Source organism: Mytilus edulis, chromosome 5 (genome assembly GCF_963676685.1).
Source record: "Mytilus edulis chromosome 5, xbMytEdul2.2, whole genome shotgun sequence".
Taxonomy (NCBI): Eukaryota; Metazoa; Mollusca; class Bivalvia; order Mytilida; family Mytilidae; genus Mytilus; species Mytilus edulis.
In genome coordinates this window covers 25,972,540-26,101,621 of record NC_092348.1, presented here as the reverse complement: position 1 = coordinate 26,101,621, position 129,082 = coordinate 25,972,540, and the positions used below count along the sequence as shown (strand labels likewise).

Genomic DNA, 129,082 nt, shown 5'->3' with positions numbered 1-129,082 from the left:
GTACAATAAGCTATCATTTGACGCTGGATATGATATTCCAAACTGAATTTTCAGAGTTCTATATCACAATTGATCTTTATAGGTGGAAAGACCTTCAATTGTTCTCTGAACAATTGGTTTTAAATTTTTATATGATGTTATTCTAATTAACAACATCCTATTTAAAGTTCCTGTGTAATCATGATAATTCCAGTTGTATATTGAACAAAAAACATCTATCCTTTGATCCGTAATACGGTTACAGCACTGCAAGTCCAATCGGACATAGAAGACGGTACCGAATGGTTTTCATATCAGTGGTAATTAAAGGGCGTTGGGATTCTCGCAAATACTTTTAAATATCACAAATCGGAAAACTTAACGCTTGTAATCGGCTAGACACTAAGTTTTCAACCAACAAAAAAAACTAATAGGGAGTAATTTACGTCTATTTCAATTTGCAAAAATATAAAAACATTTGATTTTTACATCCTTTTAATTTTGCTGTTATGTTTTTGTTCTTTTTTATCATACAGCTAATCAATTTTGCCGATCTTTTACATCCTTTGCTTCAAAATATTGAATCCTATTTTGAATTAAAAAAAAAACAACAGAAATACGCGTACAAGAAGTAGCATTAAGAAGCATTAAGTAGCATTAAGTAATTTCTTCGAAAACTCTAATTCGTGTGTCATCTGTGCGATCTGGACATACCTTTCGACAAAATATCATTAATAAGGGAAGTCAGCACATCCAAATTATATGTTTTAATGTGTAGTGATATTTTAGGAATATTTACTTTTAAAGATAATTTCTATCAACCATAATTAGATACTCAATGTCTTAAACAATCATACTAACCGCTATAAAGTGTAACTAAACAACATTTACAAGCTACAGCAAATAGTAAAATCCCAAACATGCTGATCTCCGAGGAAAATTCAAAAAGGAAAGTCCCTAATCAAATGGCAAAATCAAAATGGATGACAACTGTCATATTCCTCACTTGATAAAGGCATTTTATTATTTAGAAAATGGTTGATTAAACCTGGTTCGATAGCTAGCTAACCCTCTCAGTACTATGCTGTCTGAGAAAAGATGCAGAATGCATACCTTTTAACCTCGTGAATTTATCTTTTAAATATTTATACATCAAAATAAAGTTTTGCAAAAAATAAAAATGATACTAATAGCATTACTGTAAAAAGGATGTTCGCTACACTGTTTCAAAATAACAAGATCGTAAAATACTGTTATAAATAGATATTGTATAAATAAAAGAACTATGAAAGCCCAAAAGTGAAGGGTCTGGTCCGTCTGATTGTTTTCCAGATATAAGCCATTGACAATTTGGCTGGAAACGATTCTCTCTAGATCTGCCATACATTTAACATAGGAACATTTTTTTCTGTCAATTTTTTTTTAAATAACAAGGATATATTTTTCTCATAATGGCGCTTTTAACTATATGTAATTAAATTATGAACTTTTGAAAAGTAGGGATTAATGGCCAATTTTGAATGGCACTACATGGATAAAACCAGAGGATTATGAATATCTTGCTATTAATCAAAAATGAAGGGCAGACGTCCTTATAGCATCCTTTATCGTGGCCTTATATAACTAGATCTATATAGGCGAAGGTTAAATTTTGAAACAAAAGTTATTGGTATATGTTTGTAAACCATTGTAATAAATATACAAAATGATTTCCCAAATTGTGTCCCGTTATATAATCATTTGTTCAGATCACAATTTTAAAAGTAAAGTTCCTGAAATTCTAATAGGGTGATATCGGTTGCATTGAGGGAGTAAGCGTCTTCTATCATACACGCATTAATTTTAAATTTAAGTCACATGTATGTTGTTTAAAACTTTGATGACAATGTAATTTACATCCATAAGGGCTGTTTCCCGTATCCTACAACTCTCGTGATAATGTTGTACTCACAGCTCTAATATGTTTGTAGTTTGTAATACCAAAATTGAGAAATAAAACTCCTGTTCGAGACATTATCACTGTACGTTCCTACTCACTATCGTGTCTATGAGATTTAAAACAAACATATGTTAACAAAGCGGGGCGACAGAAACTAGAGGGACTGTCTGACAACGCCATGGCTAAAAAATAAAAAGACTAACAAGAAAATAATAGAACACAATACAGAACATAGAAAACTAAAGACTACGCAACACGAACCCCACCAAAAACTGCGAGTGATCGCAGATATATCAAATGTTTTGTTTTCCTCCTGTGAGAAATTAGAGGTTATTGAGGAAAGGTCTTAGGTAATTTAAACTCAATCACAATTGTTCATAGGCATTGAACGGTGTGGATCTTGACTAATAATTAAGGTACTTAATAAATGCATATGGTGTATGAACGTCAATGAGACAACTCTCAACTAGAGACCGAATTGCATAAAAGATTGCAAGCGAAAATCACTGAGCGGCTTTCAACAAGCCTCAAAAAGTCAAATTTAACCCTAATTTATCATGAAAAAAAAAACAATCTGATATTCATAAGTGTTATATATATATTATGTGACGAAACATGAGATACTGTGACATAAACTTGAAGAAATCTTTTTCTGTAGAAGTCTTAATAAAAAAAAAAGGATTTTTTCGTTTAATGAAATATTTCAGTATGGAAATTTCAATTTTCAACCAGCATATCTTAATACTGTTTTGACATGAACATTCCTTTCTAACTAAATTGGGTTAAAACACAAATTTGTAAATAGAAAAGTACAAGCATTTTTATCTTTGAAATTAAAGAAGTACACTTATAAATATCGTTTTGATATATTTACAGTGTAAAAATGAATGTTATTATTATTTAAGATATTTTACATGTTGACATGAATTCTTTTTAAACGTTTTGGACAAATTTAAGAAAAGTTTCAATGATATTTGTTAGTAAAAGTATTAACAGGTATAACCCACAATAATACAAATTTGTCTGATTTGTTGAGGTTCAAAATGTTAAAAGTAATTCATTATAGAATGAAATTCAAAACAGTGTGGCTGTGGCCATTGATTGACACATTAAATTCATCCATTGACTGGGACAATTTACGTGAACGTTTGTCTGTAACGACCACTGTTCACGACGTACCTACGATAGACATTTAAACTGTGGGGTCACCAAAGGTTTCTTAACGCCTTTAATTATAAAATAATTCGAAAAATTAATCAGGAATAACCTTTGTTTTGATTTATATAATTGTTATAAATCAAAACATCGTGTTATTTCTGATTAATTTTTCGAATTACTTTATTAAGGTGTTGAGAACCTTTGGTGACCCCATAGTTTAAGTGTCTTTAAAAAGTACATAGTGAGCAGTGATCGTTACATACAAACGTTCACCTAAATTGTCCCAGTCAATGGATGAATTTAATGTGTCAATCAATGGCCACAGCCACACTGTTTTGAATTTCATTCTATATCAAATTTGTTATCATCATGGCAATTTTTATTGAGAAAAAGATAACAACTAGTACATATCAGTATTCTACCTTGGCCTAGTCGATGTTCGCGACAAATCGGTTCCCTTTAACAAATGACTTAGACTTAGACTAAAGGTGGCACGGTAGTATTTCCTGGCCCATAAGGGATAATGATAGCCTTTTTAGAATTTTCACCACTTTCTAACACTGCAAAAAATTCTACATTCACAGTTAATTGAAGTACTTTCATTTTACTATTCAGAAATGAATTTGAATATGTGTCCTGACCGTTTACTTTTTTTGCTATTTTTAAAAACCTAAGGCCACTAGTACTTTTAGGTCTTTTATGGTGCAGTGAATACAAAATCTAAAAAATTCTCAAAAATTCATTTTCATCTGTATGTAAAATTATTTCATATTTTTCTACACCTGATTCATCCCTCAGTTTGAGAAAGTATGTTCAGTTGATAATGTATTTTTTGTCCAATCACACTGTTTAGATACATTAACCTAAGTAGGGTACACAAAAGAGCAACCTAAATTCTGGAATGCAAATACTACCGTGCCACCTAAAGGTATACGCTTTTAACATGTGAATACCTTTTATGTTACAAATATGTGAGCAACATTATTCAGTTCAATAATCAAAACTAAAGTGTAAAGATGAAAAACAGTGTAGAAAAGAAAGTTTATGATGAAATAATTAACTTGTGGCATGAAAATAAATCATCTAATAATTTAGTACTTACATTCAAAAAACGTGAGACTAATAGTTATGTAAGGGAAAGGGAGACTAATAGTTATGTTAAAAGAAGTCGGTTTCTGTTTCAAATTAAAACAAAACGTGAGACTAATAGTACACACAGATGGAGAATATAAGTAGATCATGCACTACCAGGATCACTTTACCAAATACGTGTACTGTACTCTAAAGATAAAAAGAGCTGCTGAACTGATTTACCAACTCACTTAATTTTTTTTTTTCACTTTTGGGAACTCCACATATACTTCAAAGTGATAATGGAAGGTAATTTACAGCTTATGTAATTACGGAGGTTACAATACTATTGTCAGGTCATTAAGAATGGCATATTGTGGTATTAAAATTGATTCACATGCATCAGAAATAAACAAATTCATTCTTAAACCAGTTGTTAGCATGACACGGGTCACGTCTTCTCGTGTATTTTAGGATAGCATCATACTAAACCCCTAACGGGAGGGATTGTGCTTGATTTTCATATGAAGAAGACATTATTTTTTAATCAGTTTAATTGAGGTCTGTAGCTGGCATGTCAGTAAATGTTAGTATTCCATTATTAATAAATATGTATCATTGTCATTAAAAAAAAATATTTTTTTTATGAAAAGATATATCTCAAAGATAGTGAGTTGTATAAGTAATTATCTTTTTCTTTACAAACATTGTACAAGTTATTACTTGTACAATTTATTTGTACAAGTAAAAAATTGTATGATGGCACCATGCAATTAATAACTTGAACAACATGTTTGTACAAGTAATAACCCGAACAAAATAATAACATGTACACGACATATAAATATCAAAATATCAATTCAAGCAGAACAGTATGTATTCTTTTTATAATTTTCGAAATAAGTATTTCTATTTGTAAACTTATTTTTTTCTGTCAATTTTGTATGCAACATATGTGCATTGAAACCCTACAGATGAATACAAAATAATGATGTTTTATAAAAATATTGGTAAATCTATATGCATCTTATTCCCTTATTACATTAATATAAAAACATATCACATGTAGATTCTTTTGACTTTGTTTAATGATAATTGCATACCGTATAGCGGGTTATTTTCGCGGAGTGTAAATTGTCGCTGATTTTTTTCGGATAGAACAAAATCGCCAAATTAAAGTGTACATGCAAAGGTATCGATTAAAGTTTTTAATCCGCCAAAATAATAACCCCCAAAATGTTTCATATACCTTATTCAATGAATATCGCGAAATTTTAGACCGGCGAAAATAACCCGCTATACGGTATAAACTACAATTATTAATGATGTCTTTTATAACAATACATTTGGTATAAGCAATATCTTTTGAATAAGAGTAAATGGTAAGTATTTAAAACAAGCAATAACGCTCGTAATCATTAAACTTAAATACACTAATAACGCGATGCCCCCGGATTATACTGTTCTGGATAGTACGGTGCTTTGGTCATTTGCTCGTTTGATGGAAGTACCGATGATGGTCTCGGGTTTGGACTGATTGCATCGGTATAAACTAGAGGCTGCTGCAAATATCCAGGGTTTTCTATACCAGTAATACCATTTTCAACAGGCCCTTGAATCTAAAAAAATATATATGTATAACTCACACTGGAAAATATAAATTATGTTTTTGTCGCTTTTGAAATGAAAACGGGTTGAATTTATTCGTATGGTATTATTGTTATTGTTAACTGACAAACATATTATAAGCAATATCAAGATATATCAACAATTTAAGTGTTTACTTTAAATCAATTGCGTTGGAAAATTAGTTCAAATGATTACATATGATACCAAGTGAAGGATATAAAAACAAATATACTCACACCACGTCTTTCTATATCTATTAATATTCGATAGATTATTTTAAAAAGACAACGAACCATTGTATTGTTATTTAACAACAAATTCCGGTAATAGATATGTACTTACACATATATTTCTTAAACATTTGTTTCTGAATATTAGATGACATTTCTGAATCGTTTAAATTTGTTATAAATTTCGTAGTGTTATCAAAATTGTTTTAATAATTATTTTGTGTTTAATGCCAATTTCACTAAGTGTCAGCCGCTCTTGAACAATTTTAAGGAATTTCCGGTCCTCAATGCTCTTCAATTTTACTTGTTTTGGCTTTCTTACTATTTTGATCTGATCGTCATGTATGAGTCTAATGTAGACGAAACGCGCGTCTGACGTATCAAATTTTAAGCCTGGTACCTTTATTAACTATCAGCACCATTTTGTTGCAAGAAAAAGCCTTAAATAAGTTAGGAGCCGATCGCACGTGCAACGTGATATGAGTGAAAAACAATAGTCTATTCTATCTAAAGGCAACTTAACCTTATATAGTTTTAACCTATTGGATGAAAAATATATTCAAACAAATTCCACACACTCAAATGTTCAAGGATGAATTTGCAAAAGTAAAAATTTCCAATGAGGGTTTTCTATTGTGCATAAAACTTGAGTATTATGCACATTTAGTTATGAGCTACACATGTTATTTTTGAATGTTATTTTAGAAGTTTCACCAATATATTTACTTACAACAGTGCGATGAATAATTGTGGTTTGTTCATTTCCTGATCTGTTTGACCATCTAATTCTATAACAAATAGCTCCCCAGCAACAAATTTTAACGATGAGCACTAAAGGAATTACCCTGAAAAAGAGTTACGCCAAATAGAGTATTTTATCTATTTGCGCACGAAACATACTTACATTCATATGTAAGTCACAGCACTTGTTCATGAAATTTGTGGTAATTAAATGGTTTACAAAAATCAAATTTGTAGTTAGATAATTTACCACGAATTTCATGAACAAGTGCTGTGACTTACATTTGAATGTAAGTATGTTTCGTGCGCATTTAAACTTCAAACACACTGGTAGAAAGGTAAAATACTTAACTACGAATCAAACGTCTTTTTTTTTTTAGCCAGGGCGTTGTTAATTTATTCAAATACATTAATACATACACGGGTGAATCGCACACGTTCAGATATATAATCACCATAAGATTGTGACAAGGAAACGTCACCATCTAAAAATGGATAACTAACAATAGTAAGTGAAAAATCATCTCCTTTTATCATAAATTATGTTATTAAGCCTCCCCATAAAGATAAAGATATCAAGATGCAGGAAATGTCAGTGTTCGTTGTTTGCATTAGCTTTATTTAAAGTCAGTGCGGCAAGATAAACTTCTTTAATGTGCACACAGAGGTCGTTATTGTTGAGAGCCAATATATCATCTAAAAGTGTTATTAAATTTTGAATTAGATGTTGCGTCGATGGGTCCTTGCTGATTTTAGTCAATGTTTCGTCAGTTTCTTCAGTTTCTACAGTGTCAACAATTTCTTTTGAAAGAGCTGACGATGACAAGGCAACTTTAGGGTCACTTCCCAATAATGCTTTATACGGCGAATGATCAATCGTTCATGGTTTGACCTGGGAAAGAAAATTAAAACATAAAATAGTTGCATACTATTACTATTTATGTCAGCGTTCGCCCTTTCTGAAAACTCATGACTTTGAGGGTGACATGGTTTACCATGTACCAAGTTAAGTTCTGGCCAAAGAAGTATAGGTTTTGTAATTACATAATTTTTAAATTCTCTTCGATTATGACTTTGCACAATATGTGGAGCTCCCAAATGTAAAAACAAATGTCAGTATATTGGTAAGCCACTTCAACTGCTCTTTTTGTCTTTATAGAGCATAGTACACTGAATTTGTGAAAGCGATCCTGGTAGTGCATGATCCACTTATATTCTCCAACTGGATAGGATTGATAATCAACAAGGTCTATTTTACACTAAGAACTAAATAAAGTCTCTAGAAGTTTTGGAAGAACGACTAATTTGATTGTTTCGAAGAGAAATTACTAGGTTCACTAAGTTCCAAAAATGGCCCTGTCCCAAAGAAATATTTCATCAGTAATTAATTGACTATCTGCATGTTTTCTGTATGAAAACAAGTTTCAAAATTCAATATTTCACTAATTCTACATTTTTGGGGTAAAAATGCAGAAAATCCTCAAAAATCACAGATTTCAGGATTTTACATGTATTTTTGTTCTGATTCATCATTTAGGTTGCATTTCTGTAAATATTGACAATGCAATTTCCTATAGGAACTCCTTTTACGGCTAAAACTGTACCACTTTTACTATGAAGTTTTGAAAAAAATCTTATCCTAGAATTGAATGTTCATATGCACCACAATTTTTTAGAGTTTAAACTAACACTTATTTTCATAACTACCCATACCTCGAATGAAAGGTTACCACAGATTTCAATGTAAACAACATGCACATTTTTATTTACTGGTAACATTGCCAAGTTATGTCTCTGTGAGATGGAACACAGAGAGCATAACTAGGAACCAGTATGTAAACAAAATTTATTTTCTATGGATATTCAAGTTCTCCCCAAAAGAGGAGTATTTTGAGAAACAGCTGTATTTACAAAGTGCAACCTATACAAATATTTACTCAAATAGAAAACTCCCTAAAATCAGTTTTTCTCACATTAATACTCATTTATCAGAATTATAGCCTTAAAGAAATCACAGTGCATACTCTAAGTTTTTCTTTACTGTATATTTTATACCCCATCCCCTGTTTCAATTTTTTAAAGAATTTGAAAACAAGATTTTAATTAACCAGCTAACCCTATTTGCATATTGTCTGATATAAGAAATGCCTAGAACCTGTTTAAAACTATTTTGATAACATATTTAAAGCATATCAGATTACTATAAATGTAATGTTTAGCAGTCAATCTTTAATACAAAGGTTCCTGGTTCGATTCCCGTCTCGCCAGGGACTGAATTTTCGGCGCTCCCTTGACACCTTTTGCGAGTATGGTCTTGTGGAAACGACGATAGTCCGTCAGAAGGGGACGATAAATGGCTGACCCGTGTTAAGAGAGTGTCATATCTCTTGCACGTTAAAGACACCCTTGTAGATTTCGAAAAAGAGCAGGCTTATGCCGCTACAAGGCAGCACTCGCAACCGCAAAGTGGAAAGGGATTAATATAAGTTGCAAAACTTGTTTCCCAATCCACTATAATTAAATATGTTTCAAGATTATATAAATAAACTCATCATAGATTCCAGGACCAAATTTAGTATACGCCAGATGCGCGTTTCGTCTACAAAAGACTCATCAGTGACGCTCGAATCAAAAAAAGTTAAAAAGGCCAAATAAAGTACGCTAAGGTAATTTATGCCTGAGGTAGAAAAGCCTTAGTATTTCAAAAAATTAAAACATTTGTAAACAAATAAATTTATAAATATAACAATATCAATGACAATTCATGTCAGCACAAAAAGTGCTGACTACTGGGCTTCTGATACCCTCCGGTAACGAAATCTCCACCAGCAGTGGCATCGACCCAGTGGTTGTAAATAAATGATGCAGATACCAAACTGAGATATAAATTCACTTAAAATGTTAAAGAGATGACTGCTAACATCTGAATTTTGCATTACTTCCTAGCATAGTTATTGTTTTTCTATATCAAGAACTTTAAAATCATAAAATCATAGCATTTACAAGTTAAATTATTTGTTTTATGACCCAGGGGATAGGCAATTTTCTATGTTTTTTGCCCCTGGGGCCTCAAATTTCCTAAATCATTCTGCTGTTTCTAGCAATTTTGAATATCTAGTACATATTCAGGATTGAACACACTGTTGTAAGTTTTGTTAAGATATTCTGTTTTTCTAGCTTGTATTTATTATGCCGTGGTGACAAAAACAACCAGATTTAGGTGTTGCGGCTTACTTTATGGGTTATCGAAAGGACACTAACACCCCATACATAATATTCAGGAAGGATCTATGAGTTTCAATGACTGCAAAGACTAAATATAAGCACTTCTTAACAATTTAACTTACAAATATGCAAAGTATTATGAATTAATTGTGTATCCAGGAATTTCTGTAAACTATGCATACTGTAAACTGTGAATTTATGCTGAGTCATCATATTTAAGGCCAAGGATTCTATCAATCTTCATTTAATATTCATAAAACTTCATATTTGAGTTAATTTCTTTAAAATCTGTGAAATAAAGCAAAATTGGTTAAATTCTGAATTATCCCCTTTTTCATCCTATATAGGTTGCATTTCTGTAAATATTGACAATGCAATTTCCCATAGGAACTCCTTTTAAGGCTAAAACTGTACCACTTTTACTATGTAGTTTTGAAAAAAATCTTATCCTAGAATTAAATCTTCATATGCACCACAATTTTTTTCAAAGGTCAAAATATAGGGCTGTTCGGGATATTTTCAACGTTTATATGCCCTGAACTTCTCAGAGTTTAAACTAACACTTATTTTCTTAACTACCCCTACCTCTAATGAAAGGTTACCACAGATTCCAATGTAAACAATATGCACATTTTTATTTACTGGTAACATTGCCAAGTTATGTCTCTGTGAGATGAAACACAGAGAGCATAACTGGTAACCAGTATGTAAACAAAATTAATTTTCTATGAATATTCAAGTTCTCCCCAAAAGAGGCGTGTTTTGCGAGCAGCTGTATTTACAAAGTGCAACCTTAAGGTAATTGATTTTCAAAATCAACATTGTCTGATTATTTCGCTGCTGTCAAAGTATTTACTTCTTACAATGTATAATGTTGTGGATGCCTCAATGACCAACTCCGGATTGTGTTGTTTTAATCAAATGGTAAATTTCATCAACTGTACAATGATAGATAATTTAGTCTCCTTTGCGAATGATTTTTTTAATTCCGGTACATTTAAAACATCATACTGCCTTAAGAAATGTCCTTGATTTGCTGACTTTTATGGAACTAAAAGAGGGACGAAAGATACCAAAGGGACAGTCAAATAGGCTTCCCTTAAATTACTAATAGTCGCACGTCTTTCGCGCGTGTTACAAGTAATTACCTGAACAGAATGATAACATGTACACAACATATGCATATGTAAACTATATGGATACAATCCACTATCGTTATAATATTCCTATGAATTATGGTCAAATTTTAAACAAACCTTCACACGTAATAGTATGAATTTGAGAATTGTAAAAGAAAAACGGATTGGAATACGTTATCAAAATCACGCCTGACGTGATTCGTTTGTTATTCTTTCTGAATCCTCTACTTCTTATTAATTTTGTACAATTTGTATGCCCCATCTACGATAGTAGAGGGGCATTAAGTTTTCTGGTCTGTGCGTCCGTTCGTCCGTTGTTTCGTTCATTCGTCCGTTTGTTCGTTCGTCCGACTGTTCGTTCGTCCATCGGTTCATTCGTTCGTTCGTCTGTCCCGCTTCTGGTTTAAAGTTTTTGGTCATGGTAGTTTTTGATGAAGTTGAAATTCAAACAACGTGATACTTAGTACACATGTTCCCTATGAAATGATTTTTTAATTGTAATGCCAAATTAGAGTTTTTACCCCTAATTTCTTGGTCCACTGAACATAAAAATGATAGTGCGAGTGGGGCACACGTGTACTATGGACACATTCTTGTTTCGTTCAGCACAAGTATTAATATTTTTGAAACACTATTCAAATAATCTTAAGGAAGTAATCTTTCGGCATCTGCTTTTAACGTCGGTATACATTTTCGATCTTTTTGATATTACGAAAAATCTTTAAAATTTCAAATAACTGTAATTCCTTTACATTTTAGACAGACTAATTCTTTTATAAGAATATTTACATAACAATGTCCATACTTACATAAATAATGAATTACTGTCTCCCATTCTGAAATAACAAACAATGTGTATGTACTACAGAGACACTGATGTAACATATAAGACGTCATACATAATGTGTGAAACAGTATAGATTTAGTTCGTTTAAATTGGAATTATCATAATTTATCTATTACAGATCATGCTCATAGAAGTGTGCATAATTGTATAAGGTCGCAAAGTGAACGCCTAAAACAACGGATCATGCATATAATGTAGCATTTACAGTTATTGATTCGCTGCAAAATGTAAATCATTATATTGTCGTTTCGGTTTGCAAGTGACGGACAAATTCCAAAGTGTTATGCATTTTCTGGCTGATTCAGCAATGTCTTTGCGAAACACAGTTGTGAAAATGACTGAGTATAAAATGGACATCCCTGAGTCAAGATTTACCTGTAAGATTCATATCTTTCCAGTTGCCATGCATTTACTTCTATATCTGTATCATTAAATTGTTTTACATAAACGATAACTTTCTAAACCAAAGATACAATTTTTATAGGAAATATTGTGAAAAATTCAAATTTTCAATATTATTTACCTTTGTTCTTTAAAATCGATGTTAACTTGTGTCTAATGAGACAAATATTAACAGCTGACTCCCTGACGTATCTCTGCCGTCATAAAAATTTCGAGCACGAATATCGTATTCAAACCCAGAATTCAACCAATCAAAAAACAGGATTTGGTGTTCGAGAAAACATTTTGTACTTCGAATTCTGAATAAGGTTGATGTGGTATCCGTCGTGTTGCTTATGTTATTACAAATCCGGTAAATAGTCCAATTCGGCAGGTTGTAACCTATATTTTAGTGATATTAGTATGAATACAACAACAAGCATGCATAGCAAGAATCTCTCAAAATGTTAAACATTACCACGGAGAACATTATCTACCAACGTTTGGCCCTTGATAAAGATAAGTACATACAATACAAATGGAAAAACTGGGCACTGCTACTAGACCGACTCATAAAACCTGGTTTTTTACTATTTAGATTTACTCTGACAAATATTCTGATCTCAGTTACTCGAGATGGTAGAACTGGTTGATAATTGATTGTATAAATATGTGTTATGAAAATCATAGGTACAAGTCCTGTTCAAGAACAATCAACTAAAACAAAAAAGAAACTATTTACCTCATTCGTTCAGCATACTTTTCTCGATTAACCTTCAATTGTGAACGATTAATCCCATTATGTGAAGGCCAATGATGAATAAACACACACAGAAATCAATAAAAAAATGTATTAAAGGAGATCTTAAAAGTGTTCAAATTCATTTTAGGATAACTTAGCCTAAGGATCTTTAATTTCATTAGAGGTCGGTCGTTTACAAACGTATCAACCGTATCGTATACGTTGACGTATCCGCATCTGCAGATAGATCAAAAAATATTATGTGATCCCGAGCTTATTAATAAGACCATGCTTCATTTAAAACAAACTAATTGGAATCTCTTCGAAACAATCAAACATACACTTTCAATATTTGTAATAGTGGTGTTTTGTAAAAAAAAATAAGAAGCTCTATTAACTACTTTTAAAAAGGAGCCCATGTAGGGCAGGTACACGAATATCGTACACAACCCTTTAATAATCTAGTTAAAAATATATTTCAACATCCTATATGAATACGCACACAAAAAAAATTTACTACTTGTATACATGTATTAAAGAAACTTTGAATATTGTTCATTTGCGATTTTATCATCAAAGGTAATAGAAAATTACTGAGTATCACTCTATTTGTCAATTAACAATTTGGTTCTACGTGAGAACAAGTTCATACACAAACACACAATTTTACCGTATTCACTCCTATAATGCCTGTAAACTGTTCCAACTATCCGGAATATCTTTAAAAGTCGGGTTACATATTTCACAAAAAAATCGATTTTTCCTAATTGTTTTGTAAGTTTCTCCTTTAGAGATTAATCAATCGCCCATTTGCATTATTGAAAGTACACAAAATTAACGCTCGGGATTATATGCTGGTTTTTTTTTGTTGGTATATCTGCAGATGCGGATACGTCAACGTATATGATACGGTTGATACGTCTTTAAATGACCGACCTCTAATAGTGTATTAATATGTTAACATACAATTGATGACATTTTGTTATAAATCATGTTAGTATCGAAACATCTGACATCTGATAAACTTAATTGAAGTTTAATAAAAAGTAAAATCTCAAAAATACTTAACTTACAGGAAAATCAATTCGGAAAGTCCATAATCACATGGCAAAAACAAATAACAAAACGCATAAAAAACGAATGGACAAGAACTGTCACATTCCTGACTTGGTATAGGCATTTTCAAATGTAGAAAATGGTGGATTGAACCTGATTCTCGAGCTTCCATTAACTTTCTCCGGAAACGCTCAATCAACAATATTTGAAAGCCGAGGATGAATAGATATCGAAAACATATTGAGCCAAATGCATAAAGTGGGTCTATTTTCTGAGTAAGTAATCAACTATTCAACTAACCCATGACAGGGAAGATATTCATTGTAACAAAAAGGAATTAAACAAACAGATATGAAGATGTGGATTTCCAATCACTTTTTATAACTTTTGATTTTCATATTTTAACGCAGATGACTTACCTTTATATCAATGTCTGTCGTATAAAACTGGTCTTGAAGCTATTCAATTGTCCCGGTTCTTTTACATTCTTGACTTTCAAATATTGAATCCTATTTTGAATAAAAAGTAAACAAAAACAGAAAGAAGAGTACAAAAAGTAGCATTTTTAAAGTAGCATAATGTAGTTTCTTCAAAAACACTAATTCGTGTGTCATTTCAACGATCTAAAAAGAAATTTCGACAAAGCTGTTATTACTCTCACCAGTTGATACATATAAAGTTCCTGGTTCAACATATTTGACAATGCAGACATATTTTAAAGCATTAAAGTTTAGTTTATGAACCAAATGAACGGGTAGTAGTTTTTCTTAATAGAACTCTCAGTTATCAATGATGTGTTGTTAATTATGTTTAAACACTAGAATAGTAATTTGACCCACACATGCAGAATGCAAACATTTTAACTTCGCGATTTAATCGTCTACAAAATTAAAGAACAAAATAAAGAATAACAAAAACTAATAAAAATAACATTATTGAATTAAAGATGTTTGCTACTCTTTTTCAAAATAACAAAGCTGCTATACGTTGATATCATATAAATAATAGAACTGTATTTTAAACTATATGTAATCAAGTTATGAAATTGTGAAAAGTAGGAGTTTATAAACACAATTTTTAATGTCAATTCATGGATAAAGTTAGAGAATTCCGAATATCTCGCACACATTCAAAAACAGAAGGCGACATACTTATACCATCCTCTCTCGAGGCATCATATTACTAGATATATAGAGGCTGTTGTAAACGTAGAATTCCGAGCGTTCATAAATTTGTAACTTAACACCATCTTTGTAGAAAATAACAGTCACGATTTATTCACACTATATGTATATACAGACGTTAACATAAAATACAGAATACACGGCATACACTCCGACAGTACAAACTTTCAGCCTTCTTGTCCATCCGGCAACACATCTCTCTCGCTCACGTCACTATCACACAACTTCAAAAATACGGGAAACAACGTTAACATTGGTTTGCGGCATTACGGACACGAAGACAAAGTCACATTCACAACAGAGGCAAAGGTCCTAAATTAAAATTATTGGTATATGTTTGTAAACTCAAGTATCGAAAATAAACTGACAACGCCATGGCTAACAAAGACAAGAAGACAAATAATAGTACACAAGCACAACATAGAATCACTATCATAGGCCGTGTTCACATTGACCTAAATTCGGTGTTGTGTTAGTGTAACTCACACGTAAACTAAACACAATTGCGTTCCCATTGATAAAACTCAATGTTTACATGTAGTTTAAATCATGTTTTATCTACACACAGTCGATAGTCAATGTAGGCCTTGTGTAGGTTAAGTGTACACAAAACTAGGCATTTAGGACATTAGTTTTACCGTGTATATATATTTAAGGAGGAAACTATTTTTGAGTAAAATTGATATTTTTGATAATTATTAGTACATAGTTCTTTACAGAAATTATTGTCTAAATTTTACAGATTTTTTTTTGTTAAAAAAAATTAACGTTCTTTATCAAGACTCAAAGCAGCATCATTGCCGAACCCATAAGGCAGCAACCAATTGATTTTTCGGGGGGGGGGCTATTATAGTTGAGTATAAAACATAAAGGCAAGGGGGTGGGGGTGGTGAGCTATGGATTTTGTTTTGGAAACCAAAAATGTTTCCAGTTTTTGGCCCTGAATTTTGTTTTTTTTTTTGTTTCACCCTCAGCTGCCACTATATATAATGCTAAAATTGATTTCGACTTGTCACCAAAATTTGTCCTGAAAAAAATCAATAGCCCACGCCCCCTACCCCCCTCCCCCCGCTCCCCTTTCCCCTCCCCAAAAAATGAAGTAAATAGTTGCTGCCTAATTCATTTGAAAAGGTCTTCCCGAATCGACTTGGCGTACACAGAAATATTCGCCACTGGTCTTTACTCAAACAACGATTCACGCATAAATCTGGACTAAAAAAAGTGTGAGGTAAATGATACGTTTGTCTAGTATCTCAGATCCGTTAAATAACACTTAAAATAAATAAAAAAAAAACGTTACCCTATTCCTTGACCAAATACTACTTGGAGAAGAAATACCATTTGAAACAAACAGAAAAGATAAAAATGTAGTGATCCCTAATATCTCAATCCTTTTTTTTTCGGCTGTAAGCACGCTGCTGCAGCTAACGTTTTCTAATGCGTAATCGAGACATCTCTAGTATATTCAAACTACTACAAATAATAAAAATGGCTTTCATAAAGTAGCAACCACTTAACTTAAAAAAAGGGGGAGGGTTATTTTTTTTTTTATCTGAGTCAGATTTTTTTTCGCGCGTACGTTTTTATTCCTTTTTTTCGATGCTGGTGATCAAATACTTTTTTTTTCAATATTTAACACTATAATGTATGGGGAAACTCTTGATTCAGAATAAATTTTTTTTATCATGTGTATGACCACTTTTTTTATCAAATTGGGGAACGGAATATTTCCATTTCCACCCCACCCCCTTTTGAAGACAAATGGTTGTTCCCTTACCGCTAGAAAAATTGTCCAAAAATTTTGAATTCAGTTCTACGTAATGAACATTTAAATGACATATAGTTTACAAGTGGGAACAAATCTTATGTACAGGTAGCTAAACAAGGTGTATAGATGTAAACAAATGTAATGTGAAACCAGTGTACACTACACTAAACTAATTGTAAACATGTTTACTCTACACGGCGTTTGGTGTGAACACGGCCATAGATAACAACAACGCATGTATTATGCAACATTGTTAGGATATGGTTAATAATCATTGACATATATGTTTCATGTTTAAATGATTAAGCTGGACTGCGATTGGTGTGGAGTAAAACAGTCTTAATACTAACGGCTTATTTGTTCATTCTGAAATCATCAATTTAATTTCTTTTATAACACAATGCATGTAAAATGGGTACATTGAGAATTGTAAGCAAAGCATTTTAATTTTCTACAGAGTCAATCATCAATTTACATGTTAATCAATACACTAAAATGTAACATACATATCTATTTATAGATACTTTCCACTGTATACCGTGATATCAAAATGAATTAATAGAATACAACAGTCCTGGATAGTGCATTTGTTTTGTTTAATATAACAACAACTTGCTTAGTAATGAAATACAATTGAATTCAGATGAGTAGTACGCAGCACAAACGAGTCGTTTTCTTGCAAATACAATAATAATCCCTCGTATTCCGATTACATTAATATTGTTCTGCGTAGCCTGGAGCTTTGACGACAGGTGGCGCCGATGATTGTGTTGAGTTTGACCTTGTCATTTCGGTGCTAGATGAAGGCTGTGGTATCCATCCAGGATTTTCAATACCAGCAACACCATTGTCACCTGGCCCATCATCTGATCAAAAAGTACATCTTTATAACTCACAATGAAACAATAGAATATGAATGTTATTATAAGCTTTAATCTTGTATTATTTTTTTAATAATTAGATCAATTGATATATGTATATGAAACACTGAATTTGTTTAATCAGTGATTATGAAGAATCCCTGATTTCTGAAAACATAAACGATTGTATAAAATGTATCTACGATTACAATTTTTGTAGATAAATCAATGTCAAAGAATGTAACCGAGTTTTGTAATATGGCATTGGGAATAATAGCAAAAAAAAGCTGTAAATATTTTGATTGAAGTTATAAGAGGAGATCTTTTCGATTCCTAGGAATCTACACCTGATCGATAACTTTGGTTGAATGTTCTTACTTGATATTTGTATTGTTGGAATTAGATAGAGAATAGACATGGAATGTTTAAAAGTGACAACAACCCGACAAAGTACAGAAAACAGCCAAAGGCTACCATTTGGTATTCAGCACAACGGAAAAAATCATGAACATGGAGAAGGGCTTCAGCTAACCCCTATAAAGGTGTGTACCCTTGTTCAGTGAAAAACTCCAAAACATATGGTTGAAGAATGTTAGAAAGCAAATTCGTGACTAATCTATAAGTACATATTGGATTCCGATTTTCGTCGTGAATTTCACGTCCTGGAGCTGATAAATAATAATTATAATTTTGGAATAAGAATACAATAGTAGTTGAAGCTTTGTGTCCTAGAAACGGGTATAAGTTGGAAAGACACGTTAAGCATTCACAACTCCGGACTTTTTGTAGGTGTTCTACATCCTCCTACACCCTTCTACGTCCACATGCTCATTGAAGATCTGTTATTTCAAATCGCATTTATAAAACAGTGGTGACTGCTGTATTTTTACCAATTAGATTTGTTTTTTTCATGCATCGTTGTCAATATAATGGAATCTGATGCAACTGTCATACAAGTTAGAGGTTACGCTCCCTTTAAAACCAGGTTTTAAAGAAACATTTTCTACAGAAGAAAAATGCTGTACCAAGTCTGGAATATGAAATTTGTTATCTATTCTTTTGATGTGTTTGAGCTTTTTTTTTGAGATTTTGCCATTTGATTAGGGACTTTCCATACGGTTTAATTTTCCGTGGAGTTCAGTATTTTTGTGATTTTACTTTTTAAATGCACGACCAGCGTATAACCAACGTTTAGAAAATTGCAATCTGAGGCAAAACATTACCACAACCAAGATGCACTAAGAGGATAAATGTGAGTTAAAAGGTTTATTATTGCAAAGGAGATTGACAATAATTGCTTCTTATTTAGAATGATATAAACATCCAGTTACATAAAACCTACATTTTTTACATCTTTTGTACTAATATTGTAATTATTGTGCGTTATTGTGTATGTACTCTTGTTTTTGTATATATTTTGTTTGTACAAGTTAAGCAATTTCAATTGATATTTTTATTGTGTCTTTTATATGCTAAAATGTTATACTACTGTTTCAGGTAAGGGTGAAGGTTAGCGCCTGTTAAAACGTTTAAACCCGGTGCATGTGTATGCATCTGTCCTAAGTCAAAAACCTGTAGTTCAATGGTTGTCGTTTGTTGATGTGGTTAAAAAATGTTTTTCGTTTATTATAAAGATGATATCTTTGGTTTCCTTTATGAATTGTTTACAATAGTCCTTTAAGGACCCTTTATAGCTTGCCTTACGTTGTGAGCCAAGATTCCGTGTCGAATGTCGTACTTTGATTTATAATTGTTTACTTTTTACACATTGTGATGTGGATGGAGAGTGGTCTCATTGGCAATCATACCACATCTCCTTATTTCTTTCTATAAATATGAAGAAATAGAAATGGGTTACTCTGTTAGATATACTTCATGTTAACATATGTTATACTAAAACTTTTTAGTTATGTACATTTCAATAGAAATAGAAAACTTTGAAAATTACATATTTATTATGTAAAAGTGCATCCTGTTAATTCAGGTCATCTTCAATCACAATTTCACAGACGGACGCCTATTATACACTATTAACTTGAATAACTTGTATTCCTTTTGTAAAGTGCGTTTAAACAAATAAATGATACAACTTTTAGAAATTATGTAATAGCCTTAAACACTCAAGAACCACAACCAAACAAGCTATCCGTAAATGTTATCGAGGCCATCACAATTTTACGTGTATTTTATCTATCGTAAATGTAATCCCGTCCTCTTTGACTAGAATGTAACATAACAAAATGAGACGTTTTACCGAATCTTAAGGTACATGCGCAACAAAATGACACTACATTTCAGCATTCACTCGTAACTTTAAAGTCCACACGCCAGAAGCTCATTTTTTAGAAAAATTTTATTGGATTCTGTTGGCCTTTATAGAAGAATTTTACATGCCCATTAGCAATTTTACAAACCTATGCCCTAAGACTTGTGGTTAAGCGTAAAGACTGAAATTAAGAATACGATATGCTTAATCTTCAGGAACTATAAGATTTGTGATTTGTGTTGTTTTGTCTTTATTTGTGAATGTTTTGTTTCATACAGAATTTGTTTGTGTTTCGGTGCTATTCGTGTTTTTTTTTTACATCAATGAGTTGGTTTGTCTTCGACTTATGAGTTTAAATATCCTTCATTGATATCATCTGAGTCTCTTTTTAATACACTGTGGAATCATATTTGTTGGTCATTTATATTGTGGATAAAATCATTGAAGAAAACTTTTTTGTGGATATTTTATATCGTGGTTTTGCCAATCCCTTCATTGGCATCCTATAGAAAATGTGTTATTCGTTGAACATTTGAATTCGTTGTCACCTGTATACACGAAACCCACGACAATGGGTATCCAATAAATAATAATTAACCAACAGTAGATACATATTAATATAAACTACAAGTTGGCAATCAAGAATCAACGACGTATTACTGTCACAAGTAATGTATAAGATTAGATTCATTTTCTTTGATATGAATTGTTTGTTTTTTGTCATACTAATAATTATATGCTGGATATCATAAATAGTTCTGATCTTTATCTTATGCAGTTGATTCAATATCCGAGATTATATCAAACAAAACAATTGAAGATGTGTATGACTGCAATGAGACAACCCTTCATAAGAGACCAAAGTACACAAAAATCAACAACTATAAGGCATTGTAATGCTTCACCAATGAGAAAATCTCTTACCGCATAGTCCCCGATAAAAGGCCCCGAAATGACCTAGGTAAAACAATTCAAACCATAAAACTAATGCACAAAATAATGAACGAAAAACAAATATGAAACACAACACTCATAGTTACTGACAGTTAGTTCAATGGCAATAACAACTTACAAAAAAAATCATGCATCTAATATGTTTGTTGTGATTTAAAACATAAAGAGTTATAAAAAAAAAAAAAAAAAAAAAAAAAGGATATACGTATGCAGCCATTCTTGTACATACTGCATATTAAAAGTAAAACGGACAAAATGACATATATGTTATAGTTATCTTATTGGCAATCATACCACACCTTCTTATTATCATATAGAAAACAATAAGGTTGATAACTAGCAGAAGAAGATCTAAAGAGACTACGCCGATCACATGAATCTACACGGTTGTTGCATGTATTTTTATTTCTTTAAGAGATGAAAATGAGGAACATAATTCAAAAGACCCCTTTCATATCGGTTGGAGAATTAAAACAAAATAATATCCTAAGAAACATGTGGTAAGTTGTGAATTTCTAATAGCATTGTGATTTTCTATTTGAAAGGTCAAAAAATAAATTTAAAGATGCCTTCTTCTTACTGAATTCATAATATCTCACATCTATGCCGAATTTACATTGAAGAGCATACATATATTCAGGTAACTAACCCAAATTAAAAACTGGGATTTTTCAACGAAAAAGTTATTTGTACAGAAGTATTATTGAAATATTCAAGTTATGAACACTCGATTTATTGAAATTATTTCTTTTAATGCATATTGTATTTAAATTTTCATATCCTAGTTAAAAATTTACCTACATGCATTGTTCATCATTACCATGATTACAACACAAAAAAACTTTATATGTAAAGTATAATAATTTCAGAACGTAAAACTGAAGAACTTTGCAATCTTTTAACATTGAGAAACACTTGTATACAGAATGTATTCCGCTGTTTTACTGCACATTTTGCCAGTCTTAGCTTTGTATTGCTCTGTTGATAAATTTAAGTAGTGTAGTGATTTCTTCAAATTTAAAATTTTACCATGAACAAGTTTATTCTAATGTTTTAGTTTTTATTTTAATTGATATCGATAAACTGTACACTTACCACTGTGTGTTGATCAAGTGTGGTCGGATTCAATCCTTGATTACCACATAAATTCATGTATCTGTCTGAAAATCTACAACAAATAGATACCCAGAAAATTATCTTTAAAAATACAACTACAGGAAGTGTCCTGAAAACAAATGTTTCAATACATAGAGTATAATGATGTGTGCTTGGTTTTCATATGATGAAGACATTATCTATCACTTAGTTCAATTGAGGTCTGGCATTGGCATGTCAGTTACTGATACTAGTCCCTTGTTAATTTATATCTTTCGCCCTTCTTTTATGTATTATTGTCATTTTGCCTAGTTTCTAGTGTTACATATTCTGACAATAGGTATCGGGCTTCTTTTAAACTAAGTTTCACTGTGCGTATTGCTGTGTGTTTGTTCATTTTACATTAGCTAAATGTAAAGAGGAGGGTTTCGATCTCATAAATATGTTTAACCCCGCCGCATTTTTGCGCTTGTCCTAAGTCAGGAGCCTTTGTTAATTTGATGTCTTGAAATTTGGTTATTAATTTTAAGCTTGTCATTCCGTCGGGCATAGTTTACCTGCAAAGGTATTTTGTTTTTGTCTTGTATGGTTGTGATGGTGCAACACGTTTTGTATTTGAATTGACTTATAGAAACTGTAAGTCTGGAGTACACCTGACTGCTATTATTTTGATATTTCATCTTTGGGTTACATTTGCCCGTAGTCAATATTGTTTTATCGCTTTTTTAAATGTAAAATTAAAAGAATGCTCACATTGAACATGTATCATAGGTATGGGTATATTATACAGTGATGTTCTTCATTATTACTGTATATAATATTAAGGTTCTCGTTTAATTGGCCTCAGAGAAGAGAATTAGCCAAATATAACTATCTTCATCATTTGCCTTATTTTGTATATAATATAAGATTCATTTGTGGAGTGATTTAAAGGAAAAACAGTTAATACAATGATTCAAATGGACTTAACAGAAAACAACTTCCTGATTTAATTAGTTTTAATTTGGTTGAGGCTACATATTGGGTATTTTCACCATATCATTCTTTTCATATTTGTATATTGTAGCTTAATACTCGAATGAAGAATTCTTATCTCATTTCGAATGTGTACAAATGTTTGATGTAAAATATAGTTTTAATTCATCGTGTTTATACTTACATAGATAATGAAATTAAATCTACCATTCTGAAATAACAAACAATACTGTGCTCAATACAAGATTATAATTTATTCACATATCCAGTATCTCGTAGTTTGTCATATATGTGATATGGAAAACCCACTAATTACACTGCATGTAAAAAAGAATTGTATATCAGATAGATTAATGTTCGTATCGACAGATAGAAATATGACATATGAATAAATATAGATAAACTTGGGGATACGCTCCAATCTATTTATATGATCTTATTTAAACTTATACGAGAAATTTACACATCTGAACATTTCTAAACTTTTTTCATATGATCGAAAGAAAAAAACGAGTTAATTATTAAATGTATTTAAAGAGAAATTAAATTCTGGTTAAGAATTAAGAGGATTTTAAGATTAATTAATTATCTATAGGAATACGAACAATTTACTTTTACGGTCGCTAATAAACCTTTTTAACGAATGTTTTTACCTAATGTGCAAGAGATTGTCTCAAAAATGGTAATGAATAGTAATGAACAGAAGTATATATACCAATAAACTAGGTAACAAAACGTTTGCATGCATATCTGTTATGCTTACCATAAAGATATAATTTCATGTTTTGGTTACTAATATATTAAAATCACGTTTGTACTAAAATGAACTTTTATTTTCAAATTGAGTAAAACAATTAGTAAAAGACAAGCATTTGAATATCGCTTCAGAGGATGAGCTTTTAGCTACCTTGATAAAATTGGGAAATTGAAAATAACCTGTATTTAAGATTATAATAATTAAACAAACAATGTTTACGTCTATTGAAAAAAGTAAAATCACAAATACTGAACTTAGAGGAAAATCTAATCAGAAAGTTCATAATCACATGGCAAAATCAAATAACAAAACACATCAAAAACGAATGGACAAGAACTGTCATATTCCTGACTTGGTACAGCATTTTCAAATGTAGAAAATGGTGGATTAAACCTGGTTTTATAGCGCCAACCCTCTCACTTTGATGACAGTCTAGTCAAATTCCGTTATATTTGCAATTATGCGTGCACTAAACAGACATAATAAATAAAATAGTCAAAATATAGGTACAGCATTCATCATCGTGTAACAATTTTAAAAGGAAAAATTTAACAGAACACAAAAACATCTATCTACAAACACATTCATTGATTCACGTGTCTGACGTCAGAAAATGTTTATACATCACATTAATTTGTCGTTCAATGTATATACAAACAATTTTAAAATTTCACATAGGCAATGTTAGCATACAGGGTTAAAAAATCAAAAGTATGTTAGAATCAATTTCAGAAATAAACCAAGATTTAAAAATAGTCCAAACGTTATATAGAATTTATAAGAATCCACAAATAGTTAATTCCACTACGCGATTGAATAATTTTGACGTTTGTGGTTCAACGTATTTTGTAATTCATAACAGAAATATATTATAATGAAGAGGTGTGTATTTGTGTCCACAATGTCTCTTAATTTTGACAGCTGGTGTCTCCATTGTGTACCAATCTCTGTATACTTATAAATTCATCAAATTAATTCTGTATTCAATGGTAATACTATTAAATTCGTCACTTTCCTTCAAATTTTAAGATTATTTATTGTAAGTATCGTTAAAGGTGTTGCCTAATGACGGCGACTGAGGATTTATTTTATCTCCCAGGACTTCACAGTCTTCTGCAGAGCAGTATAGCGGGGCGTATAACCCGATAACCCAGGTTGTATATTATCAGTTCCTGATGGTATCTTCATGTCAGAAGTCACTTATGTTGTACTGGCATGATTTACTGTATTCCCTATCATGATTTCCTTGATAGAGTGCTGCTGCTCACAAGGAAGCTTTTAAATCAAGAGTTCCAATTGATGAAGTTGTAATCATCCCTTCGTAAATTTTATGGACGCCATCACAAGTTCGTTATGTGATTTTGTCGCTGTCATGGAATAACCGTTTTACAGATGATATCGGATATGTACCTTATTTCTTAACTACAATCCCCTTCCCTTTTCATGAATGTGACCTACCAAATTATACAATTGAATTGATTGGGAGTAAATCGAAACGGAAAGTAATTTTTTTAAACATATAGGGCATTGGCATTACACGAATTTAACATTTTGAAGTTAGTTTGCGTTTTTTTCTTTTGCTACTTTAGTTCCATTACACTTATGCAATCAATAAATGGTTCGTTTCTGCTTTTTAATTTGTTTATACAGGCGATAGACAACGAATGGACAGTGCTGCCAATAATTGAGATTTATGAAACAGACCAAACTTAAAATATGCTATATGTAACTAAAAAATGGATAAACATCGGTAAAAAACACTGTTTTCTGTCATTTACCGCCATAAGATTGTATCACAGAAACTTTGTTTTTCGTATTTTTAAAAGCATAATAGAGAATAGAATTAGCATTGTCTAATAAAATTAAACAAAAACCTCTTAGCTTTCGAACAGTTTTTTAAATCATACTTCTTCTTTGCGTTCTATGGTTGGTGTTTTTCTTTTTTCGGTTACAATTGATCAAGTGTAATTGTGAACTAAAAAGCAGTATTGCTGTATCATAATATCATGGCGGACAACAACCAACCACAGCCATAATAATACACCATCATTACATAACACTGACATAGCATGTTGATGATCCTTTAAACCTTTATCAAGAATAGTTATGTGATACCACAACGTACGAAAAAGACCTCTAAAAGCAGATGAACATGACAAATGCTTGACTCATCTGATAAGCACATTGCAATGCTTGGTTAAATATCATTATGAACTTCATTCTTTTTCCTCAAAATGAGTAGATTTTTTTAATTAAAACACCGTGATAACTATAACAGCAACAAAAACAACAATGTCTTAAAAATAAAGACTGACAACAAAGTGTGGGAAAACATTTCTAAAAAAGTTATAACATATTCAAACAAAGACATAGCACAAGTACATGTATCTTGAACATAGAATGAAACAGGAGTTTCAGTCGGAACGTAACTACATCATAATGTTTAAGGCAATGAATAATTGTAATTTTAGTAATACCAAAAATGTGTTATTATGAATTTATCAGATCAGTGTATGACTTACAAAACTGATATGAAAATAACTCAATTATGACATGAATATGCTCTTTATAATATTAAGACAGATCTTAATTGGACAAAATCAGGTAGATAACATGTTCGAGTAAAACATTTCTGAATATATTTATACATCGTCAAAAGTTTACTGATTCGAAATTAATGATTGATATGAAAGCGTTACTCAATTATTACATCTTGTATCATTTCTTTGTTTCTGAAATGTGCATTCATATGTTTACTTAAAGAATATTTTTTCTTGCAATTGTGCATGTAACATATGTACAGGGAAGGGAAAATGAGAAGCAGCAAAAAGAGTTAAAGATTTATACAAAGTTATTCAACATTTCAAATGCCCTCGATTCCCAATAGATTTAATAAATACTAGGTATATTCATGTTCTTTCGACTTTGTTTCATGATTCTCACATGGAAATTACGAGAATTAAACAAATATTACTGTTGACTTATCATAGCAATATAGTCATTCAAGACAAAAACACTATGAATTAATGTGAGTAGATAGCAATACGAAAAGTATTAACAGTCGTATACACAAAACTTAATACACAAATACTGCGGTGTTCTAACGATAATTTTGTCTAAGGCATGGTGATATTGTGTTATGGTCGTAGGGTGGTTGTGCCAAAACAGCTTGTGTTGCATTATGATCGGGTGTTTCGGTGATAAATGGACGCATATATCCAGGGTTTTCTATACCAGTAATGCCATTATCATCTTCCACTTTCATCTAAAAACAAAACACATTAGTATAAATCACTTTGAAAAGGGAACTTTAATGTGTGTTATTGTTTACCTTCTTATCCCTTTTGAAATTATTGTTGTTTTTACTAATTGTTAAGGTATTGCTAACTGGCGACCATATAACGAAACAAAAGATTCATCAACATTTCAAATGTTTACTACACTGTATAAAGCATTTACATTTGAAAATTATTTTCAAGTATTAATATTGATAAAAAATGCTGTAGATGTCGAGGATTTATACTTATACAAATCGATAGACCATAAATGGATTAAAGATGCATTACTGTTTTTCAAAAAATAAACTTTCATGGTAAGATGTCTCTATGTAGAAACATATCTTGTAAGCTTTTGTTACATTATTATACACTTACCACTGTTTGTTGAATAATTGTGGTTCGTGAATTTCGGTATCTATTTGAACATGTATAACAAATAGTAATCCAGAATACAAATTTTACGACGAGCACCATAGGAATTAGCCTGAAAAAGAGTTACGGATGATATTGTCTTACAATTGCACATTTTATCTTCGAGCAACTCTTCTTACCACAAATTCAGAAAAAAATATTTGGCTGACATGTTTAACCCCGCCACATTCTGTATGTATGTGCCTGTCACAAGTCAGGAGCCTGTAATTCCGAGGTTTTCATTTGTTTATGTGTTACGTATTTGGTTTTATTTCATTTTGTTTTCATAAATAAGGCCGTTAGTTTTCTTGTTTGAATTGTTTTAAATTGTCATTCCAATGTCTTTTATAGCTGTCTAAGCGGGAAGGGCTTTGCTCATTGTTGAAGGCTGTACGGTGACCTATAGTTGTTAATTTCTGTGTGATGTTGGCAATCACACAGTAGTCAGCACTTTGGTGTTGACACGAGTATCAATTATATGGTCATTTTTATAAATTTCCTTTTACAAAACTTAGATTTTTTGGAAAAACTAAGGATTTTCTTCTTCCAGGAATAGATTACCTTAGCCGTTTTTGGCACGACATCTTTGAATTTTGAAAGTCTTAACGTTTTAAAATCGTATGATATTTCACATCTGTATTACTTTTTTGTACAAGCACTGTGCATACCTTTTTTGAATCAATATTCCCGTACTATCTATTCTTTTTTTCTGCGTTTGCATAAAAATGTCGGCTACATTGTTCATCTTAAATATTTAAAATTTTTAAATCTCTACATGTCCATTTAAACGGCATTTAATTTTTACATAACATTCCAAAAAAGAACTATTTGTTAAACACATCAATTTTCATACTTACACAAATAATGGAGGAGCATCTCCCATTCTGAAATAACAAGCGAAATGTAGTTATAACGGAACTGCAAATAATAACTTATCCTGCTGCAAGTTCGTTGTCCGTATGCACAATGTGTGAAGCACTATAGATTTCAGAGGCGGATTTAGGGAGGGGGGGCGCCCCCCCCCCCTTTTTGGGAAAAAATTTGGTTGCTTATATAGGAAATCACTGAAGCGGGACTGGAGCGGGCCCACTCTTAGGTAGCACTCCACAGTTAGATGTGTAGTTTCGCATTTTGGCCCCTGTGGATTTTTCAAATATGAGAGCTAGTGTGCAATAAAAATCATTTTTGGATAGCTGAGTATTAAAATAGCCTTTGTATTGGGTTTATATGAACATCAAGGTTATGTAATGTATGTAATATAGGCTGTTTTCTGCATGACAGTCCGTATTTGCATGTCCCTACCATACATTGGTCCGGCAATTATTGTAATGTTTTTTTCCAACTTTTTATCGCACGAACTTTGTGATTGGATTTTACGAAAAAATGAGGCGAAAGACACCCATTTTTTATTTGATCATTAGGAAGATTTATGAAAACAGTTTCTAAAAAGGTATCACTCAAAGGCATTGAAATTCTAGTTTGATCTAAATTTTGGGGGGATATGTGACATGTCAACCCCCTTTTTGCAATATTTTATGGTAAATAAATGCAGAATGTTGCCATGGATACACATATAAGGAATTAATTTTCACTCTTTTAACTTTTGAAAATCAAATCTATGGAATATACTGATTACATACATATGCACATGTACAACACAAACAGTTGGGTTAATGTATTAGAAATCCAGGAATAGGAGATGATAAAACATTTTGTGGCTCATTTTTAATTTTATTTTCTAACTGTGGAGTGCTACCTTAGGTCAGTCAGTGGGCCCCCACTTATGAAAATTTCTGGATCCGCCACTGGATGTCGTCGGTTTAAAATTAACATCAAGAGATGGCGTCTCAAAACAGGACTGGTAGTGGCTACTTTCAACGATAAATCATGCTTCGAATGGTGCTGAACGTCAACTGACCAACAATTAACTCGATCAAGTGTACGGAGTAAAAATAAAATATAAACGAATAATAGGATTCACCAAAATTTTTGAACAGTAAAATAGAGCACGTAAATCCCCAACACATACCCCCTTAAAATACAAGGGTCTAAAACTAAAGACAAACTGAAACAACAACGAAGAACCCTGCTTTGTTAAAAAATCATTCGCAAATGTAAATATTTAAGTAGGAAGAGTAACCCGACACGCTGATCAAACCAAACGTTTCCTCATGAGCAAAACACACAATCCGCCAAAATGAGAGGGGCAATAGAATCGCCAAAACAGTATGGTGTCCATTCCTCGAAGAATAAGAAATGTTAAAAGTACAGAATGTCTATGAAGTCATAAATTTTTGAATCAACCCCTACTTAACTTTATTAAAACTAACATTTGTTAATTCATGCGTCAGTAGTGCTTTCGATGATTAACCTTCATTAGAAACGCTTAAATTCAAGCATTTGAATGCCTCCGATATATGAATACCTACGAGCGTAAGGAGTTTGATGACTAAAAGGGATTTAGAAAGTTAGTATAGCCAACTTTATCTGAGAGATTTGCAGCATGAGTTTCTTAAATTTCTAAACAGAAAATTGAAGAAAAGCTTGTTATAATTCAACTCAGTACAGAAGCACTGACTACTGTGCTGATGATAAAAAAAGGGAACCAAGTGCTTTTAAACAATATTTAAACTTATAAGTTGTGTGCGTCCGAAGCAAATTCTGTGTTTAGCACCCTAACATGTTTAACCCCGCAATACTCTGTATGTATGTGCCTCTCCCAAGTCAGAAGCATGTAATTCAGTGGCCGTCGTTTGTTTATACGTTACATATTTGTTAATCGTTCATTTTTTTGTAAATAAATTAGGCAGTTAATTTTCTTGTTTGAATTGTTTTACATTATCATTTCGGGGTCTTTTATAGCTGAATGCGCTATGGGCTTGCTCATTGTTGAAGGTCGTACGATGACCTATAGTTGTTAATTTCTGTGTCATTTTTTCTCTTGTGGAGAGTTGTCTCATTGTCAATCATACCATATCTTCTTTTTTTATACTAGTATTAGATATCTCACACCCAAATACTGGAAGGCCAATAAAATTAAAAATAATATCAATACCCCAAGGTTCCAAACGCAAGGAGCAAAATGTTCATTGAATTAAAAAAGATTAGCCAAATTGATCTTAGGTCGTCTTTGCTTTGGGAAGTGATCCCATATCCAAATCTAACGAAATCGTGTTAACAGAGAATATATTTTATGCGACTGTCATACAGGTTTAAACCACCATTTTCTACTTAATAAAAAAAATGCTCGTACCAAGTCAGGAATGTGATTGTTGTTGTTCATTCGTATGATGTGTTTGAGTTTTTGAAATTGCCATTTGATTGGGGACTTTCCGTTTTGAATTTTTCTCAGAGTTAAGTATTTTTGTGATTTTACTTTTTGTTATATGGGACTAAACATTGCAAGTTTTTAGCCATAAAAATATGAGGATGTGTATTTCCAAACTGGTTTTAGTAACTTCTGATTAATGTCAGTTTTATCATTAATTGCAGATGTCTTACCTTTCTTTATAAATATTTGGTGTACAAAAGATTGTACTTCTAAAACATATCAACACAAATCTAACTACTTCCTGAATTCTGATATGTACTATGTTACGTAAGCAATACAATAAAGCTGACGACCCGAAACGAAACGAAATACAGATGTTTATTCGTTTAACTTTTCTATCTTTTAAAATATTGTTTGCTCGTCACAACTTCAGAATTCGAATTGCAGAAGAGATAAATTCAGTTCACAGTTTTCTGAAATTTGTCGTTTTTCGCTAACAACATCTTATAATAATGGACTTCCCTTTTTTATTTCATTGCCATTTTTATAACTTTCAATTGTTACTTTTAAAAATTCACTGTACCTTACATAGCTCCGACTGTGTGATCTGATGACCTAATCGCAGTACTTATATGTGCTATTTCTAAAGAGATGAATGAATCAATATAGAACTTGCATGAAGATAACTTAAACAAAATTGAAATATTACATTGTTTTAAATGCATGATCAGGATATGTTAAAGCAAAAACAAAATTGAAATTAAATCGTTTTTAAATGAGTTTACCTCGTTGTGGTTAAAATACATACTCAAGTATGGCATATGACAGTCATATTTTGAAATAGGATTTCAACACAATAAAATAGTTAAGATCTTTCAAAGCAGTAATTCTTAACATGTAAACTATTCATTAGAAGAGAAATGTAAGATAAAGTCTCAATTCAATCACAAAATCATTTTATTTTTAATTAGTTATCAAAGGTACGAGGATTATAATTTACTACGCCAGACGCGCGTTTCGTCTACATAAGACTCATCAGTGACGCTCATATCAAAATATTTATAAAGCCAAACAAGTACAAAGTTGAAGAGCATTGAGGATACAAAATTTCAAAAAGTTATGCCAAATACGGCTAAGGTAATCTATGCCTGGGATAAGAAAATCCTTTTTTTTTTGAAAAATTCAAATTTTTGTAAACAGGTTCTTTTGTTCTCAAACACTTTGATTCTTCTGAAACAAATTGATTCTTCTTACTGCTAGTACATGATACACTTTGTTTCACGCAGCTTAAAAGAATGGATTCTTACATTTGGAATACCGTGCATGTTTTTTGTTGTTGAAGAGAATGTAAAAGCTCTACGGATCGTATTGGCACGGAAGCGTATTAGCGCCACACATTTTTTTTTAATTATTTTTCTTCCTACCTTTGCCAAATAACGCAAACCTTTGCGATATATATATATAATGCAAACCTTTGCGTTATAACGCAAACCTTTAGCGTTATAACGCAAAACATTTGCGTTATAACCCAAACCTTTTAATGTTAATATCATTATAAATGCAAACGTAGTATATAGACAATAATAGGGCATTGACTTGACATATCAACGATATAAGGATGAGGCTTAGAAACGGGGAAATGTGAGGCTGTGCCGAGCTATTTCCCCGTTTCGTGCCGAATCCTTATATCGTTGATATGTCAAGTCAGTGCACTATTATTGTCTTTATACTGCAATGATCTAGAAAAAAAATATTTTCAATTGTTGTTTAATGCGTTAAGGTTATTTATTTGATTTAAATATCGGAGGAAATCCCCTTCAGAAAGGCCTCATATCATGCTCGCGGAGAAATATACAACACAATGAAATGTACATTTACCTGTTGAAACCCACACTTGATGGTGAACGAAATCGTTTGAGTATGGACTAAAATATCAACCATAAGCATAAAACATAATGATTTATAGGTTGCAAACAAAACATATTAACAAATGAAATATGTGTTTCCAATAATTGCAAAAGAAACAAGGTTGAGTCGTTCCATGCATCGTTGTATGCATTGGAAACAAGAACAGGTTCAAGAGGTCGTAGGAATAATTAAATATTATTTCGGCAACTTCTATTTAAATTTTCATGAGGAAAAGTGATATCGGGTCAGTGACTGTATATGACATAGAAATATACAATCAACGCATGTTGACTGCTCAAATAGAACGAGTGCAGTATAATTATAGATTATCGTTGATCATCTCAATGAGATTGATTTTCTCGCTTGAGCTGGTACAGCGAAAGTGAGAAAAGCAATCGAGTTGAGATGACCAATGATAATCTGTTTATCGCTATTTTACCTATGACGACGTTGTCAATTTCATGTCAATTTCGTAAGAAACGCCACGTGGCCTCCTTAGTTTCTAGCGATAATTTTTCCATCTCAAGCGAGGAGCATGATATGAAAATTATCACAAAAAAAGATCAAAGGAAAAATGCACAAAATAGCGATAAAGTCTAATATTATTATAAATGCAACAGTAGCATAGTTTAATATCATTAGCTAATGCAACAGTAGTATTATATATATAGTTAAAAGGGGCACTAGCTACGAGATATATAAAAAATCTAACGTTTGAATTTTCAAACAATAATGAAAGCTCAAGTGAAATAGTGAAATAACAATTCGCTTTTTGCAGCCAAAAAGGTTCAATTTTGTCAAATTACGCTAAGAACATTGATAATTAGTTATTCACTTGCAAGTGAATGAGTCGACCTCTTTAAATCCGTATTCATGTGAATTTCAATTTTAACCCCTAGCTAGAGATTGACAACGCATGCATTGTACGTGTACTGGTTATTTAAAGAAAAAAATGTCAACAATGAAAGTGAAACTACGGTAAATCATTTGATTACTAATTCGATGCACATAAAATCATTCTTATACGGTTAAAAACAATGAGAAACATCTACTTTTAATCTATAAAATAAAATCATACAGACCTATAAAAATCCGATTGCACGTGTTGGTTTAATCTATTTATATCTTTATTTATGTTTACATCGCTTATATGGTCATCTGAGGTCAAATCGATAGTTAATTACTGTTAAATTTAGACTTTTGATAGTTTAGATAAATGTTTTACATTGTTATAAATCAAATATGAGAATTTGAGTCAAATCGGTGACATGAATTTGACAGCTAGTGCCCCTTTAATATCATTACTAAATACAACAGTAGTATAGTCTAACATCATTGGTAAATGCAATAATAGTAGTCTATTATCATTAGTTAATACTACAACAGTATAGTCACAATCTTCAGAACTGTTGCTATTATACTTGTCTGTAAAACATGTAATAAACAACAAACAATTCAGACGGCACGGGGTTTTCTTTTTAATAAACTCTTAAAGGTAATTAAGAGCACGATGCAATCACAATCATATCAATAGATTATCATTCAGTATATTCTTGGTTACCGGATTTTAATAATAAGGTGTTCAATCCGGTGTTAGCTAGGATATATCTTGTAGTTGTAGTGATATTTAAACGTGTCGGATTGGTAACAAAGGTTGTTCACAATGTTTTGGCGAAGGCAAGTGTACGTACTATTATTGCATCATGAATGTAATCATGAATACGATATTCTTTCTATTCAATTGTTCATTCATGATTTTTTGTCTTTATTATGTCTTGAAGCTGTTTGGTTTTGTCTTTTTCCTTTGGTATGGCTTTCAGTGTTTTGGAGCTGAGTAGTAAACTAAAGCTTCTTCAACCGAAATAAATTTATTGTTACATCTTTTAAAATTACCAACATAGATAACATTTGGAAACAACCTAATATGAGTTTTCTCATGTTCACTATGTTTCATTAAATCTTCAAAGAAATATCTCTTCACTTTAAAGTTTATGTCGATCTGCAACTTGATTCAAATATTGCCATATTTCTTTATCCAAACCCCTTTCTAATACATGTATTTTTGTTTTTTGCTTTAGAATTTGTTGTCGTTGCTCTTTTATTTCTGTTTTAATATTATTTATGTCCTGGTTTTGTAAATCAATTGTCTGTTTCAAAATAGTAATTCCTCCTTTTTGTATTTCCATCATCTCTTTAAAATCGTTGACTTTGTGATCCATTTTTTTCAAACTTATCTTTCAAAATTGCTTCCCCCAGAAAGCACATGTAAATGGCACTGCCAAAAATACATGACAATGGCTCGATCGACACATATAATTAGATAAACACAACAATAAACAAAATTATCGAATTCCGTTTTTCTGTTTACATTTGTATTAATGGTTGAAGATTTGCAAGACTGAAACCATTTGACATGAAGCATGTTCAACTTTGTACTTTATTTGGCCTTTTAACGTTTTTTATTTGTGCGTCAAATGATGAGTTTGCTGTACACGAAACGCGTGTTTGGTGTATAAAATTTAACTCCTGGTATCTATGGTTAGATATAAGAATATGTAGTATGAGTGACAATGAGTTAACTCTTTATCTAAGTCACAATTTGTAAAAAGTAAACGATTAAAGATCAGAGAATGGCATTAACACGGAGTCTTGGCTCATACCAATCAGCAAGCTTAAAAGGCCCCCCAAAATGACTAGTTTAAAACCATTCAAACAGGGAAACCAACCGTCTAACATATTAAAAAAATGAGAAACACTAATGAATCACATCAACAAATGACACACCCTCACTTATGACCTTTGCATTTTCATGATTTTGACCAGGGACTTTCTATACTGATACTTGATATATATATCAATACAGATTTTTCGCAAATCACAACTATGATCTGTCTCTTTTATCCATTCTCAACCAGATGCTCCACAGGGCGCAGTTTTATACAACCGCAGAGGTCAACCATGAACAGTTGGGGCAAGTATGGACACAACATTCAAGCTAGATACAGCTCTGAATTTGGCTTGTGATTAAATAGTTGACACAGCATAGGTTTTTGACACAGAATGAATGTGGTCTAATGAACTTATATTTTGCCTTTGAGCAATACACTATACTGTTAAATATTAAACCCTAAAAAAAAATAATATTTGAAGAAATTTTAATTTTAATTTCTGAAATCTGAAATGAGAAAATTGTACCCCCCCCCCAACCCCACACACAAAAATTCTCAATTACCCCCCCCCCCCCCCCTAAAAATTGTTCCCCTCCCCCTTTTCCTTATTCCAAAAATAATCTGAATTCAAATTTCTAATGCAGTTTTTAACAATAACTACTCATTTAAAAACATCATAAAATATTAAAATATAAAATGACATAGTCATGGTTAAAATAAATATTAGTGTATATATATAGTAACTTCATTTTTTTTTTACAGCTAATCATCTCAATACAATCATCATTTCTTAATACATAATTTTCAAACAATGTAAAGGAAGTAATTTATACATAAATATAACAGTATTCTTTAAATTTGAATTGGATTACCTCCCTTACACTGCTTTTAAATTGTCTAAATTGTCCTTTAACCAGAAAAACCCTTGTTTATCCCCCTTTTTTGCCCTTAATTGCGAAATGATTTAAGCCATAACCCCCCATAACCATCCCTTTGTAGTAAGGAAGCTTGTGGTATAACTTCAGAGAGATTTAAATACTTAAACACAAGTTATTGACTGTAAACTACAACTAGTTATTGTTTGGAAACTAGAAAAATGCTTGTTTTTGGTCCTTTTATGGCCCCTAATTCCTGCATGAATGTGATAATAACGCCAAAACTCAATCCTAGCCTTCCTTTTGTGATATGGAACTTTGTGGAACAATATCAGAGAGATCCATACACTTACACACAAGTTATTGCCTAGAAACTACAAAAATGCTTGTTTTTGATCCCTTTTGAGCCTTTAATTCTTAACTGTTGACACCATAGACCCCAAAATGAATCCAAACCTTTTACTTGTGGTATTGAACCTTTTTATAAAATTTAAAAGAGATCCATTCACGTAAACTAACGCTATTGTCGGGAAACCAAATGTGTCTTCGGACGACGCAGATGACGAAGACGACGACGACGCAGACAACGACATCATACCATTATACGATCCCAATTTGTTTGCAGTCGTATAAAAATTACTAAAATAAATGAAGGCAATAATTTCTTAATTTGCAGTATCATAGATTGGGCATACAAATTGCATACAACTTTTTTAAAGGTTTTATTTGAATCAATTTCAACTTCAATGGACATAATATTGCTTACAATCTATTACAATATATAATGTTAATATCATTAAATGATGTATCTATTCTAACCATACATTCCTTCAAGTTCTTCTGATGGAAATTTTGTCATACAAGAAAATCTGTTGAATAACGATAAAGGTTAGATTATTAATTTGATATGATATAGAAGTAAATGGACTTGGTTTGAAAATAAATGTATAAGCTCAAATGCAATAAAATTAGGAGATATTGAAGGACACAAATTCCATGTTATGTCATAGTATCTAAGTTACAACAATTACACAGTTCACATCCACTCTACAAATATGCTGCATAATCTTAAAGGTTTTCTCAAAGACTAAATCCACAAAAAAGTAAACTTTTTTTTTTATTTAGCACTTTACGCATGTCACAGAAATCCATTTCTTACAAAAAACACAGTTAACATGGACTATTGTCAAATTGTTCTACAAATGCGGATAAATAAAACAAAATAACACTTATTCAATTTTTACTGATGTAAATTTGAGAAAGCATGCAGTTAAAGAACTCCTGAAGTATATGAAAATCTGACAAAAAAAATGTCACTTTTCAGATGGTTTTTGTCAGAATAATGAAAGTGGCTACATCCGTGTTCACACTCAACCTTTATATATGTTATGTATCATCATCAAATACAACTTACATTTAAATATTAAGAATTTACATAAATGCGGCCACTGTCATTTAAGATGGAACTGTCTAAAATTTAACACAAATGCTAAACTTGTGAAGATTAAGTAATTTAGCATGACTCAATGATGCTAGAACCCGATATATTTGCATTGTATTGTCAAAAAACAGGACATATATATATATATATAACAAAAGTATTATACTTTCCAATAAATAGCTAAAAGTTTACATTTTAAAAGTTTTGTAAAACTACTGTATTTTGAGACCAAAAAGGGGTCTTACAGGACCTACTTACTCCTTTGTAATTGAAAAATACATTATCAAAATTATCTTCCAAATACAGACATAATTCATGCCTATCTCTTACATATTTGCAAATTTTTAGTAGTACATTTATTGATTCTCAGTTGAAAATCATACAAATATTTAACTGGTATACCTCAGTATACCCCAATATACAATTTTAATTTGTGTACAAAAATTAAGTATCATAAATTAATTATTGTCTTTACAAAACTCATTAAAAACAAAAAGAAAAGCAAATTTGTGATTGGCCATATTGTTTTTTAATCTTATTATTGCCAAAAAAGTTTTAAAATATTCCACAATATAAGTTGATAGGTTCAAATGTAAGTAAAAAGAAATTTTAACACAAAATCTTTTAAAAAATTAAAATACACCTTATTAAAGGAGAGTAACTCTGTTTTCACTATGTAACAATAAATCTCAGTCACTTACTATTTCCTGTGAGAAAATCAAAATAAATCATTACCTTATTTTTACAAATTATATCTTTACATTGCTTAGAAATTAAGTACATTGTGTACATGTAGTTTTCATCAAAGAATGTTGAATCGTAAACACACCCTTATTTTTTACATCTGTTTCACAAAACTTTTCTTATCCATGCAGTGTCTTGTAAACCATTTGCATGCTTTTTTAAGAATTCTATATAAATTTTTTGTATAATACATCCCCCAAATAAATATATGAAAAAAAATTATTGAAATTAAATAAGGAAGATGTATGCCAACATTTATCCATATTATATAGTGTACCAGTAAGTACAGCTTAAAGCTATAAAATACATATTTTACAACAACATAAATTAAATATTGAAAATTTAATAAAAAAATTAAAACAAGATGGTTATTTTTACAATTTCCAAATCTATACTTTTAGATACTTGTGAATATATGAATTGCATAGTTTAAATGTTAACATTAATGTATGTCTTTGTTATCTATACTGAATGAAATTATTGTAATATTAAAGGGGCACTAGCTACAAGATCTTTAAAAATCTGAAGTATGATTTTTTTGTTCAATCATAAAAAAAAGTGAAATAGTGCAATAATAATTCATTTTTAGCCGTCAATATATATATATGGTTCAATTTTGTCAAAATATGCTCAGAAACATTGATGATGAATTATTCACTTGCAAGTGAATAATTTGACCTCCTTGAATCTGTAGTCATGTGAACTTCAATTTAACCCCTAAGCTAGAGACAGATAATGCATGCATTGTGCGTGTTAAGTTATTAAAGGTAAAAGAATGTCAACATTGAAAGTGAAACAAAGGTATATCATTTGATTTACTGATTTGATCCACACAAAATCATTCTTATACGGGTAAAAACGATGACTAACATACATTTTTAATCTATATGAAATTAATCAAACCTAGAAAAATCCACTTACACAAGGTCACTTTCTATTTATATTTTTGTTTATATCGCTTATATGACGATTGGAGGTATTCAGAGGTCAACTTGATACTTAATTAGAAGGCATCGAAACTAAAATATGCATGAAACGAGGCTGCATATTATTGAGCCCACGCCCTGTAAATAATTTATTTTAGACTTTTTATAATTTGGATAAATGGTTTACATGGTTATTAATTAAATACGAGAATTTGAGTCAAATCAATGAACATGAATTTGACAGCTAGTGCTCCTTTATAAAATAAATGAAAATGATGGATAAATCAAAAAATATTTGAAAATTGCATGCAATAAGGTCTAAAAATATTTTAAAATTGTTGCAACATTGTTACAATATTCAAAATTATTTTGAAATTGTGTCAAAATTCAAGAATAGTTAAAAGAACTGTCATAACGTCTTACATAATTTAAAAATGGTAATATCTGCTTGGAGAATTGTGGTCATATAAAAGAGAATTACAAATTTTGGACATCAATGTCGGCACAGAAGAAAATTCTCCCATAATTTACTTATCATATGCTTACAGATGCCTGGAGAGAAACCCATGTATTGAACTAGCATGTAGGTCTTTTTCGCAATTTAGTGACTAATAATGGTAAAAATTCCTGAATAATTAAATACACTTATGTGCAGCATAGGTGACTTTATGGTACAAATAAAGACTGTAATTTTTTATTGTATTCAGTCTCGTGTTATCATGTTTTGTAATTTTTAGAAATATGTAAAACATAGTTAAGTTTGGACATATGTGATTATCTGACTTGAAACTCTTTGGAATTCTCTAATTGAAGGGGACACTACTTCAAGCACATGTTTTAATATCCAGCCTCTTTTCCAAATTGCTGCCAAAGGAGAAACAAGTACAGAAATTTGGTGACATTAAATTTCATAAAATATTTTTATCCCCTCCCCCTTCCCCTTCTTCCACCTTGTAAAGAGGTTCCTTAATGGTTGATTTGAATGAGGACAATTAGAGCGGTATCTGCTCCCAAAAGTTGAGATGTTACACTATTATTAACAAATTTATAGTCAAGGGGAGATAACTCTAAATTAATTGACTTTTCAAAAAATTCAATTTCAATAATTGATGACATTTGTCTTTTCATTATTACATAATATGCTCATTGGTTCAGACTGTAATGAAAGTATTGTATATTTAAATTCATAATTGGTACTTATAATTGTAGTGTATGCAAATTTTATACATGTATCTTTTGATATGATTGATTTTGAAACATAAACTGTCACATCTGTGGCCTGCATCATCATAATATGTGTTAGTTGTTATTTCACCTTTAGCGGACCATAAATCATTTTAATTCTATTTATATGAATAATGAAGAAATAGTCAAAATTGTTAATTTTAAAAAATCCTAAAATGCTGAAGTATCAATGTCTTTTCATTTTTCTTTCCATCTTTTTCTGTTTCTTTTCATCTTGTTCTGGAGCTGGAGCAAAGAACCATGGTCCCAGTATGTTGATCCATAATAAATAAAAAGCTCTACCTGGTATCTGTAACATAAAAAAGGAGGATTGTTATTTTTATTATTCCATCACAAAAATTCATAAATATTTATAAGTAATATCAAATTAATGAGAAGAAATATTGTGGGTATATCTGACATGGGTATTTCCTGTTTTTCTCTGTTGATTTGTTACTCGTCTTTGACCTACAACCTCAAATCTATTTTTCATATTTATAAAAGTGTTTTCTTTTTTTCCTACTCAAGATTGTTTATTGTTAATTCAGAAATTATTGTGAAGTTTTTATTAATGTGAATATGCGACAATATCAGGTTAGCGGAATAGAAATTAGCATTCAAATTTTTGTTGCGTTCTTTCTCCACAATATGTTTGCAATTGCAATAAATAGATTTTGCATTTTTAACAGAAATTAGTAATTTGCAATATTTAATGCACACATTGATTCCTGAATTTACTGTAGTCAAAACATGTTATATAATCTGCAGTTGTGATATTCAGAAAGAGTGAGGATCCACATACAATAAATATTTTAAATCAGAACAGCATAATTTCTTAGTTGTTGCATGGGGTGATTAAAAGATCACAGAAAAAATCTGAGTGTTCTAAGCTATACTTTTTAGTATATTACAAATACTGGAAGTCAAAGTAAAGTTGTTGAATGTTGTTTCTTTGAAATAACATAGAACCCATCTGTAAAGTCGAAGTTTTCACCCAATTTAAAAGAAATAAATGTTTAAAGTCCTTGAATTTTTTACTTGTAAATGAAAAATTGCTATGTCATCAATTTGGTAAAATCATAAAATTGCCTATCATGAAAGGGACACCCTGGTGACTAGATTTCAGTTTTTGGTTGGTTGTAAAAGCAAAGTGACAGACAGGAAAGTGACTATTTTGCACAATTTGCTTGGTATTGTGAACCTTGATGGTAGAAGAAAAATATTTCATTCAAAGCATCTCATCATTTTCAAAGATCATTTATGGAGGAACAGATAAAGCATTTACCCTGTCCTGGGCCTCACCTGCTTGATTTATTCTTGTTTATTTCTTCTAAAAGCTTTCAAAGTGAGCAAAATACCGTAGATGGAATAACTGGTTAACACGCAGAATTGAAATATATGTCCGTTGAACGACATCACAAGAAAACTCTTTATAATTTGTTTTAAACTCTCTTTATAATTTGTTTTGAACTCTCTTTATAATTTGTTTTAAACTCTCTTTATAATTCGTTTTAAACTTGAAATATAGATGCAACTTGAAGTTTCTAGAATTGTGTTTATTGTGTTCTGGGTTTTGATTTATCATTATTATTTAAGGTATGACCTAATGGAATTACTAATGGCTTGAATTTTTCCCCATAGATGGCAGCACAGATATTGAACCTATTATCATAAGTTAACTAAAAATGAAGTCACTTAGAGGAAATTTAGAATGGCTAAAATGACTTATTGCCTGTTTTTGATAAAGATGGCCACACAGATATACAATACATCTTTTTCTTGAATGTGTAACAGTCAACGTAGAAAGCCCTTTCCCATTTGGAGCACATTGTGTTTTTACCCTTGTTTTATTGGTGTATATATATATAAACTTCAATATCTTTAGGTTTTACCCATCATTATCATTTCAACCCTGATTTTTGAGCCACAGAGATAAAATGATATGTGCAGCCATAATCAATAGAAGTAATCTAATAAAGTATTATAAACTCATACTTACCAATAACCATATCAGCCAAAAATAGTTTGATATAATGGACAAACTTTGGACGATACATGTGTATAAAAGAATATCTTTAGCATGTCTGAAATAAAAAAAATAATTTTAGGTAACATACTGTGAGTTCTTTTATTATCTTTTGTATCAATTTCTCATTTGGGGGGAAAATTAGCTCTTTCAAATATACCTTTTTTAAGGGCTATCTTTTGCACAAATATAAGCTTCTAAAAATTTATATTTCTTTATGAAACTTAATTCATGGTATATCTTTACCCACAAAATCCCCAAAAAAATATTTCTACTGAAAATTAATCTTGTTAATGAACCTGTAGCAAAAGTTTGTTTGAAGAAATTTAAAACTAGTGATGCATAGAAAAGTAAGTGACGACTTCTCAAATAATGTAAAGAAAAACAAATAGAGACTATTTACAATTGATGCATAAATTAATGCCACGTTATACAGAGATATAAGCCAAAAACTACATTTTACCCCTATGTTCTATTTTTAGCCATGTCTGCCATGTTGGTTGGCAGACAGGGTCATCGGATACTTATTTATAACTAAATGCCCTCATGATGATTGTGGCCAAATTTTATTTATATTTGTCTCACTTGTTTCAGGGGGTAAGATTTTTGTAAAAGATTACAAAAATTTACAAAAATTGTTAAAAATTGATTTTAAAGCGCAGTAACTCCTTTTGGGGTCAATTGACCAATTTGGTCATGTTTGACTAATTTGTAGATCTTACCTTGCTGAACATTATTGCTGTTTACAGTTTATCTCTATCTATAATAATATTCAAGATAATAACCAAAACCTGCAGAATTTCCTTAAAATTCCCAATTTAGGGGCAGCAACCCAACCACGGGTTGTCCGATTTGTCCGAAAATTTCAGGGCAGATAGATCTTGACATGATAAACAATTTTACCCCTATGTTAGATTTGCTTTTAATCTACATTTTACTCCTATGATCTATTTTTAGCCATGGTGGCCATCTTGGTTGGTTGGCTGGGTCATCGAACACGTTTTTTAAACTAGATACCCTAATGATGATTGTGGCCAAGACTGGTTAAATTTGGCCCAATAGGTTCAGAGGAGAAGATTTTTGTAAAGGTTAACGACCAGATGAGCTAATAAAAAGGTGACAATATTTTTTTAGTTGCATAATGATCTTTGGGTATTTTTAAACTATCTCAATTTTCTTGACAATTATCAGTCAAGCATTCCAAAAGGACAAATGATCAAAACTCAAGGACCCACTTGGAGAAAAACAAAAGTCTTGTAATTTCAGTTGTTATGAATAATATTATGGGAATTGTTGGGTTGGGTTGCTGTCTTGTAAATGATACATTGTACATCCAACATCACCTGATACTCCAATTACTATGTAGTTAGATCCTATTCAGCTGTATCTCTTGGTAATGTGAAGAGATTTAACCTATCATACAATATCTAGATAAATTTTACTGCCTAGCCTATCATGTGTGACATAAATTAATAACTTACTCTGACATTCCTTCACTCATGTTAAGATCTATTTTACTGCCTGCCATGTGTGACATAAATTGATAACAACCAAAGTTTATGGCAACTGCAAACACAGACAAGGTCTGAAAAAAAAAAGCAAGACAAATTTATTTACATATAATATGTAAGAATAAAAGAACAGCTTTCCAACGCCCCCCTCTGAGTAGATATTGTATCAATACAAGGGCAGTAATTCCCCCAAAAATGCATACTTTGTGGTGCTAGGCATACCCCTACTTGTAATTGAACTATAGATATGCATTGTAGAGGTTACTAACAGATTCTAAAAGTTCTCTCTCCATCTAAGTCAGTGCTATTAATCTGTTGACTGAATATGATGTCACTTTGTTCTGTGTTACAAAAAAGATGACAGCAATATAGCATCCACTCAGAATTGGAATTGGAGTATAATCATCATTCATGTATTGGGGAGTTCTTTTAAATTTTCATAAACAATATACGCCCTTCAAGAAATGAAGGCAAGAGATTTATATCTATTAAAATGTTTCAACGTTTTAGCAGGTGCCAACCTTCACCCTAGACTGAAACTGAAACCAAGACCAGACGGACACAGTTAAGGACAATCACTTGGTATGTATACTGAACTGTATTGCATAATAAAGTTGAATAAAAAAAATGTGCTAATAACTAATGAAGTAGAACAGTGTATTCCAAGACAGATATTATATTTACTTACTATAATACCACCTGTAAAACTACTCCAGAATAGGAAACATTGCAAGATAAAGTAGGTTAGCTGAAAAAAATAAACTAAAGTTTTTATTTCAGAATTTAATGCTTCTTTTTGTAAATTCATTGGGATGTAAAAGCATTGACAGAAGTACATTTTGTATGAAGCATGGAAGCGCTTCATTCTTAAAATGTGTGCACACGTGCGGTCAATGCTTTTACAACCCTATGAAATTACTTAAAGAAGCATTCAATACTTATAATTACATTTTTTGACTATGATCATGAAAACAGATTACTATCAAGTTTTTTTCTTTTATTTACCTGTGCACTTGTCAACATGAATGTTACAATTAATTTTGAAATGAAGCTGATTAAGGAATAACGTGAGATTACAGTTAGTCAATCAGATTACATAATATAATGTAATCATTTGACCTTAAAATTGAGAATGGAAATGGGGAATGTGTCAAAGAGACAACAACCCGACCAAATAAAAAACAACAGCAGAGGGTCACCAACAGGTCTTCAATGTAGCGAGAAATTCCCGCACCCGGAGGTGTCCTTCAGCTGGCCCCTAAACAAATATATACTAGTCCAGTGATAATGAACACCATACTAATTTCCAAATTGTACACAAGAAACTAAAATTAAAATAATACAAGACTAACAAAGGCCAGAGGCTCCTGACTTGGGACAGGCGCAAAAATGCGGCGGGGTTAAACATGTTTGTGAGATCTCAACCCTCCCCCTATACCTCTTACCAATGTAGTAAAGTAAACGCATAACAATACGCACATTAAAATTCAGTTCAAGAGAAATCAGAGTCTGATGTCAGAAGATGTAACCAAAGAAAATAAACAAAATGACAATAATACATAAATAACAACAGACTACTAGCAGTTAACTGACATTCCAGCTCCAGACTTCAATTAAACTGACTGAAAGATTATGATTTCATCATAGGAACATCAGGCACAATCCTTCCCGTTAGGGGTTTAGTATCATACCATCATAACATATATGAGAAGAACATAACCCGTGTCATGCCAACAACTGTTTTTAGAATAAATGTGTTTAGTTCCGATGCAAAGACTGTAGAGGTTCATCTTATAAGTTTTAAAAAAGTTGTTCAAGAGATTTTTAAACAATCTAATTTGAATTCAAATCTGACAACTTCACCATTGTTCGCAGTCAGTAAAAGGGCACTGGTTTATACTACATGTACATGTTGTATACCGATAAATAATTTTCTGTTTTTATATGCTACATGTATTTATATGAGATAAGCTTGTTATATCCATTCAATACTAGAATATAGCTACACCTTAAATAACTACAGGGAGAGGTAAATGTTGATAAAACTTACATTTACACCTAATATGATATATAAGTAGAACTTTAATGTAGATGCATTTTCTTCTTCAATCTGCTTCAGTCCTTTAGTGCCTGTTTTACCTTTGGGCTGAAAAATATACATTTTGTACAATTAAAATGATTAAATATGTACTGATAAAGTAATCAACATCACCATTAACCTTTACAAATGCACAGGTTTGTCTGTGAAATAGAAAGGTTTACAGCGTAATTTTTGTTTGTTGTCTTTTATTTTTTAAGCCACAATGAAAATGCAAATATTATAAATAATAAAGTGTATTTTCCTAATTTTTGTGACGCGTCTATTTGGAAATTATAATACTTCTTCTCTTGATACTTTACCGGCATTTTTAAGAGCTAAAATTAATCAACTGCACCAAAGTTTTCAACATATGTTAAAAGAAACAATTCGGGGAAAATTTTCCTCAATGTATATTGATAACTTTTAATCCGGTGGGAAAATTTGTATATTTTAAAAACACATTTGAGACAATAAATAAAAAGCCACGCAAATATCAATATCCGGAAGGGGACATGCTTTTATTCCGTCATTAGAAACTAACAAGCAAAAAAAGAAAAAAATATAATTAGGGTGCTACTATTTTATTTTTAAATTATATTGGGGGCTAGGACGTCCTGTATTTTTATAACTTGTAATTTCTGTCCTGCCTTTTTATTCTTCACTCTTTTTTTTTTAGTTTATCCTGACCTTTTTGACATTAATTGTCACCTGCATTTTTTTTTGGCAAAGTGTCTCACCCTCACAGGCACTTGTCTGTAAAAAAATATATGTACCTGTGTTATATTAAGGTATATATAAAAAAAAAATCTGAGACAAGTGTTTGTGCTTATCTTGTCTTTTTTTTTTCTCCAAAATAATCCTGTACTGCATTTTTTTTTTAATTTTAAACTTCATCCTAGACCCAAAAGATGCCAAAGTTATTGCGCGGAATCACTCAGGGTCAAACATATTTATGTATATACATAATTTTATTTACGAATATACAAAAATAATTACGTATATACGTAAATCGATTTATGTATATACAGAAATAATTACGTATACACAGAAATCGAATTACGTATATACAGAAATAATTCCGTATATACATACGTCGAATTTCTTATACACAGAAATAATTATGTATATACAGAAATATTTATGTATACACAGAAAGATAGTAATTCTGTATATACGGAATTCGATTTATGTATATACGTAAATCGAATTCTGTATATACAGAAATAATTACGTCTATACGTAAATCGAATTCTGTTTACACGTAAATCGAATTCTGTTTCGTATATACGTAAATCGAATTTCGTATATACATAATTATTTCTGTAGACGTAATTATTTCTGCATATACAGAATTCGATTTACGTATATACATAAATCGAATTCCGTATAAACAGAATTACTATCTTTCTGTGTATACATAAATATTTCTGTATATACATAATTATTTCTGTGTATAAGAAATTCGACATATGTATACGGAATTATTTCTGTATATACGTATACACGGAATTTCATTATGTTTAGAACTGTAGATATAGTCAAACTCGTTGTAGACACATGACAAACTGACACCATTATGGTAAAAGACGGGAAAATTTTAAAAACAAACAACAGAATACAAAACAGGCCCGAAACAAAGAAAACTAAAAACTAGATAGTGTTTTTCTTCATGTTGACGATTGTTGAGGAGTTAATTAATAAATGTTCATTGTCTCAGTGAAAATTAGTGAATCATTTATTTTTGGAACTAGCTGACCAGCTCATGCAGTGACAATAATGTTCAAAGGATTTTCCTAGTGAAACTATCACTATACAATTCCTTGAGTGTTCCAAAAAACAAACATCATAGACACATACCAAAGATAAGGTTGTAGACGATGTTTGATGAATTGAAAGCTGCTGAGGAAAAACACAAGTTTCACGCTATATGTTATAAATATGTATTTGCTTACTAAATTGAACAAGAAATCATACGTATACGAATTTCGATTTATATCTGCAACTAGTAAAATGTTCACTGACTTCACAAGTTTCAGATCTTTTTTTTTTTATAATTATATAAAATCTTAATTGCCGTATATTGCTGTCGTCATTGTATTTCCCTTTTATAAAGCTTCAGTATGACAAAATCACAAATAAAAATTACCGGTAAAGATAAAAAGAAATTATTCAAGATATTGATATTTTCTTCTATATGCATGTTCACTTTTAAATTAGGAAAAAAAATTCCGAACGTGTACCCCTCCAGACATGCATGTTCCCTTATATCTGTTCTAGGCAAACCGAAAAAAAACTGCAAAAAAGAGTCCTTGCATTCATTTATTGTTATAGTTCAAAGCGAAGTTGACCAATAAATAAACCATATATAAAAAAAGAAGATGTGGTATGATTGCCAATGAGACAACTATCCACAAAAGACCAAAATGACACAGACATTAACAACTATAGGTCGCCGTACGGCCTTCAACAATGAGCAAAGCCCATACCGCATAGTCAGCTATAATAGGCCCCGATAAGACAATGTATTTAACAATTCAAACGAGAAAACTAACGGCCTTATTTATGTAAAAAAATGAACGAAAAACAAATATGTAACACATAAACAAACGACAACCACTGAATTACAGGCTCCTGACTTGGGACAGGCACATACATAAATAATGTGGCGGGGTTTAACATGTTTTTCGACTAAAATGTTCATAAAATCGGTACATCTGCGACGAATATACTCATAATCTAATCTAAAACCCTTTTATGACAATACCACTGATATATGACATTGATCGTTTATCTATTCGTCAATCACGGTGTGATTTGAGATGCTTAAATTGTCAGTGTCTATTTTCTACTTGTTCCGCATTGATTTAAAATTAGGTTTTCGAACAGGAATATTTGATCATACTTCATCATAATCAATCAAGTTACACAACAGGTATTATGGTTGAGCAGGAACTGCTGGCCCATCTTGAGCACATGATGTCATTTACGGGGTTTTTTTTGTGGGCTTTCTGTTGCTCAGTTGTGTCTTGTAGCCTATTTTAATGTCATATTTTATCATTGTGTTTTAGCCGTGGTGTTGTCTATTTTTATCGACTTATATTTTGTTACCACCACCCCCCCCCCCTTTTTTTTAATAAAGCCGGTCAAAGCATCTGTGACACAATCAATTAGCATTATTGATATCAATGGAATAATCTCTGAAATATATTTAAAGAATATGATATGTTATTGGTTATCAATTTATAAGGTTTAATTCACATATTGTCGATCATGAATTGGTCAGATGAGTACAATATATCGAATCGCTTCTATTCGTCAATAAATGGCCTGCATATGATTAAAAAAGGTTTGATCATCTCGACTGTTTTGTCATCGATTTAATATGTTCTACTGCATACCAAAAGTGCACATATTGTTGAATGACATCATACAATTTTATCCTTCTATAGACGATTACATTGATCTCTGGAATATAATATCCACTGTGGGTTTCCCATGAAATATAACAAAAACTTTCACACATTTAAGACGGTGACTCAGAATAGATCCAGGTGAGAGAAAATTAATTCAAGAACATGTAATTTAAAAACAAAGCAAGTATGTTCATTATGTATGACAAATTGTAATTACTCATTTTTTTTAACGTTAAGCTCCTTATTAACTTATACCTTTAATCAGTAAAATGTTTCATACCGGCCGACAGATAAGTATTTAAATCAGTATTTGTTATCAATTAGAGTTATAGTTGTGAAACGGGACACCTCTAAACAGTATCATGTCCTATGGCCATGGATCACTTCATAATTGCTTAACAAGGTGTAGTTTCCGGCTTTCAAACTGTCACCATTGACACCATTAGGATAATTCTATAGGTACACTGAAACGGTAAGTCACGTTTTTTGCTTCTTAAAGTCAGAAAAAATGTACAAAATATTTTTTATTTGGATTCTAAATATTCCCCTCGAAATAATCAAATAATCATAATTTTAGTAACAATATGAGATTATGAAAGTTATAAGTTCATTCATGATTTTTTAAAACTTATTTCAACATGTCGAAAGGAAGCAAATTCTTATATTAGAAATAGTTATTAAAAAAAACTGCCTATCTCTGCATCGGCTGCATCCCATGGTGGCCTGGTTAAAATTTCTTAATTTCCATGAACAAGGGACCCTCTTTTAATTGGATTGTTGGCATGTGCTATCTTAATAATTATGTAAATTATATGCATGCACATGTAATAACTTCAAGCATTTATAATACATATATATATATACTGACCGAATGTTTGTGTGTTTATTACATGCTGTACACAAATACTTTTAGAATCATGTTCAAACAATGTGATGGATTGTTCGGAATAAAAGGTTATGTTAAGTCGTGAACGTAATGCAATTTAAATAAATGTAGTTGAACCTTATCTAAATTGGAATCGCAATGATAATAATTTGAAATTCTCGCTTCAACAAGACTGTATAGCTAATTGATCGTATCATCTCAACAAGACTAATTGCTAATGTCTTTTCGTGTGACGTAACATTAACATAACAATAATTAAGGAGATGTGGTAAGATTGCCAATGAGAAAACTACCAACCATTGTCCACATACGTAGAATAAGTCCAATATTGACTTTTGTTGCTGAACTGTGAGTTTAAAACTAGTATTTTTTTGCCGAATTAGTTTACTTATTCTGAATATTTCAACAGAAACAAAATACACAAATGAAATATTATATTAAAATGTCTTATTTAATGCAACATCTAAAACAAAATCAAGGGTTCAAACCTGTAAATAACTATACTGATATAATTGTTTCATATATCGCATTCAGACACTGGCCTACTTGACTGTCCGAATGTAAATATGCCTAATATAAGCAAACTAAACATGACCGATACACAGACGGTAGATAAACTTCAATGTGAAGACGTTGTCCTATGTTAAGATATCATGTTGACATTAAATGATATGGAAAATAAGATTGATGTAGATTTATGTAGACTGGAATTTCAAATACCTGTCCGAACTTATTACAGCTAGGTCACGAAAATCTATCCTCAGGCCAGTTTTATAAATATTTTTGATGTAAAAGACGATTATCGGAGGTTCTTTGGGTCTTGGTAAGTTAAACTTTAAAATTTGAATTTAAGCGTTCATTTATAATACACGGGCTTTAATGTTAACCTATTTAAATCGCATATATCGTTTAATTTAATGTTTGAATAACTAAATTAGTAATCATTATTATCTACGTATGTTACCAGATATATAACATTTGAACTAGATGACCACGTAAAGCAATATTTTACATGATATATAGCAAATCAGTTTTCTCCGCAAGCGGTTATGTTTTAAAAAATTAATACATTTTGTATCTAAATTACACGGACTTTAATGTTAAACTATTATAATGGAATATATGGTTTAATTTAATGTTTGATTAACTAAATTAGAAAATATTTTTATCTGTGTATGTTTTTTATATGGAATTAGAACGTAAGCGTGACATATACAAAATCGTTTTTTGCACATTTTAAAAAGAGTTTATAAAAATGATACATTTGATGTGAAATTTATTCGAGTATAAGAATTCATAATTATGCTTTAACTTTAAATTGACCTTATAGATAGTTGATTGTTTTGTTGATAATCTTTTATTTGTTATTATCTCCAACGTTTGACGTATTTGGCTTTCGATGTAAATTGCATACACAAACAATAACTGAGATAGTAAGGGAGGTCGAACCCGACTTTACTTGTAAGCGAAAGAAGAGTAAACAATCATTTGTATATTTAGGAATTTAGTTTGACGTCCATTTTTACTGAACTAGTACACATTTTTGTTTAGGGGACAGCTGAAGTCCGCCTCTGGCATTTTCTCGTTCTGTTGAAGACGCATTAGTGGCGTCGGCTGTGTTCTGCCCCTTGGTCGGGTTGTGGTCTCTTTGGAATATTCCCCATCTCAATTCACAATTTTAATCAATGTCTCATTCAGATTGATTATACTTATTGTAACGAGTTCGTGTACTAATTTTCTTGTCAATATTTTGACCAATATGTATATCCCAGCAGTGCGAAGATCATTCTGACCAATATGTATTTTCAGCAATGCGAAGATCATTCTGACCAATATGTATTTTCAGCAATGCGAAGATCATTCTGACCAATATGTATTTTCAGCAATGCGAAGATCATTCTGGCCAATATGTATTTTCAGCAGTTCGAAATCACAGAACTATCTTATGCATGTGATCAAATTACTTACTGCCGAAGGTTCACAATTTTCTAATTGAAATTTTCAATCTTTCAACAACCGCGCATAAGTTAAACTAAAATGAATAAGCATACTGCATGTGCTAATCTTATAAAAAAAAATCGCTGAAAAAGTTAACTGACTGTAAAGGACAAGACGAAAAATATGCCTTCAACTGTCACAAGGGCAGTGTGAATTGATAGGTACTTTGATTCTCTTATGGAGAAAGGGTTAAATGATATAACAGTTTTTCTGAGTTTTTATTTAACATTTAACAAAAGAATTGATTTTTATTTCAATGAACTACATTTTGTAAAACCACATAAAAAACTCATTCAACATGTTCACTGTGTTATGTAATTATTTCATATAAAAAGTAAACATAAACCACAGATATTTGACAATAGAAGCAATCCCTATGTACCAAATTAAATACTGTATTTAAAGAAAAATATAAACAACTTGAACCTTTTTAAATTCTATTTCAGGTAAAATGGAGAATGGGAAAAATTTAACAAAGTGTGAAATTAATCCGACAGATTACAAACTATGTTCCCCGTATACATGTGTTACAAGAGAGACCCTATGTCGGACAGGTATGTATGGCGGTTGTAAATGTCAGAAACATATGTGTACAGTCTTCAAAGTTATATCTTTTGTGTGTTTTTTATTTGTTAGTTTATATTTGATGTTATTGGTAGATCTTTGATTGTTTCGGATTAACTTATTTATAGGTTCATGGGAACGATTTCGAGCCGTTTGAGTTATTGCATATATAGAAACACACGTATTATCGTTTTTTGGGTATAATTGTATAAATCCCTTATTTTATGAGGCTTTCACTCTATCAAAGAATCTAGACTCAGCAGGATATTACACATGGTTTACCGTAAATACGTATATAAAAAAAACATTGCAAAGGAAGCAAATGTAGATTTTAAGCATATTGAGGAGTGTAAGAATCTAAACCAAATAAAAACACTTAAAACTGAATTAAAAATTAAACTCCTTAATCATTATGAAAAAAGTATATAAACATAAATTTGAGAAAATAGTAACAGTAAACGTCTATTATATAAAACATTAAAACAAAGTATATAAAATAGAAACATATCTGAATTCAAATATATTTGAAAATAGACGTAATATCACTAAATTAAGATTAAATTATCATAATTTATTATAAAAAAAGGGAGACATCTAAAAATAGCTAGGAAAACCGGTTCTGTCAGTCCTGCAATACAATTGAGGATGAAAAACATTTTCTTTTGTATTGCACGAAAAACGCTTCCATTAGACCAGTTTTTATTGAAAAATTAACAAAGGCTAAAAGTATAGAAAATTTTAATACCCTCAAAGAAAATGAAATCTTGATGATAAATATTTTTTCCCCATCAACACAAAAGCAGGTAGAAAGCATAGGTTCCTTTATAAAAAAAAAAGTCATTGGAACTAAGGATAGGGGACTCATAATTGAATTTTGAACTATTTTCATTAGTTTGTTTAATAAGATTATACTGTCTGTACATGCGTTTTTATTGTCATTATGTTAATGTTGTTTTTGTCACAAATCGTATAAGTTGGTTTATATGGCAATAAAAAGTTTGATTTATATCTGACTCCTCTGACTCGTATTCCTACTGCCATACAATACCATCCGAAAAGAGCAATATTTACACTAAATCTACTGGAAGTTGGATGTATTCTAATATTTTTGTCTTAGATTCATGATTTTTATAATTTGTTTACATGAAATTTTACTGGGTTTAAAATAGCTTTCAGCGATAATCGGATTTGTATCGATCTGATGAGTTAAGCCCTATTTAACTCATGCTATATGTTATAAAAATAAGGAGATGTGGTATGATTGTCAATGATTTATACAATTTTGTTCTAATGGTGCTATTACACCACAGTCCCAGGTTAAGACACATGACTGACTTGTCACTTAACATGTGTTAACTTAGACATACCTTAATAAAACATCGTGTTCATTTTTTTTTCAGGGACAAAACTTGCCTTTGGGTATTTAGGGGGCGCAAACTCGTTTAACCCCGGCACATTCCGTATGCGTCTATCCCAAGTCAGGAGCTAGCAATTCAGTAGTTGTCGCTGTTTATATTGTTTATCATTTTTATTTTTTGGCACATAATTCTTCCCGCTAGAGTTCTCGTTTGAATTGTTAAAAATACATTAATTTGTAGTTTTATATATAGCTTAATATGTGCAGAGACATACACGTAAATATATGTCTCTGATATGTGGTATGGGTGTTGTTCATCGTTGAAGGCCGTACGATACCTACAGTAACTTCTACTTGTACGTCTCTGATGAACAGATAGATGTCTCAATAGCAATTATTCCAAATTGTCTTATTTTCATAAAGGCTCTAAAAGAAGCACGAAGACTGAAATCGGTCAGAAGAGTTTTGATTAGTTCATTCTAATGCTTGGGAAACAGTTTCAGCGATTTGTAAGTCAAATTGGAATAGGGATAAAGAATCTGTTTTGGGAGATATGGATCCATAAATATGGTAATATCGTAGCGAGGTATGAGTCTTAACAGTGGCGGACCCACTCATAAAGGGGGGCTCCAGTCCCATTCAGTGATTACCTATATAATTAACCAATTTTATTTTCTCCGGCGTGGAAAGGGGGCCGGCCCCCAGCCCCCTGGATCCGCCTATGGAGGATTTATATCTCGAAAGAGTCCTATTATTTATGGTATTTCGACCCGGGAGACATTTATGAATATATATATCATTGTACAAACATTGTGCTTTTATCTAATGATGATAAGTTTTAGGTTAATCTTTTACATTGTTTGCTAACAACTCCATCTTTTATCTTTATCATGTTTTTTTTTTTAAACTTTTGTAGGATGTGGCCCATACGAGTACACATGTGCTAACTCCGGATGCATTCAGGACACCGATCTTTGCAACACAATTGACAACTGTGGCGACAACAGCGATGAGAACATTTGTAATCGTCAGCAGACAACTACTGAACTACTCTCTACACCTGTTTTGGCGGGAATAATTGCAGGATGTTTGGTGTTCCTGTTTATTATTATTGTGGTCACTGTTGTCTTCTTCAAATGGAAAAGAAGGCGGCGGAAAACGACAGGTATTAATTTATTCAAGGAAGCAGAGAACCAAATGTATTACTAAAACATTATTTAATTCAAGCTTGTTTATCTCGGGCCATCTTGTGTTTACTATCTGCCTCAAATATAAATATTTCAGATATGACGTACTAGAATGTAATATTGAGCTTCCGTGTAATTGAAATACAACAACATGCAGTGCATGTACAAAGGTCACAATAAAGTCAAATTTTATTTGATATACACAAGGAAATAACAAAGTAAATTGTTTCAGTAAAATTCAACGTATTTTCAAAAGTCAGCTTATAGGGAACGGACGGCATGTTCCTGGGCGGCATAATGCATACAGGAGACATTTGAGAAAACCATCACAAGAGGATGTTTTGGTGTCGACATCGTATATAGCCAAATTTCGCGACAGATTTATGACTTCGCCTAATTTATTTTCTGAACAGCTCATTTTTGTGAAAAACTTAGTGGACTGTACCGATTCCTTAGAAAATAATAGTATTGGTGGTGTTAAAATGAAAAGAAACATAAGAGAAGTGAGCCACGATACTGTTGCCAAATAACTAAATCCTTGTCAAGAAAGAGTCTTTAGAGGGGTTTATTTCAAAAGTGAATTTAATACGACCACTGCAAAGGCACCGTCTCTGATTTTTTTTACCAGTTCACTAGGGTTGAATTATTTGTCGCCAAAATTGGCAATAATCATATACATTTTGATTACAAAGCTGGCGCTATAAGTCCCATCTTTTTTCCAAATAAATTGTACTAACGATTCTCTAAAATGTCTTTCAATGTGACCAAATTGGTTTGACTATGCAAATCATACCTTTAACATGATTGGCAGTGAGGCATAGATCTATTCAAAGTTTGATACAAAAGAAAAAAGCAGTGTGCACAAGCAAAGTTACCAGATTGATCTTTAGTTTTATAATGTTTATAATTGAACAATATATAAAATAATTGGCTAGGTCAAGATGACCTGAAAAAAAATCCACTTATTGATGAATTTGAATTATTATACTAAAATGTTATTCTTTTAACAGGAAAAGATCTCTCCAAAGATTGTGAAATGAACAAAGAAGATCATCTTCATGAAAACAAAGCTTTAGTTACAAGTGCTTCTATGGAAGATTCAAATGAACGCCATACTACAAAAAAGGAGGAGAAAGTTTCAAAACCTAGTGAATTTCACACACCTCTCAAAGACAAGTATCATATACCTTTTGATTTTGAGGAAGGTTTACTGTGCACCTCTACACCAAAACAACCTCTCAGACAGCTGTTGATGACTATCAAATCAATAGATGATGATGATTAATAATTATACAATTAAAAATATTACACCTTTTAAATTACTTTTACTCATGTCTTCCAACTTGTATATGTATTGTCTATTACTTTATTTATTTGGTCAAGTAATTGGTAACCATGTTGGTAGCTCTTGGTCAAGTTATGCACAACTTGTTGGTTTACCCTGAATGTAGCTCTTGTTCAAGTAATTGGTAACCCTGTTCAGGGGCGTAGCTAGAATGAAACGATGTGCAAGCAACTACCGGCGAGCGGAGCGAGGCGAAAAATATTTGGGACCCTTTTATGCAGAATTTTTTTTTTCGGTTTTCGGTCATAGAACGGTTAAAAGAGGAGCTATATTATGTCGATAGGACTTATAAAACATTTATGAATGTAAAACTATTAATAAATCTTCTGAATAGAGTAATACATAAACAACACATATTTTGTGAATTTACTCAAAATTGGCCAAAATCTGAATTTACTCAAAATTGTCCACAATATGCTCTGTGGGTCTAGGCAGAGACAAACTTCTCTATTACTTTCACTGAAATCCCAATGAATATGCAGTAATGCTAGTAACTGCCGTTGTTCACATTGTTGATCGTACATTTGTTTTCAACATATACGTACTTAAACTGATAGATCTCCATGGCAGCACTCGTGATATGTTATTAACCAGCGTACGTGTTCGTCATCGACTCGCAACCTCCCAATTGAATTTGTCAAAATTACATGCCAGGTCAGTTTCGTATATCTAAGACAATGTTGAGATTTGTTCGTTTATTATATTTCCCACAACACGACGAAGCAGATACAGCGCAAAGAAGCGATTTTTCTGATTATACTAGACGCGACTCCACTCAGTCTCTAGTTCCCTTATCATATGGTATATGAAGCAAAATATAATGAGACTTTCAAATACTGTTTTGGCGTGTTTGCAGGGTCATGAGGGTGATTGGCTCTGGTAGCCTGTCGACCACAACGCCTCTGCATATTTTCAACAATATCGAAGGGTTCTGATAATTCTAATTATTGGTACATCTCATTCCAAACTGATGAATCGTACATTGTAAAATTTGCTCCAAAACTACATGTCTTAGGCTGAGTATTACAAATTTAAATCTTGTAAACTGAGATACAAGTTACTGTCCGATTTTGTCATAACCTCCAATAAAACTTTTATTTTGAAACCAAATGCCGTTCTTTAATGATATTTCATCAATTAAAAAAGTGACAACATAGGTGTTTCCTTTAACATTCAATTTATAAATTTTTATTTTGCCATTTTTTTTTGCATGCCGAATCGATGTGCACGCAACTGCGTGTTAGCGTATAGGGAGCTACGCGCCTGCTGTTGGTAGCTCTTGGTCAAGTAGTTGGTAACCCAGTTGGTAGCCCTTAATCAAGTAATAAGTAACCTTATTAGTTGCTCTTGTTCAAGTTATCTGTATCTCTGTTGCAAGCTCTTGTTCAAGTAGTTGGTAACCTTGTTGGTCGCTCTTATTCGTGTAGTTGTTAACCATATTGGTAGCTCTTGGAAAAGTTATGCACAACTTTTTGGTTTACCCTGAATGTAGCTCTTGTTCAAGTAGTTGGTAACCCATTTTGCAGCCCTTGATCAAGTGATTGGTTACCCCTGTTGGTAGCTCTTGTTCAAATAATTGGTAACCTGGTAGTTAGCTCTTGTTCAAGTAATTGGTAACGTATTTGGTAGCTCTTGATCAAGTAATTTGTTACCCTGTTGGTAGCTCTTGATCAAGTAATTGGTAACCCCTGTTGGTAGCTCTTGATCAAGTAATTGGTAACCCCTGTTGTTAGCTCTTGATCAAGTAATTGGTAACCCCTGTTGGTAGCTCTTGATCAAGTAATTGGTAACCCCTGTTGGTAGCTCTTGGTCACAAAATTGGTAAGCTGTTTGTTGCTCTTGTTCAAGTTGTTGGTAACCCTGTTGGTAGATCCTGTTCAAATAATTGGTTACCCGGTTGGTAGCTCTTGTTCAAGTACTTGGTAACCATGTTGTTAGCTCTTGTTCAAGTTATTGTTAACGCTGTTGGTAGCTCTTGCTCTTGTACAAGTAATAGGTAGCCTTGTTGGTAGCTCTTACTCAAGTAGTTGGTAACCTTTTCGGCAACTCTTTTTTTTTAACAACATGTGGCTAATTAGATAGGCAAAAGTGGAAGGTTTGTGCCTACATTGAAATTATTTCAATCTAAATTGAAATAAACTATGCATCCATTAAATAAGTGAAGCATGTTTACAGATCTTTAAAATTAAATGAACATATTGTTATTTGGATGGCGAGTTGTCTCATTGGCACTCACACCACATCTTCCTATATACTTTGATTACAGAATTAATTAATCAAATATTCAATAATTTCTCTTTAAGCATCAATGGATTGTTTTTTCTGATAAAATAAAGTGAAAACATCCATGACATCAGTATGGACCTGTATGTTATCTAGAGTTACTTACAGCATAGCCTTCTGATTATTGAATAAGTGAGATACCATCCTGGTTTCTGATACTCCTGTGTTAACATAAGTCTTCTAATACTCCTGTGTTGGCATATAACTACCTATCTATTTCAGTCTTTATTTGTTGACTGTTTGTCTTGAATAGTTTATAATAGTTATATAGGGTTAATTTTTTTCATTTGGTTGCAGTCTTAATTTTGTAGTGTCTCTGGTAGTGCCTGGGTTAATTACTCTTCTGTCCTTGGAATTGTACATACATTTCTTACATTTAGCAGATCTGGCAAGAAAAATGTTTAAATTGCAGAATTTAGTGCATCAAAAAAGCTCTACATTTTTTTTTACAAAATGCTGTAAGACAATACAGGTAGGTGTTATAACATGCTTAAACAAACACAAGACAACTGGTGTTATAAAAGACTTTAATAAATATATTGCACATATTTTAGATGCACCACAGGCAAAATACATTAACAATGCAAAACATATAAATCAAACAATTAAATTAATCTGCAAAATAAACTTTATAATGTTGAACAATGAGATAATATTTTTAAGTCTACTTCAATATCTCTTAATTGTATTATTTACACATATCATATGTTTTGGGTAATATTTAGTTTCAATCGTGTTTATTCGAGACTTATCATCCGATCCTCAAACATAAGCCCAAGGTGAGCATACATAAGATATCGCCTTTACAAGACTTATATTACAGAAATTTCTTTTGATGTTCATATCGTAAATTCAGAATTATTACATGCATATTCATTCCTTTAATTGAAAATAAAAGGTTAAAATGAACTTTATTAATAAACAGTCAAACCTGCTTTAGAGACCACCTGTGTTATAAGACCATACATTTTAGAACATTCTGTAGTACATTTCATATAGTTTGAACCTGTTTTAAAAGACCACCTGTCATAAGAGACCAATGTATTGTTCTCCCTAAGTGTTCTCTTAAAACAGGTTTCACTGTACTTCAATAAATGCCAACTCTTATTATTGGGATAAATATCATGGCTTAATTCATAACTAAATAAATGATACATGTAAACTTTGTGCCAGTATAACTGTATTCTTCACAAACTTCAACAAGACATATTAGACCAGTAACTAAGAATTAACCCAATTTTAACAACTAATCTATCATATGTAAAAACCTGAAAATTGGCAACTTATAATCATGATATCATCATAATCATGATTCAATCATGATATCATCATAATCATGATTCAATCATAATCATCATAATCATGATACAATCATAATCATCATAATCATACATCAGTTATGTAAGCACTATATAAGATATAAAGACATTTTCTGTCATTTCTAACCATGAACCATTGCAATATTCCTATTGGTTGTCTATTCATTAGTTGCACTATAAATTTTTGTTTCCATTTATAAAACCTTTAAAAGGTTTCTGTCACATTCTCTGACATACCAGTACGAAAATATTGTTTTTCTGGCATCACATGTAATAATCCTAAACACTATTTTGTTCTGAGTGAAACATCAAATATTTAGATCCACTTTAATCATAACATATCATCATGTCTATAAAGTTTTGCTTCACACAATTTTATGCTGATACAGAATTTCTAAGAAGACTATCTCCATAGAAGCACATCATTTGAAACTTCATCTGTGATTTATATTTGTTCAATAGATCTTCTAACAGTCTGCAAAAAAAGCAAAAAAGTTGCAATCAATTATGATGGTTTCTTTATATCTAGATTAAATTAATAGCCTGAAGTTCTTTCAAGCATTTTCTAATGTTGTTCTTTATATTTGTAATATATATAATCTAAAGAAATTACTACCATAATTGACTATATCATCTATAAATAAATAAACACATGATTTCAGTAAACAAAAAAGTTACACACATCCACATTTTTAAATCGTTGGCAAACAAAGGTATAAAAATAAAATTGAGAATGGAAATGGGGAATGTGCCAAAGAGACAACAACCCGACCATAGAGCAGACAACAGCAGAAGGTCACCAACAGGTCTTCAATGCAATGAGAAATTCCCTCACCCGGAGTCGTTCGTCAGCTGGCCCCTAAACAAATATATACTATTTCAGTGATAATGAACACCATACTAAACTCCAAATTGTACACAAGAAACTAAAAGTTAAAATAATACAAGACTAAATAAGGCCAGAGGCTCCTGACTTGGGACAGGCGCAAAAATGCGGCGGGGTTAAACATGTTTATGAGATCTCAACCCTCCCCCTATACCTCTAGCCAATGCGGAAAAGTAAACGCTTAACAATACGCACATTAAAAATTCAGTTCAAGAGAAGTCTGAGTCTGATGTCAGAAGATGTAAACATTTTAGTCTATCATAAAATATCTTTGAAATTAATAAAACTGCATATTTTGAAAGTGGCAAAAAAGTTCTTACTTTTTATCTTCTGGTTTCATACTGCCAAGATTATCCATAGCTTCTTTAAAACATTGACTGAAAAACAGATATATTCAGTGAAGACAAATATAACAATATGTAAGCACTAATGTTTCTTTTGATTATTCTCTATACACAGCACTGCAGCATTTCAGTGAAAATGACTAAGACTTTCTATGTAAATTCCCTTAGAATGAGCTAAAACTGTAATTGCAAAAAGATAATGAACACAAATTCAGACCAATTCCATGTTGATGTTAAATGGGTATACCCTAATGTGTACTAGAAAGACTCATTGAGTCATGTTTTTAACATGCAACTAAAAGTCAACAGGACAATTAGCTACATTACCTGGAAACATTATTCCAACTTAAAGCTATCAGTCTTTGCTTTTACTCTCAATGTATCTCATTTGAAAAGCAGTAAAATCTAGTTTCACAAGTCTTTTGTTTGAAGCAATGATTTTGAACACCAAAGTGTACATGACACAAACAGTAAAAACCGGAAAGGCAGCAAAAAATCAATTCTACAAAAAATCGTTTTTTATCAAACAAATAGCATTTTTGTTCATATATTTTTCAAATATAAAATTAAACATGTTTCCTACAAATACTACTCACTTTGCATGTGGTGTTATGTACAGTTTCACTGTTTCCTGTAGAGCCTTGAGTTCTACTCTAGCCTGAAATATATGATACATTTTGTAATTTTAAATGAGTATATGATTTTTTTCCACATTGAATGCTTGCTTGTGCATTGCTTCAATGGCAACTGTTTATGTGAATATTCAACATGAAAAACTGTTAACTATCAGGTTCAATAGCTATCATTTACAAAATTAAGTTTAATTAATACAAAACCATATCAGTATTTATAATATTCATAACAAGAATGTGTCCTCAGTACACGAATGCCCCACTCGCACTATCATTTTCCATGTTCAGTGGACCGTGAAATTGGGGTAAAAACTCTAATTTGGCATTAAAATTAGAAAGATCATATCATAGGGGACATATGTACTAAGTTTGAAGTCGATTGGACTTAAACTTCATCAAAAACTACCTTGACCAAAAACTTTGACCTGAAGCGGGACAGACGGACGGACGAACGAACGGACGGACGGACGGACGGACAGACGCACAGACCAGAAAACATAATGCCCCTCTACTATCGTAGGTGGGGCATAAAAACACAGATGAAAACATTCTTTTTTTTAATTTCCCTATATAGGAAAACCAATTGTTCAAAGGAATTTTTTTTTAACTTTACCAATATCAAGGTTCCTACAAGATTGCAGCAGCCTTTGAAAATACTCCTCAAAATTTTGTAACAACCTTCTTGGATGAAATTTGACCTTACTCCTACTTATAAACATCAAGAATCTTGTGCTTAAAATTCTAAACCTTGTTTAACTTTGATATTTGTAGCAACTACCTTTCAGTCAACTGCTGTCCCTGGCTATTATAATTAGTTACTTATATAAAAATTTCCATTACCTGCAACTTTCCATGTTCATTAAATTCAGTTACACATTCTATAACTCTTGTTATCTCCTCGGATACGGATTCAACAACTTTCTGTGTTACCCTGGTAACAAACGATGGTGAAACAGCAAACACTTCAGCATGGACCTCTATCATTTTCATAATAACATCTTTTAGATAATTTCTGACTCCTAAATTAAACAGAAAATTTATTTCATCTGCAGTTTAAACAGATAACTTTATTTAAGATGGAAATAAAAATAGTTAAAATATTTCATATGCTCAAAAATACAGTGCTGTATAAAAAGCCCTTAATTTTGAAAATAAAATATTGTACAAATTTTTTTACATATATATAAGTATCATGATTTTGCCAAAATCTGCATACAAGCCAAAGGAAAACTTATAATTCATTGAATATTCACATGTAACAACTATATTAACAAAAATTGATATCCCACACCATGAAAATCAAAGTGCTTGTGAGCACTAAAGGGTGAAGATTGCTTTCATTTTGCAATTTTGTGGATGTAATATAAAACATTGAATTGTGTTTAGCTAGGGAAATTAAAAATTTGGAGTTATCTTCCTTTGTTCATAATTGTACATTTGTAGTTGCACCTTTTCTTACCACAGATTCATATCTCATGTAAATTTTAATAAAGAAAAATGCTTCTTGAATGGGTGTTGGTAATTCAAATACACACTATATTGTACCTTGAATATCTTAGTACATGCGTATAATATTTTATTAATAAATTGCTTGACATTGACTAGATAGGATTTAAAGAATGATCACTTCACTGCTACAATTTGTAGTGATAAACCTTGTAGTGTAGATGATTTAGATCTATATCATTTCATCCAATCTTTACCCAAAACTGATTCCACAGGTTCACTTAACATACAAAGTTACTATACACATATAAAAGAAAATATATCCAGAAAATCTGGATACCTACCAGCTGGTTTCCTGCATGTTTTCCAATCAAATCTGCCCCTATACATATTCTGTTCAATAGCTCCCACAATAGGGTTAGATTTTTCTTCTATATAAGCTTCAAATAATTTACTATCCAATTCCTCATATCTCTCTCTGGTTGTCTGAAATGTAATACGAACTGGGTAATACCTTAACAGCAGGTTTTATATATATATGATTTCAGAACAAAAATGTGTCCCCAGTACAAGGATGCCCCACTAGCACTATCATTTTCTATGTTCAGTGGACCGTGAAATTGGGTAAAAACTCAAATTTGGCATTAAAATTAGAAAGATCATATCATAGAGAACATGTGTACTAAATTTCAAGGTGATTGGACTTCAACTTCATCAAAAACTACCTTGTCCAAAAACTTTAACCTGAAGCGGGACAGTCGAACGAACGAGCGGACGAACGGACGCACAGACCAGAAAACATAATGCCCCTCTACTATCGTAGGTTGGGCATAAAAACATATCATTGTGTTGGTATCCCTTTGTACGGACCATCATTCCCGTGGGTATTATCTGCCAAGTTATCATTGATTGGAAGGATTCAAATGATAGCAAATCTTATTTTCAGTTCATATAATTATTTAATGTTACCAAACCTAAGGCTGTAACCCTCTTAATACAGCCTTCAACAATGAGTGAAACCCATACCGGACAGCAAGCTATAAAAAGCCCAGAACGGACAAATTTAAACCATTTAAAACAAGAAAACAAAAGGCCTGATTCATGTGAAAACCAATGAACGAAAAGAAATGTACAGCAACAAATAACAACCACTTAATTACAGGCTCCTGACTTAGGACAGGCACATACAGAATATGTTTAACATGTTTTATTCAGCTTTTCAACGTGTCAAGGTACAACTTTTGATGCCTTACCTGTAAAGCTTTATTCATTTCTACATATCCATGTTTATTCAGGTTTTCTACAAGTCTAGGAATAATCCTTTCCATGGTGTGGCTACAGTTACTTAACATAATAATCAATCTTTTATCCTGAAATAAAAATAAACTTTATAGATTGAAATATAAATTTGCATATCATATAATTACACAATTAAGGTAGCTCCGGTGTCTTGGATTTTGAAAAAACAGATAACAATTGGTTCAGATCTATAATTTTATTTTCAAATTTTGAGAGTAGTAAGCAATTAATGTGTTAGACTTATCATGTTATATAATGCAAAACCTAGGAAAATAACACTTTAGGGATTGCTCCAGTTATCTAAAAATGTTAAAAGATTGTTATTACATTGGTTGCAATGAATTACACATGGTTATCTCACTCCTCTGATGTCACACAACAATAGGCGTTGTCAAGACGTTGCCATGATAGCTTCGGATCAAAACAAATTGTGAATGCTTAGAAAAAGATATAATTCCTTCCATTTCTACATTAATTTCATAAAAAAAGCCATTCACCAATGTAATAAAAAGAATAAATAATCAAAGAATTTAAATATCGAAAAATATTCAACTCCTGACTGAACAACACTGATAATTAACTCATGCGCTGCACGCATTTGTGAATTAATGTGTTGTTCAGTCACTCATTGAATATTTTTCTCTATTTGAATTCTTCAATTAGTTAATCTATAATTCTTTAATATTCAAAGCATTTCTGTAAATCAGTAAAGACGAGAGGTCTAGTATAAAAATTGATATATTCAAAATATTCTTCCCTCCCATATCTTTCTTCAAAATAAAGACATTTAGAATTTTAAAACCATGGTTAACTTACAAACTGTAAGGAATGTTCTTCAAAGTCCATACTAGATGTTGAGAACCTTTTCTTTGAATCATCTGCAGTACTGTAAATAACAATGAAATTATAATAGTTTTATTGTACTATAAATTCCGTTACTTTTGTATATACCAATTTTCATGAATCAAGAAAAAAACATGTTTTTTTTTTTATTATATTTGATTTTGGGGATCTTTCAAAGTCTGCATATACTTCTTTTAATAGGGTTTGTTTGGTATACAAGTCTTTTGAAAATATTTTACTACATAAAATAATTATTTTTTTGTGGTTTACTATAATTTGATGTATACATGTACATGAACAAGACTTTGATTGATTTTTCAGTGGCGGATCCAGAACTTTACCTAAAGGGGGCCCGCTGACTGACCTAAGGGGGGGCCCGCTCCAGTCATGGTTCAATGATTCCCTATATAATCAACCAAATTTCCCCCCTAGATCTGCCTATGTTTTTAGTACATTCAAATACCAAATAAAAGATAAATTTAAGGCTGATTTATAGGGTTCTTATGTCAACTCAATTTTCAAACAGTTACAGACTTTTCATGGTGATGTTTTCAACCCGAAACAGATAAACAGATGTTTTGATACTCAATTGCAAAAGGTTGGTTCCTATCTGATGGAAACATTTGTTCATATTGTTAGAAATAAAAACATACCTAAACTGGAGGGAAAATGACCAGCATAGGAGAAAGAGCATGTATAACACTTATAAAACATTCTACCTACTTGGATGACCCTCCTGCCATTACTGGAGTAAATGCTAAACAGTCTAAACATGGTACAAATGCTTGTAGTAACTCTGAGCACAACTGTGTGGAATCCTTCTGTACTGTTCTTTGACCAAATATCTGAAGATTAAATTACATGAGCCATATAATAGGTTTAAAAAGGCATTTCTAAAATCATATGTGTTGCAAAATAATGCATTTAATCTCTTCTAAAACAAAATAACAACACTATTTTCTGGTGTCTGATGTTGTTCCATTGCTGTCAATAAATTCCATATACTCCTTAGCTGTTCCTGTGTCCAATTTGAATATTGGTGACCAAAGGTTCAATCTCCAGGCTATTGGTGACCAAAGGTTCAAGCTCCAGAATATTGGTGACCAAAGGTTCAATCTCCAGACTATTGGTGACCAAAGGTTCAAGCTCTAGAATATTGGTGACCAAAGGTTCAATCTCCAGACTATTGGTGACCAAAGGTTCAAGCTCTAGAATATTGGTGACCAAAGGTTCAATCTCCAGACTATTGGTGACCAAAGGTTCAAGCTCTAGAATATTGGTGACCAAAGGTTCAATCTCCAGACTATTGGTGACCAAAGGTTCAAGCTCTAGAATATTGGTGACCAAAGGTTCAATCTCCAGACTATTGGTGACCAAAGGTTCAATCTCCAGACTATTGGTGACCAAAGGTTCAATCTCCAGACTATTGGTGACCAAAGGTTCAAGCTCTAGAATATTGGTGACCAAAGGTTCAATCTCCAGACTATTGGTGACCAAAGGTTCAATCTCCAGACTATTGGTGACCAAAGGTTCAATCTCCAGACTATTGGTGACCAAAGGTTCAATCTCCAGACTATTGGTGACCAAAGGTTCAAGCTCTAGAATATTGGTGACCAAAGGTTCAATCTCCAGACTATTGGTGACCAAAGGTTCAATCTCCAGACTATTGGTGACCAAAGGTTCAAGCTCTAGACTATTGGTGACCAAAGGTTCAATCTCCAGACTATTGGTGACCAAAGGTTCAAGCTCTAGAATATTGGTGACCAAAGGTTCAATCTCCAGACTATTGGTGACCAAAGGTTCAATCTCCAGACTATTGGTGACCAAAGGTTCAATCTCCAGACTATTGGTGACCAAAGGTTCAATCTCCAGACTATTGGTGACCAAAGGTTCAAGCTCTAGAATATTGGTGACCAAAGGTTCAATCTCTAGACTATTGGTGACCAAAGGTTCAAGCTCTAGAATATTGGTGACCAAAGGTTCAATCTCCAGACTATTGGTGAACAAAGGTTCAAGCTCTAGAATATTGGTGACCAAAGGTTCAATCTCCAGACTATTGGTGACCAAAGGTTCAATCTCTAGACTATTGGTGACCAAAGGTTCAATCTCCAGACTATTGGTGACCAAAGGTTCAAGCTCTAGAATATTGGTGACCAAAGGTTCAATCTCCAGACTATTCTAACTAAATTCTTGTAAACTGGTATTTGCCACTTCGTCTCCTAAGAACCAGAATAGGAATAGGACTAAAGACAGGTTGGCTTGAAGTTAGAATAATGTGTTCAGGTAGGGTCATCTGGCTTTTATGCATACTGTGAACTACCACGTTAAAAATTGTGCCCAGTGTGTTGCTCTAGTTAAAATTAGGGTTCATATCTCATTAATATCTTCTCGTCCTGTTATGTAAAAAATTGCCTCTTGGTGTTGAGAATCACAATCCATCATCATTTCCATCTAAATTCATAGATAATTTGAGAATTTGGAAAATGTATTCATATGCCAACTAAGATATTAAACCCTGCCACATTCTGTATATGACTGTCCCATGTCAGGGGACTGTAATTCAGTTGTTGTTGTGTGTTGCTTTATATTATATGTGTTGTTGTTTTGTACAGGCAATAAGCAATTATTTTTCTCCCCTGTTATGTTTTAAATGTGTCATTTTGTGGCCTTTTATAGCCTGTTATGCAATATTAGTTTTGCTCATTATTGAAGGCAGTGCAGTGACCTATAAATTTAAAGTCATTTGGTATCTAATGGAGACTTGTCTCATTGGCAATCTTGTCATATCAACCTTTTAGAATACCTTTGACAGGTTTGAATGGGATCTTATGAGTCAATGATATACCGGTATGAATAATATTGTATAAAGAAAATAGTTCCTACCTCTGGTTCGCCCTGTTTATTCTGTACAACAACTTCGTGTAGGTGCTGGATAGTCTCATTAACAATATTCTCAAATAATGCTGGCTGTAATATAAATTTTAAAATAATGCTGGCTGTAACATAAATGTTAAAATAATGCCAGACCTGCCAACTTTTGAAAATCTCCATGGGTGATTTAGCGCGCGACTAGATTTTTAAGGGTTACAATTTTAGCGACTTTTCTGTGTGCATTGTTTTTTACTCCTAAAATAGTCTAAGTTCTCTTCATTTTTTCTTTAGTTATATTACTGATGAGCTTGTAGGCTTTGATTTCTTTTATTTGCATGATTCTTGTGCTATTAATTTATAAAATTGACAAAATAACTGAAGGATAGAGAAAAATGGTATTAAAAATAAAGGATTCAAAGTAGAGACCCCCCTTTTCCCCCTCCAAAGACCTTTTTATCTATGAACCTTGACTCAAAAGACCTAAAACTACATGTCTTAAAGTTAGAAGGATGAAGACAGATTTTGATTTAGTCTTACTTATGGTCTTATCAGTGTCAATGAGAAAATGGATAAAATTTGAGTTATCTTTCTTTGTATTAAGAGGTGCTCTTACTGGCGGAGGCTTATACAGTAACACAGTAGAAGTGAATACAAAATGGCGTCCATTTTAAATCAACAGACACACGATGTCTGGTTTCAAAAATTAAACAGATTTCAAGATAGACGATGTTTTCTTGAGAGTTCATTACAGTTCTCATCTTTCAATTAATTATGATTTTGTTGTGGAACTACGGCAAATGTTGCAAATTGTGCTTGTATGATAAATTGATTAAAATTGAAAGGCTGTTTGACCAAATTTGTGTATACAAATTAATTTTGAGGACTGTTACGACCCATTAGGTAATCTGATTACATACAACCAATAATTATGACACCTGTTGTGACTGTTGATTAGCGTAGGGTCGTTAACTTGTCATAATATGTCCCCAGGTAAAATTATAGATTTTTTAAAATTGATCAGAAAAACTTCAAAATCGGTAAACAATATTTTTTTCGGGTATATTTGGTGAAAATCGGGATTTTGACTAGTTTTACGATCCCGATATCGGGATTCGGGTTGAGGGATAAAAATCGGGATGATACCGCGAAAATCGGGATAGTTGGCAGGTCTGTAATGCTGGCTGTAACATTAATGTTAAAAAAATGCTGGCTGTAACATAAATGTTAAAATAATGCTTGCTGTAACATAAATGTTAAAATAATACTGGCTGTAACAAAAAAGTTAAAATAATGCTGGCTGTAACATAAATGTTAAAATAATGCTGGCTGTACCATAAATGATATTCTTATTAACAATGTTCTCAAATAATGCTGGCTGTAACATCAATGTTATTGTGCTGAAAAATGTTGGCAAATACTGCTAACTGTAACACAAATTTTATTGAAATAAAAAAATATAATATAGGTTTTTAGATGTAGCATTTTTTGAATCTCTTATAGTTACTCCAAAGCTTAAGTATTTTGCGATAAGTTGTAAATGCATATGATATATTTTTTATTGTAATGACTTTCTTAATTTGAATTAGATGAAATAGCTAAGATATTTACCAATTGGGTTGTTCCCCCTGATTCATCATCTGTTTCTACAATCCATGTTTCTTTAATGTGAAGCTGTTGTATGTCTAAAATTAAATAAAGTTTCTAAATATACAAATGAAATTTATAACCCTCTTAAATGCTAAATCCAATGTTATCACTGACTAAATGTGGAATTCTAATAGTTTATTAGATATCCTATTTTGTGGGTTTGTAGTTACAGGCAAATCAACAATTTAAAAATGATCAACGAATTACAAATTCTCTATTGTAAAGTATGCAGACTTTGGCAAAATTTTGAAACCAAATATCCCTGTAAATGCAAATTTTCCAAGATCCATGAAAATAACTGAATCCACATTATATTACTGTTTAGTCTTTCATGTTATAATTTCTTGTTATCTGCAAACAAAAACTATATATATTGTTTGTTTTGTAAGTTTTCTTTTACATGATAGTAATGTCCCAGTGGCTCTTTCTCGTGGAGTGTACAATTTTTTAGTATGGGGAAATTTTAGGGTGTTTACAGTAATGTCCTATAATTCAATAAAATTAAAATGGGGAAAGTGTCAAAGAGACAACAACCTGAATAAAAAACAGAATAAATGTTATATTATCACTAAACATATTCATAATATAGAAAGATGAGAAAATCACATGACAACAAACTGTATACATTTTGAGAAGTCGATGAACCATGAAAAATGAAGTCAATGATAATGTATGCATACCAGTAACACATCTGTATACAAGATAATAAGAAATACAATAATCAAAATTACTGACAAAAAGTAATTTATAATAAAACACTCACCAGAAATTGCTTGTTTTAGCAGAGTAAACATACAGTTTGTCCTCATATCAAAAGCTAGGTCATTTATCACTGTGGGGGATTCCCCTGGTAAATCTAGCAAGGACAGGGACCAAACACAATTCCTGAAACAAAGAGTACAAAGCAAGTATTAAATAATGGATCTTTTAAGGATTTACTTAGGTGAGGTTTTGGAATTTGTGTAAAATGTTCGGACTCCTCTGTGTTTTTCCATACAATACTGTGTAAAATATATTGCCCCATAACACCCATTTATTTTTTCATATAAGACTTAATAGCTCATGAAAGGTCATTTACCAAATTTTAGAAGATTCTTGACTTTCTTTCGTTTGTTTTGAGACCCAAATAATACCAATGGAAATTTAAGGTAAAAGTCCGAGTAAGCCTTTTCCTGCCATATTTTAAATCTCAAATATCTTGAAAAGGAGGTACATGACCTATCAATATTTTTAGCTTATCTTTATCATTAATTGATGCTCAACAAGCTTATAGTATCAATTTTAATTTCTTGATTTACTCATTTTTACCTAACCTCACCTAAGTACATCCTTAAGGGCATACGATACAGTTACAGCAGGGCTTCCAAAACGGATATACATTCCGGACATTTTTGTAATGTCCGGTAAAAGTCCGGCTGGGCAAAGCATGATTGGGTCATATACATTTTAGTTTTCAAGGCTTTTTTGGTCATTTTAACATAATTCACGATCTTTTTGACCAAACCTTTGCCTTTAACATCCACACATTTCCGGTCATAAAAGTGACATGATGAATAATTACTATCAAGACAACCCCTACTTCAATACCTTCTAATTTTAATCAAGGCTAATTAGTTGTTGGACAGTTGATATCTACCTGTTCAGGTGACAGGTAAACTATGTTCAGTACGGGACATCGTATAAATTGATCGGTCTATTCACAATTATTTTCTTACATTTCAGCAGTTTGTAGCTCATTTATTTAGTCCAAAAGTTAAAATTATAAGAAATTAGTTTATCTACATGATTTGATGAAAAATTTTAAAAGATTTAAATGAAAAATTGTCAGAACTATGTTGAATGAATTAGAACATGTGTGCGCATGTGCAGAGGTGGGATATTTAATTATGCATCCTTTATTTCTTCAAAATGCGAAAATTATCATTGATACCTGTATCTAAACGTTCATTTTAAGTATTTTGTTGAAGAAATAATGTGGAAAGAGCTTCTTCACTCAGTCATGCTTTGTAAACGTACACGGATTTTATGTATCTGTTTATGGTCCATGTTTTACCATTGTCAAGTCAACATCCGGTTTTAGAAAATCGTGATTTTAAGAACAAAAATAAAGTTTTTGACATGTCATTTTGCACTAATAAAGAGTCTATGGCAGATATGAGCACGCTGATGTGCACACTTTGAATGATGTACTGCCAATTTAACATTTTACATCCAAACATCAAATTCATATCAAAGTAAAGTTTAAAATCGTTTTTTAATCTAATGTCATTATCATTGGAATGGCCATCTGATACCATAATTGCCTTTTGTGACTAAGTCTTAAGGGATTAAAATCGGGATCAGATATAAAATGTCCGGCTGGCTCAAATGTTTTTTGGAAGCCCTGAGTTACAGGCCTGGGAGGTAATGACGTTAGTAACATAAATTGTTATTTTCGGAACGTCAAACGGTGATTTATCTGGAAAAGATGCAGTTTTCGGCTGATTTTTATCATTCAAAATGATTTAACTTGAAAACGAGTTCATGGACCCCTCTTTTTTAAAATGACATTTAGTTTGATATATGCCCTTAAGACGGATCTCTAACAAAGGATACAGAACATTCACAGCTTATAAAGACCAATATACAAGTGTTGATAATAAAGAATAACTGTTTAAAGACTTAAAATATTCTATAGTGTGGATTCGGTAATCAATTATTAAATGACTTTAAAATTGTATACTGTAAATTTAGAAATTATGCATGCATTTACTATTGCAATTTTTTCATTTTAAACTAAAATGTGATTATAATTTTTGCGATATTCAGAAAAAGTCCTGTTTAATTCATATAAAAAATTTCAAAATGCGAGTTTAAATTATTGGGATTATAACCCTGTCGCATTTGTGGCAATAATAAAAACATGGCAATAATTTATGAATTTACAGTAGTACTGTTAAACAAAAGTATATTCATTATGCTCTTCAGTTAACTAGTAATGCCACACTTTTCTTAAAGATCACAACTACTTGATACATTTTCATTTTTTTATCAAAATACTTTTTGCTGTGAATATATATGAAAATCACTTGCTATATTTAGATATTATTAATAATGTAAACTTTACCGAATATGTCTGACACAAGATGGTAACCAGTCTCCAGGGATAACTTGGTTCCATTGACCATATTTGGTTTTGTCTTCTGCTGACAGTTTTTCTGGTAAAGTTTGTGGCAGGAAAGCGGCTCTCACAAGGTTAGAGAATAGACTAATGGTATCTGTTATCATTTGCTATAAATATTTGTTCAAAATATGTTATAATCACATCAATTTTAATATTAACTACAATTTGAGTTACCAAGTTTAATTATCAAATCAGAAATATCTATGCGTCACTATTTTAACAACTGATTTATTTTTAAATATGTACACTGTCACAGAGATTTTGGACAATGGAGAATAATGGTTGGTTTATACTATAGGTTCAATAGTAATTGATGGGTACTGCTCATGTGTGTATCCAGGATTTTGAAAAAGGGATTTCACATAAGCACACACAAAAAAGTACATACAGTATTAGGAATTTCTAACAATTGTTTCTCACTAAGATAAATGAATTCAAAGTTCTTGATCATTATATCTGTTAATTAGATAAAAGACAAAATTATTGGTCTAAAATTCTAAATACCTCAACCAATCAGACCAACATAACGGTAATCATGTGATGTTTGATGCAATATTTGACTGCTTAGTCTGAGAGAACAGTCAATATAGAACAATGTGCAATATCTCATCTTTACTTTTTTTAGCAGATTGCAATGCAAGGTTTTGAACATAGTGTGATTATAAAGCTGTGTATTCTGTTTTCATTAGGAATGTGTGTGCAATTTGCAAAGGTAAATGGAACCTCAAGATATTTACTCTAAATTCTTTTAGAGAATCAAAAAGTGACTCCTGAAAGTATAAAACATGTTCATTTATTCGATAAATGACAAAAAGTAAACCCATTAATTTTCTTTAACATTCAAGTGTAAGTTATTTGTATTGTTCATTATATATGATGAAGGAATACATAAGTGTATGTTTATTATGTGTATATATTTAAATATGAAAAATAGTTATCTGAGGGACTGAGAGTTAGATTTATGCATTATATATTCATCATTGCTAATGTTCCCTTATAATGACTCCCCTATATGGCATTGTTCCTGACCCATTACATATTGAAAATGTTATTTTCAAATTCTACTTAAACCTTACCTTAAACTGACTATGCTTAGAAACATCAATTTTAAATGCCTTCTCTCCTGTTTGCTGTAAAATAAAAGTTCATGTTAGCAACTATTTTAAAAGCTTTATAAAAGATTCTTTGCAGTTTGTTTTGGTATAAGGGAGATAACTGCAGCTATTTCATGTATTATGAATGTTATGAAATTGGTATAGTTTAATGGGATGAACCTAATCAAGAAGGAATCTGTGGGGTACATCAATGAGTAAACAGTCAATCAAAACAAAGAACCAAAAGAAATGTCATGGTCAATATATGATAGACAGGTTACTATACAATATGTTATACTGTGGAGTCATCATCATTCGATGAAAACCAATTTTTGTTGATTTTGTAGGTACAGGTAAACCATAATATTAAATGTTTCGACTATTGGCAAATATTCTGAAGGGTTTGTCTGCAGACTTTGGCAAAACCATGAAATCAAATATTCAAGAATATCTAAGTTTTCTTTCATCTACGAAATTTGGTACCATCAAAAATAATAAATGAATCCACAGTTCTCTAAAAATCACCTCGATTCTAAAATATTTAGGACTTGTTTTTCACAAGACAAGGCTGAGTTTAAAACACAACTTTTTGTCCATTAAAATACTGCCTCGCAAAACATTGGTCCTTGGTGGATTGTACTACGTAAAATGAATTGTTTGTACTATTGTTTGTACTATTGTTCACTGAGGTATCTTTCAGGAAATAAATACATCCTCCCAACAATCAATACTGCCATGGTTTGTCAAATATTTCAGAGTATCTAATATATGCATTCGACTTGATTTTTTCAGGGATTGATTGTGCAGATGTAATTATATATAACTATTGACTAATTATTATAATTTTAACATACAATATTAATACTGGTATTTTTGTTAATAAGCATATAACAATAGAACACATACTTCCTTTACAATTAATGCTCCAGAGAAGTATGCCTGTCCAAGTTTCCACAGGTCTGGTAAATTGTAAGTCAGAATTTCACATAACTCTTCTATATACATAATTCTTTGTGGATTAGTAAACTTTGAAGCTAAAATATATAAAGTCATTTCATAAAAAAAATTATAAATGTTTTTTATATTGCAAAAAATTGTGAAAGAATAGGTTTCTTAAAATTAAAGCTCATATTTTACTTTTGAAAGCATTTGTATGCAAATATTTTATCTTGCATTTGTGTCGGTTGGTGCAATAATTGCATGCAAATTTTTCTAAATTCACATTACTAATGCAAATAGCAAAATGATAGAGACCATAACTGAAGAATCATAACATTAAATTAAATGTAATAAAATATATTGCAATCGAAGATTTTGTCACAGAGTAATGGTAACAAGCTTCATACTTATAAGCTATATAAATCCCAATATTGTACAGAGTTATATTTAAAACAAAATATGTCTATTAAATTTAGAAGTGCTTATGCAAAATTTAGATTTGGTGTTGCGCCACTTAAAATTGAAACAGGACGATATGAGAATAAGCCAATAAATGAAAGATGTTGTTTTATGTGTAAAAACAAAATTGAAGATGAGAAACATGTATTTACTTTATGTCCTTTATATGCAGACCTTCGAAATATATTGTATAATGAAGCAGTAAAACATAACGATCAATTTTATAACTTGTCTATTGACGAAAAATTTATATTTTTATTCAGTAATGAAGAACTATGTCAGGTAGTTGCTAAAACCTGCTTTAATATCTTATGTAGAAGAACACATTTTTTATTTGTATATAGCTAATGATGTATTTTAAATATTAGATATATATGTAGTTTTAAAATTATGTAAAATATTGTATATAATCAATCCTTTAATATTAGTCTCTCATAATTCTTAATAGAATGGCACTTGTATATGTTTTAGTATTTTCAAGCTAATGATATTTTACTGTTAGTTTTAATATACAATATGCTTTATATAGGTTATCCAATATTTCATGTTATACGCCAGCTATTATACGCAATGTTTTATATATAAAAAAGAAGATGTGGTATGATTGCCAATGAGACAGCTATCTACAAAAGACCAAAATGACACAGACATTAACAACTATAGGTCACCGTACGACCTTCAACAATGAGCAAAGCCCATACCGCATAGTGAGCTATAAAAGGCCCTGATAAGACAATGTAAAACAATTCAAACGAGAAAAACTAATGGCCTTATTTATGTAAACTAGAGGCTCTCAAGAGCCTGTGTCGCTCACCTTGGTCTATGTGCATATTAAACAATGAACACAGATAAATTCATAACAAAATTGTGTTTTGATGATGGTGATGTGTTTATAGATCTTACTTTACCGAACATTCTTGTTGCTACAATTATCTCTATCTATAATGAACTTGGCCCAGTAATTACAGTGGAAAATATTTTCTAAAAATCTACAAAAATTTATGAAAAATGTAAAACATTTATTATAAAGGGCAATAACTCCTAAAGGGGTCAACTGACCATATCCGTCGTGTTGACTTATTTGTAAATCTTACTTTGCTGACTTTATTGCTGTTCACTGTTTATCTCTATCTATAATATTATTCAAGATTATAACTAAAAACAGCAAAATTTCCTTAAAATTACCAATTCAGAGGCAGCAACCCAACAACGGGTTGTTCGATTCATCTCAAATTTTCAGGGCAGATAGATCTTGACCTGATAAACAATTGAACCCCCATTTCAGATTTTCTCTAAATGCTTTAATTTTTTAGTTATAAGCCAAAAACTGCAATTTACCCCTATTATCTATTTTTAGCCATGGTGGCCATCTTGGTTGGTTGACCGGGTCACCGGACAAAATTTTTAAACTAGATACCCTAATGATGATTGTGGCCAAGTTTGGTTTAATTTGGCCCAGTAGTTTCAGAGGAGAAGATTTTTGTAAAAGATTACTTAGATTTACGAAAAATGGTTAAAAATTGACTATAAAGGGCAATAACTCCTACAGGGGTCAACTGACAATTTCAGTCGTGTTGACTTATTTGTAAATCTTATTTTGCTGAACATAATGGCTGTTCACTGTTTATCTCTATCTATAATATTATTCAAGATAATAACCAAAAACAGCAAAATTTCCTTAAAATTACCAATTCAGGGGCAGCAACCCTACCACGGGTTGTTTGATTCATCTGAAATTTTCAAGGCAGATAGATCTTGACCTGATAAACAATTTAACTCCATGTCAGATTTGCTCTTAATGCTTTGGTTTTTGAGTTATAAGCCAAAAACTGCATTTTACCCCTATTATCTTTTTTAGCCATGGCGGCCATCTTGGTTGGTTGACCGGGTCACTGGACACAATTTTTAAACTAGATACCCCAATGATGATTGTGGCCAAGTTTGGTTAAATTGGCCCAGTAGTTTCAGAGGAGAAGATTTTTGTAAAGGATTACTCAGATTTACAAAAAATGGTTAAAAATTGACTATAAAGGGCAATAACTCCTAAAGGGGTCAACTGACCATTTCGGTGGTATAGACTTATTTGTAAATCTTATTTTGCTGAACATTATTGCTGTTTACAGTTTATCTCTATCTATAATATTATTCAAGATAATAACCAAAAACAGTAAAATTTCCTTAAAATTATCAATTCAGGGGCAGCAACCCAACAATGGGTTGACCGATTCATCTGAAATTTTCAGGGCAGATAGATCTTGACCTGATAAACAATTTAACCCCCATGTCAGATTTGCTTTAAATGCTTTGGTTTCTGAGTTATAAGTCAAAAACTGCATTTTACCCCCTATGTTCTATTTTTAGCCATGGCGGCCATCTTGGTTGGTTGACCGGGTCACCGGACACAATTTTTAAACTAGATACCCCAATGATGATTGTGGCCAAGTTTGGTTTAATTTGGCCCAGTAGTTTCAGAGGAGAAGATTTTTGTAAAAGTTAACGACGGATGACGACGGACGATGGACGCCGGACGCCAAGTGATGAGAAAAGCTCACTTGGCCCTTTGGGCCAGGTGAGCTAAAAAATGAACAAAAAACAAATATGTAACACATAAACAAACGACAACCACTGAATTACAGGCTCCTGACTTGGGACAGGCACATACATAAATAGTGTGGCGGGGTTAAACATGTTAGCGGGATCCCAACCCTCCCACTAACCTGGGACAGTGGTATAACAGTACAACATAAGAACGAACTATAAAAATCAGTTGAAAAAGGCTAAACTCATCAGATGGACAAAAATACAAGTGGACGTGGCCCGGTACTTATATATCCCGACACAAAAAGACACAATAAACAGATCTGAGAGTACTAGCAGTTATCTGACAGCTAGTTCAAAGCCACTAACAACTAATAAAAAAATCATGCAACTAAAACTAAACTATCAATCCGTACACATCCAACATCCAATGGATTTAGTGTAAAGACGTCATAAACAGCCAGAGAAAAACATGACCTTGTGCAATGCCAAGTTACAGGTATCGACAGATTGTAGATCTATGAATATGTATATACATATAACATACTAGGAATATTTAGTTAGCTTTTAATTTACTGATAACAAAATCTATATTTATACCAATACAAACAATATTCAATGATCTTATTACAGTTTTGAATAGGTAACCTTTTAGAATAAGTTTATTTAAAGGAGCGACAAGTTTACATGGATCATTTCTAAATTTCCGGGCACGGTTAACAACATTTCCGTAAAAATGAGGATGTGCTATCCCGTTTGAAATAAGTTTTCTACAGGTACAACCAAACTTCAAAACCAAATCTTTATATCTATGGAAAAATTTAGTAAAGGTTTTAAGTAATTTATGGTAACGATATCCCTGGTTTAATAATTTACCAGTAATACATAGGTTGCGTTCGTTAAAATCAAAAACGTCACAACAGACACGGGCATAGCGAACAAGTTGTGAAATATAAACACCGTAAGATGGTGCCAAAGGAACATAACCATCTAAAAATGGAAAATTAACAATAGGGAACAAAAAATCGTCTGTTTTGTTGTAAATTTTAGTGTGGAGTTTCCCGTTTAAAACCGAAATATCTAAATCCAGGAAAGGACAGTTATTATCGAATAAATTTGATTTATTTAAAGTAAGTTCCTTGTGGTAAATTTCCGCAGTATATTGAGAAAATTCTTGATTATTTAACGAAAAAATATCATCAAGATAACGGTAAGTGTTGTTGAATTTATCAATTAAATGCAATTTCGACGGGTCTTTACTGAGTTTAGTCATGAACTGTGATTCGGTATATTTGAATGTATAATGTTATACAAGTGGTGAGACTTTAATAAACTATCGAATCTAAATCTGTAACAATGGCCTGGAACAATTTTATTGATTGCAAATCTAATGCTTGTTCAAACCTGACTTTATACTTATTTTGCATAACTTAAGCTTTGATTTTTCAGCTCAACATAGATTTCATTGAATGAAACTGAAAGAGTTATTAAAGTTAAAGATTTATTGTCCATATCATAACATGTGAAACCAGGTGCTCCGCAGGGCGCAGCTTTATACGACCGCAGAGGTCGAACCCTGAACAGTTGGGGCAAGTATGGACAAAACATTCAAGCGTGATACAGCTCTGAATTTGGATTGCTATAAAAATTTTGACATTACATGGTTTTTTTTTACACAAAAAAATTGTCAAGATTTTACAAATCAATTAAAGATTTCTTCTTCAAACTTTTTAAATCTACAATTAAATAGTTGACACAGCATAGGTTTCTGACACAGAATGAATGTGGTCTAATGAACTTAAAAGTTTTTTTTTGCCTTTGAGCAATTCACTATGCTGTTGAATATTAATCACCTCAAAAAAATGTTTGAAGAAATTTTCTTTTATTTATGAAATCTGAAATGAGAAAAATTTAACCCCCCCCCCCTTTTTTTTCACATCCCCATTTCCCTTTTTCCAAAACTGATATCAATTCAAATTTCTAATGGAGTTTGCAACAATAACTACTCTTTTAAATACATCATAAAATATTAAAATGTAAAATAAAGTGCTTGTTATCACTGAATGGTAAAGATTGGTTGGTAGTAAAAGTGAATATACATTGTTTATTGTATAAAACAATAAAAAAAACTTCATCAGCAACATTTTATATTGGGAAATTTCCAATGAAGTTATTTACATACAGTTATTGGCAAATAAAAATAGAAAATGACATCATAGTCCTGTCTGGCAAATGTCAAACATACATTATCTAAAAACATTTTAGATAAGATAAGGAAAAAAAGCTTCATCAGCAACATTTTATATTGGCAAATTTCCAATGAAGTTATTTACATAAAGTTATTGGCAAATAAAAATAGAAAATGACGTCATAGTCATGTCTGGCAAATTTCCAACATATATTATCAACTACTATTCTATACAAAGAAAGATAACTCCAATTGAAAATTAATTGCCATTGCACAATATTGTGCAATTAGATATTTCTTGCTATTGTGCAATACTGTGCAATTGAAAATTTCTTGCTATTGCACAATACTTGATATGGAATCCTGATTTGGACCAACTTGAAAACTGGGCCAATAATCAAAAATCAAAGTACATATTTAGATAAAGCATATCAAATAAGCCCAAGAATTTAATTTTTGTTAAAATCAAACTTAATTTAATTTTGGACCCTTTGGACCTTAATGTAGACAAATTTGAAAACTGGACCAAAAATTAAGAATCTACATACACAGTTAGATTTGGCATATCAAAGAACCCATTTATTCAATTTTTGATGAAATCAAACAAAGTTTAATTTTGGACCCCCATTTGGACCAACTTGAAAACTAGGCCAATAATTAAAAATCTAAGTACATTTTTAAATTCAGCATATCAAAGAACCCCAAGGATTCAATTTTTGTTAAAATCAAACTAAGTTTAATTTTGGACCCTTTGGACCTTAATGTAGACCAATTTGAAAACGGGACCAAAAATTAAGAATCTACATACATAGTTAGATTCGGCATATCAAAGAACCCCAATTATTCAATTTTTGATGAAATCACACAAAGTTCAATTTTGGACCCTTTGGGCCCCTTATTCCTAAACTGTTAGGACCAAAACTCCCAAAATCAAACCCAACCTTCCTTTTATGGTCATAAACCTTGTGTATAAATTTCATAGATTTCTATTTACTTATACTAAAGTTATGGTGCAAAAACCAAAAATAATGCTTATTTGGGCCCCTTTTTGGCCCCTAATTCATAAACTGTTGTGACCTCAACTCCAAAAATCAATCCCAACCTTCCTTTTGTGGTCATAAACCTTGTGTTAAAATTTCATTGATTTCTATTTACTTATTCTAAAGTTATTGTGCGAAAACCAAGAATAATGCTTACTTGGGCCCTTTTTTGGCCCCTTATTCCTAAACTGTTGAAACCACAACTCCCAAAACCAATCCCAACCGTTCTTTTGTGGTCATAAACCTTGTGTCAAAATTTCATAGATTTCTATTAACTTAAACTAAATTTATAGTGCGAAAACCAAGAAAATGCTTATTTGGGCCCTTTTTGGCCCCTAATTCCTAAAATGTTGGGACCAAAACTCCCAAAATCAATACCAACCTTCCTTTTGTGGTCATAAACCTTGTGTTAAAATTTCATAGATTTCCATTCACTTTTACTAAAGTTAGAGTGCGAAAACTAAAAGTATTCGGACGACGACGCCGACGCCAACGTGATAGCAATATACGACGAAAAATTTTTCAAATTTTGCGGTCGTATAAAAATTATAACATTTACATTTATTGTGAGGATAACAATACACTATGTAGTACATGCTAAGATTTGGTACAGTATTTATGAAAACACAATTTTTCTGTATTAAAATTTCTCTCCAATTACATGTGGTACATTATTAAAGATTTTCTAAATACACATAAATATCTAACACTTACAACCATGTTCCAATTTCAGACTGTTGGAATCTCCTGGTTTTGCTAAAAAAAAAAGATTAAAAAATATCAATGATAATAGAACAAGATTTATAATCAGATATGCAATTATCACCTCATTTTTATGTTGGGGTTTGTGTTGCTTAGTTTTTAGTTTACTATGTTGTGTTTTGTGTACTATAATTTGCCTGTTTGTCTTTTTATTTTTTAGTCATGGCGTTGTCAGTTTATTTTTTTATCTAATCTATGAGTTTGAATGTCCCTCTGGTATCTTTCGCCCCTATTTTTTTCATCTCATGTATATACATGTGCACTGTCTTCTATCAAAAATTTCTGGATGAGTTTAATTTTTATTATAATGCCCTTTTTATGACATAATAACCCATATAGGGCTTTACTAGCTTACTACAATCCATACCTAACCCTTAGTTTAGACCTAAACCTAATCTAAGCCTACAGTTACTTTTATTTATACATGTATCTTACTTGTAACTACTTAAAAATCAAAAGGAAATCAATGAATCAAATGAATGGGTTCTACAGAATTGTCCATGTTTGAACATTTTTAAAAATGTATCATTGAAAATATAGATGCTTGCACGTTCGAAGCAAATTTTTTTATTGTATTTTTTTCATACCACCAAATAACAAGTGAAAGTGTGAGCTGATAAAACGCTCGCCTGAATATTTTGGTAAACAGGAAGTTGTTGAGTGACGAATCTAAAAATGCATCAAAAGGTATAGCTGACTTATATAAACCCTTAAACCAAATTTCAGAAATATTTGTATTGTAATTCCTGAGAAAAATGTGACAAAAAATATTCATGGGACGGACAGACAGAGGTAAAACAGTATACCACCAATTTTTTAAAGCAAGGATATAATATTAACATTTACAAATAAAATTTTGCATGATTTTTCAGTTAACATAAATGAATATTGAAAAGTTTCGATCGAAGTTTTATCCAAAATACTAGACTCATGTTAGACATTTTGTAGAGTACCCATTGACAATTTCATTAAGTTCATACTCATATATCATACAAAAAAGAAAGTTGCTTGGAATGAAATAGTTAAGGGGGGACATTTTATAGGTGACAATATGGACATTACTTAATTTGAGATAAACGGAAAAATAAAGTTATTTGTTTATGAAAACCAATACAGATTATCCGGTCTTTTAAAGAAAAAAGGTAAGTCTTATAGTCTGATGCACTTAAGAAGGGACATCAGATTGGGTCACATAGTTTTATGATTCAATTAAAAACTGGAGGTATTTGAACTTTTTCATCTCAACTGTCTTACTACAACTTGAGTTGAATACTGTAGAAGAAATTGATTAGTCTTGGAAAATTTTGCTTAAAATTACAAAACAAGTAGCCATGTTTCTATAATATACCCCCCGCCAGACATACAGATACTTTAGGCAGGTTTTGTAAATTCTTGCAACCTTGTCAAATATTTGTAAAGAGACTTACCCCTAGACAAATTTGATGTTCTTTGTGGGGTTCCAAAAACATCCCCATTTGGTTGGCTCTCTTTCTCTGTAATGATTAAATGTAGTGATTTGTATGTCATTGAACAAACACTTCCTAAAAATCACAAGACAAATAAGTTTATCAACATTGATATCCATTTCAGATTTTCAATTGTTTATAAACTCAAAGCTGTCTTTCACTGGTTTTACAAACAAAATGTATTTTTTTTAAAAAGGTCTTATTCTTACTCATTTTACATACACATAAAAACACAGATACATTTTACTATAAATATATATAAATCTGTAACATATCTTTCAAAATAATTTACAAGTCCAATGACCAACATAAGGAATTTAAATAAAATGTTAATAGCTAAAACAAATAACTATTGATAGATTAAAAACAACTCATATGTATATATAATACATACAAGTATATTTGGGGCATTCCTGGAATTCATTTTGTGTATTAGTAGATATGTGTATGTATATACTGTATAAAAATTAATCTTCATGGGGTTAAAATTTCGTGACTTTGTCTTTTTATAAGATTTCATGGGGATTTAATTTTGTGTTTTCCAGTAAATGGAATGATGTTATATGTAGGTTTAATTTTGGTGGGGGTTTTAATTTCGTGGATCTATTCTTTCCATGAAATAAATTAAATTCTCCACGAAAATTTCTGCTTTAACAGTATATGTAAATATTGATTGATAGATGTTTAATTTATTTACAGCACTATTGGCTATTTCATGGAAGTTAGTATTTATTGGTGGAGGAAGCCAGAGTGCCCAAAGAGAATTGTTGACCTTCAGTAGGATAACCAACAATTCCAAAATATACGCCGGGCTACGTGTCACTGCATTATGAATGCAATTTTTATGCCCAACCTACGATAGTAGAGGGTCATAATATTTTTTGGTCTTTGTGTCCGTTAGTTTGTTTGTCCGTCCGTTCGTTTGTCTGTCGGTCCGTCCATCCTTTCGTCCCACTTCAGGTTAAAGTTTTTGGTCAAGGTAGTTTTTGATGAAGTTGAAGTCAAAACAACTTGAAACCTAGTACACATGTTCCCTATGACATGATCTTTTTAATTTTAATGCCAAATTAGTTTTCACCCCAATTTCACGGTCCACTGAACATAGAAAATGAAAGTGAGAGTGGGGCATCCGTGTACTTGGGACACATTCTTGTTCTGGTCTGTTTTACGGAAATTGGGTTGAAATTGAACTTTATGCCACTTCAACACTACTGGCTATTTTGTGGCAGTTATTTTTTTCATTTGGAGGAAGTTGTAGTGCTTGGAGAGAAACCATGACCTTCAGCATGAAAACTGACAATCGTAGTCAGTTAAGATTGTAGTCAAACACACCTGCCACATGTGGAGCTCGAACACACAATCTTAGTGATGACAAGCTTGTACTACTAAGACCACTTGGCTACAGAGATCTATCTTTGTACCATAAAATAACTAGTTTACCTTCTTGTAAATGCTGCTCTTTACATCGCAACAGTATAGTTGTCAGCCATTTCTGTTGATTAACTAGACATTCCCATGCAGGATCACCGCTACATTCTAAACTGATCAAATACCTGAAGAAAAAAACAAGATTATTATGTGTTAATTAAGCAGATAACAATTTTACAAAAAGAAAAATTATGACAAAAATGCTTGAAAGACATGAATATTTCAGCTTAACTTACACAAATCTTTCCTTTTTTCTTCCTTCAATTGCGACATTATGGAATGTGACTTATAGCATATTTTTACTTGTTTGAAAACTACTTACCTCTTACTGGAGTCCATGAGTTCATTCCCAGTTTTGGGTGGTGTTTGTTTTGCTCAGACTATAGTTTTCTTAGTAAGTTTATTTTGTTGTGTTTATTTTTTTAATTAAATTTTTGTTTATGATTTTTGATACCAGGGCTGTCCAAAGAAGCTGGTAGACGGCTGATTTCTGCCGTTTATGGTGGCTTCAAGTGCCGGTTACTTCACTGACAAAAATATCAATTCAAAAACAAAAAAATATCTTTTTCAAATGTTTACAGGCAGCCGAGAAGTATTGTTGTAAAGTAGAAGGTCACTATCACTGGCAGACCTATTTGGAAAATCACCGTGATTTTTGTAAAAAAATCGGTGTTTTTTGGCCAATCTGCGCGGAACGGATAATAAATAGAGGTTCATCGTAAATTTTCCGTTTTACAGAATATTTTGCGGTTCTCCGGAGATTTTCCGTGTCTCAGGGAATTATCCGTTTGTCCGATAAAACGGGTGTGTATTGAGTCATTGATAGAACCAGTGATGCGTGAGCGACGGTTATTAAAAGGTCGGTTGTATAATCCGTTATGCGTGAGCGCCGTTCAATCATTAATTGATCGTTGTATAATCCGTTAAGTGTGAGGGACGGTTGTATTGAGGTACAGATTGTGATATATGTAGAAGTTTACAGAACTATCATTAATCGATTGAGATATAAGGAATTTTCAAAAATTTATCACATAATGTTTCTGTAAATTTAGAGAGAAACAGATTATATATTTCTCGGGGTTAAAGGTTTACTTTTATGATGGAAAAATACATGTGTATGTCTGAGGCCGCAGATCATTTAAACTTCATTGGCAAATAGGAATTTTAAAACGATCTTGATCACCTGCTGATCCATTAATCTTTCAGAATGAAATGCACATTTATACCTCTTGGGGTTGAAGGCATATATTAGCAAAATTAACAATATGCTACGATGAGATAACAAGTTGCGAATTTTAGTCCGAATGTGTATGTATATGAGCATATGGACATGCATTCATCTTTATAATTAATCAGTTCATCTGTCATTTGTTTTATTAAATTACTTTTCAATTGTGGTATAAATACAATTTTATCATTGTGTAAGACGATTTGAGAATAATGCTTTCATCGTAAATACTTCAGAAATTATAATTGATTCAAGAACCGTTTATTGGAACAAAAATAAAATGAACGGCCTGGAGGAAGTTCTAACCTTAGTTGATATCAGGGGTCAATTGGTATAGCAGTATGTAAAGTAATACAACGATCGTCGATGCATAATATGCATATGTATGTATATAGTATGCATGCAACTGGATTTCGACAACTCGTGGGTTGTCTTTTAGACAAAGAAGTTCCATTTTAAAGATATGAAAGTACGTCAATGCACGTCTTGTAAACTAATCTGTTACTTTTTGAAATATAAATAAGTTATATTTAAAAGATTGGATGGTTATTTCACACGTACAAGTTCTTCTGTCATCATTACTGTTTTTCAATTATTTTTTTAAGTTCGATCTTAAAACTAAGTTCGTCCTGACATTTATGGAATATTTGCCACTGGAAGTTAAACAACCAACAATCAATCATCTTATTACAAAATTTAAAATATGCCTGAGCGATAATATTCTTTTAAATTTTAATGGAAAGACAGTTTCTCCATTTATAAGAAGGCACTTCCAGGTCTAATGTTAAGTGTATCTACATTCCGGGATTGAGATTTATTTACTATACTAGCAAAAAAAAAAGAAAAGAAAAGAAATGATGATACGTTTTTTTTAATAATTAAATAATTAACGTTAAAAATATATGTAAATAACTTGATCTAAAACTTGACCTCGCTCACAATAGAGAATGTTAGAAATCAATTGTGTGACTGTCGACTGCACGGGATTTTCCAACGGCGGGAAATACCCTGTAACTATAAACACAGGTGATGTTACTGACCGATTGTGGAATGTCAACTCAGGGTTAAAGTGATGTGTAATGATTGACATTATTGTGCGCTTGAAAGTTGAGGCTCTAGTAGGTTCATTTCAATTGATAATCGAAAATCTAAAATCATTTTTTTTTCAAATCAACGATGAAGTTTTGGATATTATGGAAGGGATTTTTTTTAAGGACAACGGAGGTACCTTAAAAGTCTATAGGAAAATATACAAATAAAATAATATAAAACAATTTCGAAGGTCACAATTTGTATCTTATAAATCAATAATAAAGCGACTTCATCAGTATTAACAGTTATAAGATTGCAATCAGATGACTTTTAATTTTGTTTGTGTTTCAGGAGTGGGAGTGTATAAGATTACCTTATATTACATTGTATTTACAAATGTTTGTTTATATTGCTTGACCCCATGGGTGTAATTTTGCAATAAAGATTAAAAATATATACTTAGGATGTTCCATTCTCAGCATTGTTTCTGGTCTGTCTGTTCGTTTGTTCGTTCGTCCGTCTGTCCCGCTTCAGGTTGAAGTTTTTGGTCGAGGTAGTGTTTGATGAAGTTGATATCCAATCAATTTTAAACTTAGTACACATGTTCACAATGATATGATCTTTCTAAATTTAATTCCAAATTAGAATTACCTCATTTCCTCAGTCCACTCAGGGACTTTCTATACTAAGTAAAGAAAGTCCCTGGTCTGTTAAACATAGAAAATGATAGTGCGGATTGGGCATCCGTGAATACTAGTGACACATTCTTTTTTTTTAATTTATTAAACTTGTTCTCAGTGGCAGATCCAGATTTTTTTTATATATAAGGAGAGGGGAGACTATCTGATAATGTCATGAGAGGACCAGCTCCAGTCATTCTCAAGTGATTCCCTATATAATCAATATTTATTTTTCAACAAAAGGGGGCGGACACCGTGTCATTCCCCCTTTATAGCCGACTGAGAAACTCAAAGGGCTGTTTAGGCAGTCAATGTCGTCAAAAACGTCTATGTGTTGTATAGCCAGTCATTGAGTCAGTGTCGTTAAAAACTTCCATGTATATCAATCAATCAAATCAAGACTGTTAAAAACTCCCATCAACGCCATTCCCTACTAAATCCGGCTCTGGTTCTATTAATTTCATTACTTCTTCAGCATATACTAGTATCGGGAGCATGTGAGTATGGTAGCACTCCGTAGATAGGTCTGTAGTTTTGCATGTATGACACTAACAGTTGGCCTAACGTATTAGAAGGCCAGGGTTGGAAGGTTATTCAACATTCTGTGGCTCAATTGTAACTATATTTTCTGTGAAGTGCTACCTAAGCCGTGGCCTGGTGAACCCTACCCATTTTTTTCAAAGGATTTTCCAATAGCACATCGAAACACTTCCAGCATTCTATATTTTTTTCACCAAAAAAATTGTACCTCAGCATAATACAGGTCATGAGGTACATTTGTTTGAGGAGGGGGTTTCAATTACTGTTCTTTAGTTTAATGTCCTGTTACTACGAATTTTCGGGATTTTTTTTATCAGATTTGCCCTGTTGTCTTTTCTTTTAACTCCGTGTAAACCCTCACAGACGATGTTTACAGAATTATTTGTTTGAAAAATTAAATTTGTTGCATTACCTCTTTTATCAAGATAATATTTAGTTAGCTTTATTAGCGCTTTTTCAAAGTCCAAGCATTGAACATTGCAAACACATATAGATATTTTCAAATGAATTAGAAAATATCTTTCCAAATCGACAGAACGTACACAGAGATATTTGCCACTGGTCTTTACCCAGTTAACGATTCACTCTTAAATGCATTTCTCAAAAAACGATGGGAAACAGAAAAAAACCAGACTATATCTTTTGGATAAACAGCCAGGGACATTTCCAGACATGAATATAACTGCATGGACCATCGCTTACAAGTTTTGTGACAGAACAGACTTACAACTTTACTATAGTACATGTACAGTGCTTAGAACTGTCTCATAATTTTACTCCAGTTTACATAGTGCATTCTTTTATGTTTTATGATAACAGAACTGTGTTTTATCAAGGTTTATGATAACTCGTATGGTTTTATGATAACTGATTTCTGAGGAATATGTTTAATAATGCAAACTTTATTTAAAGATACGTTTTTTCCAATTGGCGCTAAAGAAAAGCACCATATGAATATTCATAAACCTACAGCGATTGCTCAAAATCGTTATTTAAAAATCCTGTTTGTGAGATGTAGATTCATTTCAATACCGAAATTTCGTCTATATATTAAGTTTCACAAGTGTATAACACAGAGAAGCTATCAGAAGGTACATTACTCTCATTTTGTTTGGGTGTGAACCATCGATGTTTACAGCAATATCAAAGAATAAGATGATGATGGTAGAAAGAACTATGGGCGTTATGTGGCAAATATTACATGCATATCGGACCATGAGTTGTCAATCTGTATGAAAAGATTTCCAATACAACCATATTATTGAGAAGGATTGTTTACATGCTATACTCTCGTACTAGTATTACAGGGTTCTTGCTGTTCTTGTGTCGTTCACCTTATACACACATCTTTTTAACGATCTTTAAAAAAAAGACAGAACCAATTTAATGTCATATATCGCTATTTTTTAATATAACTATAACAAGAATACCCCTATTTAGCGGACAAGCAGTTTATTCTTTTTTCTGTTATTGAATATTGAATACCAAGAAGGAAAATAAATCCCGAAATTAATTTGAAACTTTGATACTAAATAGTTTTCCAGCAAAATATTCACATCCCTTGGGGATAATTAGTGTTTGTATAGTGGCATATATAACATGCATGTCGGAACAGGAAATTTGGCATAATGTACTTTCAGAACCATGTTCACATCATTATACATTATAGCCAACAATTGTGATGACGAACTCCTTCCTTTGTTCGAGAACAATCTTGTTGAAATAGAAATCTGTGATTTTACTATGTCCATAACTTCGATGAACCCAAAGCAAGTTAAATATCGACTTGTATTTAATTCAAATAAGTTCTCTTCTTCTTCGTCGTCCATCGACATCCCATGATAACATACTGTTGTCATACGAGGACTAGTTTATTTACAAAACTTTTAACCCAAATAAACAAAATGTATGTTTCTTTCTTGTGTTCAATATAAAAATGTATATAATTTTGAATTGCAACTATCTATAGTTCCGTAACTTTCTATCAAGGCGTATAAAAGAATGGTCGATAAGTGCGTATATTTTTTTAAATCAATATTTCTTGTATGTTTCAAACTGTCCTTCACTTTTGAGAACGAGTACTTACATTTCCCCAAATTTACACGTGGAAAAAATGTGAAAACAGATTTTTATTTTATCAATTTTTTTTTTTTGGAATTATTTAGATTTTTATAAATAATATTGAGTTACACCAGAAATGTAATTTATAAACAAGCTTATGCGTTTAGTAATGACTAGTATATCGGACATGCAAGACAGAGATTTATACTATACACCTGATAGTTCAAAATGGAAAGTTTCAAGTTATCGGTCGTATACACTTATCAATACCCTTAGAAGTGAAGCGATGCATGAACTTGCAAGTCCGACAGGAAATCGCTTGAATACCTGAACGTGTCACCTCACAATACATATGGGAGTAATACCTTTAGCCATGCTGGTGGTCAGACAAGGGAAGGTACGAATTTATTTAAATAAGTTTATTACATGAAAGAATTATGAACAAATTAGATTTTCGAAAACAATTTTCACGGACTTTAACGACAGACCTTGGTTACTTTAAAAAAAAACATTTTCCGTATCAAGTTAGTTAGTCGGATAAAACAACCGTACGATTGACACGATATCGACACGCGATTACGACTACATTAGGCTACTATGGTTTTGGTCCTTTGTGGTTCATAGACATGGCGACACGCGGAGAATTGATATTTTAAATTTAAAATCGATGGTGATCTCTTGTCCCGCAGAATAAAACTTTAATGCCTATGAATTTAAGCATTTTTATACAGAATGCAGGACATTATAATATCTATTTTTTGATTTTTTTGCGGAGTTTCCCTTTAATTTTATATACATGTTTATATGCAAATCCTTGCTATACCACAGGTGTCCTTGTGTACTGAAATTTTAGGGTATTGTTGTATGGTCAAGTGGTCAATTAAAACGTGGATAATCAATGAGCGAGAATTAATTACCATTTTAATCATAAGATAATGTTGATTGAACTTTCTTTTTGTTATTAAATAATGAAAGATTATCGTAGTGTCAGACAAACTTTTGACTCTAAATGAGAGTGTTCTTTCATTCCTAAATAATAAAACCTAAAATTATAAAGTCATTTTAGGCCCTATCGTCAAACGGAAAAGATGCGCATGAAAAAACAATTGACTGGGTACGAATTAATTTTAATTGTAGTTTACAATGCAAGAATAGTAAATGTGTAAATACTATATAGTTTGAAAGTGTTAATGGAATAGTGAGGCAGAAGTGGATTAAGAGGTGGTCAGAACCTCCTTTGCTGGAAAAAAAATTTGGTTGATTATAGAGGGAATAACTGAAGCGGCCGCCCCGCCCCTCTTATGCATTTAGTGCATATGAATTTTTCTGGATCCGCCACTGGTGTGCTAGCTAATAAATTATATATTTTCACTACTTTTCATTCTTAGCCCGTCTGTGTGAAATGCTCTGAGCTTCATCAGGGCCACGCGCGGAGAAATAGCTGGTATCCCTCGATCGATTAATAAATTGAATATTCATGTGTGCCTAAATGGTCATAAATATATTTCATTTTACAAATTAAATGATTATTCATCAACCTATGATCACCAATGGTCCGGTAATAACTTTTATTTTCTTTTATTTTCTTTATGTTTCAATAACAATTTGCCGTTCGTTTTAAAAAAAAAAATTACACGGCTAATCATTTTTAGACAAAACCTCGGACCAAACACTTCGACTAAGCTATTATACTGACTAACTTGGAAAAATAAACCCAGATAAATGAGATTTCTATATATATATATGGAATTTTTAATTCACCAGTTAATCAGAAATGTCCATCTCTAATATTTCTTTTGCATTTGATGTTGGTTTATATAAAACAAGAGAAACTGCGAGCTACTGCTCACTGATGATACCCCCGCCGCAAGTGGATAATATTTATTGTGTAAAAATATGCAAGTGTTCGGTAAACAGGAAGTTGTCGAGTGATGAATCTGAAAACGCATCACACGGTATAGCTGACTTATATTAACCCTTAAACCAAATTTCAAAAATCCATGTATTGTAGTTCCTGAGAAAAATGTGACGAAAAATTTTCAACTTGGCTATCATGTGTAAAATCAAACAAGTGTTCGGTAAACAGGAAGTTGTTGAGTGATGAATCTGAAAACGCATCACACGGTATAGCTGACTTATATCAAGCATGAAAACAAATTTCAGAAATCCTGGTAGTGCAGTTCCTGACAAAAATGTGACGAAATATATTCATGGAACGGACGGACAGACTGACTGACAGACAGACAGACTGACGGACTGACGGAAGGACAGACAGAGGTAAAACAGTATACCCCCCTTTTTTTCAAAGCGGGGGTATAATTAAATATCTTACAATGCAAAGCTAGTTGTTTGCGATGATGCGTAGCTGCATGGTAGATTCTCGGGTAGATTACTACGTGAATTAGATCATTTTGATTATCTTTGAATTCACTAACACGTGGCTGTTGACACATTACACACCATATACTTCAAATACCTGGAGCAATTTACACTTCTGGTTTATTGTCCCTTTAACCAGCCAGTGTATCTGTGTATGATGTATTTCTCTACCGTGCAAGGGTTGTGTAGCCAGTCAAGGTCGTTAAATGTATCTCTGGCTCCATTGACAGACTCCCATAATATATTCGAAAGCGGATCCCGGATTTTGAAAAAAAAGAATGTGGAAGGACGTAAAGGCAACATTACAAATTGGACTAGTGTACATGCAACATTCAATCTATTTCTTGTGTGACAGTTTACTGACTGTCAAACCCGTGTTCATATTATTATATTGATATGGTTCCATCATTCGAAAATAAGTTATTAAAATCTCAGTAGGCTAAAAAAAAAAACTACTAGATTTTACCAACAGAGTGCAACAAACACAGGTCACGGAAATGGTCTCTACTACTTCAAACTTTTGCAATCTAAAATAAAATCTAATCAGTCAATTTCACAGTATCACAATTTCATGTAACAGCAGAAGATAGTGCCTTGGAGACAGCTGAGTAAAATAAATATTTTTTTAAACAAGATATATGTAGGGAGCTCTATTTTTAACCAACCCGCGCATGAACAGATTCATTTTTTCTTATATTTACTTCCTGAATGACACGACTCTAGAAATGTTTGCCACTGGACATCAATTTAAAAATTAAATAGAATCAGACAGCCATGCTCGAGCAAATAACATTGAGAACTGAACTTTATAGCAAGATATATACTATAGTGTATACAGATTGTATTTGAACACATACGAGGGTCTTGAATATTGTCTTATAGCTGTAAGTAATTTTTCTGTAGTCTTCATATTTTTCCCCATTATTCTATATTCTTTGTTTTCTTGATGTCTATTTTATTTACTTTTTTGGCCCTTTGTTGTGCACGTTTTGTCCATATATATTCTCTCTTCTTCTATAGAAATCCTATTCAAACCCTAATAAACATACACAATCAAAATGTTCGACTCAAAACCCCAGTTGACTTGTCATCCATGGAGTTTTTCTCAACCGTTGAGAATATAACAAATGCTAAATGAGTCCGTTTAAAAAAAAGATGTGATGTGATTGCCAATGAGAAAACTCTCGATAAGAGACCATATGCCACAGAAATTAACAACTATACATGTAGGTCACCGTACGGCCTTCAACAATGAGCACAGCCCATACTGCATAGTCGGCTATAAAAGGAGAAAAAGTCTAGGAGTCCATTACTGATATTACATATATATATATATATGATTCATGTATCACGTATACGTCTGATTCTTAATTGTTGGCTCTGCTGGAAGGCAAAATATTTAGCTCTTTACTGACTAGTATTTAACAACTGAAACTAGATAAGTTATGAAAATCAAGGAATCTATACATGCTATAACAGCAAATTTGAACGGAACCAAAACGCAAATTAGTAAAATAATAAGTATACAGCTTGCATTTCAGCATTTTAATATTGGTAATTATTAATGATGTAATGCGTAAATAAGTTATCCTACACAGTGGAACAAACGGGAAGCCTAAAAAGTACGTTAATGTCTGGATTAATCTTCTGCAAAAACAATGTCATTTTGTTTATTTTATCTGGTTAAATCTTCTGACATCAGACTCGGACTTCTTTAGAACTGAATTTTAAATGTGCGTATTGTTATGCGTTTACTTTTCTACATTGGCTAGAGGTATAGGGGGAGGGTTGAGATCTCATAAACATGTTTAACCCCGCCGCATTTTTGCGCCTGTCCCAAGTCAGGAGCCTCTGGCCTTTGTTAGTCTTGTATTATTTTAATTTTAGTCAGTTCTTGTGTACAATTTGGAAATTAGTATGGCGTTCATTATCACTGAACTAGTATATATTTGTTTAGGGGCCAGCTGAAGGACGCCTTCGGGTGCGGGAGTTTCTCGCTACATTGAAGACCTGTTGGTGACCTTCTGCTGCTGTTTTTTTCTATGGTCGGGTTGCTATCTTTTTGACACATTCCCCATTTCCATTTTCAATTTTCTTTCAATAAACTGACTTAAATAAAATTTAAGCAAGTTAAACTGTAAGCTTGCCGCCGTTGATACCCCCGCCGAAATATTTCGGTTCACAGGAAGTTGTTGAGAAATGAATCTGAAAACGCACCACACGGTACAACTTATACTAAATTGATAGATACGAAAAAGATAGATACGAAAAAAATTTACTTAAATAAATGTTTAATTTACATGTAATGTATGACGTACTTAAAATCATCTTTGTGTAAAGAAACGTTTGAATTGGCTGATCTCTTTGTAAAGCATGCTATTTTGACGGTTACGGATTCCGACTCATTAAGGATGCATTTCTTTATAACACAAACGATGCAAACGGCTAAGGGACGACATCAAAAGATCAATGTAAGATAAAAAACTTAATTCAAATAGTTTGGGGGTGGTGGGGGTTGAACTGCTGCAAGATTTGGTTATCCGACATTGATTTTTACATATATCCATATGAGTCAATCAATTTTTCCCAAATTAAGTTAATAGGGGGGTAGGGGGGTCAGTGAAAAAACTATTTGAATTAAGTTTTTTATCCTTCATTGAACTTTTGATGTCGTCCCTAAGCTCGCACATGTTTTGATCATTTCTTTCAAACATACGTTTGCAAAGTTTACATAAACTTTGACAAACTATGCAAACGTTAAAAATGCGTCTGCAATTTGTCGTTTGTTAGTACAAACGCTGCATTTGTTTCTAACTTCCACCTGATTAAACGAAGTATTTGTTTCTACGTTTGTAAAAAAGTCTGATTACCAACAACATGTGCATGCATTATTGAAAATTCAAACAGGGTCATTGAAAGATTTATCAAACGATGTATTTGTTTCTACTCGTGTAGCGTTTAGAAAACAGTAACACACGCGACACAACGTTTACAAAATTCTTGTTAGAAAGAAATGCGGTTTAAGAATCACAAGAAGTTCTGATAGGTCGTAAAATAAACTTCCCATCACTTTATTCTTTTCACATGTCAATTTAAAAAAAAAAATTCGCAACGATGTCATAATTGAAAGCACGAGGAAGGCTGACCAAAATGTTCAACTTGCGGCTAGTGATTGACAGGTATGATTATATCTTGGGGCTCTTGTGGGGAGCGTGGTGTCTGACGGAAAAAAGATTTCCAGTATTCATATATATATATAAATGTCGATCTGATATCGAAAATTGTGAGTTTTTTTTAATAGCACAAAGAAAAAGATGTCAGAAGAGTTAGAAGAGTAACAATGTGTAACTATAAACGAATTACTCGTTGATAATCTAATAGACTGATCAGATCGAAGTTTGATAAAAAAAAAAAAAAAAAAAAAAAAAAAACATTCAATATCAAACCTTCTTGGTCGGAATAAACATGTTCAATGTATACCTGCAAATATTTCTTAATAAATTATATTGTGTATTTAAATTATCTCCATTGAATACAATACAATTTATTACATGTATCTATGATATCCTCCATAAATAAATATCTGTACAGGTAAAGTTAAATTCGGATCAACAGATTGATTTACGACCTTCCGCTTGTCCATGTTGTATTGCAAAAATATCACAGCAGGTGTTACTCACACTAGACAAGTGTCAAATCAGTATGACATTATGTCGGATAACGGCATCTGCAGTAATTAAGATTTTGTTTTTACTGTTTTTACAGGAACTGATTTATCTTAACATGACAATAAAGAAGAATTTTGTAAGGTGAACATATTTGTAGTATTGCAAAGTTACCACGTGCATTTTCCTGTTCATTGGTCACATTTAAATAGATTATTCTTTATTGAACTAAATTCGATATTTAAATTGTAAGTAACTTTAATATCAAAACCACCGCTTTTTATTTCTCGACTGAAAAGGGTAATAAGACGGTTATTTTTATCTGACTGCAAACAGTGTATATAATCACAACGATCTATTAATAACCGTTGCTCACAGATAACGGATTATACAACGATCTATTAATAACCGTCGCTCACGCATCACTGGTTCTATCACTGACTCAATACACACCAGTTTAATCGGACAAACGGATAATTCCCTGAGACACGCGGATAATTCCCTGAGACACGGAAAATCTCCTGAGAACCGCAAAATATACTGTAAAACGGAAAATTTACGATGAACCTATATTTATTATCCGTTCCGCGGAGATTTGCCAAAAATCGCGGTCATTAGCCAAATAGGTCTACCAGTGTATAAACAAGGATGAAAAGTCAGTGTTTACCTTAGGCTAAATATAGTTCACATGAATTCAGGTCACTGATTAGTTGTCTATTTAAAGTCAGAATGCTTCATTTCTTTTCAAAGATTACAAGAGAGACGTTCTGGTGATCATTGAACGATAACAAGAGATGTTCTGATGGTCATTAACTTGTTGGTTTTGGCTTTTAGAACGTGAAGACAATCAAATAGGATGACAATTTTATCTTATAGAATAATATCAGTCAAATAAAAGTGTCGTAGATCATGTTGTTCAGAATCTGGAAAACAGTATCTTTTGAAGTTCATTTTACAAAGCCCACGTGGTGTTCAGAGAATCAAGGTAAAAAACGAAAGTAGAATATTGTCGACTGACCACAAATAAATAATATTTCCAAATGATTTATGTATCCAACTTATTAAACAGTTTACAAAAAAAGAGAAAATCAGAGGATATATTAATTTTCTATCAATGCTTGAGAAATAATTGTATGATTTAAATACAATGAAATACGAGTAACAGTCTTTGGAAAAAAAAGGGGGGTCGTTTGTTTACAAACGCACGTAGTTATGCAAAATAAATCGATCAAGATTTCTAACAAATCAGATTATTATATATAAATATAACTTCTTTAAAAGCAAATGAATTTTAAGCATAAGGTAAAGAAAATAAAAAAACAAACCATTACATTAAAAAAATAAATGAAATTTCTTTGAGATTTTTTCTTCTTTGATTTCATACATAAAAAATTGTCATTTAAAGATGAAATTAGGTGCCAGGAGATTGCGAGAATGCAGGATTTTGCTCTATTTATGCCACAGCTTCTGGGGGCCTTGAGCCCAGACCCCTTTCCGTATCAAACACCATGCTTACAGCTTCGCCGAACGCATGTTACAGCCACCAATAATTGTAATTTAGCCTACTACTTCAATTTCAAGGGAAAGCCCTGTGATCCCCCCTCCCTTTTTAAAATCTTCTCTCTGTCTTTTCAAAATCAATTTAATAGCAACCACATATAAAGCCTTTTATAAAAGATGTGTGTTACCATTACATTGAAGCCTCAATTTTATCCAAAGGGATAAATTAATCAGGTAGAAATTTCAAGTGAATTGCTTACAGGAGAAACCTACAAAGTATGATCATTAAGTGTCTTAAATATATGAATTACTTTGGACATATATATTCCACTGAAATATACATATCAAGAAGCAGTAAAAATCATGTCATTATGCATGTTATATAGGCAATTAACTCAAAATGTTTCAAAATTGATTTGTATTGTTTGATATGTCTTTTAATCTTTCAGCCACACTTTTTATTCTTAAACTTCATTATTGTATATATATTACTGGAATAGTGCACGTCTTTATTTTGTTTACTAAGTGAGAAATTTACAGTACTGTAAATTCAGAAATAATTGCGAGTATTTATTACTGTGTTTTTGTCATTTTCGACTTAAATGCAATTTTAATTTTTACAATTTTGAGAAAAATCCTGTTTAATTCATATAAAATATTTCAAAATGCGAGTTAAAATTATTGCATTTACAACTCTGTCCCATTTTTCGCAATAATAAAAACCTCGCAATAATTTCTTAATTTACAGTATATAAATGTATCATACATACTTGATTAATTTCTTCTGATTTTCCAGTGAGTTTGGTAACTCCATTAACTTCTGTTTTAACATGTCTCTGAATTCATTGATCTGGTTCTCTACCTCTTTGTATACTGTAAATATAAAATAAATACAATACTGTCCAGGTCATGGAAACTGCCATTTGACCCGAAATATGAGGTCAAGGACAATAGACTTACACAAAGCAGAAACTTCAAATTATACAGAAAATGTATACCAGCTACAGAATTTTTACCTCTCCTATCTTCTGAAACATTAAATTTTATACACAACATTATAACCACTACTGAATTAGCATCCCTTAATGTGTTGAATTTTGCAAATTTTGCAGCAGGCAAGACAAAAATAATCAGAACCTACTAAATGTCCAGAAAAATAACACTTTGAAAAAGTGACATTTCATATCTTTCATATTTTAAAACTATCTTACCTTTCCTAAAAACTTGTACTTGTGTATCAGCAAATAAGGATCTAGCTCTGATATAATCATTTATAACCATGTTGTAATCTCCCTAAAATGATAATTGTTAGAGATCAATAAATGCAAAACTGAAAAATGAGATACTTTGCAAATAATTTCTTTTGCAAAAAGTGGTATTGATAATTATTAGTCACAGCTCCACCCAAAAAGATATTTTGCAACAAGATTTCTTGTAAAAAGATATTAATTACAGTAGATATCTTTTATTAGTAAAGCTATGGTTAAAATTACTTGTTAATGGCCAATTCAGTTTGATATATGTTCGTTTTGATTATCATTATTATGTATAGATCTTCTGAAACTGTATTAATGGATCCTCCTTTCAAGTACCCCCAACACTGCACTGCATTAGCCATATTTATGTAAGGGAAAATTAAATTTAAATCTCTTCGTAACAATTAGTGCATTCCTTGTAAAATCTGACTTATTACTTATATTACCTTCTGTATATTCCTTTGTAGATTTAATGGAAGATAAAATAAGAATTTAAATCGCTGTAACACACTGAGGGCATTTCTAGTAGAGTCTGCCTTGTCCTTACGTCCTAATACTTCTTGGAACAGTCCATCAGCACATGACTTAGCCTCTAAAATAAAACAAATGTAGACATATTAAATAACATCTATCATATAGGTAATAGGAAATTAAAGAACCTTTGTGAACACACTCACATACCCCACAGCCCACAGTCACCTGGCAAACACAATCTCAAAGACTCATGACTCCTACAAAAGTCAACTGATAAAAATTGCTTGTGGATATACTCATCTTTATACTCTGAGGAGTATAATAAATTACACATACCGGTATAACACACGAGAGAGGAATATAATGAAAAATTCACTGTAATGAATGAATGATCAAAAGTTTGTCGTTTTATTTCAAAATTTCAATTTAAAAATAGTTAATTTTATTTTTATTATTTATAGGCTGCTACAGTCAACAACAATTTCCCAGATAAGACAAGCGTTGAGTGCTCACAAACATGTTTACCCCACTTCGTTATCTCATACCAGTCCAAAGGAAGGGGACTGCAATTCAGAGGTTGTTGTTGGTTCCTATATGTCATTCTCTTTGTTTTTAGCTTAAATCAGGATGATGGTTTTCTCATTTGAATAGTCTCACATTTTTTAATGTCCTATAATCCAGTATGGGTTTTGCTAACTGTACGGTAACTAATAGTTGCTTTTATCATGTTTATCCTTGTCCGTTGGTGCCTGGAGGATTTTTGTCCCACTGGCAATCATACATCTTCTTGTTTCAATTTTTTTTATTTAAAGAACAAAACTGGCTCTACAGTATACTTTTTCACTATATTACAGTTAATTTTTTTCATTTGTAGAAAATACTTACGCATCAGAAGAACTGCATAGGAATTGATAAATTCCCCTCTTATATCATCTGTACAGAATTTACTGTACATATCTGAAATATACGATAAAACTAATATACACAAAAAGTCCTTCATCTTTTTTCTTCACAATATTTGATATTGCAACAAAGGGAATGTTTGAAACTTTTATCCAGATTTATAAAACAATACTAACCAAATGATATGTAAAAGTATTATAAAATTTAAAATAATCTTGTCAACTAACTAGATAAATATGATTTTAGAAGTAATTTATGATTCAAGTACCTCTTTTTAACATAGTATCTTTTTTTCACCTAAGGAATCCTTATTGCATTTTTCTGTAACAATAAGAAACAATGTCAGAAAACAGGACACATTCCGTAATCATGCAACTGTTATTGCCAGTATGATACCTACAACTGATATTAATTGTATTTACATTAAAATAGTCACAACTTAAGATCACCTTCTAAGACGTGACACATAGTTGTTTACATCTTTTTCTCCTATGGTATTTAGCGGATTGTTGTATCATTAGCAATAATATCAACATCTCTTTACATTTATACTAAATGTGAAATCAGCTTCAAACTACAAATCAATTATGTTTTCAAATAGCACCTTTAATTCTTTGAAATACTATAGATTACTTACTTTGTAAACTGTCTAAACAGTCTAATGTAGAAGACAAATTAGTTTTGACAAAAGCTATTGGACCCTCTGAACGATGTTTAGCCTTTCTCTTCATATGTGCAAGACCTGCTCTTAAATCATCAAAGCTGAAATAGAATCGAGAAAACATAAACAAAAATCAACTTAATGAAAAAATTAGTCTATACTAACATTTGATTTATAATCAATTGATTATTTCAGTTAAAATGTGAGCCAAATTCATTATATTCTGAGATTTTTCCTAAATTAAAATTATTGAAAACAATAACTACATCCAAATATACAGTGTTAGTTAGGAATCTAATGCTCAGTGGTTGTTGTCTGTTTTGTGGTTCATAAGTGTTTCTCATTTCTCGTTTTTATATAGATTAGACGTTGGTTTTCCCCTTTGAATGGTTTTACACAAGTAATTTTAAGAGCCCTTTATAGCTAGCTGTTCTGTGTGTGCCAACGCTCTGTGTTGAAGGCTGTACCTTAAAACCTATAATGGTTTATTTTTTATAATTTGTTACTTGGATGGAGAGTTGTCTCATTGGCACCCATACCACATCTTCCTATATCTATTTATAACAAATTTGTTGCAAGCAGTAGTGGATACACAGGCAGGATATTACCAGCAAATAGATGAACAACCCCATCGTTAAATATTACCCACTTTAAAAGTGGAATTATAACAACAGATGACAGAAAGATGAAACTTTATTTACCTTGTAGAATGATGATTCTCTAATAAATACCATGATGAAGAAAAGTTCTCAATTGACATATTTCCAGATGCTGAAAAAAAATTAAAAATATTCTTATCCTTTGTAGCATTTTATTATTTGTGAATTACAGCAATTGATACATGTGATATTAAGTGTACGATGGTATGATTAATCAGCAGGTTTTTGAAGCTTGCTTTCAGTATATACAAGCATTCATTAACATGGTACAGTATAACTTCGTACCTTTTTTTTCTAATTTTCTTATCTATTAATTGTTGAAGGGTTTTACATGTATTAGTGTTTACTTTATATTTTTGTATGTACACTTTGTTAAATCTACTGATAAAGATAAAATGGTGAAGAGTCCAGAAATCAATCAAGGCAATGATATGTGGAAAAGAAGTTTCTATTTAAAAATAACCTGACCATTCAGATGACGTCATATATCATATCTCAGAGCTCCAGATAAGCTGCGTATTTGCGTGATTACGCAATAAAAATAATTGAAAACCCAATGCAATTGCCCATTGCAGAGTTCTAAAACCCAATTCATGCAAAGAAAAACCCAAAAATTGTCAAAACATTGAGTTCTTCACGCTTTTAGTCACTATCGTGTGGGTTATTTACCCTTATCTTTTACATAGTCGTCGCGTAGATCTATTTCTGTAATATTAAAAATCGGAAATGTCCTTTCGTTCTAAAAATAGATTGTTGAAATGTTCCGTTGCTAAAAGGTAAACGTGGTGAGGAAAACATTTTGATCTTCTCTGTCTTTATCCAATTAGCTTAGGTAGCAATAAACAGTTAGGAAAAAATACTAAAATTTGCCCTTATAAATTTTACCATCCCTTTTTCATTGCTTTCTTGCAATATCAAGCTTACTGTTTGTGTCATATATGGGCATATGTATGTAATAAGAATCTTCCATAGATTTTATATCCAGTATATAAAATGGTAAAATATAATTTCTTTTTGGTGTATCCATGGCAACAATCTGCATTTATTTGTTATAAAATATTGCAAAAAAGGGGGGGGGGGGAAAGATGTCACATATTTCCCCAAAATTTGGCTAAAAGTAGAATTTCAATCGCTTGAAGTAATACCTTTTCTGAAACTGTGTACATATATCATTCAGCAAATCAAATGAAAATCATATGTCTTTCATCTCATTTTTTGGTAAAATTGCGTCAAAAACTTCGTGTAGAAAAAGAGTGTTTGTAAACAGTACATTAATTTCTGGACCGATGGCCGGTTTAACTATGAAAATACGGATTGTCAAACAGAAAACAGCCCATAAAACATGTAAAAAAAAAATCTTGATGATCTTATAAACCATCTTTGAAGGCTAAATTAGCACTAATCTATCTAAAAATGAATTTTATTACACAATAACTTTCCTATTTGAAAAATCCACAGGGGCCAAAATGCGAAACTAAACTCCTAACTGTGTATTTCTACCTTAAGCCATGTCGTCATAATTCTTTCCGTACTTCTCAGGATTTAACTTAACACTTAGCAATGAATTAAAACGAAAGTAAATTTCCGGTAAAAACATAGAATAGAAGCATGTTTTAGTTTCCTTTTGAGAGGATTATGTTGATAACAAGGCTCAGCTAGTGTTGTCAGGAAGGTCTCTTGAACGCACGGGGTCGTGCAATGGGGCGTCCAGTCGTGTTTGCGTGACTTAACAATAATAGGGTTAGAACTCGTCAAAACTAAATCAATTGAACATAAAAGGCCAAATCACTTATATGAAGTTCTAATAAGACTTTTCCCTTATAAGTAAATCAAGATTTATGTAAATAAAATTAGACAAAAACATTGTTTATTTTTAGTTCAAGAGTATATATAGTATATATTTCATTTTAGTTGATGAGTGAACACAAACATTCAATATTGTGGAAATGAAAAAACCCAATACATTAAGAAGCTTGGTGGTGAAAACCCCAATTTGATATTTGCTTGAGGGGTGACTTGGAATTAATAATGCAATTGAAAAACTATTTCACTCAATTAAATAAGAAATGGAGGGGTAAAAAACCCAATTTGTGAATTCTTATCTGGAGCTCTGATATCTCCATGTTATTTTATCATTTGGAGAATCTTATGTAGATATTTAACTGCTACATGTAAATGTATACATTACTTTTATAGAATCTGGACAATTTTAATGATAACTGTCTGTTGTTGAAGACTTTGTTTTCCTCTAGATATCTTTTGGTTAAATTATCATTGGTTTTCTGTCTGAGTGACAAATATTACACATCTCCTTTTAGCTATAGAGATAACCCAAAATGAAAACCAATTAGATAATAGTCTTTTGCAATCAACAGCAATTTATAGTATTGATATAATATTGGTTGTAAGAATTACCTTCAGGGAACAGTTCTAATAAGTCTTCTTCTGAAAATTTGGCTCTGAAAGGAGATATTGAAAAGCATATTATAATATATGCAATAAAATTAACTTACAAAAAAAGTGTGGCTTAATGTGTTTTTAACATGATCTAAAAAGTCTAAATGTCTAGTCCAATCTACAAAATGCACATGATTGTAAAATCTAGTATTGAATAAATATATAGACTTATTAGTCTTATATGGAAAGAGATCAAAGAACTAATGATACAATACACACACAGATAATAAGTCTTTTTGGTTGTAACGTTTATCACTGTGAATCAATATAAAATACTCTGTACAAACAATGACACCTGTCTTTTGTTAAGGACTGTAGGTTGACGTCTGTGTGTCACTTGGTGACTTTTGTCGCTGGGTTACTGTCTCATTGACAAACGTGTGTATAACCAAAATATACTTTTATTAATATTTGTTCTGATATAAAGTCTAATTCTATAAATACCTTGGAGGAGAAATAGAGTTTGTCATTGAATTGTGCTTTACATAAATTCATACATTAGTATTTCAATTTAGATTACTTACTGATTTCCTTCATCAGATATCCCCAATGGATCCTCATCATCTTTAGAAAATAAAGGAGAAGATGGCCGACCATGTCGTAAATTGGAAGAAACACTCTGTGACTCATCTATCCATATAGCAGATTCCTGTAAGGGACCTGAAAGCAAATTTATGTTGACAGCAATCTTTATTGTGAAGAGTATAAAATTTAAGAGTAAGCATCATATCATGTAAGTGCCAGTAAATTGTAACAACAATATATGCAATTATTTTCATTCTCTACTTTTAATGAAACATCTAAAACCATCATCTTTTTCTAACTGAAGTTTATTTTCAATGTGTTCCAAGATAGGAATATTTTATTAAAGTTTTGTGCATTTTAAAAAAAACATTGAAACATAAAAACAATACCTAAAATATAGTTTGAAATCTGTTTAAAAATAAGACATGCTTTTTTTATTTGATAATTTGAACTATTATGTATAACCTATCAAGTAATTTAGAACACACTTGTCTTAATTCCAGTTTTTTGGCAGTTTGATGACCACCCAGTCCATAAACAGTCACTTGACCATACATGTATGTGACATAAAACAAAATCATTTTCTAAATAATCCTCTTTATTCCCTAATGATCAGCTGTTTAGTATTCTTCAGGGTTTCCGCTGGCGGTCGCCATTTTCGCAATTTGCGAAAAAATAATAATTGTGGCGATAAAAATTCGTCATTTGCGAAAGAATTTGGCGAAAGAAATATATATAGCGATTTATTTTCCTCCATCTTGTTTATTTACTCTTTTTTTTGGAATTCTCGGACTTTACCCGATCAGACAATACTCGGAATTCACCTTGACCTCATTAAGATTTGGACAGAAAATCAATAATCGGCTGATTGCGTTTTATAGCTATCGACAACAAAGGACTAATTAATAAAGGTGTTGATTGAATTGTTTGACAAAATGACTTCCGCTAAATGTCATACAGAATTTATTCACCACTTTGTGACGCACGTGTTTGTAGCAAACTTTTGACGTCTCTTCTCCTTTTAAAGATAGCTGTTGTCAAGGACGTATGTTAGTTATACGTCCTTGCTGTTGTTGTGACGAAAAATGTTCAAAAGCAAGAAAAATCTCCGATTTAAAACTTTAATTATCCTTTGACTTTAATATAGGTAATTTATTAAGAAGACTACTTTAAAGTCGTTTGAGTGACACACGTCTTTCAAGCATAGTTTTACATCTCAACTTTTTCATTTACGATGACCAAGAAAAAAAAACTGTTGTTATGAAGAAATCTATCCAAAAGCTTGGGAACAACCCCTCGAATGAGAGTAACTCTTCCATATATGACTACACACGAAATGAGGGATCAATTTCATGTGATGAAAGCTTTTGTTTTGTTGTAAAAACCACTTCTTAGTACAAAATGGCACATCAGTATTTTTCTTTTAAAGAAACTTTCCCTACGAACTATACTGGTATTATATGATCAAAACATGTCCATTAATTTTGTTATATTCCAGGACTAATATCTTTATATTATTAAAAGTATAGTGGTCCCCTCATTTAGAAAAGTTGTTTAAAATACAATGAATATTTATCCCTTTTAAGTTAAAATGTTTTTTTGGTTTTAAAGTGATTAGTGTTTACTCATTAAAATGTAGACTCTAAAATAAGTTTGAGAGAATAATCATAGACACAACGGGACAAAATCATCTTATTTAAGGGAGGGGGGGGAGGTAGAAAAAAGGTAAATTTTAAACAAAATATATATAAATGTTACTTGGCGAAAAAAAATAATAAAGTGGCGAAAGATATATTGTTTTGGCGAAAGAGGTGGCGAAAAAAATAACTGACCCAGGGGAAACCCTGGTATTCTTGGTTGCCTGTATGATAAATAATATTCTTCTGGTATATCTAATGTTATTCCTTACCTATTTGTACATAGTAGCCTTTAAATCCAACAGTACAGGTTCCCTGTCCCCCTGATTTGGTAATCACAATGATATCTCCTTTACCTTTCCCAGGACCAGATCTGGCTATGATCTTACTGGGAGATTTCCAATCAGCTGCCAGTAAACAATCCACTCCACATATCTTCACTCCTGAAAATAAAACATTTGAAAAATTACAAATGCTGTCTTCACATTTGAACTGTTTTTACATTTTATCTTGCCATTGCCCTTTATTGCTTAGTTTACATAAAGGGCTTGCATACATTCTGTATGTGCCTGTTCCAAGTAAGAAGCCTAAAATTCAGTGGTTATCGTTTGTTGCTGTGTATACATACATGTATTTGTTTGAATTGTTTTACATTTTTCATTTTTGGGCCTTTTATAACTGACTATGCTGTCTTGGCTTTGCTCATTGTGGAAGGCTATACAGTGATCTAAGTTGTTATTTTCTGTGTCAGTTGGTCTCCTGTGGAGACGATCATACCACATCTTCTTTTTATATTTGCTAATTCTTAAAAGCTGTACATGTACATGTAGTGATCACCTATGGTTGCTTTTATCTATGGCATTTGTTATGTGGTGGGTAGTCGTCTCATTGGCAATCATACTATTACAGCAATACTACTTATTATTTTTATATTGACACATTTTACGTCAGGTGAATTTTGATTATCAGAACACAGTACCTGCAATTAACTTGAACAACCAGATTCATTCTCATTCTTTTTGTAAATTTTAAACAGTAACAGTAAAACAGTAAAAACATACTGATCACAAGCTGTAATCGGAGGATCATAAATTAGATTTGTTATTATTTACATTGTGTCTGGTAAATTCTTTTGGGACAATTGAAAATGCCTTACAAATCAACTAGCTTTCAATTTACATGTATAAGAGTGCAAGCAGTTTGAATGAAAATGATCCTTATATAATAAGTGTTGTAAGATTTCATACTATCGTCAAACAGGTAGTGACTGCAAATGTTAACATTGTTTACATGCTACAACTTTTGTCTTCAGTGCTTTTTACAAGACATGATAACTAAAATTTGGTACAAACCAATTAAATCCTTTGGGTCATAGCCTAGATTTTCTCCCCGAATGGTTATTCTGGTTCCAGGTGGTCCTTCTTTCGGTGCTACCCCAGTGACTAATGGTGGTCCAGATCTTCCCATACTACTCTAGTCTTATACTTCAGTAGTTTTCTGTAATATAGTATTCATATAAAATGTTCATGTACATGTATATAATGATTTCTTTAAGAGTAAGCTAGTAAATCATGTAATTAAGAGTAAGAAGTTTTACTGTGATGTGAAAATCCTTGTAAATTAATAATAATAAAAAATAATAAAGAGGGAGTAGACTACAACAATGAACTTATACAATCTGCTTTCTGTAAATCATATATATAAGTTATAAAATACATGGATAATATACTATTGTTTAATAATTAATGTTTAAAAGTCGGTCATTACAAGGGTTATTCGGATATTAACAGTGTTATTTTGGTCATTCGAGGTACCGTATATTTTGCTACAAATATATAATTTTTCATTGGTTCAAAATAAAGTGACATTCTGGCAACTTTTTGGTGTTGCATAAATCACATAATCATTTACATCAAAGCAAGTTAAAACAACAATCCATCATGGTTATCAAACACACAAAAGATAATACCAAATTTAGCTGTGTGCAAATACCAATTTGCTGTTATCATACATTGATACCTAAAATTTGATAATTAATTAACAAACAAATTAATAAAAAAAAAAATCATGTAGTAAGTCACCAATTATTATTTAGGAAAATATTTTTTGTTTTGGTAAACATGGTAAATAATACATACATGTATATATAAAAAAAATTCTTATTATTCAGCTGGAACTCAAAAATTGGGTGCGACCGTCTAGGGGTCAGTGAATGTACTAGGACACGAACGTGTAGGGTGCGAAAGTGTATTGGAAGATTTCGGTGCCCCATCATAAAAGAGGTCATGGAGATCCTTGCTGCCCTCCTCCTTTACTTATACGAGTAAATATTACTTAGATCTTGAATTATGAAGTATATGTATTGTGTTTTCGACCGTCTTACGTTTTCAACCTAATTTTACTTTCACTTCCTGTATGCCGCGCATGCCTGTGTGACGTCATATTCGGCTGCTATACTTAGTAACAATAGCAAATGATACCAAGTGTGGTAAAGATTTTCCAAATAAAGTTATAAAAATTAAATATTCATGATTTTTTATTTGATATCACATTTTCGTACGCTTCAACTATACTAGTTTTACCTTCCCAAAGAAACGATCTAAAATAAACAAATTTTCTAAAAAATATGGCAGAGGTATTTTTGCATGCAAAGTTAACTTCAAGGTCATTAAGTCACATGACTGTCCTATGGTTAGTTGTAATATAATGTACTTACAGGTAATTTGCATACAGAAATGCATGCTCCTTACTGATTTTTACCGAAAAAATAAAATATCAGTTAATTTTTATTTACAGAAAAATCAGTCTGTCATGGGAAATTACAGACAATACTCACCAACCTCACTTCACAATGCACTAACTTAAATTTAACGAAAGTATTTAACAAAAACATGAATAATATATACAAGACCATACAAGGCTTCCAATGTGTCTCCTTTTAAAATGTGTACAACTTGTCCAAACAAGTGAAACTGCGAGCTACTGCTCACTGATGATACCCCCGCCGCAAGTGGATAATATTAATAGTGTAAAAATATGCAAGTGTTCGGTAAACAGGAAGTTGTCGAGTGATGAATCTGAAAACGCATCACACGGTATAGCTGACTTATAAAAATCCTGAAACCAAATTTCAGAAATCCTTGTATTGTAGCTCCTGAGAAAAATGTGACGAAAATTTTCAACTTGGCTATCATGTGTAAAATCAGACAAGTGTTCGGTAAACAGGAAGTTGTCAAGTGATGAATCTGAAAATGCATCACACGGTATGGCTGACATATATAAATGTTGATAGCAAATTACAGAAAGGGTGGATGTGTAGTTCCTGAGAAAAATGTGACGAAAGTTTCATGGGACGGACTGACTGACGGACGGACGGACTGATGGACGGACGGACGGACTGATGGATGGACGGACTGACAGACAGAGGTAAAACAGTATACCCCCCCTTTTTTAAAGCGGGGGTATAAAAAAATATCAAAATAATATTTTATATCTTATAGTTGTACATGTATATGTAACCATTCTATTCATTTAGTCATAAGTTTGATCACCTCTATCAATTTCGGATTTGTACGACATGTCATTTCCGACTTTAGACCTGTTTCTTAGATAGGTCGAAAACACAAGATGCTTGTTTTTGCCAACAAAGGTGCCATCGATCCGATGAATTCAAATAAAAAATAAATTAAAGATCGAAATGTATTTCATTGTGTATTTTAGATACAAGTGTACTGGTGACTCTCAAAATATTAGGCATGTGTATGTTCAAACATATAAAAGGGAAATTCAGAAAAATATGTTAGTAGGTCGAAAATACAATACACGAGTATATACATACATTTAAGGTTCATGTGGACCCTATGGCTAATATGGCTGTATTTTCACCTCAAAATTTACTCGGAGTACAGGCAAACCTGTGCATCCGAAAAAGTTTTAAGGCATACAATGTGCATGCCCTAGATAAATAGAATTCAAATGCATTGTATGAATTAGAAAATTTATAACTTAACTGGATTTTGCCGTACACTTTTTTTCGTCCCTGCAGATGATAAAATTAACAAACAGTTGAGTTTATCTTGATATGGTCCACTCAGGTACACAGTTTAAATGACCAATTATTTTTAGGTATCTATTGTCCATCTCATGTCCATGTCAAGCAATACAGCTCACTTCAATTCGCCGTTTCAGAATCTAATGCATCCTAAGTAATATTTCCAAAAGTGTACACCAAAACGTCGTGATTGGTTAAATATATATATGTCATAAACAATGGAAATTCAACCAATGACGTGACGTTATTTTCATTTTGGGGTACGAGCAATGAAATTACCCATGATTCTTTAGATTCTGAAACGGCCAATTATTACCTGTGGGGAAGTTCTCAAACCTGTTTACCAACTTAGTTTTTTTTGGCAACTTCTGGAGGAATGAAAAAAAGTGAACGGCAAAATCCTGGTAAGTTTTTATTTTTCTAAAACATAAAACATATTTGAAATTTATTTATCTAGGGCATGATATGCCTGGAATTTTTTTTACAGATGCGCAGGTTTGTCTGTATTCAGAGTAAATTTTGAGGTGAAAATACGGCCATTTTAGTCATAGGGTCCACATGAACCTTAACAGTTCAACTGTTTACATTTTTGTATCCCTAAAATAGCCTGTATTTTGAGATAAATTATAGAATACTCGTAACAGTTTTTGCTAACTAATGTGCGGATCCTGATAAACAATTCTGATATTTGACTGATCTTACTAGACTTATTATTACTGCACCGTTATTACTGTTTTACAGGGGAAATTGTTTACTGATATCCACTTCCCCCCACTGTCAAAAAGCAAGTGGAGATAACTCAGTGGTCTATCTCCGGATAGATTGTTATTGCAGCGAATCATCAAAGAAATATCAAATTACTATAAAAAGGTTCACAGTAACATGTACTGCAACGTCTACCAACTGGTGCCCAATTTTCAGTTTTATTCATGTGCACAGGTTTCAGGTGTGCAGTTCCAGTTGTTTGTTTGTTATAAAATTTAAAACCTTAAAAATCGATTTTTTTATTTGAAATTATCATGACCGAGTGCCGGCAATATACCATGTGTAGGTGGAAGAAAGGTCCACTGATATATGCCCTGAAGTAACTGTGCCCTTAGGTAACCGGGGGAATTGGTCATCGATTATTTCGCACGAAAATATAGTTCCCTTTATTGATTAATCTCAATACCACATTGTAATGTGACTTAATACCAACAAAAAATAGATATATTGTTGATAATATAATGATGATGTAATTTTGAAAATAATTTCTTCATCTTCAATGTAGCACGTCATAGACGTTGTATTGTTTATGTTATGTGTTTGTGTAACGGTTTATTTCTTCCTCTGTGATATTTTATCCTGAGGATAATTTGTCATAGTAATTTTTTTCCAGGCATGGTATTTCACAGGTAGATTTTTCCAGAGGAGTGAAAATCTATCTGTGTTATGCGGATAGTATGTACCCGTATATATTTGCCGTATCATATTTCACAGAACCTTGTGAAATATAGTCCCATTAACTAGTATGCAAGTTAATCGCAATTAATATATACCTGACTTAAATTATAAAATGTTTCACAAAGGTAGAACAAATTTTCATAATTTATCAAAGGGAGGTAATTATGAGCAATTTATATTTTAAAGATATTAATATAATATATTCCTGAATCTATTTCATAGTGAAATTTTTCCTTGAATCTTATTTTTTATATATTCAGTTATATCAAAAGATGACTTACAACATGAATTTTTAATAAGACAGATAACATTTCACAGGTAAATACTATCTAGCTTTTAAAATTGCTTTTGTTCCAATATATTGTTATGCTATGATTCATCTGATTTCCATATAATCAACAACAACATCTTTGTTCCCAGATAAAACTGTTTTTATAGTTAATAATATTATCATAATCAAATTCTTCCATTACTGTTAACAGTAGAATTGCAACTATATTTCTACCTTTACTTTTCAATTTATATTTGTACTGAGATCTGAAAACAACTCACTTTTACATGTATTTCACTTATCTTATTTAATCATGATATTATTTCACAATTACGAAATTATTTCTGGTTTTCTTTCTTATGTTTAATGATAATTTTCTTTTTAAAAGAACGATATTTACTTGAATTTTTTCAGGAATTTTTTTCAATGATAATTTGTGAAAGAATTCCCATTATAATACATTTTTTTTTACAATATAGGTTTAATTCAAATCATTTTATTATTTCATGGTATTTGTAAAGGGTAAGTTTTTTCTAATAACTATTCAATAAGTTAACTACCCAGATAGAATTTAACGGCAAAGGAAAAATATCCCAGGGAAATATTTTCCTCCGGATAAAAAAATAACAACAACTACTGTGACATTTTTTCCTCAGGATCAAATTTCACCCGGATATAATTTTGCTTTTCATTGGAGACGAATTGGTTGTATTTTGTGGTTTGTTTTTTTTTTGGGGGGGGGCTCAGGTAACCCCTGTAATCAAAGAATAGTAAATACTATGCTATGATATATTATTATGCTGCAATAAACTAATTTCTTCATTCTGAATGTAGGACGTCGTGGACAATGCATAGCGTATGTCATATATTTGATAAGATAACTAGAGTTAGATTGGTTACATTTCTTAGGTGTTTTTTTTTGGGGTGGGTGGGGGGGGGGGGGGGGTTATCTCAGGTATCCACGTAATGAAATAGTAATAGATACAATGCTAGGGTATATAATTATTAATTTCTTCATTTAAAAATATAAGACTTCATAGATGTTGTATTGTAACGTTTGTGTAATGTAATTTTTAAGGTGAACTGAGTTAATTTTGAGTTAAATGGGTTATATTCGGGTTTTATTTTTTGGGTGAACTAAGGTACCACCTGTAATGAAAGAATAAGAGATACAATGCTAGGGTATAAAATTACGCTGTAATAAACTAATTTCTTCATTTTAAATGTAGGACTTCATGGACATGATGAACATTGCATAGTTCATGTTGTTTATGTAATTTTTTTAAGTTAATTTGAGTAAAATTGGTTATATTCGTTTTTTAGGGATTGAGTGACCTCAGGTACCCCTGTAATAAAACATATATAGGTACAATGCTAGAGTATATAATAATGCTGTAATATTTTACAACAGATTACATAAGGGTTTTATTAAATCAATATATGTATGTACGTGGCGGAAGAATTTTATCGTATGATAATTCTATTAATATAACAATAGAATTGTAACAGGTTTTATGAACCCGAGTGTATTTAAATACGGTGGACTCGAATTGAAATTATCGATAAGGGCGTTGACCATTCGCATGTACACACGTAGTTTTTGTTAGTTAAACTTAAGCACATATAGATTCGAAAACAGTATTAAATGTACTTTTTGTAACAAATTTTGTTTGTTTTTTGTAGATTGTTGAGATAACCTTTTTAAGTTTATTTAAACAGAGGACGTATATATATTCTGTGATGTGGACTGTATTTGCAAAATTACAAACATTTGTAATTTGTTGTTCATTTGATAAACATGTATTGTAATGATTTGGTATTAGATAAAAGAGAATGGTCATCGTGCCTGACAAGTTCTAAAACTAGTGTTTTAGTTATTTATATATGAATGAGATAAGAAAAAGACTGGGCCGAGATATATAGAAATTATATAGTCTAGAACATAAATAATTTATGTTCGTTTGAACGAAGAGAATTTAGAAAATAAGTCTTCATACACTATAGATTACCTGATTTCACCTTCCTTCAACCCAGTGCGTGAACCGGTGACAAAATATTATCGCCCCTGTAAACAGTGGGCTCTTCTGACTAGAGGTAATCGGTAAAGAACAGCGGAAAATGGTGTACATTGTTTACGAGCTTGGAGCTAACACAGACGAACTGAGACGTGTCAACGTAATGTGAATATGATAATGCACCAGGTAAATTATTAATTGTTAAGTTTATCACATCATCGTATCTTCATATGATAGGTAAATAAGTGAATTTTCGATTTTAAGTGTCGTCAGGGTTCAAACATGGAATCATGCCAACCTTTCATTATTTTTTTTTAATACTAACCTATAGTCGGAACATCTTGATTTTCTCCCAATTTGTAAAGTTAATTATGCTGCTTGACATATATTTTTTTTGGGAAAAAAAATTGATATGCAGTCAAATGTGGCAGTTTTTAATATTTGTTGCTATGTGAAATAAAGGGAAGTAAATTAAAGTAGAAGAAGGCGCACTTTTTCAAATAGTAAACAATTTAATTCAGATGCATAGTATTTTGTCAAATGATAAAGAATATCGTAGAAACTTGCTAGAAATTCATCTAATACCTTGAACAAATTCAGTTAAAAAAAAGGGGGGGGGGGTAAAATGCTACGAAATTTAGATTTTATTTATTTTTTGTCGACAGCCAAAAGATGATTTGACATGTAACTAACTACTTTTTCAATTTCATTGTAAAGTAAAATTGGCTTTTTTTTTTTGGGGTCTCTGTTTATTGTGGTCTGATGTTTTCAGGTTCTCTTTGGATTGCCAAATAATATTATAATCATCTAATTGAATGTTCAAATTATTTTGCAGCGATGGTGTGTATGGAAGGAAGACTGTCATAAAACCCAACAGTTCCGGATGGCCTTTAAATAATTGCTTAACATCAATAGCGATGTAAGATTCAAGTGTTTGATTTAGCACAAGTTTAGCCAGGTTTTCCTTGTAATTGTGGCAGAAAAACCACTAGACAGTGTCATGCATTGAAAGGATATCAAACGGATATTTTATGGAATGATTCTCGTACATATAAAATCATATGCATAGGAATGTGGAGCTATATGTAGTGTCTTTCATGCAGCAATTTTTAATTTCCAATATAAACACTGAAAAGACTAGAGCATAGAAATGTATACCAATGAGAAACATTCTTTGTGAATAAAATCATTCCAAAACTTAAATGTGTCATTAGTGTTGCATTATTTATCAGTAGAGATAATCAGATTCCAGTAAGATTGTCCAACTGATGGTTTTTGTTTGTAATCGTTTTTGTAAATCTTAGTTGTTTTGACAATCCGGGCTGTGCAAGTTGCCCGGCTGACCCTTTCAGTGTGAGACAATATTTTGTTTATGATAAACAAAATCACTGATTCAAGACTGGAGCGGACCCCTTTTAGGCAGTTAGTGCGAATCCTTTAGGTTTAAACCATTACATGCAATACGGGGGGAGGGGGAAGATTTTTTTTTACCGAGTCAAACATTTTTCCTAATTATAATACATTGAGATTTAATATATACTTTGCTATATGTAGTGTGTATATTAAAGTATTGCCAACAAAATTCATCAAATTTGGGATCATAATATTGTTTAAGAAAAACCTCATAAAAGTTCATAATCTTCTGTAGCACACGTGCATGGTTAATTCGGATCATATATTTTCTATTCCGATGTTATAAGAATTCGAAGGTTCATATCATTTACAATATCATTCAAAAAATTTCTGGGATTTTTTTTTACTATCAACGTTGAACCTCGAGGTTACATTGTAGTAAAAAAAAATCCAATAAAAACGTTGAATGTAAATGATATGCACCTTTAAATCTTATATTGTAGGACTCATGTTGTTCAAACATAATGTGTTGATCAATTATGTTATGATGATTTTGATAAACTTCACATTAGGTAATCTTTCACGTATATTGATTACATTAGATCGAGTTGTCCCAACGATATACTTGTCGGTGTGCTCGATCATACGAATGTACCGACATTCATAATTATAGACAAAATGACACAACTTTGAAAAATTCTTGTGACGAAACTACATTTCGGAACACGTTAAAAATTGGATACCCAGAAAGCTACATTATTAAGGTTTGATATATATTTTTTTCAAAAAAAAAAAAAAATATGCAGTCAAATCTGGCAGTTTTTTACACACCCCTATGTTGAACAATAGGTTGTTCAATTAACAGTATGTTTGGCAATTAAAAAAATCATATATTAACACATTTAGCTTTAACATATACTTTATTTATAGTGGTTGTATAAAAGTTATATAATGGTTTTGTGTTTTAAGAGATATTCATCCCTATGCATATCGGGTTTTATGCGTAAATTGTCTCTCCTGTTCTTAGACCTTTTCTATCTCTTTCATAAGAAGAGTGACTTTTCTATTGTTCTAGTGTCACTGGAAATCCCACTGAACCAGTCTTTATACACTGCAGTGTATTCAGATTTGTTTTATAAGGGGACCTCAGGTAATCTGTCTATGAAAACTCGTTTAATAAGGGTGACCTCAGGTAATCTGTGTATGCAGACTTGTTTAATAAAGGTGACATCAGGTAATCTGTAGTGTTTTGAGATTTGTTTAATAATGGTGACCTCAGTTTATCTGTTGTGAATGTAAATTGGTTTGTTATATGTGCCCTTAGATAATCTGTAGTGTATTTGAGATTTGTTTGATAAGTGTGACGTCATGTAATCTGTCTTCAAAGACCGGATTAATAAAGGTCACCTGAGGTAAGCTGTGTATGCAGACAGGTTAAATAAAGGTGACCTCAGGTAGACTGTCATGTATGAAGACTGGTTTAATAAAGCTGACATCAGGTAATCTGTAGTGTATAGAGATTTGTTTAATCAAGGTGACCTCAGGTAATCTGTTGTGTATGGAGACTTGTTTATTAAACCCCTGATGTTATAGGCGTGTTTTATTTTCTTTAACCATTAACCTGGTTGAAGTTTGGTTATTGGTTCAATGTTTTATTATTTTTTGTTCTTAACCAATTGGTTATTGGTTAATGAAACCTTTAACCATACTTCCAAGGACGGTTTAGATATTTTCAAAATGGTGGCCTAGGCTACCGGCGATGTTTTTTTTTTCTCTGTGTATTTGCTAGTCTCACTCATATAAAAGTAAGAGCTCTAACATACATAATGGAGAAAAAACCTTCGGGCTCCCATGTTTGAAAATTGAAGCTTAAGTCTATATGTTCATATCTATATCTGGTAAGGGCGGTTTATTTATTTATGAAATATCACAAGGCTTACTTCAGGCTGGGACTATTATACTGTTAGTATTATCTGCGACTACTATAACATAGTGTTATAGTAGTCCCAGCTTCAGGAAGATCTTGAATATTGTCCAAAGTTGGATAAGAATGCCTCAAAGAATAGGACTTTTTGTGTTATATAAAATGTAGTTTTTACCGTCATTTCTAAATACTTGACACTTCAGAACCTTTTTTAACCGGTTTCACCGTGACTATATGCAATAAGTCACCTATACCTGCCACTATGTACATGCAGTGTTTGTATATAAGAAGATGTGGTATGAGTGCCAATGAGACAAGTCTCCATCCAAGTCACAATTTATTAAAGTAGACAATTATAGGTCAAGGTACTGTCCTTAACACGGAGCCTTGGCTCACACCGAACAGCAAGCTATAAAGGGCCCCAAAAATTAATAGTGTTAAACCATTCAAACTGGAAAACCAACTGTCTAATCTATATGAAAAACCAGAAACAAGAAACACTTATGAACGACATCAACAAAGTTAACTATTGAAGTTCAGATTCCTGACTTAGGGTCTTACTTAGGACAGGTGCAACAATTATACACTTAACGATTGCCTTATTTTTTAATTATGCAAAAAAAATCACATCAACTGATCAAAAATTCATATAAAAAATAGAAAATTGTACTGTCCAATACCCTAATGACAAACTTGACATAGCATGTACCCAAGTCTTTAAAACCAAAGACTTTCGGAACAAGAAAATTGCACCTTTTCTACCTATAGACAAATCACACTTTTTGCCAAAATTCTCAAATAAAGAATTTTATTATATATTTTAACATATATCATCATTCATGTTAACAAAACAAAACCACTTTTGATAGGAACTATTTTCTCATATGTATACAATGAACATTAAAAGAAATTGATTGTTGTCTTTGACTTATGAGACCCCTTTTCAACGTGAAAAAGTTGATATTTGCAGTGTTTGTTATTTTAATCCTACTTGTAATTTGTTTTTGTTCACACATTGCAGTCAATAATATGAAATTTTATGCGACTGAGAATAAGTGAAAGGTTAGCTAGCTATAAAACCAGGTTTAATCCACCATTTTCTACCTTAGACAATGCCTGTACCAAGTCAGGAATATGCCAGTTGTTTTTCATTCGTTTGATGTGTTTGAGCTTTTGATTTTTCCATTTGATAAGAGACTTTCCGTTTTTACCTTGGAGTTTGACATTTTCTATATTTTATATTTTGCAATGATTCATGTAAATCCCATAATAGATAAAGATTAAAAGGGCCCGGCGATGCAGCAACATTTCGGCACTGGTTAACACACACAAACATTGCCCTGTTGTGGCAGTAACAGTCCTTATACACATTCGAAAGATTTTAATGATTGAAAATATGTTAACGACCGTTAACGACAGAAAGCACAATTTTTGAATAATAACAGCATTGATATTTGCATGTACTATTGAAAATTTATCCACTATGGTCTTGCGTAAGGGAGTATGCATGTCATGCAGATCACAATCTAAATTTTTGACTTTAATATTTAAGTAAATCAATCGCATTCAACTTGTGCTAAACTTTCAAGTACATGTACTTTTACATTATAAATAGACAAATTACAACAAAATTAAGCTATAAAAAGTTGGAAATTTGGAGAAAACAAATAATGTTTAATGGCAATAATTGTAGTGTTGCTGCAACAAGAGATACGAAATTTTGGAACATACTAATTTAGGTCTGGCAAGGCCGTAGCGCATGTTCATTTAAAGTGAGGCAAATCGCCGAGCGGAGCGAGTCGAATTTTTTTTAGCCTTTTTTATGGGGGGTTCGGGTGCCTGAAACAGGAGAAGCTAGCTTATTTCAGCATTACTATATGTAATAAAAAACAAAAAAATATAACAGAAATGCGTTATGTTTATTAGCTAGCCTATAAGTAAATATTAAAATAATCTCTGTTGGTCAAACAACTTTCCAATTTTCCTGTGTGTGACCTGTACTATCGAAAAGCTTCAACATACGTTCTTATGTATATTCATGAATATATATTTATGTCCAGTAGCAAGTTATAAGCTTCTAGAAGACGAGAACATTTTATAAATATTTTCAAACAATACCAAAAATATATTTCATACTTTTTTATTAAAGATAAATAAAAATCATGAATTGCCTTATACACCAAAGACTTCCATAGAAAAGGCGCTTCATGATTTGTTTAAATTAATTATGAATATTTTTTTTTATTTTTGGTCAATGAATTATTTTACCGATTAGCATTTGTTGTTCAGTGAGTTGATATTGTAAACATTGGTAGCTATAGCGTTATCGATTCAAAAATAAACCAAGGAAAGTAATAAGCCAGCATACTTATAGGGGGTGATAAGACTCATGAGTTACCTTTTTCATCTTTTTTTCTCTTTGAAGAACCCGTCTTCAATCAGTTTTGTAACGACATTAAGATTTGTTTTAATATTTTTATTTTTATTTGTATTCGGAACACTTCTTTTTTTACCGTCACCGCTATGGTAAAAGCTGCAATCGCTGCTGCAGAGTGGACACACTGTATGTAGTGTGCCGGTAGATAATTGGAAACTCGAAACTCGCATATTGATAATGTAAAATACATAATTAAAAAAAATGACACTTCTAAAGTTTGGTCGTCGTTTCAAAAGTGAGGCATTTGCCTCATTTGCCTCCATTACGCTACGGCCCTGTCTGGAGCTGGAATGTCAGTAACGACTGGTAGTCCTTTGTTAATTTATGTATTACTAGAACACACCCGCGAAATCGCGGGCATATACAGCTTGTGAACTGTTGCAGGATAATTTTTTGCAAAAGATATTATGTATGGAGAATTACATAGAAGGTATACCTCCCTTTTTCCAAAGTCCGATATTTGTTTCCTTTCTGTTAAATTCAATTATATTCGTGTTTCTGGCCTACGACCACAATTATTCTTCTCCTTTGCTACAATGCTTCTTTTGGTAAAAGTCAAATCAAATCAAAAATTTGCACCGTTTCAAACATGAAATAAATGTAACTGCTTATATATAGACCATTATTAGTCTAAAAAATATGCTTCTATTACAATTCATCAGTGATTTTTTTTTGAGAGCCTTATTAACATGCCAATTGTAGGATTTGAATCATGTATAAATGACCAATACCGACTAAGGCTAATTTGAGGGGTTGTCGATCGGAGGGGTCCTGATCCCGAAATCCCGGGCTTAAAACCATGAAACTGAGATGCAGAATTTAAAGAAATTCATATCCCGAAATCGAAAAATATATTCCCGGATCCCGTAAGGATCAATCACCAAATCCCGAGCTTAAAAACACCCGATCCCGACGCCCCGAAAAAGGTCCTGCCTCCCTCTAATCTCCACCTTACTCTCATTTTTGCCAAATCACTATTTTCCCTTTTAACAATAAATTTTTATGCCCCAATTATGGGCATTATGTTTTCTAGTCTGTGCATCCGTGCGTTCGTTTGTTCGGTCGTCCGTCCGTCTCGTCCGTCTGTCCCACTTCAGGTCAAAGTTTTTGGTCGAGGTAGTTTTAGATGAAGTTGAGCATGTTTTACTTATTTTAATATATAAAACATGATAATATAGGCTATGCCTGTGTCGTTATTTACGTGACGATAAGTGATTGAATGACAATAAAACATGATAATATAGGCTATGCCTGTGTCGTTATTTACGTTACGATAAGTGAATGACAAAAATGATTGGGTTTATTTTCACACGGCCTGGGTCGTTGCTTACACTTGGGACAACATATAACGATTCAGGCAATGTGAAAATGGCTTGCATGAATCTTAAATAAAACATGATAATATAGACTATGCCTGTGTGGTTATTTACGTGACAAATAAAACATGATAATTTAGGCTATGCCTGTGTCGTTATTTATGTGACGATAAGTGTGAAAATGGCTTGCACTTGGGACAACATATAACGATTCAGGCAATGTGAAAATGGCTTGCATGAATCTTAAATAAAACATGATAATATAGACTATGCCTGTTTGGTTATTTACGTGACAATAAGTGTGAAAATGGCTTGCATGAATCTTAAATAAAACATGATAATTTAGGCTATGCCTGTGTCATTATTTACGTGACAATAAGTGTGAAAATGGCTTGCATGAATCTTAAATAAAACATATTATAGACTATGCCTGTGTCGTTATTTACGTGACAAATAAAACATAATAATTTAGGCTATGCCTGTGTCGTTATTTACGTGACGATAAGTGAATGACAAAAATGATTGTGTTTATTTTCACACAGCCTGGGTCGTTGCTTACACTTGGGACAATGAATAACAAAAATGATTGTGTTTATTTTCACACAGCCTGGGTCGTTGCTTACAGACAACATTCTTATATAACGATTCAGGCAATGAATCTTAAATAAAACATGATAATATCAAAAATGATTGTGTTTATTTTCACACAGCCTGGGTCGTTGCTTACAGACAACATTCTTATACATATAACGATTCAGGCAATGAATCTTAAATAAAACATGATAATATCTATAGGGTATGTAAACTTCTGGAAATATAAACGGAAGAGGAAGTTGTCTATGAATAAAAGCCGGAGTGATGACGGACACATATCCGGACTTCTTTTTTTCCGTTTTTCTCCCAAAATAACCGAAACTGAATAATCATAAGAATGGATGACAAATGCGACTATCCATGGTACCTATAGGACATATAGTCACAATGATCAATTTATTGTGGAAGGAGGAGAAGCGACACCCAAAATGAGGTCTTCTCGTTTAATAGTATAGATGTCACTTTGCTTAGTTTCTTTTGTAGCCTGTTCTGACATCGGACTCTTAATTCTTTTACAGAGGCGGATTTAGGGGGGGGGGGGGGGGGGGGCAGGGGGAGGTTGAGATCTCATAAAAATGTTTAACCCCGTCGTATTTTTGCTGCTGCTGTCCCAACTTGGCCTTTGTTAGTCATGTATGTTTTTGATTTTAGTTCATTTATATGTTTTGAAGTTAAGTATGACGTCCATTTTCACTGAACAAGTGCACATTTTATTTAGGGGGGGGGGGGCAGCTGAGGCCCATCTCTGTGTGCGAGATTTTCTCGCTGCGTTGAAGACCATTTGGTGATCTTCAGCTGTTTTATGCTCTTTGGTCGGGTTGTTGTCTCTTTGACATATTCCCCATTCCCATTCTCAATTTTATTATGTTTAAAAAGTTAGTGGAATACGGTCCGTTTGTCCTACATAAATAATAACAGACACGGGTAACAAAATTGTCAATCACAATGTCACACGAGCTTGCTTTTCTACAGAAATAGCTGATTTACCATGACATTAATTTTGGACCTGGTTCGGGTTCCTATGCAAAAAATCCAAGAAAATCGCATTAAAGTTTTTCTTTTTAGTTGAAAATAATTCTTGAAATTTGTACATGAATATATCAAAGGGAACTAGAAGCATGTTCTTCGTCCTACAAACGGATTACATTTATTATTAAATAACAAGTGTGGACACAGATCAATGTGGATAATATGTTTGAATGTTTGTCGGTGTTTTCTGATAACAAAAAATCTGTTTTCCCCATAGTGTTTCACAGTGACAGCCATCTTCAATATCAGACCAGTACCAAACACTAAAAATGTGGAGTGTTGTTTTTTTTTTCAATATCTGGGTTTTATGTTCAAGATTATCTTGGAGGAGACACTTTTTGTACACAATGTATGGATTACCAAATGATTCTGTTAAAATGAGATCTACTACTTTGCTTTTGGATAAAAAAAAAAAATACTAAAAATTAGTAGAGGAACACATAAGCTGCATTTCTACATTATATGTAATTTTGATATGCAAGATGGTTTATAAGAACCTGTATGTATGTTCTTCTCGGATGGTTCTAATTATGTCCATTGTGGTGGGCATTTCTTACTTGGAACACTGTAGTCTAGGATCATACCAGTATCATTAGTGAAAGATTCCCTTTACATGTTTGACATTGTTTCTTAGATGTCTAATAGTTCAAAGTGATGATAATAGCTGGCATGCACATGGGGCTAAATGAGCAAGACAGTACACTTCTGTTGTATCAAACATATATTTTAATTCTTTCTTTGAAATTGTCTTTATCTTAGATTCTCCATGGCCTGATTGAAGTTATATAAACATGATAAAAGACAAATTTACCAGAATGAAATAATTTTAATAACATGGTATATCCAATTTATTTGTTTATGATTCTTAATTTCTCTAAATAGATTATTACAAATAGTGTAGACTAAAATGTATAAAAAATATGAATAAGGTTTTGCAGAATTATTCTTATTTCAAGGTTTTTGTTATATGGATAGAAATATAAAGGAAACTTATAGGATGCAGCTTTGTTGTGGCCATAGTATACAAATAAACGGTGCTGTAATCCGTCAATTAACATCAACACAAATTAAAGAACCTTGGTGAGCGCGCTCACATACCCCACGCATCCACATTGTCACTGGATAAATAAAATAACTCTAAGCAAAAAAATTGAATCATAATTTCCTGGCGATAAACACATCAACATAGTATGTCCTTATTATCTACAAAGTTTCATGAAATTCTGTTGTGTGATTTCAGAGGAGTTGAGATGACAAACTGTTGCAGTAGTATATTGGTGCAAATAAGTTCAAAGGGGCGTAACTCCTAGAAAAAAAATTGAATCATAATTTCCTGTCGATATGCACATCTACATAGTAATTATACAGGTAATAACTGTGCACCTTATAATCAGCGTGACTTTACCAAATGACAATACGAATTCTAAAAATTCAGGCTAAAACTAAGGGGTAGGTTATTTAATTCAGTCAAGGACCTGGGATGTCGCGGGTATGGTCTAGTTAGCCTTATGCGTTTCGTCCATATGTATGAATGAATAACCAGTTGCACTCGGGACTCTTCAGTAGATAGTGCAAATGGTTAAAAAGGTGACAAAACCACTTAGCATCATATTCCAGGTAGCAATGTTTGGTATATTTCAATGTACTTTTTTTTATTTGGCTATCTGGATGCAAAGTATTTGTTTCAAATGCATCTAAAATAATTTAATCTATCTTAAACTATTCATGCTCAGTGAATGCTGCTTCAATAATTCCTGGTGATGACAATTTCAACGATCTTACTGTAGTTGTTTATATCAGAAAGAATGCATTGGCATAACAATGAACTGAGCTTAATGCAAAGCACTTTAATAATACACTTAGACAGAGAGCTCAATCCAGTGATATACTTCTTGAACACCAAAAACAAACATGCCTGACTGCACGGACTTGGAGTTCCTGAAAATAGACATGTAAATTAATTATATAATATAGTAAACTAGATATCATTGAGATGGGAGCCATCTCTGTGGGCCCCGCTGTGAATAATGTGCATTAAAAAATTGTATCTTTACCATAGGACATGGGTTTGTCAACTGAAATCAAAGTTTTTGACCTTGACCTTTGACCTAGGAAGTTGTAAATAAATTATGACACACCCTTTGGTGTTGGTTTATAAACATGTCGAGTATAAACTTTGAAATGATAACGGTTCTCAAGATATAGAGCGGACACAATCTTTACCATAGGACATGGGGTTGTCAACTGAAACCAAAGTTTTTTACCTTGACCTTTGACCTAGGAAGTTGCACATAAATTATGACACACCCTTTGGTGTTGGTTTATATACATGTCAAGTATAAACTTTGAAATGATAACGGTTCTCAAGATATAGAGCGGACACGATCTTCACCACAGGACACAGGGTTGTCAACTGAAACCAAAGTTTTTTGACCTTGACCTTTGACCTAGGAAGTTGTACATACATCATGACACGCCCTCTGGTGGTGGTTAATACGTATTTGAAGTATAAAGTATGAAATCATAATGGTTCTCTAGATATGGAGCGGACACAAAGTTAAAGTGTTACGGACGGACGGACGGACGGACGGACGGACGGACGGACAGACTGATCACTATAGGGCGACCCGCCTAAAGGCGGGGCCCTAATAAAATATCTATGTACATGTATATAAAACTCAAATACAAATATATAAAAATACAAATTTCTGATAAAAATAGTTAGTAAAAAGCAAGTAGCTGTCACTACATGCATAAATAAATACATCCTGAATACCTTTCTCTTGAAAAAAGTACAAACTTCCACCTTATCTTGGTAAACAGGTGAAAAAAAACATTCAAAACTAAAAAGTTTTCAGTATCTATTACCATCACCACTGAATCAATACATTTGTATTAGTACATGTACATGTATTTGCATCAGTGTAAAAAAATGTGCTAAAAAGTAGTAAATTTTTTACTAAAATAAATGTATAATTTACACTTGTGAATGGCTGTATGTAATTGTTTCGCGGCTACATCAATATTCATAGCAGTGAAAAAGTTTTTCTGTGGATAAATATATATATATATATATATGTACAACTAAATAATTATAACTAATTTTATAACACTCATTAGTGTGTTAAAGTTCCATCATTTTGTACATTCTTAGACACTTATATAATTTAATTTAGTAACTGCATCAGTTTTTTTACAAACTGATCCACACCTAGATAGATTGAATGTTGATTGTTGCTATTTTTAGACACTATATGTACAACCATTGACAACTAAATATCTATAATACTAAAATTACGAGGTCCAATTTGTCAGCCGTCATCGGGTAAAAACGACAAATCAAAGAATTCAACTCTATATATAACTAATATAGGACAATGGTGTAGATTAAAAATTACACCACTCCAGACCCTTTTGTTTTCAGGATAATTAATATTGCCAATAATTAACAAGTTCCGGGTCGAATCCGATACCGATACAAATAGTATATTCAGCTATTACCTTATCTGTACGTTCCGCATTTGACAGGCGCACCACCAAACGGTGTATTTAGGATTTTGCTATATACACGTACGGGTCATAATCAAAGGACTGACACTACTAAATTCAATCATTGTCAAATTGTTCCCTATTGTAGTTTTATTCAGCAATCAGCAAGACTTTCTAAGATAACTAATATAGGACAATGCTGTTGATTAAAAAATACTCCATTCCTGGATAGCCAGGACCTTTTGTTTTCCAAATAATTAATATTTCCAATAACTGATAAGTTCCAGGTCGACGGGTTCAAACAAAAAGATTTGAAAGCAGAGAAAACTGTGTATCTTATAATCGACATGACTTATCAGATGACAATACCAATTACTAAAATAAGACTTAGGCATAGTTATATACTTTAATTCAGTCACGGACCCGCGATATCACGGGTGTGTACTTGTATATATAATATTTATATACATGATATACACAAGGCTGGTGTGGACAAATGGACTACATCTTGACATAAGGTCTTTGCAATTTTGATAAATATATACATGTATATACACGAGGCTGGTGTGGACACACTTGCATGGATGCACAAAAAATCTAGATACATGAAGATAGAGAGAGAGAGGTATTGGTGATTTTATACAGAGTTTTATGTATTTTACTTTCGAAAAAAAGACATTCCAATGAAATGGATGTATCAGACATGTCAGATGCAGAAGCTAATCTATTTAACTCTCCCAGTCATCCATTATGGAGTCAAAGTCTCGTGACAGTGCTCATGTACAATTAAAACTATGTCTAGTAATCCATCTGATTCAACAAATGCAAGTACTGTGAAATGTTTCAAAACAGCCTATTAATTGTGAAGTAATTGCAGGTCTCCCTATTTATATAAGGTATAACAAATTGACAAATAATTAGATGACCATTAGTCCAAAGCGAGGTGTTACAGAAAAAAAATGAAATAGCTAACAAATTGACAAATAATTAGATAGCCGTTAGTCCAAAGGATCATGTCACAGGAAAAAAATAAAATAGCTTTTAAACATGGTCAAGATGTCATAATTATTTGGCTTAGATGACCATTTGATAATTTGGGGGGCCAAAAGTAATATTTTCCAAATTGAATACTCATTTTCATCTGTTATGCTTATTTTATTCACTCAGTGGACATGTGGATATGATATTCATTTTCAAAATCATCCTCCCCAAAAAATCAAATAATAATCCCCTTTCCTTTCAACTTTATACCTATATGTACTACCTCTGTACCTTTGTCTTCAGATCTAATCCTCTTGCACACTGTTTTTGTTGCTCTCAAGAACATATATAACTATATTAAGTTTAGCTTCTACAGACCCCTTATCTGGGATCTGGGAAATGTCCTACTATAGTGAGAATTTCTTCTTACAATAGATAGGGATTTTTGTTTGGGGGTCAAAGTTTTGAAGCTATGTATGTATGTGTTAAGGGGAGGGGGTCATTATGTGGTGAAAAATTTGAACATACCCTTCAGCTGATATTCCACTGGTCCACTAAAAACCAATTTCACTGACGGCAATCGATTGGGATTTTTGTTTGGGGGTCAAAGTTTTGAAGCTATGGTAAGGGGAGGGGGTCATTATGTGGTTCTGGTTCATAATGTTTTTTTTTTGGGGGGGGGGGGGGGGGGGGTGAATGAATTTGAACATACTGATAAACAATGACCGTTCCCTAAGTTTAACTTCTACAGACCCCTCTACTATA

The 129,082-nt window shown here is 32.0% G+C and overlaps 4 protein-coding genes across 12 annotated transcripts; 1 reads left to right on the top strand and 3 right to left on the bottom strand.

Moving 5' to 3' along the window:
* Positions 1-4,683: 4,683 nt before the first annotated feature.
* LOC139523309 (uncharacterized) lies at positions 4,684-22,287 on the bottom strand. 2 transcript variants are annotated; one of them, XR_011664592.1, is made up of 4 exons: positions 22,265-22,287; positions 11,921-11,947; positions 6,737-6,851; positions 4,684-5,766 (listed from the first exon to the last, which is right to left on the bottom strand). XR_011664592.1 is itself a non-coding variant. In XM_071317181.1 (4 exons), the coding sequence occupies exons 2-4, from the start codon at positions 11,944-11,946 to the stop codon at positions 5,581-5,583; spliced, it is 327 nt and encodes a 108-aa protein (XP_071173282.1). In that variant the 5' UTR covers position 11,947; positions 14,557-14,595; the 3' UTR covers positions 4,684-5,580. The 2 variants fall into 2 exon arrangements, 1 of the variants encoding a protein (XP_071173282.1); XM_071317181.1 differs by lacking the exon at positions 22,265-22,287 and adding an exon at positions 14,557-14,595.
* A 14,828-nt stretch (positions 22,288-37,115) lies between these two features.
* On the bottom strand, positions 37,116-46,793 carry LOC139523306 (transmembrane protein 208-like). Its single transcript, XM_071317179.1, has 6 exons — positions 46,681-46,793; positions 46,331-46,426; positions 44,969-45,028; positions 44,251-44,354; positions 42,743-42,827; positions 37,116-41,053 (listed from the first exon to the last, which is right to left on the bottom strand). Exons 1-6 carry the CDS (start codon positions 46,684-46,686, stop codon positions 40,931-40,933), a joined length of 474 nt encoding a protein of 157 aa, XP_071173280.1. The 5' UTR covers positions 46,687-46,793; the 3' UTR covers positions 37,116-40,930.
* A 2,993-nt stretch (positions 46,794-49,786) lies between these two features.
* Positions 49,787-57,084, top strand: LOC139523305 (uncharacterized). Of its 5 annotated transcripts, none has more exons than XM_071317177.1 (4): positions 49,787-49,911; positions 53,104-53,211; positions 55,495-55,743; positions 56,776-57,084. In XM_071317177.1, the coding sequence occupies exons 2-4, from the start codon at positions 53,109-53,111 to the stop codon at positions 57,048-57,050; spliced, it is 627 nt and encodes a 208-aa protein (XP_071173278.1). In that variant the 5' UTR covers positions 49,787-49,911; positions 53,104-53,108; the 3' UTR covers positions 57,051-57,084. The 5 variants fall into 5 exon arrangements, with proteins under 5 accessions (XP_071173278.1, XP_071173279.1, XP_071173274.1 ...); XM_071317178.1 differs by having other exon boundaries at positions 49,895-49,957; XM_071317173.1 differs by lacking the exon at positions 49,787-49,911 and adding an exon at positions 50,015-50,245.
* A 2,819-nt stretch (positions 57,085-59,903) lies between these two features.
* On the bottom strand, positions 59,904-112,280 carry LOC139523303 (exocyst complex component 2-like). 4 transcript variants are annotated; one of them, XM_071317169.1, is made up of 29 exons: positions 112,168-112,274; positions 108,767-108,911; positions 107,687-107,857; positions 105,777-105,912; positions 105,211-105,254; positions 102,838-102,907; positions 102,113-102,237; positions 101,458-101,529; positions 100,545-100,690; positions 100,054-100,135; positions 99,613-99,715; positions 85,770-85,882; positions 84,291-84,356; positions 82,816-82,857; positions 75,844-75,971; positions 74,920-74,973; positions 74,581-74,613; positions 73,787-73,950; positions 71,444-71,565; positions 70,642-70,715; positions 69,046-69,129; positions 66,886-67,007; positions 66,136-66,205; positions 65,274-65,390; positions 64,365-64,506; positions 63,415-63,593; positions 62,539-62,600; positions 61,919-61,975; positions 59,904-61,187 (listed from the first exon to the last, which is right to left on the bottom strand). In XM_071317169.1, exons 2-29 carry the CDS (start codon positions 108,879-108,881, stop codon positions 61,088-61,090), a joined length of 2,793 nt encoding a protein of 930 aa, XP_071173270.1. In that variant the 5' UTR covers positions 108,882-108,911; positions 112,168-112,274; the 3' UTR covers positions 59,904-61,087. The 4 variants fall into 4 exon arrangements, with proteins under 4 accessions (XP_071173270.1, XP_071173271.1, XP_071173272.1 ...); XM_071317170.1 differs by having other exon boundaries at positions 112,121-112,266; XM_071317171.1 differs by lacking the exon at positions 74,581-74,613 and having other exon boundaries at positions 112,168-112,280.
* Between the last annotated feature and the right edge of the window lie 16,802 nt (positions 112,281-129,082).

Coding starts and splice junctions, on each gene's coding strand:
- LOC139523309 (XM_071317181.1), bottom strand. CDS start 11,946: ATGGGAGACAGTAATTCATTATTTAT. Junction 6,852..11,920: donor GACAGTAATTCATTATTTAT/GTAAGTATGGAC, acceptor ACTCTTTTTCAG/GGTAATTCCTTTAGTGCTCA. Junction 5,767..6,736: donor CAATTATTCATCGCACTGTT/GTAAGTAAATAT, acceptor ATATTTTTTTAG/ATTCAAGGGCCTGTTGAAAA.
- LOC139523306 (XM_071317179.1), bottom strand. Junction 45,029..46,330: donor ATATCATATTAGGTGTAAAT/GTAAGTTTTATC, acceptor TATTTTTTTCAG/CTAACCTACTTTATCTTGCA. Junction 41,054..42,742: donor TTTGGCTGATATGGTTATTG/GTAAGTATGAGT, acceptor TTTATGTTACAG/ATACCAGGTAGAGCTTTTTA.
- LOC139523305 (XM_071317177.1), top strand. CDS start 53,109: ATGGAGAATGGGAAAAATTTAACAAAGTGTGAAATTAATCCGACAGAT. Junction 53,212..55,494: donor AGAGACCCTATGTCGGACAG/GTATGTATGGCG, acceptor AAACTTTTGTAG/GATGTGGCCCATACGAGTAC. Junction 55,744..56,775: donor AAGGCGGCGGAAAACGACAG/GTATTAATTTAT, acceptor TTCTTTTAACAG/GAAAAGATCTCTCCAAAGAT.
- LOC139523303 (XM_071317169.1), bottom strand. CDS start 108,881: ATGGGAAGATCTGGACCACCATTAGTCACTGGGGTAGCACCGAAAGAA. Junction 107,858..108,766: donor TGACCCAAAGGATTTAATTG/GTTTGTACCAAA, acceptor TTTTATTTTCAG/GAGTGAAGATATGTGGAGTG. Junction 69,130..70,641: donor CAGGGGGAACAACCCAATTG/GTAAATATCTTA, acceptor TTTATATTACAG/CCAGCATTATTTGAGAATAT.